This window comes from Phoenix dactylifera, chromosome 10 (assembly GCF_051530095.1).
Source record: "Phoenix dactylifera cultivar Ajwa chromosome 10, Ajwa_hap1_PhDact_Kaust_v1.1, whole genome shotgun sequence".
In the NCBI taxonomy this organism is placed as follows: domain Eukaryota; kingdom Viridiplantae; phylum Streptophyta; class Magnoliopsida; order Arecales; family Arecaceae; genus Phoenix; species Phoenix dactylifera.
The window spans coordinates 28,731,666-28,838,217 of record NC_143199.1 but is presented as its reverse complement, the minus strand read 5'-3'; the positions used below and the strand labels follow the sequence as shown (position 1 = coordinate 28,838,217).

At 37.2% G+C, this 106,552-nt stretch overlaps 7 protein-coding genes, 1 long non-coding RNA gene and 1 pseudogene across 21 annotated transcripts in view; 5 read left to right on the top strand and 4 right to left on the bottom strand.

The window, feature by feature from the left end:
• Nucleotides 1–941: 941 nt before the first annotated feature.
• Nucleotides 942–10,018, top strand: LOC103723465 (outer envelope pore 21B-like protein). 6 transcript variants are annotated; one of them, XR_015969453.2, is made up of 6 exons: nucleotides 942–1,176; nucleotides 2,141–2,215; nucleotides 2,321–2,473; nucleotides 4,204–4,302; nucleotides 8,961–9,579; nucleotides 9,726–10,018. XR_015969453.2 is itself a non-coding variant. In XM_088705844.2 (5 exons), exons 1-5 carry the CDS (start codon nucleotides 1,084–1,086, stop codon nucleotides 9,009–9,011), a joined length of 471 nt encoding a protein of 156 aa, XP_088561970.1. In that variant the 5' UTR covers nucleotides 942–1,083; the 3' UTR covers nucleotides 9,012–10,018. The 6 variants fall into 6 exon arrangements, 3 of the variants coding, with proteins under 3 accessions (XP_088561970.1, XP_038971318.1, XP_038971320.1); XR_015969452.2 differs by lacking the exon at nucleotides 9,726–10,018 and adding an exon at nucleotides 3,507–3,744 and having other exon boundaries at nucleotides 952–1,176; nucleotides 8,961–9,249; XR_015969451.2 differs by lacking the exons at nucleotides 8,961–9,579; nucleotides 9,726–10,018 and adding exons at nucleotides 3,507–3,744; nucleotides 7,924–8,191 and having other exon boundaries at nucleotides 952–1,176.
• Nucleotides 10,019–13,534: 3,516 nt separating this feature from the next.
• LOC103723457 (RING-H2 finger protein ATL80 pseudogene) lies at nucleotides 13,535–16,910 on the top strand (annotated as a pseudogene).
• A 1,547-nt stretch (nucleotides 16,911–18,457) lies between these two features.
• LOC103723428 (monosaccharide-sensing protein 2-like) lies at nucleotides 18,458–26,875 on the bottom strand. 6 transcript variants are annotated; one of them, XM_017846808.5, is made up of 8 exons: nucleotides 26,505–26,815; nucleotides 25,601–25,743; nucleotides 25,399–25,508; nucleotides 25,023–25,144; nucleotides 24,215–24,781; nucleotides 21,956–22,923; nucleotides 19,555–19,742; nucleotides 18,458–19,371 (listed from the first exon to the last, which is right to left on the bottom strand). In XM_017846808.5, the coding sequence occupies exons 4-8, from the start codon at nucleotides 25,099–25,101 to the stop codon at nucleotides 18,936–18,938; spliced, it is 2,238 nt and encodes a 745-aa protein (XP_017702297.3). In that variant the 5' UTR covers nucleotides 25,102–25,144; nucleotides 25,399–25,508; nucleotides 25,601–25,743; nucleotides 26,505–26,815; the 3' UTR covers nucleotides 18,458–18,935. The 6 variants fall into 6 exon arrangements, with proteins under 6 accessions (XP_017702297.3, XP_088561969.2, XP_026656134.3 ...); XM_088705843.2 differs by having other exon boundaries at nucleotides 25,301–25,508; nucleotides 26,500–26,806; XM_026800333.4 differs by having other exon boundaries at nucleotides 25,301–25,508; nucleotides 26,505–26,806.
• A 3,728-nt stretch (nucleotides 26,876–30,603) lies between these two features.
• Nucleotides 30,604–40,349, bottom strand: LOC103723419 (calcium-dependent protein kinase 26-like). Its single transcript, XM_008814331.6, has 7 exons — nucleotides 39,220–40,349; nucleotides 38,072–38,215; nucleotides 37,840–37,992; nucleotides 36,883–36,998; nucleotides 36,032–36,199; nucleotides 32,106–32,330; nucleotides 30,604–31,002 (listed from the first exon to the last, which is right to left on the bottom strand). Exons 1-7 carry the CDS (start codon nucleotides 39,950–39,952, stop codon nucleotides 30,865–30,867), a joined length of 1,677 nt encoding a protein of 558 aa, XP_008812553.3. The 5' UTR covers nucleotides 39,953–40,349; the 3' UTR covers nucleotides 30,604–30,864.
• A 2,225-nt stretch (nucleotides 40,350–42,574) lies between these two features.
• Nucleotides 42,575–49,676, bottom strand: LOC103723410 (ecotropic viral integration site protein). The gene is made up of 3 exons (XM_008814319.6): nucleotides 49,472–49,676; nucleotides 43,042–43,149; nucleotides 42,575–42,945 (listed from the first exon to the last, which is right to left on the bottom strand). Exons 1-3 carry the CDS (start codon nucleotides 49,532–49,534, stop codon nucleotides 42,724–42,726), a joined length of 393 nt encoding a protein of 130 aa, XP_008812541.1. The 5' UTR covers nucleotides 49,535–49,676; the 3' UTR covers nucleotides 42,575–42,723.
• A 3,614-nt stretch (nucleotides 49,677–53,290) lies between these two features.
• LOC103723400 (callose synthase 3-like) lies at nucleotides 53,291–83,501 on the top strand. Of its 2 annotated transcripts, XM_008814309.6 has the most exons (43): nucleotides 53,291–53,532; nucleotides 53,647–53,858; nucleotides 54,658–54,758; nucleotides 58,894–59,018; nucleotides 59,117–59,210; nucleotides 59,350–59,460; nucleotides 59,542–59,658; nucleotides 59,813–59,905; nucleotides 60,009–60,100; nucleotides 60,263–60,389; nucleotides 62,013–62,150; nucleotides 62,224–62,300; nucleotides 62,390–62,483; nucleotides 65,507–65,629; nucleotides 65,755–65,869; nucleotides 66,000–66,334; nucleotides 66,437–66,489; nucleotides 66,592–66,652; nucleotides 67,336–67,417; nucleotides 67,490–67,539; nucleotides 67,631–67,717; nucleotides 72,576–72,713; nucleotides 72,843–72,940; nucleotides 73,026–73,110; nucleotides 73,189–73,349; nucleotides 73,500–73,623; nucleotides 73,718–73,815; nucleotides 74,699–74,837; nucleotides 75,112–75,263; nucleotides 76,113–76,222; nucleotides 76,339–76,464; nucleotides 76,614–76,682; nucleotides 76,797–76,986; nucleotides 77,145–77,298; nucleotides 77,903–78,022; nucleotides 78,098–78,216; nucleotides 78,328–78,411; nucleotides 80,003–80,115; nucleotides 80,190–80,419; nucleotides 80,513–81,310; nucleotides 81,414–81,464; nucleotides 82,579–82,764; nucleotides 82,872–83,501. In XM_008814309.6, exons 2-43 carry the CDS (start codon nucleotides 53,672–53,674, stop codon nucleotides 83,118–83,120), a joined length of 5,856 nt encoding a protein of 1,951 aa, XP_008812531.1. In that variant the 5' UTR covers nucleotides 53,291–53,532; nucleotides 53,647–53,671; the 3' UTR covers nucleotides 83,121–83,501. The 2 variants fall into 2 exon arrangements, with proteins under 2 accessions (XP_008812531.1, XP_089782022.1); XM_089925896.1 differs by having other exon boundaries at nucleotides 53,295–53,532; nucleotides 66,000–66,489.
• A 6,323-nt stretch (nucleotides 83,502–89,824) lies between these two features.
• Nucleotides 89,825–91,829, top strand: LOC103723387 (uncharacterized). The gene has a single exon (XM_008814289.6). The coding sequence runs from the start codon at nucleotides 90,098–90,100 to the stop codon at nucleotides 91,130–91,132; it is 1,035 nt and encodes a 344-aa protein (XP_008812511.4). The 5' UTR covers nucleotides 89,825–90,097; the 3' UTR covers nucleotides 91,133–91,829.
• Nucleotides 91,830–95,204: 3,375 nt separating this feature from the next.
• On the top strand, nucleotides 95,205–103,353 carry LOC103723373 (nudix hydrolase 23, chloroplastic-like). Of its 3 annotated transcripts, none has more exons than XM_008814269.6 (7): nucleotides 95,205–95,467; nucleotides 96,058–96,189; nucleotides 98,143–98,219; nucleotides 101,658–101,793; nucleotides 101,898–102,038; nucleotides 102,279–102,337; nucleotides 102,889–103,353. In XM_008814269.6, exons 1-7 carry the CDS (start codon nucleotides 95,396–95,398, stop codon nucleotides 102,947–102,949), a joined length of 678 nt encoding a protein of 225 aa, XP_008812491.4. In that variant the 5' UTR covers nucleotides 95,205–95,395; the 3' UTR covers nucleotides 102,950–103,353. The 3 variants fall into 3 exon arrangements, with proteins under 3 accessions (XP_008812491.4, XP_008812498.4, XP_089782021.1); XM_008814276.6 differs by having other exon boundaries at nucleotides 102,894–103,035; XM_089925895.1 differs by lacking the exon at nucleotides 102,889–103,353 and adding an exon at nucleotides 102,423–102,654.
• Nucleotides 103,354–105,330: 1,977 nt separating this feature from the next.
• The window catches only part of LOC103723362 (uncharacterized), a 5,919-nt gene continuing 4,697 nt past the window's right edge, over nucleotides 105,331–106,552 (bottom strand). Inside the window, exon 5 of the long non-coding RNA XR_016396698.1 lies at nucleotides 105,331–105,411. This is a non-coding gene — a long non-coding RNA (uncharacterized LOC103723362). The remainder of the gene's footprint in view (nucleotides 105,412–106,552) is intronic.

Here is a 106,552-nt window from a genome sequence, read left to right as displayed (position 1 = left end):
GTCCATGATTTTGCTGTTCTGCTTTCTTTTCTGAAAAATTTACATACATTGAGGGGAATTACAAATTAGTATGTTCACAGCCCTTCCTAGAGATATTGATCTCCCCCTCCAATCTTTGACTCAGCCAGCAGACTGAAGAAAATTGGATCAATGCAGACAGGTTAGGGCTGAATAAATTCCAAAACATTCTTACCCTTTGAGTGGGCCGCCCCTATTGGATTTCTACTGAGATGTTTTCAGCCCTGGCCTTCTATCCTCCCTACTTTCTTGGCCCATTTCCATTTTGATCATCTCCTATGGTAAGGAATATTGCAAAATTATTGTTCAGCAATGAAAATATCTATAATTTAAAATGTAAGAAACTAAATATTGAATTTATAGAGATCAATATCCTGGGACATACCAATTTGCATCAAATAAGATAATAAGAGCTGAAATCTCTCTCTCTCTCTCTCTCTCTCTCTCTCTATCACAATACAAGTCTTATGCGTTCAATATTATCTTTTTTTCTATATAAAAATCTTATCTTATTGTTTGTCTCCACCCATTTTAATCTTTGCAGCTACTTTCAAAATTCTTGCTCTAAAGTAGAGAACTAGATAATAGGTGTAAAACTTAACCATGTCTACAATATCTTTTTGCTAATGAAAGATGATTTTAAAAAATTAGTGTCATACTACACTTAATTGATAATTTTCCTACGAATTAACTGGTGGTGCTATTAATGTAGATTTAATGAACTTTATATCTGCATGCAACGAAGGCTCCAATTTTTTTTTTAAAAAAAGAAATAGTTTACAATAATAAAATCTACTTTCATTTAACAAAGAAAATAAAAGATGAATTAATTTATATTCTATATTTTTATAGTCCCCTCACGTGCATCACGCGTGCCGAACGCTAGTCCACGACAAGCTGCGCTAGGAATTGGAGCCTGCGAGAAGCCACGCGAAGGAGGCAGAGGGCCTTATAATCCGGAAGGGCGGGAGGCGACGGACGGCCTCCGGAATCTTCTTGGGTTTTCTCGTAGGCTCCGTTAGGGTTTCTCGCTTCTCTTCTCTTCTCTTCTCTTCGAGAAGCGCGATGGAGACGTCCCTGAGATTGGGTGGCGATTCCAAGGCCCTAAGAATCCACGCCAAGGAGAAGTTTCCCATCGATTCCGGAGTCCACTTGCAGGTACACTCCCTCCTCTCGTCCTTCTCTTTGTTCTTTGATTCTTTCTGTGCCTCCTGGTTCGTTTGGATTCGCTCCTCCCTTTCTGGAGCATCAAAATCCGTGTTTTCTTGGAGGAATCACCTCTCTCCGGATGGCTAATTCTTAAATTCTAGAGTTTTTACTGATTGGGAATGCAAACATCTACTCAAATCTAGGAAAGCTTTGTGAATTTTATTCTGCGGGGAATGAATGAAATTTTAGTGGCTTGCTTGCATTATAATTTCCTAGAATTATTTTAGTTCCTTGGTCTTGTCTCATTTGATATGTGGGATGTTACAGGATTACTGTTGAGCAATTCACGATATTTTTGCACAATATTTTACTATTTTTAAAATGAATTTTTACTTGAAAGGAACAGTCTAATAGGTCGGGATCTCAAGTGAAAAAAACATTGGGTTCCCCCAAATTATATGTTTGTCTCCAGATCAGTCCACTAGTGCCTGAGCCCTGGAATCTTAAAACATTAAAAAGATTGTGGATTTTTCCCTCTCTCCTGATTGTGTTGATTATTATCAGATAGCATTAACCTGTGATTGCCAAAGATACTCTGGATTATGATTAAACTCCTAAGCTAACAAGATTATCTGATATGATGCTTCTGATTGTTTTCATATGTCTTTCAAATTTGCGTAACTTTTTTTTCCCACTTTTCTTCTGATGATGTGTCAGAGATACCTAGATTCATTTCAAATGTATAGTTGTTCTGTGCCACTCTTTGCATGTATGTTCTTTGTTGTATTCCACCTACAGGTGACTATAGTTTTGTTTTACATATTACCATGGACTATACCCAATCAGATGAATGCTTTTCCCAGCTAAGCTTGCTCTCCATGTTACAATGTGGTTATTTTTTGTTTGACAAATAAATTTTCACCAATACAAACGTGCGCCTTCTTAGTGAAATCAAACAAATATATTATGGCAGGCTCATGGAGAAATTGATACCAGTACTGGAGCTCCTAGCTATCTTGCCTTGATCGTCCGGAACTCCTATCCTGAGGTAAGTTTCATGATCTGTTTACCCTGTGATCTCATAGTAACAACCACTGGATGGTCACATTCCTTGGCACTTGGAGGTAAAATGTTCACTGTTCATATTATATAGTTATCAGCCAGCGTGGGTGTGGGGGTTCAGTTGAACAAACGCAGTAAGGTCGGTTACACCATTCGAGGGAAAAAGGCATTTCCAATCTCATATGATGGTCTTGTAGGCATCAATGTCAAAGGGATGTATGATGTTGACAAGGATCTTAAAAAGGTGAACATTATTTATGCAGCATATTGGTATATTTTGATAACATCTGTGAGTAAATTACAGTTTTTGCATGCACACTGTTTCCTTTTTTATTATTTTTCTTTTTATTGTCTATATATTAAATATCAAGTTGCATTCAATTCATCCTTGTTATTATTTGGATTTTGTTTTTAAGTTGTTATTATTGGGACTTAATTTTAAGCTCTTGTATTTAAAATCTTCTGATGCTTAAGTTTTAGGATTCCTTTCCTAACCCTCACTTAGAGGTGGAGCACTAGTACTTTAAGAGTTGCATTGTTGCTTTATGAAACTAGCACATGGTTACATGCAGAGGTAAAGAAAGAGTTGTAATCACGTCCTTATTAATGGTGAGGTTGTATTCATGCATGTTTGTGCGTTAGCTCCCTAATCCTGTTTGTGGCCAACTTTATATCCATCTCAACTTCTCTGGGATATATGTCAGGGCTGATTACTCTAGAAAACAGCCTCATAATTCTCATCATCAGTCATCCAGCACCTCAATTTATTTTCTTGTTGCCACTTAATGCCATTTTGTCCTTTTTGCCTCTCCTTTAAGTACTTCATCTGCCTATGCAACATGCTCCTTCTAGTATTGTGAAGTTTTTGCCACCATAATTAGTTTGCAAACATGTGCACGACTCTAACAACTGAACTATCAATACAAGTCAATCTTCAAGGGTGAATTGCATTTACATTGCATACAACATTACTCGTAGAAGCAGTCTATGTGGCAACATATGCATATGTGCCTCGTAACTGCACTGCATAGGGACTGGGTGACTTTTGCATGGAGACAAGTCTCATAGTGGGTGTCCAAGTGGGCCACATAAGCCCAAGCCCTATATTTCCAGCCATCCAGCTCCTTTACATTTGGTCTTATATTTTTTTCTGATTTTTTATTGAGTTATTTCTGAATTTTTCTGTTCTTTGTTAATTATTATGATTATTTTTCTTTTCATTTTTTAAAGGATAAATTGCATTGGGACATGTCTAAGTGGTTGCATAAAATTTGCAGGATGTCTCATTCGTAGAAATACATATAAATATTGGATTATCCAGAAAATCGATTGATTCCTTCTTATTGTACCAAGATTGGTGCTCATACTATTATCATACCAGTACTATACTGATACATTATTGCACCATATCAACACATGGTACACCTTTAGTGCTGATGCTGCAAACAATCCATGTGTTGGCATGGGTTGGTATTGAGGGGTGTACCGGTATTGGTACCTTGTCGATACAACATGGTATGTTCAGTATGGACTATAATGCTCCTCTAGTTGCTTAAATCATTGCCATTTAGGCACTATGTGGTACCTTGACCACCTGCTTATAATGGATGTGTTTTAAAACCTTCTTCATAGATATAAAACTATAATTTAGCTTCTGTGAAGCTTCTTCTTTTTGATGTTTTGTGAATGTTTTTACTTCTACACATTGATCACAAGCACTGCATGGTGCAAAGTATCTGGCATTTAAATAATTTAAGTTAATGTCTTCTCTATTTCTTGTTTCTTCTTTCTATATTCAATCAATTTTTATATGCAACTACCAAAGAAATGATATAATTAACAGTATTTTCACACCATTTGCTTCTTCATTCTGTTTCGAAGGTTTGAATATTGTTTGACTGTTCTTGTTGATTGCAATGATGCGCCAAAGGATGCTTGACATTGCTTTTAACAATTCATTTTAACTTCATGCAGATGAAGCAAAGAGGAGCAGTTGAATTTGCTTGGAGCATATTCAATTTTAAGAAGGACCAAGATGTGAGAATTAAATTGGGATATGAAGTATTTGACAAGGTATTTATTTTTCCATCTATAAGCATGCATTAATGGGAATGTTATATGTTTAGTTTATTTATTTTTTTGTGGAAACATAGTTTTGGGACATTTTTAATATATCGTTGAATTTAATATTGAAAAATATTTATCTCAATACCGTATATTTTATTGTTGCAGTCAAGAAATTCCTGGTTGCTTTCTGCTAGCATATCCCAAGGTTCATTTAGTAGCTTTTTTTTGCATTTTGATTTTTGCAATTTGTCCAAAAATGTAAACAATGTCTGGGTTAAGAAATATTCAAATGGATTACAAAATCTGTTATCAGAGCATCTTTGATCTATCTATTTAAGGTGGCAAAGTTTAAAAAAAAAAAGAGGATGAGCTTGATCCCATTCATTGGCTTCATGTGTCCTACTTTGCTGTTGATTCTCTGTTTGTAATAATGTCTTGTAATTGGTAAGTCTTTTCCAATCTTTTTACACTATGTCCATCAAATTCATTTTCTGTAATCCCTGCTCCCCTCTTTTTGAGCTTTTAACGTGAATCTCATATTCTTTATTCATAGAGGCTATCTTTGTGGGGCCAAACTATATTTTATTTCCCCTTTCTTTATCTTTATTATCTTTATTCCTTCTCTTTTTAAGACCAAAATGCCACGAGAAAATTCTAATCAGATGGTTGATATTCAAAGCTGATTTGCCTTTCGAGCAATAGATGGGGCTCTAATTTCATAGAAAATCCAAACATGATATATATATTTTAGATTTTACATAATCTTCCTGCTTAATGTTGGGTCACTTGGAAATGTTGATTTTAAGCCTCCTAAATGTTGAGTAAATAAGAGATTCCAAGAATTAATGAACCATGCAAAATGTTCCATGGATCCTGGTTATGTTTCCTTTGTTTTTTGTTCTCATGGGGCGTAAATTGAAGAGAGATGGTTACTTTTGTATTTATTAAATCTACAGCAGCATGTTAGGTTTTTACATTTTGCATCATCTTGTGATGTTCATCTTTACTGTCGTTTGCTTTAGACCTTGCTTTTCCTCATATACGATTACAAGTGGCAGTCATGGTTGGTGACATGGACAAGATAATTAGAATGAAGCCCATACTCAACAATGAGATTTTTGGATGATCATTGTTGTAGATCTAGGAAGGAAAGTTGAGATATTAACCAAATGCTGATCGATAATGAAAATTTTTACATGTCATAATCAAGCACCAAGGACTTGTTTCATGAGTGTGTTATGCTACCACAACTTTGTCTTCTGGAGGTCGATCTTGGTATTCAGTAATCAAAACCCTTCTCACTGCAGCTGAGCTACTGTTATAAGAGTTTATGGCACCATAAAGTGTACCTTTGATTGAAGAGATGCTAAAAGGTTGCATGGTATAGTTAATCAATCCCACTAAGGGTAGATGGAAGAGACCCATTTGGCATACCAATTGAGGAAGACAATGATAAACTGAGGCTGGAATAATTTAGGAGAAGTGTGAAGGAATATCTTTAACCTTAAACTACTCAAGGTTCTTTGTGAATCAAATTTTCTTTAAGTGGCTCAAACTTGAGGGGAAGTTGTATTAGGAATTGATAAGGTTTTTGTCAATCCTGGAACTGCTAACTCTTTGCCTGATAGGGTGGATCATGCCTAGGTTTTATCGCAAGACTAAAAGTGGCTAGGGGGCAGCCAGGGGTTGCCTAGTGTGTGTGGATAGGTGCCTGGAGGTCAAAGCAGCCCCAAAACAATAAATTACAATAAATAAATACAAGGAGAAACCTTAAGAAAAGGGGTTACAATCTAACAAGTGAAACATAATATATCAAATAAGATGTAGTGAATCAATAAGTACCAATTTGCCAACACCCAACAACCCATCACTTGCAAGCAATTTCGAGACAGGTCAACCCAAAACCCAGAACATGCTGAAACCCATTTAGACTGCTGACTCAAGTGGTTTAAGCATTCAAACCAGCTGACTTGGCCAGTCCACTAACCCGCTCGGGTCAGAACAAAAAAGAAAATAATTAGTGCAATATCCCAACCTCATCAGTTTGACCCTGAACACCAGCCTACCTTGCTTTCCCTTCTATCTCCATCCCTAGTCTTCACTGGCACTCTAGTCTTATTGATATGAGCTGTGTAGGTGGTGCCTTCTTTTTTCCCATCTTTCTGCAGGTATCATAATTCTTAGTGGTACATCTCTTCATCCCTCAGGTGGCTATCTTGTAAAGCGATGCCTGAAGCTTGCATTAGTAATCGGATAATAAATAATTGGAATTTTAGATTGATTTTTTTGTCTTGCTAGGTGTACTGGCAAAGTACAAGAGTTGGTTTCTTGCATTCCCCAATCAATAACACCGAAATGTCTGAGGCGTTGGTCCTTTACATTGAGCTACATACAAGTTGGCAATATAAGAATAAGAGATGTCTCAGTCGAGTTCGTTAGATTGGAGATAATTTAGTTCCACTTGAAACTAGATGATTACAGGGCAAAGGTAGAGCCAACATCAGCCGAAACTTGCAAAGGCCATGTCCGATGATACTAGAGCGATGGATTTCATGTGAGCCATTAGAGTGAGTCGAGCCAGTTAAATGAGAAGGTTACAGGTCATGGCAAACTATGACACCTAGTTGCTTGCATTGGTGCAATGAACGTTCGTGGAGGGGAGGCAGTTGAATGAGATGTCATGATGGGAGCAGCCCCCGGTGTCGAACTGGAGTACGCTGGGGAGTCACAGGAAAAGAAGCTTTGCTTTTGGTTTTACAAACATATCATGCGTGATGACACCATAGGATGGCCTCAGGAATAAATAATGATTCTATGCAGTTATATGAGGAATGACAGAGGACAACCCTGAAAGTGTAGAATCAGTGTCATGCAAAACCAATGCCAAAAGAGGCTGGATTGGAGCCAAAACCCATCAAATCATCAAATACACTAAAGTTTTGAAAGATGAAGAAAGAGACATGGATGATGGTTTGTGTCTGCTGATGCATTTGGAAGCGTTGCAATGATGTAGTAGGTCCACTATTATGGTCATCATGCAATTACAGTAGGTTATGGCCCTCTTGGATGTATTAAGTGATAAAATAATTTTCTGACCCTATTTGCCTATTTGCCTGCTTCTGCATGGACTGCAGTTATTTTGGATTAAATGAATGACTCTTACAATGGCTGTTATTTGCTTTTATTCTGGGAAGCAACAGTCGATAATAGTGCCATTGCCGAATTTTCTCCAGCTTTTACCAAGATTTGAGTGAAAAACATTATTAAATTTAGTTGAACGGTTGAAATGTTGAATAAAAGTTGTTATCATTAAAAATCACATATCAAAATTTCTCCAAAATTGTTATTTATAATAGCTGTTACTTTAAACCTTAGTTTATATTATTTTGCTGGTTCTGAAAGCTTGACCCCATAGATTGATGTTTATTAGAAATATGATTCACAAAATGGACTGCTAAATGGACTGTTAAGACAGCATTGGTGGCAGCATGGTTTTGTTATGCCCTCCTTGTTGGGAGATTTTCTTTGCCTTACCAATCTGAATGGGATTTGCTGCTATATGATTAAACAAAAACAGAAGGAGTGGGGTTGTCAAAGTTGCTTCACTGACAGTGGTTTTCATTGCAGATGCCATATTTCCAGGTCAGGGAAAATAATTGGACACTGAATGCTGATATCAGTGGTAAATGGAATGTAAGGTTTGATATGTAATCCTTCTAAATTTCAATGTTTAACAAGAGAGGAAACGTAATTATTTTGTTGAACGTAGGCCTTCCTATTGTAATCTCTTATCGAATAATCCTCTCCAAGATGTTATTTTGTCAGTTGACTGCGAGACCAATGGCTGTGTAATTCTTATTATTATTATTATTTTTTCCCATTACTCTCCATATCATTTAACATCCAATATTTATAGCTTTCAGATTGTGGGCCTTTCCATGTGTTTGTGGTTTGGCCGTCTAACCGTTGTATTTTTATGTTTTGTCCACATCATCTTCGGCGGTCCCAATAGTAACTAATAACCCGCAAGCCTAATTTGATTTCTGGGTTCACATATATCCATAGATAACACTTTTGTCTTCCTCCTAATCATTCCTATATATGTGAATGATAACAATTTGTGTTCTTGTATTTATGCGATTTGGTTCTAGGACTAGTAGTTCCGGGATCGACTCCTCAAGCCGTGCAACAAGAAAAAGCACCATTTGTTCCGGGTTCGAAAAAATGTGTCTAGTTCGGTATTGCGACGATCGAGCTATTCAAATTGGAACTGGATTTAGAACTTTTTTTTTCTTTTGCTAAAATGGACTTGAAGTTTCAAGAATTTTTTTTTTTTTTTTGCAAATATTGTATATTTGATTCCATGCATAAATTTATTTTCTTCTCTACAAGTTTCAGTATCTGGTTGGAACGCCAAACAGCTTTAGATTCGGGCTCTCTCTTTAGGGAAATTTTAAAAGATCAATTACACGTGTTGATTTATTTTTGATCAAATTTTAAAAAGTATTTCTCACTATTCAGAATTGTGAAGCTTTCCTTCAAGATGTTCTCATCTCCCCCATTTCATCTTTTGTTGAACGCTATGATGAACTCATGAACACAATGTTTTGTTTAAAAACATAGCTCTCGTTAGTGTTGCCTAATCCAACTTTACTCATATGCAGATCTTTTTGCTGTTAATATCTAATTATCTGTCTCCTGTGGATCAAAAATAATCTTGTCCTCCCTACTGAGAGCAAAGAAAAGAAAGATGTGTATGCAAGGGAGCTTTTAGTCTCCCGATGTGAGGTGGACGAGAGATGGAGACATCTCCTGCTTCGGAATATTTGGGCGATGGTGAGTGATGAAGTGGTCTTTCAAGCTAAACGTGTGTTTAGAAAGATCAATGGCACAGCAAACTGGATGGCTTCTTATGTGACTTGCCACTTCGGAGATATTTCATGGGCTGAAAAGGTAGAGTTGCCTAAAACACTCTGAGATTTGTTGTTTTATGATGTTATTGGGTATATCAGTACTTGCAAGGTATGAAATGCCCAGAGGAAGAGAAAAAAGAAGAAGAAGAAGAGATGAGAGATGGGAGAACACGTTATCGAAACCAAGAGCAATCCCAGAACCTAGAGAACCGAAGGGGACCTCCACCATATCGTAACGAGGGGGGCTTTACGGAAGATGAAAGGTCACCGCCACTCTCACTTCCCACTTGGGGTCTGTTTCTGGAAGTAGGCCCGAGTGGCTGCCTTTTCAGTACTTTTGAGTCCACTTTCTCGCATGCGATCGCTCAAGGTAGTGCCTTCTATCTCTTAGAGTGTGCTCGAGGGTAAGGGGAGATGTGGACTTTAGTCAACTCTCCACTCACCTTTGTCACTCCAATGTATCGAAAGAATTTTATATGCTTTTTGGTGGCTTAAGTCTAAAAATCATTGTTCTAGGAGATCGGTAATCTGGGAACCTACTTTGTTTTGGTTCTGGCATGGTATCTCCTACAAGGTTGGAATAGGGTGAGATGGAGGAGGAGGCAATAGAATGAGCCTTTTCTTCTTACTGTAATGCCATATTGCTGTGAGAAATTTGTTGTTACTATAGGGAGAGTATGAGATTTTGAGGATGTCAAAATCTGCTTAGAAAAGGTGATTTCTAATTTTCTTGAGATCATCTTGTGTTCAAACTCTTTCAAATTCTGTCTAGTTGATCAGCCATGGTTAAATTCAAGCGCGTTTCGCCATATGATTGTGGCACTTAAGAGGGAAAATGAACTCTGTTTTCCAAACTTCTCCTTTTCTTCACATCTTTGCTTCAGCCAGCATCCCCCTTGTAGGAGATATCATGCTGACATGACAGAGCGTCCAAAACAAGCCGTGCACATCCCCACCCAACTCACGGTGGGTTGAAAGGTTATCATCACTATGGTTAAATTCAGTTCAAAAACAGACAGAAGAACAGACGTAGCTTTTCCTCAAATAAGTGGGAAAGATTACTTTGCCAGAATGAGCGTCAACATGGGCTTCGCTCGTTCAAGTAGGTCATAAGCTATGCTTGAATTCGGTTCATAACTCCGATGAACTAGGACTCCCAGGTAATGTAAGGAAATCTATGTACAAATAGGCCACGCTCAGGTTGCCACCACCATTCCTTAGCGGAGAACATATTCTCATGTGTTTATCTCTGGCTACTTTACATGAGGGGCATAGTCTTTGCAGATACATAAATTATTCCTATGTCCCTTTGCTACTGTTGTACTCGTTCCATATCTTGATCTTTAAATTACATGATATCAACGCAAAGGATTGTTACGAAGAATTGTTGCCTCGGATCCAATCTTTGCTGATGTAATCTAACCGGCGAATCGATGCACAGCCAGCTATAGCTTGGCCCATGAATGCACGTCCCATGCAGTCGAGCCTAGCGAATTGTGCGTAACATGCGGACAGTTACCGATCAATTAAGGCATGCATCCATCTTTATTCTTTGTTGGTAACGAACACCAACCCTCGCCCTATATGAAAAATACCTGGGGCCCTCCAAGTATGCAAACTCTTTCTCAAATCTTCACTATTTGGACAAAATATGGCGATCTTTAGTATTTTTCTCTTCTGTTTTCAAGTCCGACCCACAATTCCGACCAGATTTGTTCGTCCGAGCAAACCAGTCCAAGCACTCTGAGCAGGACTAGCCAATCACCATTCACCCGTGCATTCAATTTGGTCGGATTGGATTTTGGCACGAACAACACCAAATCTAGAGCTATATTAAGCAAGCTTTCTTTACGCATTGGGATTGTGGATTGAGGCCCTAGGTGCAAAGCGTGTCGTTGGTGACTTCTTATTTCTAATCTTTGCTTGTTACTACTAGAATATATAAGGCTCATGCGCCTCCTACGAAACCAACTATAACAAAATCAGTGAGCCACCTGCCTGCCCATGCGTCTTAACCTTGTCCAATTGAGTCGAAAGAACTTTGCAAAGTGGTTACAACAAACCACTTTTGCAACGCTTATCTCTACTCTTCTGCACCTTCAATAGAGATACCTTCGCACCCTGAACATTTATGATTCGAACCACATGATGCTAATATGTTATATAAGATAATGTAATTCGTCAAATTGCACACTAGGGTATACTGGAGAATTATCATGTCAATTAGTAGCTAAGGTCATTAAGGACTTCCCACTCAACATATTACCTTTTTGTATGGTGACAGAAGATATTTCTAGTATGAAAGGTGGAGGAAGATGACCTTCATCATGATCAGATGACTTCATCCACATGGCACAAATTGATTATAATATCACTTAACTTGTTAAAGATGCCAAGGCAACAAATCGACCTGGTTCATCGATGAAATAATTAACACAATTAAATCAGAACAATTCAAGGTGCCCAATCCTGAGCTAATGCCGGTCCTTAGCGGGACCAACTTAAGTTGCCGCATGCAAATATCTGCCAAAATGGAGGTGGACTGAAACAAGTCATTAGTGCGAGCCCCCTAAAAGCTAGCCCTCCAAGAAAATTCCTCGACGTGTCAGTGAGGACGAATTCCATTTGATGCAAACCTTTTTGAGATGGGACATTTCACCAGTTATGTTCATGGAATGCAATGAACTAGAAAACAGAGAGTTATCTTTACCACCTATAGTCAAAAAGCCATCTTGGAGGGAATCACCAGGGTTTGATTACAAACCCACTGCAAGCCTCTTCCTACTCTTTCCCTAATCGTGTTACGTTGACCTTGTGAAGGTAGGCCATTGATCTGAGGCCTCCATGCCCAATAACTACTTAGGCACCATTTGGTGATACTTTTGTTGGGCAAAAAAGTAATTTCAAGCCTTCCAAAAGATATTTTGGCTTTGCTGAAGAACTGAAAAAGATCTATCTGGAATGGAGCTTCTCCCCAAAAGTGCTTTCTGTCCAATATAGAAAAGTTATTTTAGTTTTAATGAAATTTTTCTGATGACGAAAATATCCACAAAAAATTTCATACTACATCTTATATTATATCATATCATATAAATTATTATACTATAAATATAATATAATAATATTATATTATATTATACTATTATGTTATACTATTATAATATATTATATTATGGTAGTAATAGATACTTATAATATAATATATTCTTATAATACTATAAGCCTAATATAATATACTATGACAATTATAATATTATAGTATTATAATAATAATAGTTATATAATGATCATATAATATATTATTATTATTATATTACATTATATTATTATATTATATGATTATAATATAATAATAACATATGTTATTATAATATAAACATATAATATCATCTATTATAATATTATTATATTAATAATAATATAATATAGTATATTATATTATTATCAATTATTAGATTAGATTACAATACATTATATTATATTATATTTCTATATTATATTACAATATTATTATATTATTTTTATTTGATATATTAACTTATAATTATATTAATATTATATTATATTATAATAATATTGCACTATTAATAATACATCATCATATCATATTATATATTATCATGTTATATTATTATGCTATAGTAGTCAATATTATATTACACTATATTATACTCCATTATTCAGTGTCTTTTATTGTTATTTTATCATTCTAAAAATATTTTCCTATTTTGGTTACCAAATACATATTAAAGTTCTATGATAGAAATATAATTACCAAATAGCAAATAGCTCTTTATGAAAACTCTATTTCTAAAAGCCTTCAAAAGTTTTACTTTCGGAAAGCTCTACCAAAAATTCCAAAAACTCTACTACCAACAGCAATCTCAAACAAGACTTTAATCTTCATTGGAGAATGAACATTATATAAGATTTGTATCTTGAATTGGCGCTTGCATCAATGGCTACACATGCTTGCATAGCATCCAAATGTTATAGTTTCAAGTTTTCTATGGTGCATTTTCAAGTATTTTGACTTGGAACCTTTTTCTAAAGGAAAAGGTGAAAAAAAAAAAGAGAGGAGGGGGGGGGGGGGGGGGAGTTGCATTTACAAGCTACACACTATATATATATATATATATATATATATATATATATGAGCATCCACGTAGATACCTATACAGGTAGATTAGGTGTGTATATATATTTTAAATAATGATATATTTATATATTATGGGGGTTTCTCATACACTTGGCACTCCCAACTCCTTTTATAATAATTAGGACGAACCTTTTAGACTCTCCCTATATAAAGTAGCCCCATCCCAAGCTCGCAACATCGTCTCCTTCTATTCTCCGAACCAATGCCTTCTCCAACGAGGTTTCTCCAGTCCTCCGACCACTTACCAGCGGCGGAGCCGCCGGTTTCCCTGGCCGTTGACTCCGACGTGGTGGTGATCCTGGCGGCGCTGCTTTGCGCCCTGATCTGCGTCGTGGGCCTCGCCCTCGTCGCGCGCTGCGCCTGGCTCCGCCGCTCCTCCGCCTCCGCCCAGCCGCCGGCGGCGCGGCCAACCAAGGGGCTCAAGAAGAAGGCCCTCCGCTCTCTCCCGACGCTCTCCTTCGACGGTTCCACTGCTTCCGCCGCCGGCTGCGGGCAGCTGGCGGAGTGCCCGATCTGTCTCGCCGAGTTCGCCGCCGGCGACGAGATCCGGATCCTCCCGCACTGCGGCCACGGGTTCCACGTCGCGTGCGTGGACACGTGGCTCGTGTCCCACTCGTCTTGCCCCTCCTGCCGCCAGATTCTCGTCGTCCCCGCCCCTTCCCGGTGCCCGACGTGCGGTGCCACCTCCGCCTCCACCGCTGCCGCCGCCCCCACCGCTGCCGCGGAGGGCGGGGCCAAGTTCGGGGAGGACGGCGAGTTATTACCCTGAAGTAGCTCCCTCTCTGTATTCCCTTTTCTTCTCTTGTGGGAAAAAAAAAAACTAAAATATGCTTCTTTTACAAAAAACGATCCTCTCTTACTGTTGAATTCGGGCTTGATGTTGTATGTTCTGTCCGTAAGTTAAAGACGAAAACAACAAATGAAAATTTTTAAAAAATGTGGTATGAGTTAGATTCGGTATATGTATTACATGAATGCCAAATAATATTTAAAGAAGAATATAAGTAGTTTGAGACTTACCCGTGATAGAGGAAAAATGTCTCCCTTTTTCGGAATGGCAGTTTATAATTTCACTCTCGCTTTTTTATTTTCCATTTACTTACTTTAATTTACATCAGTATGTTTTTAGTGGTACCTGCTAAGTTCTCGCATATTTTGCGGAAGCCATAGCTACAGCAGTTGCTAAGATTTTTTTTTTACTAAAATAAATATTTCATACATTACGAATATGAATATATTTAATAAAATCAAAAAATAATAAATTTCAAAGTGCACTAGACAACTCTTCCTTTCAGGCCCATAAAATACTTCCAAAATGGCAGGCCACATAAGCCGTCAGTCTGTCGTCCTGTTGGTCTTTTGAATATATATTTAGCTTTTGCCTGAGGCTTTACTTGGTGAGTTAACATTTTATTAATGAGATAGCGATCGTTATTTTTTAGAACTATAGGCAAAGAGTGTGAGTGGATGAATAGCCCTTTTATTATTATTTTATTAAGCAGTAAGTGTTAACTCTGGAAAGGATCCATTAATGGGAGAATTGGATCCTCTTGAGTTTTAAGCCAAAGGTTGTAGTCGCTGGAGAGAATATTCATCATTACCAACCATCGGTTGGCAACGAAAGAGCGGAAAAGGTGGGTATGTTAATGTATGTGCGGCGGCCTTTTCAAGTATTCCTTTCCAGACCAGAAATGATTGAATTGGACACTATTTATTCGTTTCGAACATTTGCTGGGATATCATGTTGTGAAGAAAAAATATTCTAATTTTTTGGTCGTTTATTTCACTTCAAGAGTGGCAGATGATACTGTAAAATAACTTCTTTCTAGAAAAGTAGTAAACAGGGATTGAGTAGCTCAAAAAATGGACGCACGAGAACCCGCTAAACTTCAAAAAAAAAAAAAGGAAAAAAAAACTCTTAAGATGAGCAAATTCTATTGCTATAAGTTTAAATGGTGCATCAGGGGCAGCAGATGAAATTTAATTTTTGGACATAACAGTGGTAGAATTGTGTGCTGCTTGAAAAAGTTTGCTGTAAGCATTCCATTAACTTCTGAAACTTCTCATCCATTAAGGCATGATTGAAGAATAGTTTATATTTTTCTTGTTTATGAGGTGATGCATATTTTTCATAAAATTAATAGCGTTGTTGATTGAACGGCAGTATATATCACTAATCATACTGAAACTATATTATGGATTGATCATTTGGTTGTTGTATCAGATATTTCTATTGATTTTTTATATATTTTACTCTCTGGCTCATGCTGATATATATTTTTTTCTAGATAGGCATGAATAAAATCTGGTTTTCGTCTAAAAAAAATCCGGTCTCTTACGATGAGAGGTTAACGTACAAGGGACGAAGAATTTTCTGCGCTCAACCGTTGATTTAATCCCCGGGAGTTGGACGGTGATTGTTGGATTTTGGCTCACCGATGCTCTTTTTGTTTCTTGGAAGGGGCAACCGGACACGTGGCTAGTCACGACTTACTAAAAACAAAGGCTCTGGTGTTGCAACATTTGTCGTGTAGCTGTATGATTGAATCGCTTGTGCAAGGTCTTGTTATGGGCAACTTTGTGGTTAGTTTTTTAAGTGGCTCAATAGCTACGCGATCCGGAAACAAAATGAGCTTGAGCCACATTATAAGCCACGGCAATGAATAAGCCTAATCACCTCTCGAAAAACCTAATCATATTTTTCTCGTATAGGCATATATTTAGTCTCACATCTATTATTCGTTAGATAAATCTTAGATGCTTATATAGGATCAAAAAATCCAAATAATAGTTTTCGGCTAAATTTTTTGGGTGAAGTATTGGATTGTTATAAAGTAATTTTTCGATGATGGTTGGATCCACTTCAAGCTGGACCAAGTTACTATTAGATATTTCAAGGCCCTACAGGAACTGCATAACCTTTCATGTTGTACATATCTATCGAGAGATAAATCGAGCAGCAAACAGAATGGCATTTTATACAGCGGCTCATTCGGAGGATAGTACATTATGGCCAAATCTAAGCAGTATTTCTTTTTAATTTTGTGATATTTTATCTTCGGACTCTTTTGAATATATTCGTACTACTAGATGGGTGTGAACTATTTGGCTTAACATAAAAAAAATAAAAGGGAAGGGATATTTCAAATTTCAGTATCAGCTTGCCTTCCTGGAACGTTCCACAATGCACCTTTTAACAGGTGCTTGCTACTTAGTTATAATATTCATTTTATGAACACTAGTGGGTAAGTGCGGTTAATTATAAGCTAATAGGGCAGTTTTGAGGCCTTTTAGTCTCCACCATCCAACCTGATCAATGGAATCATATAGACAATGAGATATTTACTTGCTTTGTGCTTTCAAGTCATCGTGTCTTGCGATCTTTTGAAGGTTGTCGGCACCCGCACGTTGGACGACCCATTTTCTCCAAGCAGTCAAAGGCAAGGGATATGTTCGTTTCATGCTCTTTAAATGGGCGCCGATGCTTTTGCCAAGTGATTTTTTTGGGGAACGGTTTCCTTAAAAATTTTCTTTGGAATTGTTGACCCAGCATCTAATCTATCTATCTATCTATCTATATATATATATATATATATATATATATATATATACATAAAAAAGAAAAACATGTGGAACATTTATAGCTAAATAGTCATGATCATGACCTAAGCCCCATTAAAGTGTTTGTAGATGATTTCCTATGATGTTGTTTCCATTGGATTCCATCAATAAGCCACAAGCTTGGCTAGTCATACTCTTTAAGAAATGATTAAACTAAATGTTGAACGCAAAAGCATGGAATAAGTTCTTGACCATAAAAATAATTTTCTTTGTTAGGGCATTTCATTCCACGGTGCACAACTAGGGTTAAAAATGAACCTAGATAATAAAGGTGTCCAAGTTTGGTTCAACTAGAAAAATACTACGTAGATGGCTTAGGAAGTTTGTGTCGTGAACAAGATGAGCCCGAATGCTTTGGCTCTTGCAAACACGGACATGAGGCTCAAGTTGGCTCGACAAGTTTCTCAAGCAAGCTCAATTCATATTACAAATAAGTCGAGCTTGAAACATGTTGTCGATTTTGGCTCGAACTAGAGTATATTCTTTTCATATAACAATTCAAGGCCAAGCAGCCTATTACCTGGCTTAATAATTTCTCCCCTTTAAGCACAAAATTGAGCACCTCTTCCTTAATTAACTTCCGCATATGGGAGATGAGTGAAGTTTGGTAAAAGCATATTATAAATTTGCATCCAACCTTCAAGCACGAGCCAGGCAAACGATGCCTGTAGCAATGAATCACAAAAATTGTGGATACATGTTAAGAAGCTCTTCTATTGCATTCAATAATTGATGATCGGATACAACTCATAAGGTAGGATGGTTTGAATTCCTATCAATATCTGTTCAAATTTTATTTTGATTTGCTCTTGTTCTTTCTCATTCATGTAAAAAATAAACCAATCAAGGGCATTGTATTTTTCAAGGAAAAAAAGAAAAGGCAGCAGAGATTTTTTAAGCTTACAATAGTAGATCAGTCGCATGTAAATGCATGTTAATAAACAACTAAGATTTTAGTTCATTTGGTGAATAAGATGCTTTTTTGAGCAATTAAGATTTAAATATGCACTTGTATTTGGTATACGCACTGGAGAAAATTTAATGGATAAGATGCAGCTCTTCTATTTCCTTTTGATCTCCCTCCACCCCCCCAACAGAGAGAGAGAGAGAGAGAGAGAGAGAGAGAGAGAGAGAGAACGCTACTAGTTTTAGCGGATAATATTACTTGATAGTTTAATATATAAAGATAAAACTAATCACTAATAAAGCGTTTCACAAGGGGAAAGGAATAGAAATTTCAATAATGACTGACAAAAGAAATATTATCAGAGGCAACACGTACATCCTTTGTGTAGATGCGTACTCTGACTCGCCGTACCTGTCCAAACGGATTTTAGGGAGAGACAAACTAAGTACACTTTATAAAATAGAAGTGCTTTGGAATTAACATCACAGAAATTTGAAACGTTTTACATACAGCCACAAGCAATGATCACTGACATGATTCTCTAAATCCACCATGACGATCTTTCTCAACAGGATTTGGATTTTTTCAAGCTGGATACTTATAGATCAATGGATAAGGCTCCAGTGGAAAAGCTCCATACCATTTTCTTTATAAAAAAAAACCCATCAACATCATGCTTATCATACAAATGTTTCTCATGCAATCTTTTGCTGAAGTTACAACTGATGAGCAAGACTTGCCTCGCTGAGACACCAAACCAGCACCAAAACAGATCTAATTCTAGCAGAGTTAACTCCTCCCATGGAAAGGGGGAAAAGAAAAGAGCATCGGAGCTTAAAAATAACAAACATCACAAAAAGAAAAAGATTGTAATGCCTCTGCAAAGATAGGGGAAAAAGTATCCCAAGTTCCTGCTCTCAATAAAGAAAAAAAATGCCAAACAAAGTGGCATCTTTCATCTGTTTCTGAACTCCTTTAGACTTCGTTCCTTTTCTGAGGATGATGGCTTTCCCATTGGCATTGAAATCGTTTAAATGAGTTAATTCCTTGCTGCCAGCTTAGTCCCGACACTAAAGAACTCAATAATGACCTCGAGGGGCATACCTTTCGTTTCAGGAACCTTGAGGAAAACAAACACCAACGCTATGACACAAACAACAGCATAGATCCCAAACGCACCAGCAAGTCCAGTAGTATTTAGCATCACAGGGAGGGTATAGGTGACAATGATATCTCCAAACCAGAATGCGAGTGAGCAGATGGCTATGCACACACCACGGACCCGAGTTGGGAAAAGCTCTGCACAGAGGATGTTGGGGATGGGGCCAAAGCCCATGACAAAACAGCAGAAGTAGATGATAACACTGAAGGTGGAAAGAACAGCATGGACCATGGTTCCCATATGCACCAAGTTCACCACAACCAATACAATGAGGGATACTATCAATACAGGTATTGTAGCCAGCAGAAGACTCCTGAAGAAAAAGAAAATAAGATACCAAGAATTATGCTTGAGGACAAAGTTTAATATAGATGGTTCATCTATTGCAAGCCAACATCCACCTTCATAGTTAAGCAGCAAGTAAAAGGGTACTGCAGAATTACAACATCATGCAACACTTGAATTTGCAATAAGTGGCAGGGAAGAAAGAACTAACCTTCTGCCAGAGACATCCATAAGCCTCATGGCAACAGCTATGCACGGGAGCATTAACAATGTAGTGAGAGCACTGATAAGGATCGATGCTGAATCAGAACCAATGCCAAAGTTTGCAAGGAGAACTTCAACACCTGCTTGCTCAAGAATTTGAGGGGTGTAATACATAACCCCATTAATGCCAGAAAACTGCAAAAACAACCAGCACTTGGAAGTGATGTATACAGAAGAAAACGATGCAAGATATCTCAATAATTGAAGTCAAAATGTGACAGGTTAATAGATGCATTCAAAAACAAATTCCATGATGCTCCATGTACATTGGAGCATTAATAAATTCACGGTGGTGTTTTGCATACAGAATACCTACAAAGTGATCCATATTGCAGCTTAGCAATGAAATTATGACCAATCATATTGACATAAAAGTTTATACAAGCATAAAACTTGCAGATTAGTCATATGGAATAGGAAAATAAATTTTAGTTCATCTATATCACATGAAGTTTAGAGCCTAACTGTATTACATGACTTATCCCACCTACTTAGTGTAGGTTAAGCATTTATTAAAAAAACCCAAACAGACCTTCCTTTCTTTCCCATTGTTTTCAATTTCTCAATAAACAACAGCTGATGCATGGAAAAATGACAAAGGGAGGAAAACCAATCCTGATTTTCTTTTGGGCAGCATGTAAACCAATTCACTGCCAAAGATTTAGATGTCTGAATGCATTCATTCCAAGAAAAGATTCTGATCGCCTCAATGAACCTGGTAAGTCACCAAAGTCCTCTGGTCTATACAACATTGTCTTGCAAAAAAAAAAAAAGCTAAGGTCCTATACTTTGAATGGACAGCAAAGCACTGATTTTTATCCTATCAAATGAGCACAATTACAATTGAAAATCAAACAAACCACTAATAATAAGGGTTTCCTTCACTATACCTTATGACAGCAAGAGCACTTACATAGTAACTTTATGTGATCTTCTGTCAGGATGCTGTACCAAGAAGCAGATGGTTTATCTAATAATGGACAAAAGAGAAAAACACTGTTTACATTCTACAATCAATTTTTATTAAATAATTTAGTCTCTCTAATTAAATTAGATACCAAAATATTATATGATTATGGAGTTTAAATAGGTGCAACTAAACAAAACTTCTGGTTCTTGCAAATTATCCTTACTTTTTAAATGCATATCTTGCATGACTTCCTCAGGTTAATCTTTCCACTAACAACTCATAGGAGCCTGCATCTCATCATAATTCCTGTGCATGGCATACCATTGACGCCTAACATTTCTTTGAAGAAATCACATATCACATATCTCATTCACTATTAATTTCTATAAATAATGCCCGTATATAGAAGCAACAAATTTGTTGTGCATAGGACAATCGTAATGATAATTATCCATGAATTCAACCTGTCCTTAATGAATCAAAAAAAAAGCCAGCAAGAACTTTCTCAAAAACTATTTAGCAAAACTAGAGAAGTAAACTGATGACTTGTCATCCAAAAGAAGATCAAAGATAATTAATCTTCCTATTCCCAGTTTTGGATAATTATAAAATTTCCCACTTTTGGTACAGTATGATACTTATAATTTTGCAAACCTGTGACATATTTCCAAAATATGGGTCATCAATATTCATTTCTCTATATTCATATCAGCAACCGAGGCAAACAAGCAAATACAACTACCTGCTGTGAAATAGCTTTAGAGCCCAGCGATGACTTATTATGTTTCACGTGTTCACAAGCCCAATATCCCTCCTCGAGTTTGCATGTTTTCTTCCACTAAACCAACTAATGCTCATCCTACAGTCCCCTCCTTGTCAAGAGAAATTTCCTAGTTATTGCACTTGTATCTGCAACCAACTTGAGTTCCGAACAAGTCAGAGGATGAGTGGTTCTATTGCCACATCCTGAGACCTACAAACACTCCCAAAAACAAGATCCTTGAGAGATACATATCTGGAAGATGCAACAAGTAGGAACTGGTGCTTTCTGATTCAACTGCATGAAACTAAGAAATCTAAGGTAACCAATTCATGCTTCAAGCCATATCATGAGAGTGCAAAAGCCATGCAGCAAACAGCTCAAAGAACAAAAAATTGTGTAGGATGATTTAAATAAACGTGGATACAACCCATGAGAAAATAAGAGCAAAAATGCAACATGAACTCACAGAAATCTAGGCGAGTTTCAGGGGAAGGGAAAATTATACAAACTCTGTCAACTCAGTGCTCAAGAGACATCAAGGAGAAAAAAAAATTACCTAGTTAGCTTTTGAAAACTACTTCCCACAAAAAAATGGAAAGAACAGAAATGAGATCAAGATCAACCAAATTGCATCTCAATCTTATTGCTTGTGTACTCGCAAATAATCTCTCTTACCTGCTGAAGAATTTGCATTCCAATCCCAACAATGAGTGCATGTTTCACTCCTGCTTCAAAAAGATCTCCCCACCTTGGCCCTTTAGTAGCTGTTTCTGATGGGTGAATCATTGCTGGGCCTACCGGATGCAGGCCCATGAGTTCCTTGGTATAAAGAGCTGGCTGGCTCACTAATGCAGCAGCTTGAATGTACTCGCCTTCTTCTGGGACTTCAACTCCGGGAAGTGAAACAAGGGAACCTCGCCACGACCCAGGGCTACCTTCTTGGCGCAGATAGATTCGCTTGAATCCTCCTTCCTTTGTCCCATCTACACCTTCTCTCTCTGTCCATTGCCAGGCCAGTTGCCATCCTCCGCCAATACCCATTCTACCAACAGCCTCCCCAGCATTTCCCTGCAGGAGAATACTACTGCGTCTCATATGTGAAGCACTCCCACTAAAAGTATGTGGCAGGTTCATGTCCTTCCCTTCCATACTTGTTGTTTGGCGAGAGAGTAGTGGAGTCTGTAAGTTGTCATCAGAATCACCTCCTGCAGCATCGGATGCATAACCCTCACTCACCCTTTGAGCACTCTCTTCATCCCACTGCTCAGTTCTGGGTTGATGCTCAAACATATTAAACATGCTGCCAAAATTTGGAAACAACATACTATTCATGCTACCCATTTCAGGTAATTTCTCATGGACACTTCCAAAAAGAGTGACCACAGGGTCCATAAGAGGAATGCCCTGGTTGATCATACTTCCATTGCGGGAGACAGGGCCAACAGCACTTCCAAGAAGATTCCCTCCAGTTACAGGCCGCGCAGCCCAGGTGAGACCCCCTTCAGGGCCATATAACATGATCTTATCTTTCTCAGTAGTTGGTCCTTGGTCATCAGGAAGCTTGTTAGCAGGGCCAATTATATACTCTTCAATAGATGTCTCCCCACTAACTCCCAAACCTTCAACTAGAAGAGCCATTTCTCCTGTAAGTCAAGAAAAACCGACAAAGCAATCATGTTAGATCAAAGAAGTGCTCAAAGCAATGTTAAAGAATGCATTTAAGCATATTTGAACAGTGCAAAACGTCATAAAGTAATTGGATATTAGGTTGATCATACCATCATTAATGTCAAGATCCATTTGTACCACATTAAGGTCAGTCATGACAAGTCCAAGACACATTGACAGACAACATGTAACACTTGTACCCAGAGAATCATACCTAGCTTCCCAATTACTGACCATGTTATCCTTAAACCCTCCGAAACAATCAAGTGCAACCAAGTAACCAGACCACTGAGCCTACCAAAACACGCATACATGGTTCCATTCACAAGATAATTGTCCTAAGAAACAAAACAGCTAAGTACCTTACATTCTCCTGATAGACTTGAAGCACAAGTCACCTCTTATGATCATTCAAAGGGATACCAGATCACTGTTGCCTGATTATCTACCTTGCCATTGTTTAGCCACTAACCAAATTGCCTTGTCAAATCGGCAAAGAACCATTTTAATGCTATCCAATTAAGGCATTTATACATCAAAAACTAGCCACGTATTAGATAGTAAAATTGGAAACTGTACAAGGGGATGATGTTTTGAATAGGTTTTGTGAAGAAACACGGGCATGTTTTGTATTTTACGACACAGCATCAAGTATTCAACATTCAATTGGAAAGCTAACTGCCAAGATGTATTCCAATTTGAAGACATCCTTTTTCTCTAAGTAATTGTTATATTTTAAGCAGTTATGATATTTAGCATCCCAATTATGTAAAGACATTCTTTCATTTCCTATAAAATTTTTAATTTACCAAAAGCATACATACATACACACATACATGCATATCCAGGAGATTCCCCATGATAATGATGTGGTTGGCAACAAATATAAATATTCTGATTTATAATCAAAACCGGTAATTTATCCCCAAGTACCATATTTCACCAATGTTGAGACTAGCAAATTTATGTCCAACAAATATAAATATTCCGATTTATAATCAAAATCGGTAATTTATCCCCATGTACTATATTTCATCAATGTTGAGACTAGCAAATTTATGTCCACTTTCCATCAATGAATGTCAGCATAAAAATGTTGATAGCATTGATGATAAACAGATCAATGTATATAGCATTCAATATGGAATTAAACATAATATTTGACTCAGTAAAAGAAAAATAGACAACATGAAGATATCTAAAGTTCATCCCTGAACAATAGTTCTCAACAAAAGACCCTTAAAAGCATGCTGTGGCATGACAAACCTGACACATCTTCTCTTCCACGCAACCTCTGCAGAACTTGTTTGGCCTCCATCATTCGCCCTTTGCTCACAAGCCACCTCGGTGACTCCGGCAAAAAGAATATTGTCAAGGCAAAATAAAAAAGAGAAGGAATAGAGAGAACTCCAAGCATCACTCTCCAGTCATGTTGAACCATTAACGACATTCCAAAAGCCATACAGTACGACAAAAACATTCCTGCAGAACCAGTGAACTGTGGAAGGGTATTCAACAATCCCCTTATCTCTGGTGGGGCCGTCTCTGATATATACACAGGAACAAGGGTGACTGCCAAGCCAACCCCAAATCCATCTATAAGCCTTGCCAAGAGTAGGATACATACATTGGGAGACCATAACATGACCAAACCACTAAAGAGGTAGAAGATGGATGAGACAATTAACATGGGACGCCTACCACCCCAATCTGATATTGCCCCGGAGAACATTGTAATGATCATGGCCCCAATGAGTGACATGGCTACAATTAACCCCTCCATAGTTGGTTCACTCTCCAAGTTAAATTCCCTTTTAATATAAAGAACAGCCACTGAAAAAAAAAAAGATCAGAAAAAATGTCAAGTGCTGGACTTTTCCCATTCACTATCTTTAAGAAGCTATACATAACATTCCCAAGGAAAATAATTAGTCATATTTACATAGGCCGTCTTGGTTAAAACAGCTTTTGTTATTTTTGACGTACTCAACAGCTTCAAATCTCTGAACTTTTTTGAGATCGAGTAGTATATCTAAGAAAACAGAATACATAGGCGATTCAAAAATCGAGTTACCAGCGATAGTAGCATTATCCCATCCCTGCAATAGATTACCGATCGAAGCAGCTATTGCAACCAATACAGCTCCCCTCATCTTCTCCACAAAGAATCTAGCACTTATTCACTAGCAGACAGACCTGCAATCAAAATCCAACTCAGATAGCCTTTCAAAGAAGCAACCATACATTCATTCATGTAGCTATACAAGGGAGGGGGGGGAAAGAACTAATCACAAGATTGTTATGAAATCTGAGCCAAATGATGAAAAAAAAAGAGAGAGAGAGAATCTAAACTCAGTAAAATAGGTCTTCTTGGTTCTAGGATCATGTTGAATAACAATAGATCGAAACATGAACATAAAACAACCAGCGGATTCAACAGGGGGGGATACCCAAGATCTTTGATCAATGAATTCGAAGAAACACTCAAACATGCCAAACAAATTGATCAAACCGAAGGCTGAAGAATCCACCGAGATCAACAGCAGATCCTCAACAAACCCTAGGATCAAGGTAAGCAAGAATCAGGGACAGGATAGCTTCTCCACAGGGTGTCCGCACCCGCACAAAACTAATAGAGGAAAGAAAACTAACCGCTTGGTAGCCGAATGGTAACAAAACAAATGGACCGAAACCACGGGCAGAGCTTTTTCCTGCACTGCCTCAGTATCCGCCACTTGTCCTCTCTCTCTCTCTCTTCCTTCCACTTCTTGCTCCCTGCGTTCGCTTATTCTCGCCTAGAAAAAGAAAACAACCGCCAAATATCATTCTTTTAATAGAAGCCAAATATCATTCAAAAGCATCACTGGAAACAAATTTCTTTTAGTTCTTTCTCAGAAACTCGAAAAAATCTCAATATTAAAAGAACTAAAAAATCTTTAGCAAAAAAGAACTAAAAATTCGCACCACCGACGTCCGAGTATTACCAAAAAAAACTTAAGAAAGGCTAAGCCGCTAAAGTCGACAAATTTCTTGAATCAGATCATCTCCAGGCCAATGACATCAGTGTTTCCGGAAGCATTTTTCTGGAACTATAAATTATTACAAAAATCATTCAAATTATTTCGTCCAAAACCTCACAAGAACCCCCTCAAAAAAAAAAATATATATATATATAAGAGCCTGTCTGCCGTCACTTTTATTTCTTATCTTTTTTAAAATATAAATATATTTAATATAATCAATTGTTTTTAAAAATAAATTATGGGGATGGTGGCAGTAGCTATGGGATCATAAAAATAGTGTTGTAGTAGTGGCAGGAGGAAAAAAAAATTATTTCAATTTTTTAGATAATAATATTAGATATTTAATTTCAATTTTAAAAGAAGAAAAAAAAGTGATGCGAGTCTAAAATAAAAGTGACTAGGTCTAAAATACCGAAATTTATTCCAATTAGATTTGGGTTTCTAGTATCATTAACATGATAAAAAGAACGAGAAAGCTACAAGACAAGGTCAAAAAGAAAAGAAAAACTACGGTTAATTCCTACTGACCGTACTTGATATCAGTATTATCAACTTCCTTTCTTGATGATGCGAAATCCGCGCGAGATCCAACTCCTTACAACTTTCCGACCGAGAAAAAAAAAGCGATTGCCGGCGACTTCGAAATCGCAGAGAGAGATCGGAAGATGGGGGGTGGATGCGGCGGCGGAGGGGGGTGGCGGTGGAGATCGGAAAGCTAACGTGGGTCGCCGATCTCTTTCACAAGACTGCCGCCTTTTGTACTTGGAAGGGGGAGAGAGAGAGCGCTCTGAGGATCCTGGAAGTGGGGTGTATTTAGATACTAAATTTGTTGGGTGAAAATAACAAACCGGAAGCGGCTTTCTTCTGGGCACTCTGTAAGCTAGTATTTCTGATGTTATTAAATGTGTTCGTACAATAATTAACCTCATTAAAGCCAGAAAAACAAAAAAAAAAGCGCCTATCATGGATGCTGATGGGCCCAGTGTTCGGTGTGAGTCACTGCGAACATTGACGTTCGATTGGGCCATGGCCCATATCATGTCACGAACACGAACAAACAATAACCATCTCTCTCTCTCTCTCTCTCTCTCTCTCTCTCTCTCTTTTAATATTTTGTTTTCTTAATAATATGGTGTTCATGACCTGTTGTGATCTGTGGAGAGCGATAGGCCTCTACTTAGCAGCATCTGGGATCATGTAGCTTTGAATGACTTGGCTTTTCTTCTTCTTCTTGTTGATATGGTGAGAACAAAATTATCAACGACCAACAAGCGTGTTTGATCAAAAAAAAAAAAAAAAAAAAAAAAAAAATTCCTCTCCAAGTATTACCTCCACCAACCTGTTCTATGGGTGCACAGAACCGGGCTGTTTGAAACTCAATTTCAATGGAGTTACTAGATGTAGAAGATCTTAGGGCAAGCATGGAGCTTCCATTAGCATATATAATTTTCTGATTTATCTGGTTGGATATAGACTATACTGGGATCATCATGCCTGAATTTAAGCAGTTTATAGTTGCACCTCATACACTGAAAAATAGAACCATGTCAAACTATATCAAGTCTTCCTCCACCTATATCCCATGTACAACTAAACATGCTCTTTTTGGCATGCTGATGTGGCAGCATATCATTGAAATTGATTTTTAAATCCAAAATGCTACATAGATTTTTTTTCTAAAAAAAATCTATCTAATTTTGTACTACCTAGCTCAACCATGCCTAAAAAAATAGATGCAACAAATAAATTGTGCATGTTAAGGCAATATTCCATGAATACTAAAATAGAAGTTCTGCTTATGTTGAGCTCTCCATTCGTCATGTGGGCATCCATATTGATAGAATTATTTATTTTGGATAATAAGTAAGATTTTTATTTAATACAATTTATGATAATTTAATATTATTGCTAAAAGTTTACAATCATATTACATCATATTAAATAAAAAACTTTTCATTAGTACATATATGTTTAATACAAAAATTAATGATATTATTAGTAACCATATTTATTTAATGTATGCTGACATCTTTAAAACTATTTTTTGCTAGCACTGTACTATGCCTATATCTCGCACGGATTATTAGATTATACTAATATTTTATTAATTTCTAATACATTTTTATGATCGTGATCTCACTTAAAAATGAAATTACAACCACTAATGGCTCCACTATATTGTGCTTAAATATTATGTATAAATATTATCATTTGCTCTATCCTTTCTTAATGTACAGGTTGTTTTTGATTGGTACAAGTGTTCATGGAAGGGGTGATTGGAGGAACATAGCCAAGAATTTTGTTACCACAAGAACTCCAACCCAAGTTACGAGTCATGCACAAAAGTTCTTCCAACGTCAGTTACAATTCAAGAAGAAGCATAGACCTAACATTTGTGATATCAGAAATATCGGCGGCACTTTGCCTAGAAACAAACATAAGCTAAGCATATATGACTTGATAGAGTGGGAGAAACCTCTTGGCTCATCCAGTGCCAATAATGCCTCTCAAGTTAAGTCACCGTCGTCACTTCCACCACCAGGAAATTATTCCATGGAGCACTCACAAATTTCGGTTTCAAATATGATGGCAGGGGTTGGCACATCCAATACTAGTGATATTTCTCGATTTGATATACTTTCCTTACCTCAACCACTAGTAAATTATACTACGAAGCACTTGAGGGCAGGTGTTGACACGTTCAATAACAATAATGTCTCTGAATTTGACACACCATCTTTATCTCAACCAGGAGCAAGTTACACTATGGAGCACTCACAATTTTCAGTTTCAGATACGATGGCAGGGTTTAGCATATCTAATGCCAATAATGTCTAAGGCTGCAAGGGGGTCGGATTGACCCGTAACCCGATCCAACCTGATTCGAATTTTTGGACCCACGGAGCCGGGTCGAGTCCTAAAATTGGACCTGTTTATTAACGTCTTTCAATCTGGCTCACTATCCTTACGTCAGTCGCCACCAAATTACACTACAGAGCACTCGCAACTTCCAGTTTCAAATACAATGGTAGGGGAAGGTGGTGCTTCAATGCTTGCTCCTACTCAGTTGTCCAACAATTTTCAGCAAGCTATTGGACGTGATGACTACTTGAACAAACAACAGGACCAATGCAAGAGAAAGTGAAGGTTAATTACTTGCTCCTACTTTTCAGCAATAAGTTGGATACAAAGATTAAGTAACATTCTGTCTCTACTGGTTCTTCGGCCATGTGGTCCTTTTGATGATAAAAAAAGATTAAATAGCATTTATGGTGGGTTTGCCTGGTCTTTGAATAAGAGGATTCAAATCAAAGAATCCTTTATATCTGTTTTTAATCTTTTTTGTATTTTGGACTCATGCTATAAAGTGTTGCATGTTAGAAAAATAAGATGAGTACTCTCTGAACTTTTTTTCTTTTGCAGAGCTAGTTATTGGAAATATAATGTACCCCATATATGGAATGCAACTGTTTGAAGTTTATTTGAAATTATAAAAATTGGAACTAGAAAGATAAAGCGCTGACTCACCAAGTCTATGACCTTACAAAGTTTTCATTATAGTCAATGCTTATTTTTAACTTGAGTACATGTTTACTTCATATATTGGAAAAAAAACCAGCATAATTTATTGCATAAGTTTGTTAGTATTTTTATACATGGGGTACAATGGAAAGGCTCGTATATTACAGTCAAACAACTTGCATACGTAATGCCATTTATTTTTTAACCTTGTTTTGATTTAAGTGCCCTAGTCTTCTTGCCTCCGCATACTATCTTACGTTTCCAGCTTCTCTTCGCATCTTTGCACTCGTTTTCTCAGCATGCAAGTTGGCCACCATGAATGATTTGACAAGCCCCTGGCATTGCAGTCAGCCTCTGCTTCTCCCCGGCGCGCCTCAAATGCTCCGCCACCCTCCTGGCTTCAGTCTCCAGTTGGCCGCCTCGAACCATCATTCACTCTCGCTGCTTGAATTATAGCAACTGCAGGGGCTCCGACCATCTCGTATCGTCGCAGCAATGGATCCCACAGCTGAATGACCGCGAGCAGCGTAACCGTAGTTGCGTCACTGCAAGCTTCTGCCTGGTCTTCTTGTGGCATGGCAGAGTCCAAGGGGGTTCTTGCTGTCTACTTTGCCGATCTGAGGTGAGACATCAGAGGAGGTACTTCATCGGCCATTCCTGCCTGGATCTCAAGCTTCTGCCGCGAGAACTGGCTCCTCTCTCGCGTTCCAAATCCCTGTCGAAATCCTGCCCTCTCTCTCATCGCTGTGGCCATCGTTGTCGGGACTGCAACTCATCTGGCTGCAGCGTGGCTTGCTCCTTCCTTGTTCTTCCCACTTCTGATGGCTGATGCTATTTGCGCGGCGGTCTTGCCCATCAGTTCATCCATATATAGATGCGAGCAAGTGTAGCTGGGAACCCAGTTCTTCTGAGCCCAGCGCAGCCAGTCTCTGAAACACCTCGAAACCACTAGCCAGCTTCTGATTCCCAAGAATGAAGGGTTTTCTGAGATTGTGCATTGCGAGTTTTGGAGTATAAACTGCATCCCATTAAAACAGTGGTCACTCCAGTAGCTCCCACAGCCCCAGGAGTGGTATATATTAACCATAGCTCCACAATACATTCAAAATTACAAAACAGAGATTCACCGTTATCATTTCATCATAGATGTCATTTAACAGACGAGTGTCCGAACAATCAACGACATCTTTAACATGTTAACTCCATACATTTTGTACATGAGAGCTTTCTCATTTTCCAAACTTCGATAAATCATCATAAATATCTTTAAAAGATTTGCTGTCATTTCTCTACATTCAATTCACAAGACTAGTACAAAAAATGGTAGAAAAAGGAAATAAGTGAAGAGTTTGTGACGGAATCGGTACATGGTTAAATATCAGGAGCTCCAGGTGCATCTCTCATGGTAAAATTAAAAGTATTCCGCATGGTTCTTCTTCCAATTGGGCCAATTCCCATATTACCCTTTTGCATCATAGCAACAAACTCATCATAGTCGATACAACCATCCTGATACACGAAAAAGAAAAGAGTTTAATGTTAACCAAGCATACAGTTCTTTTTTTTCAGATCATTCTTATGTTTTGTTATATTATATTATATATATATATATATATATATATATATATATATATAGAGAGAGAGAGAGAGAGAGAGAGAGAGAGAGAGCTCGGGTCCATTTGGTCTCTAATGATCCAATGAAAATCAACGATGGACCTCTCAAAATGAAAATCGGTCCCATTAATTATAATCTATGGTGCATCAAATGCTTAGAAACAAAAAATCACGTATTTTTCAGATCTTTTATCCATGCATCTGATAAATGAGAAATAAACAATTTTGCTGGTATGATGTCAAGTTTTCAATCGATCTATAGTCTACATGTGTTCAAATCAGCTGAAAATTTAATCTGAAATTCAACATATGAAGCAACAAAGAGCACGTACTGTGAACTCCTAAGATTATAAACATAATAAGCATATATATATATATATATATTCCATATCTTAGACAATCCATAAATCTAATAGAAACATCAACCTGAAATAATCAGTGGTAACTCCTCAGTTAGCTTATACAGATGAACTAAATAATGTGAAAAATATATTCCAGCTAGTGCTATCCGATTGAGCTATTTTAGAATGGTAAGCCGGTTAACTTCCTGAAGCAGCTATATAAATCGTAGTTAACATATTTCTTCATATTGACAGCATTCTCCAAAAAAATTGAGGGTGCTTACGTGTTACACATATGACAACAGTCAACCAAAATCTGAATATGAACAAAAGAAAGCCAATATGGCGCAAATAACAAAGTGAAAAAAATATAGAAAACTGCTGCAGCATCACGTGGCATTAAGGTTGATGGTGCAAATGCAAGTTTATGAAACTTGATGTTGTGTTGTATGCTATATACTAAGGACATGTATTAGATAAAAACTATTTTCCTTTTCTATAGGGTGATGCATGTTGACAGAAAGCATGCATTCTGCCAACATTAATCACTGATGTGCAAAATTAATTGGTTCTTGGCCATGATTATTATGAGGCTTTCAATATAATATGGAAGATTTGATTTCATGTAAGATAAACTTGCCGACAATGGTTACTTACATTGTCCTGATCAACTTCTCTGATAATGTCTTCAATGAGAACATCTGTTATGTTATGCTCTTTACAAGCTTGCTGAAGCTCATCAACTGTTATATAACCACTTCCATCCTTGTCAAAATAGCAAAATGCTGCCACCAAATGTTCTTCACGTTCCAGTTTGTTAAGATGTACCGTTGCAGCAATAAATTCCCCGTAGTCAATGGTACCACTGTTGTCCACATCAGCCTAATATGCATTTGAATTGGTCAGTCGAATTAAATGGATTAATCGCATTCTTTTTTTATGATTATTATCTCTCAATATGCCTAGAGAATATTTCAGAAGAATGAAATGAAGATACATTTATCTTTAAGAAAACAAAAAGTTTGAGTTCGTGAGATTAAGGCATTAGCAACAATCCGACAGTACCACATAGTTTAAAAAGAATCAAGTGGCTGTCTCATCTACTTGTCCAGTTTCTTTACCAAAGTCAACGCCCAAGAATGCAGAAGAAATATTCAGGCTATTACAAATAACAATAACGGCAATAATAATCTGAGGTGCAGTGCAAAAAAATAATTTGCTTCTAGAAACATACATTCTTATGCTTCTTCTGTTTCATAGTGTGAAAAACACAATGAACACTACTTCCCTTTCTTCCAACTGGGCATCCAATTTAAGCCCCTCTACTTTGATGTGCTATTCTTGCCGTTTTACTTTCAAGAACATGAGATAAAAATCACAATTAGCAGAATTTGGGAAAAGAAGAGAATACAAACATATGATAGTTGCCATAATCATATTGACCACCAAGCTCTCAATCACTTGCAAGAAACTCCAGGACTCAGTTAACATCAAATAGATAAGTGGGTCAACTTGTCTAGAGCAACAAAGAAGGGGTCACCATGAACAGAGGCATTTAAGAACATTAGATGTTGATGATGTCAGATCACCAATTTTTTTTGTTTTCCAGAAGTGCAATTTGCACATCAGAGCTATACTCCTAGGTAAACAACATTCTTGAAAAAGATACATCTAAAAGATGTACATCAGTACTGATAGATAAATTGACAACTATATATCTTTTTTTTGAATATAGGATAAAGATACAAAAAAAATATGCCTAGAATCAGGGTTTATGACCAGGAATCAACTGGCAGTTTCTCATCAAAACACAACCACTATATGCATTTAATGAGAAAAATTATTGAAGCAGTCATATGGCAGGTTTATGCCATTCTTCCATGCAGCAATGCATATTATTTGACATATACACTTGCACATCTTATTTATTTAGACACTAGCATGATGTTTGTTGATTAAATCCCAATTATCAATATAAAAGAAATGAAAATTTCATTACAGTATAGAGAAATATAGTCTCACCTTCTGATGAGTGTTCCATTGTTTAACAAAATATCATGTTTAAAAGTCAAATATTGGTATGGATGCCTGAGAAGATTTTGCATTTCATTTTTGCTTTTTTGCACATTTTCTTATTTGCTGCAGAAAGACCTCTAATTGCATGTAAAAAGATTTAAGTGTCTTGCTGAACACCTAAAATATTGAATGAATACCACTTTCAACAACATGGAAAACAGATGTGCATCATCAACAGAAACATATGGTAGCTGCAAGACTAAACAAGACTCTCCAAATTTTCCCCAGACTGATGATTGTCGGTCATCATCCAAGCAGATCATGTCGTAAATCATAAGAAGTGGCAGTCTGTTGCACAATCATATGGTTGATTTTTCATGAGCTTGCACAATTCACATTTCATTATCATTATCTTTCACTCCCTTTTTTAGGATAATGATTGTCTTTAATATTATTCGTCCACATTGAGGTGTGAAAGATTTTCGAAGGGTCATTAAAGAAAATATTTCCTTACATATCTGAAAAGAACCATCACGGGCTCCCACAAATAACTTCAGGAAAGAAGTTATTTGAATCTTGTTCAGAAGAATATATTGTGCCCTAGCACAAGGATATGATTTCAGCCATTTGCATACTGTGAGTTTCACAACGAAAAGAAATGAATGCATGACCATCAGTTAATGCTAATTAAGTTGAATTTATCATGACTAGAGTTATAATAATGCCATCAATGGAAAATGATTTACGGAATAATAAAAAGAAACGAATGCATGACCGTCAGTTAATGCTAATCAAGTTAAATTTATCTGGAGTTAGAATAATGCCATGAATGGAGAATGAGTTACAAAATAATAAAAAGAAATGAATGTATGACCGTCACTTAATGCAATGAAGGCATGACCAACAGTTAATGCTAGTTAAGTTGAATTTATTGTGACTAGAGTTAAAATAATGCCATGAATGGAGAATAATTTACAGAAAAGTACAAAGAAATGAATGCATGACCATCTGTTAATGCCGATTAAGTTGAATTTATTGTGACTAGGTTAAACTAATGCCATCAAAATTTATCGAGTTAAAATAATGCCACGAATGGAGAATGATTTACAGAATAATAAAAAGAATTGAATGCATGACCACTTAAGTTGAATTTATTGTGACTACAGTTAAATAATGCCATCAAAATTTATCGAGTTAAAATAATGCCATGAATGGAGACTGATTTACAGAATAATAAAAAGAAATTAATGCATGACCATCAGTTAATGCTAATTAAGATGAATTAATCATGACTAATAAAATAATGCCACCATGGAGAATGATTTACAGAACAATAAAAGAAGTGAATGAATGACATCAGTTAATACTCATTAAGTTGCATTTATCATGACTGGAGTTAAAATAATGCCACGAATGGAGAATAGTTTACAGAATAATAAAAAGAAATGAATGTATGACCACCAGTATATGCTGACTAAGTTGAATTTATCGTGACTAGAGTTGAAATAATGCCATCAATGGAGAATGATTTACAGAACAGTAAAAAGAAATGAATGCATGACCAGTTAATGCTAATTAAGTTGAATTTATCGTGACTAGAGTTAAAATAAGGCCATTAATGGAGAATGAGTTACAAAACAATAAAAAGTGCTGAATGCCTGACCATCAGTTAATGCTAATTAAGTTGAATTTATGGTGACTGGAGTTAAAATAATGCCATTAATGGAGAATGATATATAGAAAAATAATAATAAATGAATGCATGACCATCAGTTAATGCTAATTAAGTTGAATTTATTGTGACCAGAATTAAAATAATGCCATCATTGGAGAAGATTTATAGAAAAATAATAAAAAAAGATTTCCAACTGGATAGCTAAAAGCAATGCATTTTGCAGCCTCTTAGAAAGAAAATAATGCATCTTGCGGGAAGGCAGCAATAAAAACACAGGTGTCTTTTACCAGAAATCAATAGAACAAAAGTCAGTTAAATGCATGCATGTTTAGACATCCATGATTAAAAACCCACCTAGTTCGGATGATCTAATTTGCTTATTTTTGACAGGTTATACCAAATTTGTCTACCCCCAGTTGTTATGAATATTTTTGGATCTTACAGTTCTATATCCTATAATATTGCTGCCTGCTGTCCCATGCCATCAAAATGAGCTAAATCAGTTATATAAGGGTATGCCGATATATTAAATAACTGCAATTACCTGTATAGTACGGTGAACTGCAAAAATGATACTTTTTCACTATTCTAATAAATAAGATATCCGAACTTTAAAATGAAGACAAAAGTTAAGACATATCCTCTTTTTCCCTGTGGTTGGCAAGATCTAAAACCTTTCATTCCATTAGCAGCAATACATGTCTGCTAGCAAGAGGCACTACAGAAATTTTTATCAGCATAACATGCAACTGTCATGCTCTCCACTTGATATTACATTTTTAAAATTTTTAGTTATTCTCATCGTCCTTTTTCTTTTTTTTCCTTCATCTTTGTTTAAGTCTTGTCATTAACTTACACAAAAGAAATTTTGTAGTTTCTTAAATGCCCTTACCGCATCCATGAGAGCACGAATTTCTGATTCTTTCAAATTAGAACCGTATTTTTTCAGACCTTCTTTAAGCTCATCAAATGTGATCGCACCACTGTTGTCCGTGTCCATTGCCTTAAACATTTCCCTTAGTCCAGCAATCTCCTCCTCTGAAAGGCTTTCAGCTATAACCTGATAGGATGTAGTACAGTATCAGAAAACCATGACATTTTCACAGAAATGAAAAATAATATTAGAAAGAAAATTTATGACAGAAGCCTAAACCTAAAATAGTATTTGCTTCTGTGTGGCTACCTGAAGCAATACAAGCATGATTTTCTTAAGAATAGAACTGGTTCCCTGATCAGTTATGGTTATGGAATTGCATCCTATCAATGTCCATCAATAAAACACATTGAAAAGAAAAAAAGGAATATGCACTGTGACTAATAAGAGTACACCTATAGCTATATCAGCCAAAGAGTGTAGATCGATATATTAGGTAACTGCATCTCTGTCTAATTCTAACAGAGCGTTTTATCAGGGTTAGTAGGAGACAAGAAGTCACATTTACGATATATGATTATATGAAAACAATCATCATTTATCGCAAGGTCAGTTGTTTGTTCGCATATATAAAGATTAAAGAGCCCAGGACCAAGATCTTTCATGTTAGGCAAGGCAGCTTGAACATTATTTAAATGGTACTTCAAAAAAGAGTTGCAATGATTTCATGCTGGAGAAGGGATGCTTCTAGTGGGAGAAGATTTAACAAGTTACAATGAAAAGCTTCAACTGAACGAACTAGAATTGATAATTTTATAATAGCATTAAAAGTTTATCTATTTTTTTTGAAGATAAGCAAATCAACTTACTCTTAAAGCCATCTTCTTCAACTTATTCATTGCGGAGAATTGCTTAAGGCGAGAGAGAACTGCTGGATCCAGTGCTTGATCAGGAGCAACTCCATTCTCACATATCCAAGGATGACCTGACCATTAGAGCAAAACAGGATTGTACTGTCATGAAACCATATACTCTTATTTCAGAAGTGGGCCAGCTGATGATACTTCTAATTAAAGATATTGGATAATTTGGCATCTGGTCCTCTTGCCTGTAGTTACAACAGGGAAGTCGTTTATAAAAATTAAAAAGGTAGGCTATTCCTGACTTACAACAAGCCCAAAGAGAGCTAAACAGGGGTCAGACTCAAACTATAAAGCTTGGCTACAGAACAGTAGTACCTTTATGTAAATTTCACTGACTCTACCGACTTATACGAGCTTCACAGGAAAACAGTATATGGGACAGAAAAGGTGGATGGCTTGTCAGAATGTGATACCCTGCTCCTTGTAATTTGCATTCTCAGAAGTCCAAATGTGTAATTTCTGTCTTGGAGCTAATATTACCATCGTTTACTGAGCTTTTGATTCATATAAGCCTAAGATTAGTTACTTTCTTTTCAATATCTCATCAATGAATTTCAATCGTAGTGGAGATAGCACTCTATAGGAATGAAAGGGAAACAGATAAAAAAAATTTAAACTCAAATACTTGGGATAAGGGCTGCTGGTTATGGATATGGGCACATATTAAGTTCATATTAATATGAACAACAAGATACATAACAGCACATCATCAGAAAAGAATCATTACTGCAAAACAGTCAAGTTTGACCCCCATGGATTCATGTAAAGATGAAGATACCAGCAAATGACCACACTCCAACATGATTCTTCTACGAGTTCAAGATTTCTGGTGCAACTATCAACAATCCCATTTCATATTAACTAAGGGGAAGGCATGAATTTTGAGTGAAGAAACTGACATACATAGTACTTCATGGGCTGTCAAGCGTTCTGAAGGGCGGGAGCAAAGCATTTTTCTGATGAGGTCCTTAGAACTGTCAGAGATCATAGGCCATGGTTCTAAGTCAAAATCAATGTGTCCCTTCAAAACGGCATCAAAGATCCCTTGCTGTGTCTCTGGAAGAACAGGCAAAAATCAGCCTTAGGAATTTTTACAATTGCTACAGTGCATCAGCAGGGTAAATTGAAATCATACCAGCCCAGAAAGGTGGTACACCACTCAACAATATGTAAAGTATTACACCAGCTGTCCAAACATCAGCTTCTGGTCCATAGTGTTTGCACAGTACCTCAGGAGCAACATAATACGGGCTCCCTACCACATCTCTGAAAATCTGGCCTGAAGTTCCAAGAAAAGCAAATAAATCAACAAGCATGCATATAAATGTAATTCAAAATTTTTGAATTAACCAATGGTAGACAAAGTTCTGACACTTCATCTATATTGGAGTTGCAGACCTAACAGGCAGGAAGAAAAAAGATAAGACTTGCCCAATATGAAAGAATGTGCATGTACAGACCAGCAAGATACTCAGATGTATGCATAGAAAAGCTTACTTCATAATACCAATTGATCATTAGGATTTAGGAATTCTTTAGCAATAGTTTTCTACTTTTGATACAATTTGCATTTTGTGTAAACGTTTTTAAAAAGGGGAAAGATAGGCTAAGTGGAAAGATAGTTTTAGTATACATATAATTCCTGCCAGTTCCATTATAGCAAGAGATCTGCTTCATTATCCAGCCATTTATTTGCACTACACAATTACTTGGAAATTTAGATATCTACAGCGGTCAATCTAGTTGCTTGATGTGCTTCGAGAAGTTACTCATAAAAAATGATGCTATAGCATTGATCAAGTGCAGTAACATCAGCTACTGTTTAAGAGTTAAAACTGGGATATTCTTTTTTATGACAATAATGGTTGAAGCAACACCAATTGTTTCACAGAAATAGAAGAATTATTTATATCAAACACTCAGGAAAAGCATTTCCCAGGGTTTCAAAACAGAATATCTTCCCAACAGAAGGGCGCAACAACTGGGCTACAACCTTGTCAGCAATTTCTTCATCGATGCACATGAACGCCCTGTATGACAAATAATCCTCCAACTCTTCCAAATGTTCAATCTCTTTATACATATAATTAGCTTCAAGACAGCACTCGATTAATAACAAAAAACTACCAAAATTAGCTAGTTTAAATGATAGTATGAATGCAGAACAGATTGGCTGCAACCAGCTTCAATTAATATAGAAGACAATAATAGTGCATGATAACATTAAGACATGCTAAAACCATCAAATTTAACTGATAAAAGAGAGAACTTTTACAAGTTTACCAGGTTTGAAGAAGACGGAGAGCCCGAAATCAATCGCCTTCAGGGATGAGTCGTCGTCCTTATTCACCAGCAGGAAATTCTCCGGCTTAAGATCCCGATGCATGACACCAAGCGAGTGGCATGCCTCCACGACCCCAACGATGATCCTCGTCAGCTCGGCTGCCTTGCGCTCGCTGTAGTGCCCCCTCTGTATAATTCGATCAAAAAGCTCCCCTCCCTCGCACAATTCCATCACGATGTGGACGTAGAGAGAATCCTCATATGCCCCCTTGATCGTGACGACATTCTTGTGGCCCGAGAGGTGGTGCATGATCTGGATCTCCCGCCTCACGTCATCGACATCCTCCTTCGATATCAGCTTCCTCTTGGAGATGGACTTGCAGGCATAATCTATGCCGGTGGCGATCTCGGTGCAGAGATAGGTGGTTCCGAACTGGCCCTGCCCCAGCTTCCGGCCAAGAGTGTAGAGGTCCCGGAGGTTGGGGGTCTTGTGTCCGAGGACGGAGTTGGACTGGGAGTCGGCGACCCGCCGCATGGTGGTGGCCTGCTTGGGGGCGTCGTCAAGGATCAGGCGGGAGGAGGGGTCGTCTGCAGAGCCGGAGGGGTCGTCGGAGGAGCAACGGCGTTGGTGATGGTGGTTGTCGCGGTTCCGTTTAGTTATCGACTGGTTCACGGGCTCGTCGAAGCGGTGGAAATACTTGCTTGCCAAATATCCCCGGCATGTGTTGCCCATGAAACGACCACGAAATCCCTCAACACATCGATCGATCGGTCGATCGAGATCACCAATTCAGTAGCTTTTCCTGATGGAAAAATCGCGGCTTTGGCAGCTCCGGCGAGCTCGAAAGCATCAAATTTTGGAGAAAATACTGGATTTGGGCATCGAAATACCTGATATTTAGGTTTTTAGAGGGAAAGAAGCCATCGAGGAGCGAAAAAGAGAGGGGAGGTTGGATTTGGGGAAGAAAAGCTCGGGAAGAGGGAGCCCACTAGAAGTTCTGAAAAATTTAAGAAATGAAAAAAGTTTGTTTTTTTACGTATTTGTTCTTTCTTTTGGCCTTTTCGCGAAGATTAGAAGGTGGGGAGGAAAGGGAGGAGCACGGATGACTTTTTTGTTTCTGGATTTGGACAACTATATGACGTCAAATTCGGCTTTCTTTAACTTGGGCCAGGAATTGATAGGTGCACCCTTCAGATCACGCTTCACGCGTCTCTCCGTGTGTTGTTGACCATAATGGCTTATTCTTGTTTGGAAGGTCAGAGTACGTGAGAGTGAACATAACAGAAATAACTGTTGGAGTTAGATGTAGGGAACATTCTAAATAGAGACGCCGCGCGTGTATTTTTTCACCCTAAGTGGTGGATAAATTAGAACTAATAATGGTGAATAAAGTTAAGTTTACGAAGAATTCGTTATGATATCCATATTGAACCGGATTGGCTTGGTTTAGTTATGCTTTAACCACTGCCAAATTAACCTGCATGAAGCTAATAAATAAATAGTAACGATAAACTAGCATGAATGTAGCATAATGGAACAACTAATTTTGTAAAGCTTGTCATGATGGTAATCTAAGATAATTACATTGCAGACAAAATAAGATAGATAGAGAGAGAGAGAGAGATTATGCTCCTCTGAACATCTAACTTTTATATTCAAATCAATAATGGCCATCCAAATTAAAGATTCAATCATAATCTATACCACTAAAAATATTTAGAAACAAAAAATTACATATTTTCATTGTCTCTAACTTATGCATCAAAAAAATATAAAAATAAATAGTTAAAACGATATCGGATCATATTTTGCTACGATCAAAACATTAAATTTATTGATTTTCAATATATACATGTTAGCATATGTATATGATCAATAGTTGGATTCTCAATTTAAATAATTTATTATATATTATAGCATATTATTGCAATGAAAAACACCTATTTTTGTGTCCATGTGATGAATATGTTAAAGACAATGAAATTATAAAATTTTTGACTTTTAGATATGTTTGTGGTATAGACCTTAATCAAATGTATGGATCTTCAATTTGGATATCCATTATTGATTTTGGAATTAAGAGAAAAAAATATCCTCTCCCCTCAAAAAAATTATAGCCCATTTCTCTCTCTTTATACATACATACATACACATATATACATATAATATATATATATATATATATATATATATATATATATATATATAAAATACAATAGGTAGATACATACATACATACATACATATATATGTCAGCTAATAATAGATAGTAAATGGTGCCATAGTTTAACACACCAATGGATCGACAATGCTTTTTTTTGCCTGTTTGGATCAAGGTAGATGGACTAAACAGGAGCTCATTCCGAACCATTTCTTTCCTGTCCGGATCAAGGTAAATGGAGTAAACTGGAGCTCATTTCGAACCATTTCTTCCTAAATTTGGCTACGACAATTCACTTCAAGCCGGTATAATGCTTGAAGTAAGCTTCCTTGAGTTAAACCGCGTTTGGACGCTCAGGTATGGGCAATCAAACAAGCATTTAGCTAGGATGAGCTATCCAAAATGACACAAGTTACATTATCTCGTTTAACTTGTTGCATTATTTTTATCAGCAGGTAGCCAAATAAGCCACATCAGGTTACTTGTTACATGTGCCCCTGTTTTTCTAGCTCAAGTTCAATGAAGCAGCAATCTTTAAGGTGATCAATTAGTTTGATGCTTCTATCAGCCTTTTGGATCGATGACCATATAAGCTACAAATCAAGGAGCAATAAGAGAGCTCCATGGAAGATAACTGATTTTCTTGAGAGAAGTTTCAGTTACTAATCCATTTATATTTCTAAAGAACAGAAGATGGCAGCGATAACATGGTCATATTCAACAACTACACAAGCCTTTTGCATCACAGCCATCGGTTTGCAGACAACATAATGATTTCATCCATATAAAAGATGATATTAGCCTCGGCTGACATAAAATTCATTATCAGGTGGCGCTGGACTATTTTTTGTTGTGGTAGAAGTATTCAGAAAGAGTAGGTGGACTTCATCAACAAGGACTTTTGTTTTAATGAGAATCTCAAAAATAGAGGACTTACTTGTGAAGCATATGGTTGGGTGCCAGAACTTGTTCAATGGCACCCATTCCAACATACTAACCCCATCCCAAGAGAGAATCTTATTTAAAATTGATTTCTTATAGTAGTTGGTTTCAGAATGTACCAAGGGAAAGCAAAGACAGGCGGACTAGCTGAATTTTATATCTCATAGCACTGCTTGAAACTATGAAGCAGCTACCTAAATATAAACAACATGGAGAAAACATCAACCCTCAGCCAAATACAACTGACCACATGGCAAATGAACCTCAGAATTCTAATCAATAATTAACTCTGTTAAGACATTAGACATATAAAGATGCATTGCCCAGGCTGCCCAGGCTTCGGCGCAATAAAGTATCCAGATAAAAGAAAGGAACCACTTAGATGCTGCACATCACAAAGTCAATGGTCAGGCAAATCCTGTTGCTCTTGACTGCTTTCACCATTTGTTCCAGCAAAACTGCGCCTTTCATCAGCATTTGCAGTTATAACTGGCATCCAGACATCCGCTGTGCTGCTCAAGAGGGACTTTACCTGTGGGTCAGCAGCCATGGTTGAGGATATCATCTTGTCAACATCATCCAGCTTGGTGGAGAGCTTGTCTAACTCTGCAGCTATTTCCAGCTAGAAGAATTGAACAAGAAGCAGAAAGCACATGAGGGAATATAAAAGCTAGAAAGCTAAAAGTCAATACAGCTACTATCATGAAATCTCGCATACCTCATCAAGATGCTTGGATGGTTTTTGTGGAACCTTGGTGACCTCTAGACCCAGTGCTTCTATCTTGGCACGCAGTTCTACTTCTTCTTGGTTGCTCAATGATTCTACCTGCGGAAGTTATTAGAAGTGTGAATAGGAACTGAAATTTATTGACCACCAATCAGTGGTTTCAACTATCATGGATAATTTTATTGACATCCTAAGTATCTGACATAAATTTCCTCGAAGAATAGGTGTCTTGCTCAAGAAGACGCATCTAACAATGGAATTTAGCAGGATACCGCATAGGATATCCACAAGATAATGGATGACTCTAAAGGCATAAACCACAATGTGGGAAAAAAATCCATTTTGAAATATGAGAGTTTATGAAAAGTCATCAACCTTCTGCTACATAACTTCGAATAAAGACAGATTTTTTCAGCAATATATTGATTGTACATTTGACGGCAACTCCACAGGTTCAAAGGAAAAATAGGCATTCTGTCCTCAGATAAAAGCACTAAAATCTCTTTAAGATACGGTTTCAACTTTAACTGGTTTGTCAGCAGGACAGCAAGCCAACAATCTGATTGATGAATCCATGCCATGTGACCTGGAAAAGGAGGAAAAAGCGATACTGGCGATGCATCTATGTCTGAACAGCCTTGCATGTATGTTCTTCAGATTTACAGATAATTTTACAAAAAAAAACACACACAAAATTCATAATGTATTTGATTTTCCTCATACATGCCAACTACTTGACTTGGAGTTGATCAACCAATTGTTCAAGATTCAAATCCTATAGTTAAGCATCAAATAGATTGCTAATATTGGTCTGGTTCTTAGTAGCAGGAAGCTCTAATCAAGGGTGGCAGACCTGCTTCAGAATTCACTCTTTATCTGCTTCTTAAGTGCTTCCTATTCTAAAACAGTCTGACAAATTTGCTTCCCTGCACTGCACTCAAATTCGCTCCTGCTTTGGGTAACTAAAGTCTGTTGACGATCTAATAGATTGTCCTTTATCCCCAATTCTCATATTCACATGGGGAAAAAACATGATGAAACACATTATTGGGCTAAAAAAATATCTAGCTAAACATCTGGCTTACAGAGAGACATTAAAATGGACACACTAAAAAAGAAAAGAAATGAAAAGAATGAAGCAATATAAAGAACTATTAGATATTAAATCTCCATGTGTAACGCCACAGCGACAAGGGGGAAATTCGAATAAAGAATAACAACCACGTAGAAAAGAAATGGAAATTTAACCTTTCCTCTTTTTTTCCCAAATAAGAGATTTAAAAAAATATAGGCTATCATCTATGATCTATGTCATTAACAATACAGTCCTCAAGTTTTGAAGTTCATATTACCAGTTTGACATCCAGACCATATCATACCAGCATTCGGCATGTGCAATGCATGACAGAGGCAAGAAGAGCACTGAGTATATGATGTATAGTAATATCCCATCAACTAAGGAAATGATTTGACTTAGCAGTTGCATGCGCACGTTGCACATTGCACATAGTTTTAAGTAGTACAAGTCCTTCCAGCAAAAGAAAAAAATAAGAAAGAAAAAAAGAGAGGTAGGAGTGCTTGCTAGATTCAAAAGCTCCCTTTAAATGATCAAATGCTTGGGATTATTTTTTTATTATAAGAATGTTTTATTTATACAAGCTAACAAATATGCTCCCACCCTAGGTTGATGAGCTTCTCTTGTTCCTCTCTCGAAAACATAGCCAAGTCTCCAGAGATGAGTCCCACTAAAGAAGGAGTGCACTTAAAGATGTGTCACAGCCCCGTGCATAAGCACCCCACTGTTAAAGTCACATGGCCTTATGCACAAACATAGAGCCATGTTTGGAAATTTGTGTTAGACAACTCAAAACACCGGATAAATCTTTGATTGAACTATAGGCATTAGCTCTAACATGTCGCCTTCTTTATGTATCTACAAACATCCACGCAACTATTATGATGCTAGTAACTTGAGATGGTCTAACAATCTCTACTGGCAACATTTATAGGATGAACTTAGTACCCAGGGGCGGCCCAATACATTTGGGGGCCTAAGGCGAATCCAATAAATGAGGCCTTTTTTTTTAATAATAATTTTTTTAATAAATATAAAATACTTAAAAAATGATATGAAAATAGATAGCTATTAAGTACACTATTTCAACGAAGATGCATGAATCTAACAAAAATACACAAGAAATCTTTTTAATTTAATATAATTCTTCAATGGGAGCACAGAAAAATAATTACCCTAAAAGAAGGGCCATGAAACTGATTAAATAACTGAGATAATGCTTGACAATACTGTTTACCCCGTCAAGCAAGAGCAGAATAGGAAAAGGTCATCCCACGGCACTTCATGGCCAAGGTAAAAAAAAGAATTTGTCCAGAAAGGGGCCTCCCTATAAAAGAAAGTAGGGGCATTATGGAAAATTCACTCCATCTAATTAATAAAAGTCTCATCCCACCATCTCCCCTTCAAGTGAGTACCCAAGCAGCGACTGCAACATCACACAGCAGCCATTGAACCCCCTCCCTCCTTTTCTCTCTGTACCACCCAAGAGGGAAGAGGGAAGAAGAAACCGAGAGGAGAAAATTAAAAAAATCTCCACCCTCCAAGAAGTCCATTTCCAATCCCCCTTTCTTCCTGATGGCCCGGCTGGGTCAGGAGTAATGTGAGGGAAGGAAAACCAAGACCAAAACCAAAAGGGCTCGTTTGGTTCGCGGGAAGCATTTTCCTTCCTAGGAATATGATTCCTGGGAAACAAATTCCTAGGAAGAGGATGCCTAGGAAAATACTTTTGGCATGTTTGGTTGACCATGGGAAAGTGACAAATTTCCAAGGTGCTTATGTTTGGTTGGCCATCCACTTTCCTAGGAAAGTTATATATAATTCCTATTATGCCCTTAATAAAAATTAGGTTTTTAATGCCTCTTTAATGATTCTTTAATGCTGAAAGGACTTTTTGGGAAAAAGTAAAAATGGAGTGATTCCCGCCTCATGGGAAAGTTACTTTCCCATGTTTCTCATGGGAAAGACTTTCCCATGAAATGTGGGAATCACATTCCCATGGGAATATAACTTTCCCTTCTCTCTCCTTTGAAAACTCCAACCAAACAAGAGGCATCTCATTACTTTCCCGTTGACCACACTTTCCCCCCTTCTTTTCCCGCGAACCAAACGAGCCCAAAAAGAGAAGGGATGAAAGATGAGAGTGGCTTCAGGCGTGTATCAAGCCAACCAAATCCCTTTCTTCTTCCTGATGGCCCACTGCCCAGGCCAGCGCCCAGCTACGACTCTAGCTATTGGAGACGGATGGAAAAGGCAGAAGGCTACAGATTAAATAAAAAAAAAAAACTATGCAGTGGGGACCGTGGGATGGGGGCCTTCCGTGGGTCGGGGGCCTTAGGCGACCGCCTAAGTCGCCTAAGGCCCGAGCCGGCCCTGTTAGTACCATTTGGATATAGTTCACCACCTTCAATATGTGTCATTTAATGATATGTAAGGCTCCCCCCTTCATCAATATATTTCTCTTGAACAGTTGAAGTTGTGCAAATTGAGGACAAAATATTGGAGAGTCGATTAGGATGATATGGGCATATAGAATGAAGATTTAAGGTGGCTTCAATAAGGAATACTTTAATCTTTGCCTAAGGATGTGTCAAGAGGAGGGGAAGACATAAGGTAACACATACGGAAATTGTGAGAAAAGGATGTAGAATTGTTTACAAGAACATCAGAGGTAGCCTTGGGCAGGAATGCTTTGCAAATGAAGATTCATAAGGCCAAACCCCAAATAGTTGGGACATATTCAATGGTTATTGTTATGTCTACTAATATACAGCTCTTAATTACAGATTACCAGTTTGTTCCTAGTAGGTCTCTTAATGATCAAATGATAGAGGGTTGCATCCTTTGTACATATTAGAGGCCCAAAGGAATTGATGGCGTTAGTGTTTTCCATATTTGTGAGTTGGATAATGAAAATTTTCCTCACAATTTTGCTTTAATATGATAGTAACCGGACAATTTGGAATAGATTGGGACCTACCTATACTATTTTACCCAATGACTGCATTCATGGAGTAGCTTAATATGCGGCATAGTCTCCTTTCATCTTCTCTAAAATGAGGCATTGGCAATGTTCCGCTCATTATTTGTTGATTTATTGGAAAATGTAGAAAGAAAGGAAAAGCTTCTCAAAGAGAAAATATAAATACTTGGAGGCTCTACCAACATCTTATTAAGGGCAAAAAAAATTTTGTGTTACTAGTTACTACTGCCTCAATCATAGGGATCATTGATTGGTAGCTTCTTCTGATAAACCATGCTCTGATGCTTTATATTCTTTTTAATACTTATGCTCCATAGCATCATTTTGCACTATGCCTATATCTGACAATGTGTATTATGTTTTCCTCTTTCTAGCACTTCTAGTACAGAACCACAAAAGAGGATAATAAGTGTATATCAGGGGCATCCTACGTATATTGAGTGTCTCCTTGCTTTATTTCTTTTAAGTGTAGTATATCACGTTAGTATTTGGCACATAATGCCAATGGCAATTTTGCTTGTGCTGGATATGGCAACTTGTACTATCAACCTTCATTTGCACTTAGAAATAAATCGGATGATAGCATATATCCCATATCTTGATGTATGGTATTCACAGTTGATGTATTATTTGTTTGATGAGGCAAGGGGATGGGTAATTGATGCATATAAAAATGACCCAAATCAGAGTGTCTAACAAGAATCAGAACTAAGCATACAGAACACAAGGTCGCTGGAATGCCATACAAGCATGAGGCTTTAGATAATATCAATGAAAAGATATTTTTATTATCATGAAATACAGATTAATAAGGATATAATTCAGTATATCACATAGGATTCCAAAATTGCATGGATCAAGATTGTTGTGCAACAAAGAAGTTTTTTGCAACTTAAATATATTCTAAAGGAGATCAAAAGGTCATAAGGCATTTGTGCTTGTGCTTATTAAAACCAGGAATGACAGAGTTAAAAATGAGCCAGTAGAAGTAATTCAAATGGTCTAATCATGTGAAATACAAGAGGACATTTTTTTAAAGAATGGTACTTATTCAATGTCTAGACTTTTATACAAAATGTCTTCTTTTTTTTCTTTTCCTGAATCACCAGCCACAGGAGGTGTCTGCAGAACTTCTAGTAATTCATTCAGTTCAAACTACATATCTACGAATCAAATGAAGGCACTCCCCTTCAACCTTGTAGGAAAACAGGAAATGAGAAGCTGCAATCAGCAAGTGCAACTTTGAGGAAAGGTACGAGGAGTCTCCATATAACAAATTGCTAAATGGATCAGTAATGCCCAACACCAAATTTTCCTAGACCATAAGCAAACCAGACCTCCAGATCATACATTTACCAAGTCATAAACAACATTGCTCTTGCAAAACCTCTTTAAATTGAATATTCTCTAGGCCTAACTCTGATTATGTATTCAATCAGACTATATATTCAAGCAGAAGAATGAATGGCAATGAGATGGGTGGAGGTATGTTCCACCCATTTGGAGTGAAAGGAATCATAAGTTCTTCAATAATGTATAATCTAATAGCTGTCGCATTCCAATTCTCATGATCTCCTAGAGTGAGCAACTGAGAAGACCACTCTACCATGTTGTGCATCAAAAAACTTTAGAGTTGCACATAACTTCCAATGTTTATTTCATAATTTATGTCACCATGTATCTAGATGATAAGTACATAAAATAGTAACTACCTGGGGCTCTCTGCTAGCCCCTTTATAGGTCCTACTTTCTTGTTACATGCTTTAAGCATCCAAAGTACAGATAATTTCTTGATTTAACTTTGATACTGTAAGAACATTATTAACATCATTTTTTTTAGTGATGGAACTCCTTTATATCATCAGCAGTGCTAAAAACTGGAGAGGCAATTTCGATTAGCTGATCCTCCAAGTTCTACAATCCTGGTAAATTATACGTATCCAATATTTTATTTTCCAGATAACCTACCGATCCTAAACAGCATAACCTTGATTCCAGAAAGAAGCAAAAGCACTTCATCAAGCGATTCAGGTATCGTCCACCATCAACAATTGCAAAGGAAATAATCTTCAAATTGTGTAAAAACACGTTTTTGAATCGTACAAGAAATAACTGAACATTTTTAATCGCCCTCGACACAACTGCTGGAACAAACCTTTATTCCACGCCCAACAATGAGATACCTAGTACATGACAAGACCCTTGGGCGCGTAATAAAGCTTTTCAGGATTCAATAAAACTATATAAATCATTATTTTTTTATTAAAAAAATCCCTGGCCCTATATTTCCATTAGACATCAACAACAAAAAAAAAATCAAAGAAAAAAAAAAGCAGCTAATTCAAAGACGAATATATAGAAGAAACCTGTTGGAGGAGCGTGGATAGAAGCTGGAATAGCTGGGCATCTGGCTTTCCTTCTTCCTCCATTCTGGCTTCCCTTTCTTCTCCCGTGAATACTCCTGGAGAGATCTCTTTTTTTTTTTTTTGGTGAAAGGAGAGATCTCTTCGGAGAGGGGAAAAAGTAAATATCCGGGACGCCGTCGGATCTGGGTTTCTTTCCTGCCGGCTCCCTATGGCGTCCAACGCCCGGTTCTTGCGCCGATGAGAACAACGATTTTATGTAAATCCTAATCTGGACCGTCCGATTCACTGTGCCGTGAAGAAGAATCCATTGAGAGCGTCGGATTGATAGGCCAACTTACGGTATAACGCGCTAAACGTTTATGTTGTTACGGGCCGCCGGCAATCTGGTCGAACCTATAAACGAAGTTTTTGATGTGCTCCATCCAGACCCGGTTCATCTACAAGCATGGACCTGATGCACGGGTCCGGTTCTCAGAATTGAGGATGAGCCATCAGGGTGGACACGTGTGGGTGTTTGGTTGATCAAACACTGGGTCCATCCATGGCCAGTCCAATTCAAAATTGTGGAAGCCTTGTTGATTGAAGGCTCGGTAATACAACTCGCAGATTACATGATCTGGATTGTTGCAACTTTATTTTGAGTTGATGATCTAATGTTGATTGATCTTGGCAACTCGCCAAGTTGTTAGGTGGATCATAATCTAACTCAACTAAGTGTCTAAAATTATCTTTTCTAACCTGTTTTGCATCTATGCGCGCGCGCGCGCGTGTGTGATACACGTACGTAATCCATAAGTTTTTTTCAACTATCAATAATCATTTGCTAAATATTACATGTGGAATAATTTGTTTTTATTTGATATTACATTTTAACTTCCAAGTTTTCTATACTTTTTGTATTCATATATCATTTACTTATGTTTTGTATTGACCTCCAAGTTACCTTAATTGAGTCATCAATCTGCTTATCTCAGTAGAGTTTTAGATGAAGTAGGTTAAGTTTAATTGGCTCGAGTTTGGAACTAACTCAATCTAAGATAGACAAGATAGTGGTCGAAATGAGGCTCGGTTCTTATTTCTAGTCAAATGGGTTAGTGGTCAAAACTTTTTGATTGAAACTTGGTTGTAAGTTTGTCTAATATAAGATAAATCAGGCATGTATGACACAAAAAATCGAACTTTCAACTTTTCTTGGATGTGCCTTAGTTCCTAATAGATCCAACATTGTGTTTTTTTTTTTTTTTGACCGAAGAGTGAATTTGGTATAAGCTTCAAATCTTGATCTGTTGATATTTGTTTTGATCCATACTTGACCAGGTAAACTTTAAGCTATATTTTGTTTCAATAATCTAGTGGAAATACTAACGTTTTTGAAACACTAATATTCAAGGAACACCGCTAAATTGGTTGTTAAGTCATGGATTCATGTATGGGGCAAATTATATGACCATTTTTCATCTAAATTTGAGAGGCATTTTCTAGTAGTATCATGCTAGCCTGTGTTAATTAATTCATCAAAATTTTTGATTAGTATATCCGTCCACCATTCACCCCTTTATAATCGTATCATGTGAAAAACCCCACATGGCAAACATTTTTGGATCCAAACATGCCCAAATATCCTATTTTTTCTATCCATCATGCCTCTTATGAATGCTTTTTTTTTTCCTTTATTTTTTAATTCATACAAAGAGATCTACAAGCAATGGGTAGCAAAATACTCCATAGCAATATGCCAAATACCCTCAATTTCTTATATTGTAGTAAAGATACGAGCTGAACCTAAACTCTAGTATCTTCATCGAGAGATTTCACAAACAAAGTAAGCTAGCATATTTCCGGATGCTTTTATCTCCGTTAAGTACTCAATTTGGCTTAGCTCATATCATGGTGGTTGAGAACTATCTCTTGCGATGTGATGGAAGGAGCAAATGAGCAAAGAAAGTAAAACAACTCACAAATAAATAAAAAAAACAATTTCGATCTTGCAAGGACCCTTCGTGTATTGGATGCGTCAAATACAATCCAAATTGCATTCAAAAAATGGCACAAGTGCATGCCCGATCGACACTCCAATCTATCCACCATACAAATCATAAATTTTTAGCGACTTTATGGTGTTTTGGCAACTTCTTCACTTGTTTAGAAACCATTCAAGATAATCCCCCAAATCAGGGTTGGCTAGGGCCCAACCTTCTTCATCTCCGCTTAGGGATGGGACTGCACAGAGCTATGAATATTTTACAGTGCCATTTAATTTCTATGGAAATCCTGTTCATGGTCTTAATACGTCAAAGGAAGACCCTGCACTTTGCCATGGATAAGTTAAAATGAAATAATGCAAGGTTCAACCAAGGACATTTTTTAAAGACCTCTTTGGACAATGCCATCGACGAGCTGCACGGTCAAGTCGTGCCGACCACATGATAGTTTTGGACGCTTCTCCTCACAGACATCAACCCACCTAACATTGCAAGCTCTCGCACAAGCCACGGTGAACGGACGGTCGCGATCTGTTTGCGAAGAGCGGAGACAGCAGGCGCTGGTCCTCGCGTGGATAATCATGGCATCATCGTCATGGGTGGGGCCCGCACGAGATGCTAAAGCAGCTTTCCGGACGCCGCCTAAAAAGCCAAACCCCAAACGGCCCCTACATCCTCCAGATACCCGAACTGCCCCCTGATGGGCGACGGCCATTCTCCCGCCGGTACGGTCTCGGTAAAAGTAAATTAATATTTTCTTAAAAAAATTTTAAAATACTAAATTTGATATAAATATTTTTTCAAAATTAATATTTATATATACATTCTTGTAAAATACTTATTTTTTTATTTTTATATTTTTTACATATATACTCAAGTTTTAACCATTTTGATGTAAAAAAATATTTTGATAATTTTAAATTAAAATAACTAAAATATTTTTAATGGATAGATATAAAAAATATTTATAAGACGATCATGATAGAAATAAAAAAATATTTTTTTAATTTTTTTATTAGAAGAATTATTATATTAGAAATATTTATGCAAAAATAATATTTTATAAGGTATACAAATAAATATAAATTTTAAGATGGTATTCATACAAACTAATATTTTTAAAAAAGTATTTATAAAAAAAACATTAATAAATTACCCCCATCCCCATCAACCACGGAGGGCGAGACGTAATTTTAGCATCTTGGAAGGGTGAACGGTAGGAACGTTAAATTTCGTCCGTTGTAGAAACGGCCTCTTCGCATGCTAGAGGGGCACGGGAGCTGTAACGTAACGTTTCCCTTTCGAAATTCAAATCCCAGGGTTAAATATCATGACAAGAATGCCCTCGCATGCCACTGAAATTACAGGATAGTACTACAGTTCTTTTTAAGATTTTTTTTTCTTATCGCTCCTGATTTATTTTAAAGTATAATAAAGTAGAGCTCAAAAGTCAGGGGCTTTCGTTATCTGGTGAGTGCGAGAGGACATGAATCATCAAAATTTGGAATCTTATATTATTTAATGTGATTTGTTTTGTTACATCATTGTATTATATAATTCTGTAACAAATTAATTGAAAGAAATTTTTTCTTGGCCTTTCAGTTTATAATGAATATTTATTGTACGGAACTCGCAATCATCATTTATTGTATCCACCTTTGAACGTCCTTGTGTCCGTGGGTTATTTCTTTCTGTATAATATTTTTTTATTTCGTTTTTATTTTTTATTTTTTTAGAATTGTTATTACGTTGCCCATCCAGGTCCAGTCAGTAAGGGCAATTTTGTAATATACCGAAAAATCGCGTACGTTTAAAGCAACAGACCTCGGTCATCTGAGCCCGCTATTATTTACTGATGAGTCTGCTGCCTTTTTTTATGTTTCCTGCCCCATCGCCAGTTGTTCTCCCATCGCTCTCCTGCTCTTGCTTCCACTGGTAGCTCTCTCGCTACCTCTCCAAACCCAGCGCCAAACCTAGGGTTTCCTCTCCTTCGCTCTTCTCTTCTCCGAGCTCTGGTCTCCCGGTTCTTTCTAACTCCTTCCATGCCGAGCTTTACTTCGTAGGCCCCTCAAGAACCAGGTAACCTCCCCCCTTTTCGGGGCTTGTTCTCCACTTAGATGCCTTCGATCCGGGTTTCAGTAGTTGTTTTCTCGTCGATTTCTTCGTTTCTTGATACTTTTTGTTCGAAACCAGGTGTTCTCGAGAAGGTCGGCGAGAAATGTCTTCTTCCAGAAGGGGACCGGAGCAGCCGGTCCAGAAGCGGATTCTCCGGACACAGACTGCGGGGAATCTCGGGGAGTCGATCTTTGACAGTGAGGTCGTGCCATCGTCCCTCGTCGAGATCGCTCCCATCCTCCGTGTGGCCAACGAGGTCGAGTCCAGCAACCCTCGGGTCGCTTACCTCTGTAAGTTCCTCGTCGGCGGTTCCTTATGCCGTTTGATCTTGGTTCGTATGCTTGATTAAGCTACTCGTTGTCCCTTTGTACATGCCACGGTTGGATTTGTGCTGGTTTGATCAGTTCGGTTTGCATGTTAGATAACATTGTAGTTTTACTTGCATAGTCTATGAGATGTTCCATGGGTAACTGGGAACTATTGTAGCCTTAGTCTTGAATTGAGGGTCTCTGAACAATTGAGTGGGCAATCTTTGTCTGTCTTGAGTTTCAAGTTATGCATGGTGAATTTGATGCGAAGATTATAGTCTTTGAGGATTGAGTTTTTTTTTTACCATTGCAGCACTGACTATGGTTTGTGATTCAATGCTTTTTAGTATATTTGATGGATTCTTTCATTTATCTGCTATACTATAATTAGTATGCCTAGATAACTCCTAGTTTGATTGGTAACACAATTCACTTTGTTAAAGTGAGCCTCCGTACTCTTCTTAGACTTTTAAAATCTTAAATCTGCACCGTCTGGACAAGTAATTGCCAACTTATCAAAACATACACGCATGATGGAAAAAAAAGAAAAAAAAAAGGAACAAAAATCTCATCAACTTGGGATATTATGTTCTTGTTCCTTACCGGCCGCCGAACGTTGGTTATTGTAATTACTCTATGCATGCTTAGTTCTACAATATGTGCTATCTTTGAAGTTGATTGTCTCAACATTTTCTTCTGGCACTTTTTTATAACATTCTTGTTGGAGTCCTTGCTATGTTTATGCTGAATATGAGATGTGTTATTTCTGATGATGGGATAGGCCGTTTCTATGCATTTGAAAAAGCTCACCGCTTGGATCCAACTTCGAGCGGGCGTGGTGTTCGTCAATTTAAAACTGCACTTTTGCAGAGGCTGGAAAGGGTATGTCTTACATCCATTTGTTGTTATACTATGCTTGTTAGTATATGTTCCATGCGGTCAGCACTCTTTTCTTAGTTATGGATAAAAATATTGCATGCAAATAAATGTTTTTCTTTTTCCTCATCCTGACATTAAGTTATATTTCGTTAGCATGTTCTTTTAAAAAAAATCAATTTTTAAGTCTAGTAATCATCATAATCATTTTGGTATGAGAATAATTCGTTGTTGTTAACAGTATCGATGTGTGCCTGTTTTTATGGACATTGAAGGTTTTTAAAGAGATTTATTCTTGTTTAAAAAGTTTTATGTTCATTTGAATCTTTAATCTTTGTAATATTCAGGCTGAGGCATAATGAACCAAATTCCCACTAAAGTTGTATTTTACTTTATCTTAATTAAAGATGCATTGAATTGCTATATTGTGATGACCTTTACTAAATTGTCAAATATAGTGTCTCATGAGCAGGTTGCAATTTGATAAGGAGAAGAACATATTCGTTTGATTTAATGATTGTGATATTATTCCTTCTTGTTAAATAGAAGTTCTATGGATTTGTCTTTACTCGCTGCAGCAGATGCTAGAGCATCTCCACTATGTTGAAGACTCATCATAGATGTTTTCAATTATCATATTGGCAATTCAGCATTGGGTTTGGAAATATAGGTGATCTTTATAACCTATCCAGTGCTATGCCTAGCAGCTTAACTGCATAACTGAAGCTCAGGTGCTGATTCCAAATAATTATTTTTCAGCACTATTGAGATGGCTTAGTTAAGTGTGGAGATCTCCCATAGGGACCAAATAGAATATTTGAAGTTTTTTTTTAATTTATTCGTGCTTCTGATAACTAGTGGTTGTCATTTCCATAAACAGGTGTTTGTACTTTTCGATGCATCGGATGTAAAGACATGAGTTACTATAGAAGGATATGTAACTAGCAAGCTAAGATACATTTCTAAATTTTCTCGATTTTGCAGGAACTTCTACTTCTGTTTTTTTAATAATAAGAAAATTTGAATTGTGACTGGATAAGTAATGCTGTGAGATATGGATCCAAATGTTGATTGGATGTTAAATGGCATGCTTAAATATGTAGACATATTTTTTTAGATACTTTATAATTGTTATCGTTATCTTTAAAAAAATTATATAAACGTTCTGTATAGTCCTGACAAAAACATAGATTCATAGACAGCAGTGAAGCCATATTCATCATTATCCACTTAATCCTCGATCTTGCATAGATCTCACATCGATGATAGGGTAGTGGTCCTTGATGTGTGATGGTGCCAAAAAAACTCATGCTGGATTTTTGTGGGCTCTATCAGCGATCACATATCTTATCCAAAATTTCGAGGATAGATAGCTAGAATTTTTTTCTTTTGTCCTTTCATCGGGGCTTCATTTGTTCAGCTACTCTACTTTCTCATCCATGAGACATAGCAATAACAATATCTGCTTTCTTGTTTTTTCCTATCAGTGCTTTCTCACTCCTCTCCAATGCTATGCTTTACTCTCCAATCATTTGCATGGTCCCATTGTTGGCTTGTCATTTGAAGCTGTGTGCAGCTCAGATGGCCGTTATGATATCCCATTGCTGTCAAAAAGATCCTAACTCTCTCTTGTGACTGATGTATGATGGTATCTCAAACTTTGGAGGTAAACTATGACATCTAGTGATGCCCTTCTTCCCTGCAGGTTGCAAGTGAACTAATGCATTCATAAACAACTAGAGCTTAGATTGATAAAGGGATTGTTCAAGTTGTTCGATTCTTTAGGCTAGGCTTTCACATGAATAGCCCCTGATTTGCAAAAGTCGAAGCTTGGATTCTTGAATTGCTTGTTCATGGCGGGGACAAGCTTGCGCATCCATTGTTGAGCTTTGCTAAACCTACTTACTTTTAAATGTATGAGACTATAGGTGATAAATTTGTTAAGAATTCCTTGCTTACATTAAATATATGTAATCTTAGTTGATTTCATGTGTAATTTGTGATTTAGTTCTTTTACCAAAAAATCATTGTACTAAAGGAAGAAATGTTTTTGGTGGTAGGAACAACCTGAAACAAACAAGAATCATCTTGTATCATGAAGTCTAGGTTTACTTACTGGGTTGACATCATATCTATCGCTTATTGGTAGGTTATGTAAATTGACATAATGTGAGATGCTCACCTAGGTTTCAACATAAACATACTAGTGAAATTTATGTGTCAAACCTTACTGAAGCATATTGTATTGATACTCTGCAACAAGGATGGCTGAATCGGCTTGAATTGGGTGGTTCGGCAACGCAGGTCAGTTTGGCCTATAATCTCCCCTCGATGTGTTCTTTCGAACATGTCTTATGTCACTTGAAGTGCTCTCTCTCATTTGATTTGAGCAAGCTATTCAGGGATCCCAGTTGTCGCTGCTGATGAGGTAAGCCCCACCTCTCTCTCTCTTTCTCCTTCTCCTTCTCCCCCCTCTCCGGCAGTGATCTTCGCCTTCAACCCCTTTCTACCTCTTCTCTCCATCCCTCCTTCTCTCTCTTCCTCCCTCTCCTCCCTCTCCCCTTCTTTGTGGGCCCCTCTCTCTCACCTCTTCTCCGTCTCCTTCCTCTCCCCTGCCCTCTGTCTTTCTCTTTCTCTCTCCCTCTCTCTAGTTTGGTACGCATCGGATCGCTATGGTAATAGCTTGTACTATACCAAACCGGTCGTCGGCCAGTACGACCACTGATGCCTGCCCGGTGAACCTTGCTTTGCAATATTGATAGAAGAAGCCTATGCATGTATAGCCCAAAGAAGACAAAGGGCAAAATAAAGTAGGCATAAATTATGATTGTGGTCCATAGAAAATCTAATAGTAAAATGGCTAAGGCAAGATAACAAGCTATATTTAACAAATGGGCCTAACTTCTAAAAGGTCAACCGTCAATCCATGTATTGCTTGTTAAAGCCCTGGACTTGAAGATGGACCAATAGAGTTTGCAAGGCCACTGAAAACCCAATCGACAGGTCTATACAAAAGGTTATTTATATTAAGGAGGCCAAGAACCAATGGCACGGTGGCAAACAATGAGAAATGAGATCTCAGATTGTGAATTGGTTTCTACAACAAGAATGTCAACTTAATCCAGTTAACCTTAAGAAGATTCAATCGGCTTTTAGAAGGGTGGAGGAGTGTAGATCCATACAGGAAGGAAGATGAACTATTGTCCTAAAACTAGTACAATAGGAGCAATTAAAAGGACTAATATTACCCAAAAAAGCAAGAAGATTCACCCGAGTGGTTAATTTATGTGTGCTTGAGGAGACTTTCTTAATGCATGGAGAACAACCTATATATAGAATATAAACTCCATCTGCAGACTAATCATAATATTGACCTAATATGTGTAAGTATTCCTTTACTGAGCAAATCTATAATTCTGATGAAATAGATTAAAGAGTAGAAATTACAAAAAAGTCAATGCGATAAGCATGCATCTGCTAATATCATGTTCATCATTGGAGGATGCTATTCTTTATTGCCAATTATTCCAATAAAGGGAATGACATTCTTCTCCAAGAAACTAGTCCGTGTACCAAGGTTTGCTACACTAGTACCAAGTGCCATACCGGTTCCTTACCGATACGCTACGGTGCAGCTCCCATACTGACATAGCGTTGTGAGACCTTTTCCCTCACCGAACCATGGTACTGCCCGAAAACAGATGGTACAAGTCAATACAACACAAAACCAGCTGATTCTGCCCGGTATAGGTTGGTTCGGCCCCTATGTCACACCGAACCTCGGCATTGTACATGTACCTTACATGTATTGTATGGTACGTTCGGTCTCAGTCTGTAGGCGAATCCTGATTATGCAATATGTTGTTTAATTTGATTGGTGCTTGATGCTATTACTTTGTGTGATTTATGTTGTATTGCTTTCTGCATTTTCTAATTTTACTGTATTGTACGTGTCATATGTTAGATTGGATGGCTATTTTCTAATTTTTCTTATTGTGGATACTGTTCTCTAAATTATGTCCTTTTTTCTTTACATGTGGTGTTTTTATTATGACTCATTGAAAATATTGAAACTAAATGCAATCACTAATATGTGGTTGTATGTGTTGTCTTTTGATACATCATAATTTCATTTTTACAGGAAAATGATCCAACTTTAAAGGGAAGAGTCAAACAGAGTGATGCTCGAGAAATGCAGAGCTTTTATCAGCATTATTACAAGAAGTATATCCAAGCACTTCAAAATGCTGCTGATAAAGCTGATCGGTGAGTAACTTCTTGAAGATGTTTATTGGGCTAATGTGAGGAGTTGGGTTACTACACAATGATGCCACTGCTCTGACATATTGACCTCTTTTATTCAGTGCTCAACTTACCAAAGCATATCAAACTGCTGCTGTCTTATTTGAGGTTTTAAAAGCTGTCAATCTGACACAATCTCTTGATGTTGATCAGGAGGTAAATAGAACTTATTTTAATTGTTTGTTCTTGGCTATTCCTCTTAGTTCATCTTCCTTACTAGAACTGGTTTCATTGTTTTTATTTTTTAAAAATCAGTTTTTCTGCACTTGTTATGTAATTATTGTTTTTTACACAGATCTTGGAGACTCACAATAAAGTTGAGGAAAAGACAAAGATTTATGTCCCTTACAATATTCTCCCTCTTGATCCTGATAGTGCAAACCAGGCCATCATGCGGTATCCTGAGGTTTCCATCCTTACCCTTTTCGTTTGTGAGATATGTATCTCTTGGCTAAACCGTTCTAAAGAAGCTGATTTCATTCTGCAGATTCAAGCTGCTGTTTATGCTCTACGCAATACCCGGGGCCTCCCATGGCCCAAGGACCATGAGAAAAAGCCTGATGAAGACCTACTTGACTGGCTTCAGGCTATGTTTGGTTTTCAGGTGAAAAATTCTAGCAAAGAGGTTTTTTTTTCCAGATATAATGCTGTTCTTTCTGAAGTAGCTTTATGGAATTTGTTGGTCATTGAAACTTGTTGAATTTCTCGCTTTTCCCTTTACATATGTTATCTTGTGTTGCATTCGCTAATTTGTGCAGAAGGATAATGTTTCAAATCAAAGGGAACACTTGATTTTGTTACTTGCAAATGTCCACATCCGTCAATTTCCAAGGCCCGACCAACAACCAAAGGTAGGTTTGCTTCTGCTATGCCTGTTACTATAAATTGAATTCTGGAGCTCTACCATTTTGCTTTTGCTGGTTCATATAAATAATTGCAATGTTTCTTGTTCAGTTGGATGAACGTGCACTAAACGACGTGATGAAGAAACTTTTTAAGAACTATAAGAAATGGTGCAAATACTTGAATCGCAAGAGTAGTCTATGGTAAGTGTTGCTGTACAGGTGTTTACAAGGATGCATTATCTTCATTTCATTCTGATTTTTCAGCCAAAATTTTAACTCTAGTCTCTTTCGTGTTGAAATTACGTTTGCTATCATTTGAATTTCTCCTTTTGACAGACATTTGTAAATCTATTGAAATTTTAGGTTGCCAACCATCCAACAGGAAGTGCAACAGCGCAAGCTACTATATATGGGTCTCTACCTTCTTATATGGGGTGAAGCTGCCAACTTGAGATTCATGCCAGAATGCCTTTGCTACATCTATCATCATGTATGTTGTCCAGCTATGACTCCATGCTCTTTATGTGTTTCCAAAGGAAAACACTTTCCATATATGGGTAAAGACTAAAGAGTATATGTTTTTGTGGTAACAAAGAATTTTTGAAATATATATAATAACCATTTTTACAATTCTATGCTTTCAATCTTGGATAGTTTTTTGTTGCATTCTAGAGTTTGGAATCCCTCATAACCTATAACACAAGTTGGATAATTCAAGTATTTCTTAGAAACCTATCTTATTACCATAAATTATTGTGAAGGGTCTCCAAGCTGTAAATGATATGTCAAGCTAAAATGATGACAAAGAAATGAAAATTAGATTTGATTTGCTTTATCAAGGTAGTTCCTTGCTCTGTGATGCCATAGAACCGAGATTTGTAGATGCTCTGTTTTGATGGCATATCTTGTTGGGGGGATGGTGTTGTATGTTCAGTGACTAGCAGCCTTGCTCAAAAAAATCAAGACATAAGGGCTTATGTTTTTTTAATGCAACATATCTTAAGGGTCTTTGTTTTTTTCATGCCCTGAACCTTCTGGCAAGCTTTGATCTTCCTAGGCTCATTACGGATGGGTTAATGTTGATAAAACCAAACTAAGCCACACTTAAAAACAATGCTAGGCATGTGCTCGCTGTTGAGAAATTAGAATATAACCTAGAAGACACGCCACTTTGCCTTTTGTGGCACTGGCACTTGGGGGTGGGCAAACTAAATGAGAGGCTGATTGGCTTGCAAGAGTATACGTTTACTAGATGAAGACATTGATTGATATTTTGTGCTAGGTGGAATGTGCCATAGGTCTTGCTACGGACTTTCAAGATTTTCTATCTGTAAAGATTGCCAATAGGAAGCTCAGTCATCAAGCATGCGCTAGGCTTCATGAAATATTGCGAACATCTAGATCAATTTCTATCCTCTATGTTTCAATAATATAGGATGATTATTTCATTTTCAATTTCCTTCAAGGCAAATAAATGTTGGATCCTTGCTGAGTTATCTTGGCATCTGTTTGCTGAAGAATATATAAGGAAGGTTCCAGCTATTGTAGTTCATTTGGAACATGCAGATGCAGGCCTCAAAAGACAATCAAGTGGCATAGGCAGTGAGGAGGGGTTAGAGGCTCTGATAGCCAGAAAGAGCTTGAGCTATATTTATAGTGATCTTAGCACAACATTAAAATAAGATGTTTGGACTCCCTTTCCGGCTGCTGCTAGTTTGGCAGTCCAAGTCATGAGAAATGCGTGCATTATGCATGGAATAGTCTTCAAGCACCACCAGGGATCAATGTTATCAGGTTATTCCTGACGACAGTGGCAAGTTTTTTTTTCTTTCCCTGTACTTGGCAAAAGAGGCATGTGCTAATGTGTCATAGCTTTGTTGATGGGAATGTGAAACTAAGGGACCTGATCTGGTCTTCAAAAGCCCCTATGCATGTGATTTCCCCCAGTGATCAACTTGTTGAGTGCAGTTTAGCATGGCTTTAGCAAGTAGTAGTCAACCAAAGTTGTGCTTAACAGTGAGGTTCTTTTGGGTGGCTTTACCATGATTACATTCTGCTTTTGCTCTTATGTGGGGGTATCCTTTCCTCTTAATATTTGTTTCTTTATTTTTAGATGGCATTTGAACTGTATGGTATGCTAGCTGGAAATGTGAGCCCAATGACCGGCGAGAACATAAAGCCCGCATATGGGGGTGATGAAGAAGCCTTTCTAAGAAAAGTTGTGACTCCAATTTACCTAGTTATAAAAAAGGTATTATTGCAGTTGATTCTTGTCATGTTGGTTAATTTTGGATACTTAATCAAGATGTAATTGTTGCATGCAGGAAGCTGAAAGGAGCAAAGAAGAAAAATCAAAGCATTCACACTGGAGAAATTATGATGATTTGAATGAATATTTTTGGTAGCATCAGAACAAAACTTTATTAATTGTCAAATATTCTTAGTTCTATCTATAAATATCTTCTATAATTTCCCTTTCACAATTTGTAGGTCAGTCGACTGTTTCCGCCTAGGCTGGCCTATGAGAAATGATGCCGATTTCTTTTGCCAACCGCCAAAGTTGCGAAATAACGAGAAAAATGGAGTAGGCTCCAAACTTACTTCCTGTAGCTGCTGTATATCGTACATTTCATTTGATTTATAGCCATACATATATACATATTTCTTTTTTGTATTTTATTTGCTTTCTTTTCTGCTGCTTTATGGTTTATCTTTGTCATATGCAAATAATGTCATAGCCTCGTAGGTCATTACCTCCTTTTTTCTAGGGCTTCTGTGTGTATTCACATGCTTGCTTTTCTGTGGAATGGACTTTCTTATGTGATGCTTTCTTTATATGTTTGCATACATTTTCCTAGTTAATGAGACAATAGCTGTAAAATTTTCATTTCATTTTAGAATGCTGGTCGACTACTCTGAGGTATTAGAATAGATGATCAAAAAACACCACACTTCAGCCTTTTGTTTTCTTTCCTATCTATGTTGTGATTTTAGATCATAATGTATGTTCTGCCTTTCTGACATTTTAAAATATAGATCTGAAGAATTGAAGAAGCATGCATGGACTTCTCCCTGCCATGTCATTTTATATGTCCCTTCTGTTTACATCAGAATTTTTCAGAAGTTCTAATTTTTTATCACTTGAAGGGACAAGGTGATAGTTTATTCAGTTAACTTTTCTATTCAGTGCTTAAAGTGCTGAGCCTAAACTTAAGTACCTCATCACCAAGTTGTTAATTGCTATAATGGATATGCAGATAATCTGAGCAAAAATTGGAAGCAGCACAAGGTGAGCTGTGAAGTAGCAGGCTGATGAGAGAGAATGTTGTTTGCAAATTGCAAATTATTAATTTTTTTAATCACTGGCAAAAGATGCAGGCCTTCTTATAACTACTATCATTAACTAAATTAATTGATTTAAGCACATCTGCCTGCAAGCCATGCATGATGCTAGGGGCTAGTGTTGGAGTAATTCTTAGACTAAGGAATTCTTGGATCATCATCATCATCATCATCGTCATTTGTGATTTCAAACGGAGATTGTGTCCACTAGAGCCATGGAAACTCAAACATTGCTGGGATCATAAAGAAAACTTCAGAATACAAGGGTAAGGGTAAGGTTTAGTTGAGCGCTCATTAACCTTACTGTTTCTACACAGGTAGCTTGCTTGGGCAAAAGATAGCCAAGAGACAAGTCTTGGAGAGCCCATTACCAGTAAATAAGCTACTAATATGAGCTCTTTGCCATTTAAAAGCCTCCATCATTATAGAGGTTGTAAATAGTGAGGGCCTTGTTGGATTGATATATTTGGCCATGGTGTCATTGCTAAGCAACTTGCCCAACGTGGTTGTTTTTGATTTTTTGCAAAATACACAGGAAAGACAAGGCAAGCAAAATTAAAATAATCAACACAACATGCACCAGATTGTGGTTCAGCCAAATTGGGCTGTCCATGAAGATGCAGGAGTACAAGCATGAAACTAAGAATTTTTAACCCCTTAGAGTAAACAAGCCACTCCATTGGAAGAAATTCTCTTCCTTTTGTAAAGATTAGAATGTATAAATAAGTGATTACATGTACAGAGATGAGGAAAACCCACAAGAAAACACTTCACTTTTTGTAGCCAAAGCTGTTCTCTTCCCAATACCCTTGCTAACCTCTAGAAGCCTTCTTGCTTTCTCTTGTGTGCTAGATCCTAACACTAGGGCTTCTTTTAGTTAAGGTGGAGTTGTTGATGCAGGACCAAATGCAGATGGCCTGCAATGTGTGGGACCCAAGGAAGAGATTAAACATGTGTTGGGTCAAGAAATCAGATCGATGTCCTGTTACAGAAACAGGATATAGTTTGCGTTTTCCACAATTGTAAGATATATGGTCAAAGCTGTTCTGTTTTAGTTTTCATTGGAGTATTTAGGCATATGCAAAGGGATCATGGATTGATTAGATCATTGGAGAAATGAGTTCAAGACAACTGAAATGCACTTACACTATAATGTATTTTTATACTGGATGAGCATATGTGGGAAGAATGGCAAGTATTAGGGAAAGAGCACTATTTTGTTGAATTAATAAGATATGATGTCTATAATTAAATCAGAAAAGTAGTAGTAATGTAGTTTGTCGTAGCAGTAAGATTATAATCAGCCATGAAAGAAAGGAATTGAAGAAGTGATGAGTCGGAGAGGAGAAAGAGATTTGATAGAGGGCGGAGAAGGGGCCAAAACCAGTCAAGATTTTTCTTTCAATCAAAAAATCTCCAGTAATCTTCAAAATTTGCCGCTTTACATGGGTTGATTGGCTTTTATTGGCAGACCAAAGAACTTTGTAAATAATGCTTCTCACTTGAATAAGGACTCGTAATTCCTCATCTGCTCTTAATTGCAAACTTTTGGCAACTTAAAGAAGAAAGGAAAAATTAAATTCCTAGAGTTCACAGTGGGTACTGTAAAAGCTCTACCTTATTATGAAAGCTCTACCTTATTATCATGAAGGTCCATGCATGAGAGACCAAATCAACAATCTAATCTCAGCTACTCTCCTGCACCTTGAGCCATCAGCTAGTCATGCACTGCCTGAATGCAACTTGCTATCTTATATTTTATTTTCTTTAGAATTGTTTTAATCAAGAGAGCACATTTTAGAAACTTAGGTGTTAGGTCATTGTCTTTGAAAAATATTTCCTTATGTAACAGGTTTATGCAGTTAGGCTATCGGCTTAAATTGAAATTTGCTTCTTCTATGTGAGTATCATATATGATATCTTGAGGATGTGCTCTAAATTGTAACTTTCCTGTTCTAAAGTACTAAAATAAATTTCATCATGATGAAAAAAAATGAACCAGAAAACCGGGATTCATGTATTCTTCACCCTTTTTTTTTGTAAAGATATGCAGTAAACATCATAATTTGTTTCAATTTTCAAATGTGCCATATTTTCTGCTATATGATTTTCTCATGAATTATGATTGCTAATTCCACTAAAACTCACAAAATCTGGGTTCTTCAGGTTGTGCTTTTACTTTTAAAATTTCTTTTCTTTTCCTTAATTTTGATGAAAGATGGGGGGTGGGTTGTTTAATTTTGAATATTTATCATTGCGATTCAGGAGGACCAACCAACCAGTAGTGATCGATGGACTGGAAAAATAAATTTTGTTGAGATACGCTCATTTTGGCATATCTTTCGAAGTTTTGATAGAATGTGGAGCTTCTTTATTCTATGCCTACAGGTGATTCTCTGTTATTGACTTATTGTTTTAGTTCCCATTAGCTCACTGAAATCATGCTCTTCCTGCTGCTTTTCCTCCTCCTATGTGTGCTGCTTCGTTGCTGATAAGTGCCTTCTGTTTCTCAGGCCATGATTATTGTTGCTTGGAATGGCGGGTCACCAAGTGATATTTTTTATGCCGGTGTATTTAAGGAAGTGTTGAGCATATTTATAACTGCTGCAGTAATGAAGCTGGGACAAGGTTAGCTGATACGGAATTTCTAAATGTGCTTATGAAATTTGTATTTCTTCTTCTCCAATTCATTTCTAGTTAATTCTAAGAAGTTCCTTGTTTGCTATATTTACATGTTATTAAAATATTAACCCTGCAGCCATCCTTGACGTTATTTTGAGCTGGAAAGCAAGGAGGAGTATGTCTTTTCCAGTTAAGATGAGATATATTTTAAAGGTCATCTCAGCTGCTGCCTGGGTGATAATTTTACCGGTAACATATGCCTATACTTGGGAAAACCCTACGGGCCTAGCAAGGACAATTAAGAACTGGCTTGGGGATGGTCGAAATCAACCTTCGCTATATATTTTAGCAGTGGTCATATATTTATCCCCAAATATGCTTGGTGCTTTGTTGTTTCTATTCCCATTCCTGAGACGGTTTCTTGAGAGGTCAAACTATAAGATTATAATGCTCATGATGTGGTGGTCTCAGGTAAATCTACATCTTCTTATCATCTTTCCCAATTGCATTCGCATTACTCAGTCTAGGACTTTTATCTGCTTTAGCAATCTTAATCATTCATTCATTTGGCAGCCTCGTCTCTATGTTGGAAGAGGGATGCATGAGAGTTCATTCTCCCTTTTCAAGTAAGAAGACAATCCTTTCTCGTAGTTATTGTAATCACTGTAGTCCATGACTCAGTAGAGGCTTGTTCATTCTTATTTCCAACCATTCCAACTTAATTTCAGGTATACAATGTTCTGGATCCTTCTTATAGCTGTAAAATTGGCATTTAGCTACTACATTGAGGTAACTATTCATTCATTGGTTGCTGAAATCTGCTACTGTGTCATTGTTCTGGATTCTATCTGTAGAAAGTTCTTGTAATATATAACAATAAGAACGTAAAGATTTTTTTAAAGATACTGTATCATTCTTGTTTCAAGGTTAATCTCATTTATTTTGCAATATGATGGACATATTAACTTTTTTTACTTGTAACACCCATATAAGTTTGTATATTGTACTATTGCAATACTAAGATTGTGATAATTTTGTCAAAAAATGCATTAGAAGTTTTTTTTTCATAAACTAACTTGTTAGCCGAGCAGAAAATATGAAGATTTAAATGCATAGGAAATATGAAATTTTATCTTGTGAGGTAATTATGGGTACAAGTTCCTATTTTACAGAATTCTGGCTCTGCCTTTTAGTCTATGAGAAGAAGAATTATGGCTTGCTAGAAATGATCGATGGGTTATGACAAATTAGGCCTATTTAAGATAGTAAGTACATAAATTGAATATGCCATGTTCACATATTCTACCCATCTGAGTTGTGCAGGGAAAAACTGTAATTTTTCATGTTGGAAATCTAGTCATCCTTGTTGGATTTTTTTCCCTGCATTTTTCCGATTGTATGTTTAGAACTTGAATAGTTTGGCATCTTCTATCCACTTCCATTAATCACTGTGAGCCAAATTGCCACTGCAGATCAAGCCTCTTATTCAGCCAACAAAAGATATCATGGCAGAGCCGATAAAAAATTTTCAATGGCATGAGTTTTTTCCGAGAGGTATTGTCGCAAGGGATAACTTATGTTCTACAGGTTCATAAATATTTATTATGTCTTATTTTCTGCCTGCAGCCAATAACAACCTCGGTATTGTGATTGCATTATGGGCTCCAATTATTCTTGTATGTTTGTTTTTCTATCCTGACTCATAATACCATAAAATCCATTTTGTTATGCATTTTTTGTTTTAATTTGCGGCCATGATGTGTCTAGGTTTATTTCATGGATACACAAATCTGGTATGCAATTTTCTCCACATTAATTGGTGGTATATATGGCGCTTGCCGTCGTCTTGGAGAGGTTGGTGACACATCTTTTCACTCCTCTTTTTTTTTCTCAAAAAATTGTTAGTTCCTCTTTTAATTTGAAAAATTAAATGGCTGCAATAACTTGTAACTTGTAAGCTATATAGAGCTTATCCTTATTCATTTCCAGAGGATATAAGACATAGATACATCAATAACTGTGTTCGGTTTAAACTTGTTTCACGTCTTCTACTTGGTTTAGCATTCTTGAATCATGCTACATAGTTATTACTTACTAGGAGCCTTACGCCGAGATGCATGGGTTCAATTAGCAATAAAGTTTCAAAATTGCTTAGAAAACTGCATTTTTGCTCACCACAATATGGATTCTGATACACGGACTCACATGTATAGAGTTTGGAAGCTTTAAAAATCAGATATGAGAAGCACACACTTTTAATCCTTGTCCATGATGCAAGGTTTTTATGATGCTTCAAGGTCATGCTTTTTCAACATTGACTGATGTGTGCTTTATCATGTTGTCTATCTATATAGATGAGAGGTTCATACAAGTGGACGCATAGGACTCTGCATGCATCACTGATTTTTATTCAGGAAGAATCATGTACTTGAATTTGGATCATGATATTTATTTTGAATTTGGTGTTCCGCTTCTATTCTGTTCTTCACTTCTTGTATCTGGAAAACAGTGCACAAAGTTCCGTATTCACTCTACTTCACTAGACTGCAAAAGGCACTTATTTTTAAGGAAAGCACTTAAAATGCATTCAAGTAAATATCTTTGGCATGAATGGGATAGTATGATGGTTATGACTTTCTGAACCAAATCATTCAAAAGCAAAACAGCCAGGTAACATAATATGGTTTTCTATTTGAAAATCAAATCTTACAAGGTCTATTTTAATAGGTAAGGTTGTCAATGGGCTAGATTGCGCCGATTGGCTGGGGTTTGAACCTTAGGCCCCTGCAAGCCTGGCCTAGCTTAAATTTGGCCCCAAGGTGTCAGGCTTGTGCATGACCTGAGACACACTATATGCTTTTAGGCTGGGACTCAATTTTCAGGTCCGAACCCTGCCTGGGGGCCCTAAAAGCTGAGCCTGAGCACAATTTTTTCTAGGTGTTTGGGCCGACCCAGGCCATTTGCCCATTATATGGGAATCCCAAGTTTGTGGATTTAAAGGACTTTATTTGGCTGTTTAAGCTTGCTTACCTTGATCACAGTGTAAGTGTTTTAATTAGTGTCTGCTGTGCCGGTACCAGGCATCGTATTGGTTGCCTGACGACACGAGTTGGTACAGACCTATGTTGGGCTTGTATCGACATAGGAGACTGTGGGAGAGAGAAAATGAGAGAGCGAGCAGGGGAGGGAGGGAAAGGAAAAGAGAGGGAGACCGGCGGAGGGTCGGTGGAGGCCGACACAGGTGCAGGTGGCGGAGGCCACGACCGGACCCCTATTTTGTTCTTGCCGACTTCACTTAAAAATCGCAAAATTTTTTAGCGGATGGATTCTTGTTTCACACGAAACAGGGGTCCGACCCCGGCCTCCGCTCGCCCTCCGTCGGCCTCCCTCTCTCTCTCTTCCTCCCCCGCTCGCTCTTTTCTTCTCTTCTCTTCTCCTTCTCCGACGACGGCGTCTTGGTTTCTTTGCCGGAACCGTCCTGGTCCGGTGCGGGTGCGGCTCGGGACGCCCGAACTGGGCGGTTCGGGACGGTTCCACCAACCGTGGTTTTAATAATGTATCGTTTAAATTTTGAGCAATATTAGTATATCTAAGGGCTTCTAATAGTTGTAGCTATCAAACACTTAAATAATTCAAGGTGGTGCTTAGACATGTTCCTTAATACCTACTACAAAAAATTATGAAAATGTTATGATAAATACATGTTCATGTTAATCATATAAATTTGGGTAGCATTCTAGTCCCGTTGATTCTTGTCTGGTGGGACACTCTTTATGTTTCATATGCAGAGCATCGGTTTGCTCAGTTAAGGGGCAGTTTTGACTTGTACTTGCATGATTGTTTGCTGCAAATTGATGGTGTTTGTTGACTTCCATGAACTTCTCACAGTTGCAAGGGTTTTATCTGGGCAAACAATACTTATTTTCTTTTTAAATTTCTTTTGTGGACCGAAACTGCTTCAAGCCTGTTTTAAACATTTAAGATTGGCTTGAAGCACATTTAACTACCTTAATGGTTGGAATTTTGACCTTGTGTAAGAGGCTTTGGAGTTTGGACGTATTTGGCCTGCATGATGCTGCACTGTATTCCAACCATATCAAGTTTTTCATGTAAATTTGAATTCCTTGGTTTTGTGTTTCGGTCAAGAGGAAATATGTATCCAGGTAAATAGGCAACCAACTGAAATGTCTTCAGACTTGAATTCTGGATACTTGAAAGTCTCAGTGCCCTCCTTCTCTTTGTTCTCTTTTGTTATTAGCTATGTTATATAAGAATGTCAATTGGCCTTCATGCCTTGAATCCTTAATGATATATACTCCTTCAAAGACACGATTAATATTTTTTTGTGGTGCAGTGACTTGGAAATGAATGTTCTTGTTTTTCTTATGCTGACATGTATACTCTATCTGATCTGTCTGATATTGGTTAAACCCATTTTGGAAGAATTTTCCTTGTAGCACTATTAGGGGCCCAAAACTTAGTTATTATTAGTACATATATTAATGCAGGTGGTGTAGCTTTCTAGAGTCCTAAACTCCTAATAATTTATATAGTGCATATAAGCAAACATTTTTCCGCGTTGATTTAATGTAGCCATAGTTGATAGTCTATATTTATAGTTTAAGTTAGTTGCTTGACTGCAAATTAAAACCATATATATGAAAAACCATTCAGGATAAATTACCTTGCCAAGAAACATAAATAGAGCATAAAATAGAACAACTTGTTCCACGAGCTGAAACACACGATCATGTCAAATTCTTGTAAGCAAATAATGTTATCTAAATAGATGACTTAATTATTTAGTTATTAAGTAATGTCAGTAAAGAACATGCAGAGTTGCTTATATTAGGAATATTGATTAGAAAATAATATTGTAGCTATTTTTTAAGATTCAGAACGTTACTTTAAGAATGCTACAATTATTCTTTTTGAACAATATGGAGATCTCTGTAATGACTTTTTGTCATGCCAAATCAAACTTTCCATGGGTTCATTCTGTTTTCATATTGTGCCTGTTATACATTATAAATGATCAAATTTAGCATGTGTGGCATTGTATTCATGAAGTTGCATGCATTTCTATTCCCGGCCCTGAGGTTAAGTGTAAATTTTCTTTTCACTTTGAAGTTCTACCAAATGTGTGGAATTATATAAAATTTGCACTCCTAAGTCTAGGATTATGATATAGACTTAATAAACTCATATATTAAATTCAAAGAGACTTAAAAATGGTTCTTAATCATTCTATTTTGACACGGATTTCTCTGTTTCCTTCCCCTGACTCTACCATCTATAGCTACCCCCTTGCTTCTCATATCCTCCAAAACTTCTAGGCATATATCCAATTTATATAGTCTAATTTGTGGTTTAAAACCAAACAAATGTAAACAGCCATTCAGTTTCCTTTTACCACATGTTGTAACACTTTGTGCATCTCTATCTCATCTTCTTAGGTTAACTTCTGTCATATCTTGGTCTTCGAAGCTCCATTTCAAAAATGAGTTGAAAAATTTATGTTAATCACAAATATGATGCCAGCAATCTTATCATCATACGAGATATCAAACTTCACATTTGACGATTTTTACTTTCTTTTGTGTTGCACATGGGAAGCTCCATTTCAGTTGAGTGGATTGATAATTTAACATTATTAATTTTAGTTATTTTCCTTGTGGATGTTCATATATATTCCCTGAAAACATCATTTGATATATTTTTATCTGAATAATGAACAAATTATTCATAACTTTTTTATTAAGTTTTTCATCTTGCAACATTTATGAAAGTATTCCTTAATTTTGATATAAGAGTTGATGTTAGTTGAAGCAGTCTCTGACATGCATGTTGGTACATGTCATCTAATATACCTAATTCAAGTTGAAGGATTTTGGTAAGGTTACAGTGTTTTAGGGCATAGTCTAAATATTTGACAGTTCCGGTCATGCTACATATCATAGAACTGATTTGAAATCATTTATAGGGCAAGCTTTATGTCTCAAAAGATCGTGATTCTGCGAGATGTTAGACAGTAAACAAGTAGCTTCATTTTGAGTATTGACATGCTCTTATAAAACATCTTCTTTTCTTAGCTTTATTAATAACAGATGAATCTTCCTCTTGATGCATAGTGACATGCTGTTGGGTTAAAAGATTAACATTGAGATGACCTATCAAAATAGCATGCAGATTGTAGAAGTTCATAAGTACATTCATAAATCATGAGATGACAGTAGGTGATTGGAACAGACATTAGCATTAATCTTGACATGAGTTATACTCTGGAACACATCCAATCCTATAAGAAAAAAGTGTAAATATATAAATAAGGCAAACAGAAAGGGAATTACTCTTAAGCTTGAAAAATTTTAATATATGTGCAGATCATCTTAAAGTCTTCAAAAGTATCATTAGAATCCGCCGGAAGTAACATGAACATATCGGATAAAAGTTCAGATGAACAGATGACATAGCTTTAGTGTCATATGTTTAAAATTTGTGTGCACTTTTCCTGTCTTCTAACTGAATTTTGCATATCATATGGTGCCATGTTAATTATCCGCTTTAGATGATTTGGCCAGTAATTTTTTATTGGACCGATATAACCTTCAACTCTATGTGCACTAGTTCTGTCTGCAGAGAAACAATTTTTTTTGTAGCTATAAGTGTTTCAATGTGTTTTTACTCGTTATTACTCTGTTAATGAATCCAGATTCGCACTTTAGGAATGTTAAGATCCCGTTTTCAATCACTGCCTGGTGCATTTAATGGCCGCTTGATTCCAGTGGAAAAGTCTGAAACAGGCAAAAAAAAGGGTTTTCGGGCTACTTTTTCCACTAAACATCCTGAGGTTTGACTGTTTCCTCACCTGGCTATTGTGTAACCATGTCAACTCTAACATCTATTATTGTTATCCATTTCAATTATTCCATAAATTCATAGTTTCTGTTGAGTTAGCTTTTGCTGCTGGATGTTTCAGGCACCAGCTAGCAATAAAGAGAAGGAGGCAGCAAGATTTGCTCAAATGTGGAATAAAATAATCACCAGTTTCCGAGATGAAGATCTTATAAGCAACAAGTATAGTCGATTTTGCTGGTCAATTTATTTGTGTATTTTATATATTCCAGCATATGTGTCAGTTGCTATGATCACTGAAATACAGGGAAATGGACTTGTTGCTTGTTCCATACTGGGCAGATCGTGATTTGGGCCTTATGCAGTGGCCTCCGTTCTTACTTGCTAGCAAGGTTTTCATTTCCCCCCACCCCCTCACCCTTCTTTCTCTTAGCCTTTTGATTAAGTGCTGAAACTTACTTGAAATTTAGATCCCAATAGCACTGGACATGGCCAAAGATAGCGATGGAAAGGATCGTGATCTGAAGAAGAGAATCAATGCAGATAGTTATATGTTCTGTGCTGTTCGAGAGTGCTATGCATCATTTAAAAACATCATAAAATATTTAGTTGATGGTCAGCGTGAAAAAGGGTAAGCTATTGGTTGTGCATATGATTTAATCTGTAATTCTAATTGCAAGTAGTAAGCATGCCTGGTTACCGTTATTTTGCGTTCCTTGGGATAAGTTATTTCTTTTCAAAATCACATGCCTTTGTCTCATTACTGCTTTATGCATATCAGGGTCATAAATGAGCTTTTTCAAAAAGTTGATGACCATATAGCCAATGACACTTTGATAACACAACTAACTTTGAGCTCTCTCCCGAGTCTGTACCACAAATTTGTTGAATTGATTAAGCTACTGGTATGCATTTTTATTCTAAAATCTTGATGTTTCAGCTGCTGTTTATGTAATATTCATCAGTGGGTTCATTTTTTCCCATGATCTATTGTCACAGATGGAAAATAAGGGAGAAGACAGAAGTCAGGTTATCATTCTTTTCCAAGACATGCTTGAGGTGGTAACAAGGGATATAATGGATGAACTACCTCCTGGGTAAGAAATCTCAATGATTTTTTTTTGCTGTAAGATCATGATATCTGTGTCTGATATTATCACTTGGATATATAAAAGAACAAGACTAAATTAATTTTCTTCTCCTTGATATTTGTCTGGCTTCCCAATATGTTGTGCCATGGGGACCATTTTGCTTAATAAATTTGATGCTCTGTTTTCCACTTTTATATGTAAAAGCTTTAGCTATTTCTTCTATCGTTTGTGATCCATTCTGTTGTCTTCTTTTGTTAGTGGTTCCCTGTGATATCCTTAGTTTAGTGTCTATTCTCATCCATCAAACTGTCTATCCTCTTAAACCATCCTTCTCTAATAGTGTCTCTGAAAATTACTTTCCTCAGAATCCAAAGTGATCTCTGAATCAAATCAGTCCATTGTCTATTTTGGTGCACGTTTTTTCAGCTCTTTTCTCCACCCCCTGCATGATAAATGTTGTGGCTGCAAGCGAGTGAAGCCAGAATTAGTCTTATACTGTTCTAGAGGTTCTCCTTGTATACCGGGTTGATGCATCATTTTGCACACACAGTTGGCTCTATCCGTGCAGTTCCAGATCCTCTCTCTTGCACACATACGGACACATGCATAAAGGACTTCAAGGACTCGTGGAAAGGCCTCAGAAGCCAGCACATGCTTGCTGGACTCCAGGCTTTCCCATTTTATGTATTAGAGATATTTCATACTTTTGATATGTGTACATTCTCTTGCTGTCAAACTTGCAGACAAATCAGTTATTTGCTGTACTTAATAATATATATCTGTTGGAAATCTAGATTGTTACATTTCAATCATTTTCTGCATATCAGATCTAATTTTGCTATTAAAATTAAACCACCGGTCCCATTGTAATCATCACTTTTTTTGACAGCCTTCTAGATTCTGCCCATGGAGGGCCATATAGAATGCATGAAGGAATAACACCATTGGACCAACTGGTGGCTCAGTTATTTGCAGAAACTGGAGCTATTAAATTTCCTTTACCAGAATCAGCAGCTTGGACTGAAAAGGTATATTTTCTGTTTTATATGGTGAAGTGAATGCATGGATACATCTATTGGTGTAGATGTGCATCTGTTTTTTTTTTGTGCGCGGGTGTGTGCATGCATATAAAAGTGTAATTGTGTTTCCGTGCACATGCATGTGTGTTTGTGGGTGTGTGTGTGTGTATGCCTGTGTGCGTGCCAGGGAATGCAGGCTGAAGGGTGCTGGGTGTAGGTGGGTCTTTTTTTTTCTTCCCGATTCCTCCAAAATAAATGTTTGTTCGTGTTTCAATGGTTCCAGATCAAAAGACTTCATCTGTTGCTCACAGTAAAGGAATCTGCAATGGATGTGCCAACCAACCTGGATGCTAGAAGGCGGATATCTTTCTTTGCTAATTCTCTGTTTATGAATATGCCCAATGCACCCAAAGTCCGAAACATGTTATCATTCTCGTAAGTCTTTCAGACAGTTCTCTAAGATTATGTGTCCATTCATCTTTGTTTTGGTTGGCTATTTGGCACTATATGGTGTTCGGTTTGTAACGTTTCCCTTTTTTTTTTTGTGGCTAAATTTGAACTCTCAGCTACAACCATTATGTGTGCCTATACTGTTCATTCTCGTCAGCCTTCATCCAATCTAATTTTGGTGGCTTAATGCTAGTTGGCTAGATTAACTTAAAGATATGTATATTTGATTCTTCTTTGCAATTATGCTTCTAGTTTTTGCTCCAGTCTGGAGCATACATCCACAGAACTTGGATATTTGTAATTTCGATGACTCTAGAGCATAATAATATACTTTGAAGTTTAACTGCTAATAACTATTTGATGTTAAGTAGCACTGTGAATATTGTGTCTATATGTCACAGTCTCATTTCCTGTTATTTGTTTAAATCTTCTTTGATTGCATTGCCATGAGAGTCTCTGGTTGAACATTATAATCTTTTGATCTGTGTATGGAGTTTTTACGAGCTGCAGGTATTGAGTCCTGTTGCTTTTTTCATTGAAATTTTACTTAAGTTATTTCTAATTTTTTCAATATTTCATCGTTGATTGCTACATTTTTCTGCTAAGATCCTTGATTACCACACTTTGTTGTTTGAAATGAAAGTTGCATCTGCTTTAGTTGAAGCTTATTTACTGGTTTCATACTCTTTGTAACTGCTGATTTTATATATAAATAACTTGAAGCTCATTTTTAACACCTTTTCTGGCTTAATTATTGTCGTTTTATGTCTTCAAGTTCATTTTACATGGATATCTTGCTTGTGGCAAATAACTGGCACAACGCTTATGTTGCAGTGTCTTGACTCCCTACTACACAGAGGATGTTCTTTTCTCTGTTCAAAATCTCGAGCAGCAAAATGAAGATGGGGTTTCCATTCTATTCTACTTGCAGAAAATCTATCCAGGTTTTGTTGTGCTTTTTGCTGTTTGAGATGTGTTCATTATATAATTTTATAGGTAGTCTATTTTTCTGTGGCTTTGCCATATCAGTTTGAAATTTATCTTGCAATGCATTTCTTAGATGAATGGACCAATTTCCTTGAGCGGGTAGGATGCCAGACAGAAGAACAACTTCATCAGAATGAGGAATTGGAAGAGCAACTCCGTCTTTGGGCATCATATAGAGGCCAGACTTTGACGAGAACTGGTATGGTATTTGGTGCTTAGGATTGGATTTCATGGTTCTTTCTCCCCTAAATTAAATGCAAGAGATTGTTCATAGAACAGTTTTATTAATCACATAATTTTGTAGTTACTTCTTTCTATCACTTATTGTTGGATCGTGTCAATTTCCAGTCAGAGGTATGATGTATTATCGAAAAGCTTTGGAACTTCAGGCTTTCCTTGACATGGCCAAAGATGAAGGTACCTTAGTAATTTGGACATCATTGTTGACACGAATTACTTAATAATAATAATATAATTCCCACCTCCTTTTAGTAACTTGTTCTAGAAATCTTGCTTGGTACTCCCTTTCAGATCTAATGGAAGGTTACAAAGCAGTTGAATTATCATCTGAGGAACACTCAAAAGTTGGAAGATCTTTGTGGGCACAATGCCAAGCTGTAGCTGACATGAAATTTACATATGTGGTTTCCTGCCAGCAATATGGTATTCAGAAACGAGCTGGTGATCCTCATGCACAGGATATACTAAGACTCATGACAACGTATGCCTGATTAACTCTTCAACCCTGCTTGTTAAAACTGACTTATAGAGTACCATATTGGAAGAACGAAGATCAATTTCTGCTCCTTTCTTTCTGTGGTACATGAAGTCTGGTGTGTAGGGGTCAATTTGAGCATGTTGGTGTAATTTATTTTGCAGGTATCCATCTCTCCGTGTCGCTTATATTGATGAGGTTGAAGAGCCTAGAAAAGATAGATCTAAGAAGATAGAAAAGGTTTATTATTCTGCATTAGTGAAGGCTACTTTAGCTAAGGCTGATGATTCTGCTGAACCAGTACAAAGTCTTGACCAGGTGAAGTGTTTTAGAACTTGCAATAGCCAATTTGTTTTTCTCTTTGTTTAGCAGCATCATCACAGGAAAGGAAATAAGCTATGATTTTGGCATAGGAGCCTTCTTAGGATCAGCAGCATCAGAGTTTATAGTTCTGCAGAAGGTTTCTTAATGTCATAAAACAGAAATTCAAATTTTATCAGGGGAGAAAGATTGGTTACGATTGGTACTGCTATAGAAAAATTTTATAGTTCTGCTAAACCTGCTACTGTGCATTGGTTTGGATGTTTAATGCATAGTAGATGCTAAATGCTCAAGAGTATACGATGAACTGCTATAGAACATTATCTTCCATATATACCATAACGAGTATACTGTGACTTACATTTTATGTAAAAAGAATTCGATGTACACCTTAAGCAACTCTTTAAAGTTCTTAGAGGATCCATGGGTAACTAAAATTTTGAATGACAGTATTACATCCCTTTCTGTACTTGATTGAACTAGTTGCTATGATATGTAATTTCAGCACTTGAGTTTTGCATTATAACTTTGTCTGTGTTCCAGATTGTGGCATGGAAAAAATACTTGTTTTTTGTTGATCTTTTGTATATTCTTGGCACAGGTAATCTATCGGATAAAGCTCCCTGGTCCTGCCATTTTGGGCGAAGGAAAGCCAGAAAATCAAAATCATGCTATTATTTTTACCCGTGGTGAAGGTTTACAGACTATAGACATGAACCAGGTAAAGGGTTCTTGCATTTTTCTGTCACTTAGTCGATTATTGTAGGCCCTTTGCTTTAATCATTGGTAACTCTAGGAACATTACATGGAGGAGGCCTTAAAAATGAGAAATTTGCTGCAAGAATTTTTGAAAAAGCACGATGGTGTAAGATATCCATCAATACTTGGGGTTAGGGAGCATATATTTACTGGAAGGTGGGTTTCCTAACTTATAGTTCATTCTTTTTTCCAGGTTCTTGCTGAGGAAGTCGATTTAGAGACTCTTTAAAAAGATATTAACTTAGTGTCATCTGATAACTTGTGCAGTGTTTCCTCTCTTGCATGGTTTATGTCAAATCAGGAGACCAGTTTTGTGACTATTGGACAGCGTATACTTGCCAACCCTTTAAGGTGAGTCTCCAATAAGTGTAACTTAGAGTTGCAGGTAGGATGCTATATGCAAGAAAAATGTCTGTTATCATCTCTACCACGATATAATATAATGTCAATTATAATCATTAGTAGTGGGGGTAACATCAAGCAGCACTAGCAAATGTAGTAGTATATGGATTGTGCCAAAAGGTCTAAAAAATAACTAAAATCATCATGGCGAAAGATATGGCTAAGCGAGTTTACTGATCACTTTTAGATATCTTCTTCCCCCATAAGAAAATGTAAGATACGATTCTTTTATATGAACTGAACAAATAGTTGTTTTTCTGAACCTTTTACTTTTTCTGGTTCTGTGAAGTAAAATGATCAATAAATGTGATCTATCCTCACATTGATGGCATGCAAATTCTGGTTTTCTTGTCCTAAAAAGTCTAATAGTGATATGCTGATAATCTATTGTAAAATATAACTTTTCACTTACCATTTTTTCCCCTTCCACTGAGTCATTTCTTCTGCATAACATCTCTCTCTCTCTCTCTCTCTCTCTCTCTCTCTCACGCACACACACACTCTGAACAGCAGTTTGTAGGCATCTGCTCTAAGCATTTCTACCATCTTGCTTGCGCCATCAGCTTGCTCATCAAATATTTTTGTTGCATCTTTATACCATCCCATTTAGTTTCACCACCTTATCTTCAAATGATGCAATTCTATGTCTTGCAATTACTATTTTCAAAAAAATTTGTACCTTCTTATTTGACTTGACCACCTTAACATGCCATGCTGGTGACATTCATCTTACATGCTCTTTATATTATCACAATTGCTCAGTTAATTGCAATATCTGTAGACTTTTTGATTCGCGTGGCATGGCTTCAACATGCCGCCCTTAGGGCTTAAACGGGTTAGTGGCATCTTCAGACTTAAAAAAATATCGTACCATAATATAACTGACCAAGAAATTTGCAATTTGCTGCCTATTTTTGTAGTTCATGCCATCTCATCTCAATACTTGGGCATTTGAATATTGCTTCTCCTTCTCCTTGTTATGTGCTAAAAAGGTGCTGGAAATTTATAAGAGGAGGGCGGGTCTCAACCTTGCTATGGTAGTATGAGTTTTCAGCCACATTATAATGAATGTTTCCTATATAAGGAAGTTGACAATTGCCCTGCCAATGTCACTTCGTATACAAGTTACCTTTAACTGTAGCATGTATCTTTATTCTCTTCCTTTCCTAATTATGTAGCAAGGGTGAGTGTGACCAATAACTTTAGATTCTTCTCTGCACAAGGTGGTATTTTGACACTAGCGGATCCATGGTTAGGTTTTTGGTAACTGAGCCTCTATGCTTTGAGATTTTTAGAACACGATGGATGCGTGAATGCTATATACTTCCAGCTTGGATAGTCCATGAGATTTTTGGATGGAAGGCATTATGTTATTTTCATTTTACGAACACCAACCAATTCCCTGGAAGACAAACATACATATGTTTCATTTACCACAAGTTCTCACAGTCAACTTATTTTTTCTTATTAATATCCAATTTTCTATATCTTTTGTTTTAATGTAGACCCAGGAAAATTTTCTGAATCTCTATCTTCCCAGGGTTCGATTTCATTATGGTCATCCAGATGTCTTTGATAGACTTTTCCACTTAACCAGGGGTGGTGTAAGCAAAGCGTCCAAGATCATCAATCTGAGTGAGGATATATTTGCAGGCATGTAACTTCTGATAAGTTGTTCTTTGCTAGTTCTTGGAATTTTTTGTCACGTTATACTGGTTGTCTGCCAGGTTTCAATTCAACACTTCGTGAAGGCAACGTCACACATCATGAATATATGCAAGTTGGTAAGGGGAGAGATGTGGGTCTTAACCAGATCTCACTTTTCGAGGCAAAGATAGCAAATGGGAATGGGGAGCAGACGTTGAGTCGTGATATCTACAGGCTTGGGCATCGTTTTGATTTCTTTAGAATGTTGTCATGTTACTTTACTACTGTGGGCTTCTATGTCAGTAATTTGGTATGACAAGCAAGCTTCTCCCCTGAATCCTTTATGGATCTTATTAACCCATGCCAATAATTTATGCGTTGTGTACTGTTTTCTGTTCGGCAGGTCACAGTCCTAACAGTATATGTATTTCTCTATGGTCGCTTATATCTTGTTCTTAGTGGGCTTGATGAAGCGCTGGCCACTGGGAAGAAGTTCATACATAACGAACCTCTCCAAGTTGCTCTTGCTTCCCAGTCTTTTGTGCAACTTGGTATCCTGATGGCTCTTCCTATGATGATGGAAATTGGTCTAGAAAGAGGTTTCCGCAAGGCACTAAGTGATTTTGTGCTGATGCAGTTACAATTGGCTTCTGTCTTCTTTACATTTTCTCTTGGGACTAAGACACACTATTATGGAAGAACATTGCTCCATGGAGGTGCAGAATATAGAGCCACTGGTCGTGGATTTGTGGTCTTCCATGCCAAATTTGCTGACAACTATAGGTTTTATTCTCGCAGTCATTTTGTCAAGGGCATCGAATTGATGATTTTGCTTATTGTTTATGAAATCTTTGGCCAGTCGTACAGAGGTGCAGTTGCATATATCTTTATAACCGTTTCTATGTGGTTTATGGTCGGCACATGGCTTTTTGCCCCTTTCCTTTTCAATCCTTCAGGCTTTGAGTGGCAAAAGATTGTTGATGACTGGACTGATTGGAATAAGTGGATTAACAACCGCGGGGGGATCGGTGTGCCACCAGAGAAAAGCTGGGAATCTTGGTGGGAAAAAGAACAAGAACATCTTAAGTATACAGGGAAGCGTGGGACCATTCTCGAGATAGCACTTGCATTGCGCTTTTTTATATACCAATATGGGCTCGTCTATCACTTGCATATAACAAAACATACCAAAAGCGTGCTGGTATTTATTTAAATGACTGGAAAATATGCTGATGCAGTTATTGTTAGACTTGCATTGACCATTCATTACCTTTTGACATTGAACTATCTTCCTTGGCTTCCAGGTTTATGGTGTTTCCTGGCTTGTGATCTTGGTCATATTGCTGGTCATGAAGGTATGTAAACATTCCTTGAGTTCCCAACACAATCCATTTACAACTATAAATGTTCTTATAAATCTGCTTATCCCATGGAAATAAGTATTTATTGTGTTTGATTCAGCTCTAGTTTGATTTTCCAATAGCCAGGGGCTTGGGTCTTTTTGAGTGTCAAAGACTGACTTTTAACTCTATCAATATTACATGGGTGTTATAGTTTATGAAGCTCCCACCACTGCAGGATGCAGGATCTGGGAAGGGTCAGATGTACACAGCCTACTCCCACAGGTGGAGAGGTTGTTTCCGTGTTTTAAACCTATGACATTGAGGTCATAATGGAGCAATCTTGCTGCTTGCACCAAAGCCCTTCCTCTCTAGTATTACTTACAAATGGTTAATGAAATTTAAGATAATTATTTGACTCAACTTGTTAAACAGGTAGTCAACTAAAATGGCCTGGCTTGCAATCTATCTAAATTGGTGAACTGAAAAATGCTTGGGTGAAAGAATTTTTGGTGACTGGTTCTGTCTAGATTATTGAATTGAACAATGCCTGACTGGAGAGGGATGTTTCCGTGTTTTAAACTTATGACATCTAGGTCATAATGGAGCAATCTTGCTGCTTGCACCAAAGCCCTTCCTCTCTAGCAATATTATTTACAAATGGTTAATGAAATTTAAGATAACTATTTGAGTCAACTTCTTAAAAAGGTAGTCAACAAAAATGGCCTGGCTTGCATTCTATCTAAATTGGTGAACTGAAAAATGCTTGGGTGAACTAATTTTTGGTGAGAGCTATCTTCCCAACCAAAAAAGTTGTGCTTTGATTGGTCTCGATAGCAAGTTTGCTGCATTAATTCTGAAGTGACTGATGAGTTTGGGGATTTTGCACTTTTGTTTTCTTAAGTCCCACACCCAACGAGTATATTGGAGGATCGCCTATGCTCCAGTGGCTAGAGATGATTCTGAAAGTTGGACAAAGTCAAACCAATTTTTATGTTTTGTTGTTAAGATACAGTCACTGAAGTTTAATGTTAGCATAAACAACCATAATTTTTATTCTTATTAGCACTTGATAATTTTGCTTACCGACTCTTGTGCCCCTTTTTTTGGTTCTTTTATTGTTTTCCAGACGGTATCCATGGGAAGGCGGAAATTCAGTGCAGACTTTCAGCTTGTTTTCCGGCTGATAAAGGGACTTATCTTTGTAACTTTTGTTTCTATACTGATCATATTAATAGTCATCCCGCGCATGACACTGCAAGACATTTTTGTTTGCATCATTGCATTCATGCCAACTGGATGGGGGCTGCTTCTGGTTAGTAAATTTAATGAGCTTACACCCATTTCAATATTCTGTACGTTTTAGTTGCTGTTTGCTTCAGGCTTAAGCGTTGATACATGCTTGTCCATGGCTGTCTACAGATTGCACAAGCTTGTAGGCCTCTTGTTCGAAGAGCTGGGTTTTGGGGATCCGTCAGGGCACTTGCGCGAGGATACGAAATTATCATGGGCCTTCTTTTGTTTACCCCAATTGCAGTCTTGGCTTGGTTCCCTTTTGTATCTGAGTTCCAAACAAGAATGTTATTCAATCAAGCCTTCAGCAGAGGTTTGCAGATTTCTCGTATTCTAGGCGGCCAGAGGAAAGATCGCTCATCTCGCAACAAGGACTAGATCAGCTTCGCATTGGAACTCACTGCTGTGGATACTTTCATCCCTACTTCCACCCTTTCTATTCCTTGTTATAATCATCAAGATATTGTCCGTCTCGGCATGGTTTATTGTGATAATTTATTAATCAAAATGTCACTGTAGATTGTCGATGTAAGATGGGTATTGTGTGTTGTTAATGAGATGATCCCAGTCTCAGGATAAAATGGCCTCTGTCTATTTCAATTCTGGTATCTTCACCAGATTTTTGGATTTTTTGTTTTTGGCCAACGGTATGTAATATAAATATTTGTTCTGTCTGCTGCCCTTTTTTCTGTAGTTCAGCCACCAAACTGGCACCCATGCAGCAATGGCCTACCTTCAATGTTATGATGCTTTGATTTACTGCCGCTTCGTGACCCCATGTGCTAGTTCATTCAATTGGCCACTTTGTAGGTAGTTATGATTTATTTTTCAAATTCTATTATTAAGTCGGTGATGGATGCAATCAGGACGCCTGTTAAATATTTAAAGTCTATTTTTTAGTTCTTTATCAGTCCTGTATATCTTCCTGAGTATGAACAGTGGGTTCATCCATAATTAATATAAAAAAATACGAGTTTAATACTAATTGTGATGCAGTTTTTTTGTTACTGGAAATTAGAGCAATTTCAATAACTTGTCAATGTGCCATATACGTGTTTTCCATTGTTTCAATTATTATTTATGCCTTTAGTTAAAATTTATCAAATTATTATATTTTGTACTCTACTTTTTAAATTAATGAAAGGCCTAAGTAGATTTTTTTCCTTTTTTTATTTGTACATTAATTATTTAAATAAAAAGTAGTGCTTATAATAAATTGATTATCTGAAATGGCTATTATTTCTTTAGTTTTGCTTTATTATTCGTTTCTATAATTTTTTAGAGTGGTATATAAGTATAACTTTTCAACAGTTAGAATGATTTTGCACATCATTGATCCTATAAATATGTATTATTAGTACTTCCAATTTTGTTAAATAAATCGATAATCTAATTTAATCCAATACTTATTGATTTTTAAAATATCTTTTGTTATTTTAATTGGTTTTTAACTCCTTAGTTTTTGCATTTTTAACAACTCTCCACTAGAATCTTAACTTCTTTCTTATTTTACTTCTTAATGAAGATTTCTTTAGTAAAATTACGACTTAACAATTTTTTTATAATAATATCTTTATCTTTAATTTTGTTTTCATTTACTAATACCCTATTACTTTTTTAGTTTATCTAATTTTATGTTTATCTTTAGATTGTCTCTCTCTTGCGTTTACTTTTTATGAATTTTATTCGTTCTTTGAACTTAATTTATCATATAATTTATTATAAACATGTATTTAACCTTATTTACTAATTTCTATCTTTTCATATTTAATAAAATTCTTTGTTTTTTTGTCTTCTTGTATCTTACCATTCTATCGTCTTCTTGTCCTGCGTTCTGCCAATATTGTTGACATGTGATATTTTTATTATTATATTAGATTTCCGATGAAAAATAAGTTATATGTTTGAGTTGCAAACAATCGGACAACTTACTAAAACACGTCAGAAAATTGATTTCCATTTAAAAAGTTCATATTTGATGGGTTGGCTCATCAAATAGTTCGAAGTGATATGCAAAATAGTTTCGTCAGATATTTGACAGATCATCTTTGAAAGCTCGTTCGCTTGAGATCGAAATGCAACTTTGTATAGGTGGTGCAGAAAGAATTGTCTCATAATGTACAGAAAAGAGTTTACAATCAATATCTTTAGAATGTAAGAAAATGTAGATCTTGTAATTGTTGCTCAGGCAAGATGACTTATTAAATCTTGCAAGCTGATTCCTCTAATGAGAGGGTAAGCTTTTGCCTTTTTGTTCCGTCGACTGATCAACCAAAATTAAGATCGAGGAGAAGTCACCATTGTTGTCAACGGGAAAGAATGGCAAGGAGTATTTGTACCATGAAGTTCAGATGCATAAGTGGGATGAGTGGTTCACTGGGATTTAAAAGCACAAAAGAGCAAGGCCAAATACCATCTCGAGTAAAGCTAAGTGGTTCAGCCATGAGGTATGGAAGCGGGTGTGGTGTTTTCCATTTTTAGTTCTAATTTAGCAAAAGCTAAATCTCCTAAATAAAATCATAATGCAGAAGAATCACTTGACTTGATGTGGATTACTTTGGCTACTATGGATAAGGTTGGGTAGGGTCTAAAAGCGAGATTTGCCACATTGGGAGGCTAAATTGTGCGCCGAATTTTTGAAGGCCGTGGCTAGATCATACGATACCCGATTGAAATGATTGTTTCTAATTAGGTAGCTTCTTGAGATCTACGACGTAGTGCTAACCACTAAAGAGATTAAAATGTGTAGAAGTTCTATTGTATGAGCCTGCAATGAGCTCGTTAAAGCAAAATTTTTTTTTTAGGAAAAGATTTTTGACTGGGCATATATCTCAATCCGAAAAAAATTAAGTAGAGCGATAGAAGGTAAAGTTGTTATAAGAGTCGAAGTCTACTTCATTCTGGATCTTAGTTTCTTTTAATGTTTATTTTTACTAGTCAATGTTTATTTTTAGAAAGCTGGTCCTATTTGAACTAAAAGAGAAATCCGACTCGAATTGTGCAAGAACGGACCTTACTATTATATATAGAGGCTATATACCTTATTTTTTGAATGAGCAATGTATCATTGATAGCAAAGAGGACTTAAATCCGGCCCGCGCGGCCGCAACATATTTTTGAAGTGGGAACATAACTTTGAAGGCAGTCATGTTGCTTTATGACGCATTGAAACTAAGTTTTAAAGGCATTCTTGTTGCTTTATGATGTATATATCGAGACAAATGCATGCGCCCTTGATAGTTTTTGGCCCATAAATAGATTTTGGCTTCTGAGTTCTGCATGGTTGAATTTAGGGACGTCAAATGGACCCGGTGGAAAGAGAGCATACATAAAAAATTTTGAATAAGCCTAACTAGTTCATCTGGATGGGAACTGTGAGTATGCATGTAGGTGTGTATTTTATGCTACATTAACTGAGTAAATTTTGGATACTCATACAATTTCAAAAAATCTAAATGGTACCTTTCGGCTAGCTTTTTTGTATGAAGTCTAGAATTGTTACAAATGGTATCAGATCAAACTTAATTTATAGCTCATATGAACTAGGAAACACTATAGTACATGCCTATTTGGACCAATCATAGGCCGATCATAGTATTTGTAATTGAATTTGTGGTATTTGTAAATAAATTTAAATGGATTTGAATCCTTAGTTTGGTTAGGATATCAGGGCTAAAATGGAAGGAACATGTAAAGACCCATGCAGGTGTGTGTTATGGTTATTCACTGGTTACATCTTGGGACTATCTTGTTTGAATAAGGTCATGAGTTGTAGCAGAAATAATGTGCGATTATGCTTGGGGCTTATTACTCAAATCCTTTGCTGTTTTCAGTCATAAAAGCCAAGGCTATATTTGGTCCGGAAATAAGGATGCTAACCTTATGTCCTCCAAATAACTTCTAAAAAAAATAAACAACATGCATCACCAAGGAACAATTGATGCGCGGCATGGCCATTCAAAGGCATGGATGTTACCACCTATTTCTTGCACAGAGTTATAGTTTTTGGCTCTCTCTCTCTCTCTCTCTCTCTTCAAGTGGACAATACCGTCAGACAAAGGTTATTCTGGAAATTGCCGTTAAATCGATAGGAATAATTTGTAGCATAGTTAATCCAATAGTTACATTCATATTCATGAACAAGATGCAGCTTAAAGTAATGAGATTTTTTCCTCAAAAGATTAAAGGTAATGCAGTTTTGAACCGAAGATATAGAAGTTTCACATTAAAGTAATAATAAACTTGCGCAAATACTTGATCTCTAAGATATCACGAGTAAATAGATAAGAATACATCTCTATTTATCTTTTTTTTTTTCTTCCAAATCGTCTAGCTTCCATGTAATTCTTCCGCTGCCTAGAAGCAAGGAATAGCCAGGAAGGAAGGTGGCAAGATATGCGCACGACGACGGGATTCCAGCACCGAGATGTTGGGATGCCAGAGTTCTCGTGCAACGAAAGAATGCCAGATGTTTATCTAAGAGTTTTTTTTCATGAATACCTTTCTAAAAATTCAAATATGCATGAATACATTTTTAAAATTTATATTTATTCCTATATCTTCATAAAACACTATTTTTGCACAAATGCCCCAAATAATAAAAACCATATATTATTTTAATTAAAAAAATAAAATTTTGAAATTATTTTTTTATCCTCCATCACGATCGCGTTATAAATATTTTTTTTGCGCGTGGGTTTGCAGCACTTCATCCCTAGTTAGCTACTACAGAAACTGAGCCTGAGCAAAAATACAAGCCAACGTTTGATGGATCTCAATAGTCAGATGGAACTTGGCTGAAATGACTCAATAATTATGACTGAAATTTCTAAATTTTAAGACTAATTATGATTTAGACATGCATTTGCATAGTCTCTGGTGCTAAAAACCAGGTTGTTCATGTAAACAATTAGGCCAAGCGTTAAGGAGCAAAAGAAGGGGAAAAAAGAGAGGATGTTTGGGAATATAAACTGTAGCATATCATATCGCTATTTGTTTCTAGGATCATTCAAAAGTATCATTAACAAATTCTTGTCATCATATCAATGAATGAGAAATGAGAATGAACTATGTACAAACTAGTTGGCACCATAATGATGTTGCTCCTCAGCGTCCATGTTGCAGACCTTTCGTACAATACAGCATGATATTTGAACTAGAACCGGTTGTTACATTTCCTTGCTTTGCAATTAAAGATTGCAGGTTCAAAGCTTGAGATAATGGATATTTAAAAATTCACACTTGATTATAGACTTATAGTACCGGTGAATCTTCTTTATGTTCACCGAGAAAGATATTTCAATATATATATATATATATAATATTTTTTGCATGAATACTTTTCTAAGCATTCAAATTTTCATGAATATTTTTTTAATTTAATATTTACATATATATATCCTCATAAAACACTATTGTTGCATGAATATTTTTGATATAACGGTTCATACTGCTAGTCATAATCATATTTATTTAAATTAAAAATTAATTAAAATTATGAATTTATTATTATAGTAGTTAATGAGTTAATAGATCTTGTTGGAAAATCCAATCTGTCCATCTTCTGCCCATGATTACTTTGTTTACCTGATCCTTGAAACATAGCTATTTTTCTAATCTCTCTCGATCAAGATCCAGCCATCATGAAATGGAATTTATAATTATAGTTAAAAGATCTACTAAGTAGAGATTTTAATAAAATGGCTTCACTTGCGAGAAGTGTCTATGAAATTTTTTTCGTTTTTCTAATATCATTAATATTAAGATCTACTAACTAGTTGCTAACTCGTGATGAAGTTAAACATGCACCAAAAGATCCGCTACATGGTAGATACGGCAACCGAGGCAACCATACTTGTTCCAAGGGCATTTTGGTAATATATCGCACTTTTCATACCCAGGGACCTAGGGGTGGTTCTATATACACCCCCCCTATTGCTCAGGACACCCCCCAAAAATTAAAAAAAAATTAAATACTCTCTACACCCCCCCATTTGCTAAGGACACCCCTAAAAATTAAAAATTCCTAAATTACCCCCCACCCTCCCCACCCCCTCACCTAAATTGCTCTCTACACCCCCCAAACCCCCCCCACCCCGCTCTTTCCCTCCAAAACACCTCGCCAACGCCCAAAACCCCCCCGTTCCCCCTTCTCCCTCTCGTCGCCGGCATTCTCCCGATCTCCGACCACCTCGCCGGCTTCTCCCGGAACCACCTCGCCGGCTTCTCCCGAAATTTTTTTTTTTCACGGTTCGTGCTCCGTTCGGCACTGGATCGCCGAACAAAAGGCTTCTGTTCGGCTGAACAGTGCCGGACAGAAGCCTTCTGTTCGGCACTGTGCAGCCGAACAGATCTGTTCGGTTGAGGGTTACCGAACAGAAGGCTTCTGTTCGGCACTGTTCAGCCGAACAGAAGCCTTTTGTTCGGCGATCCAGTGCCGAACGGAGCACGAACCGTGAAAAAAAAAAAATTTCGAAACAAGGTGGAACACGTACCTTTGCGGCCGATTCTTCGTCCCAAATCACTAGTTGCTTGTCCATGCTTCGAATGGGGCTTAAATCTCCTTCAAAGATCGCCTAAACGATGTAAATGGATCGAGGGGTTTAAGGGGGGTTTGAGGGGTGTTTTTTTTTTTCTTTTCAAAACGAAACGGAGGAGGAGGAAGGGGGGTGTATGAGAAAATTTCAAGGGCAATATGGTAATTACACTAAAGGTTAGTTTGGGTATTTTTTTTTTTGGTTTTTGGGGGGTGTCCTTAGCAATAGGGGGGGTGTATATAGAACCACCCGGGACCTAGAATACTCTTTGGTCCCAACATTCCCCAAAATACCCCGATAGTTATATTGGCAATATTCGTAATATTCTCAAAATCTAAGAGCAGTTAGTCATCTCCCGTTCAAACCGATCGAACATCAGAGCTCCAAATGTTCCAATCCGAGTCAAAAAAAATAAATAAAAAATCGAAGAAATGCCCAAACGAATCGAGACCGCACGCTCGCCCCCAAATCCCAGCCATCCATCCCCCTCGACCAAATCCATCCGTCCATTCTCTCCACCACCTCTATAAATATCCAACCCCAGGCCTTTCTCTAGGCCTTGGAAAGCGTTTGCCCTCCCTCGTTCCTCCTCTCTCTCCGCAGGGTATCTGGGGAGAAAAAGTAAACGAGGCCCAACGGAATCCGCGTTCCTCGTTTCGAGATCCCGCTCGCCCTCGATTGCGATCTAGGGTTGGGGTTAGGGTTTGCGATCGCGGTCTAGGGTTAGGGTTTGCGCAACGGCTAATCCCTAGAGCTAACTGGAAGTAAGGTTAGGCTTTCTTTGATACTGATCTTGATTCGGTTTTGGAGTGGGAATCGATGAACGATCCGTCGCAGATGATGAACCGGAGTTTCGGGATCTGGCAGCCGCCGCCGCCCCTTGCTGCGGTGGTCGATCAGATGGGGTTCCAGAAACCCCGCCATGTCTTCGCCGCCGGCGGCGCCGTGGGAGCCAGGCCCGGATGGATGAATTGGAAGGGTAAAAAGGCCGCCGTTAAGCGGAAGAAGGCCGCTGCCGCCGCCGCCGCCGCCGCCCCTAGCGGCGGCGGTGGCGCCGGCGGATCCGGGTACAAACCCCCAACGCTGAAGGAGCTCCAGTTCCAGAACCGCGTCAAGGCCCGGAGGTTCTACCCCAAGAAGAAATTCACCCGATTCGCCCCATTTGCTCCCCGGAACACGACGTCCTTCATCATCCGGGCGAAAAAGTCCGGCGGGATCGCGTCGCTGGTGTCGCCGTGCCCGGTGACGCCGGCGATACTTCCGACGCCCAAGTTCTCGCCCACCCGGGAGGGCCTGGTGGATATGGCCGAGGAGTGGGGCGTCGACGGGTACGGTTCCATGAAGGGCCTCATCCGCCTCCGCTCGCCGAGCGGCTACGAGATCCGGCCTGCCGGACCCGGTGAGGAGGAGGAGGACATCGACGACGGGTCGAGCGAGAGTGACGTGGAGGAGCACATAGAGGTGGAACGGCGGCTGGACCACGACCTCAGCCGGTTCGAGATGGTATACCCCGGCGAGGAGCAAGGCGGGCCCGCGTCGTATTTGCTTGAGAACCGGGTCGACGACCACGACACCCACATTGCGCAGCTGGAGGAGGAGAATTTGACGCTGAAGGAGAGGCTTTTCTTGATGGAGAGGGACATGGCGGACATGTGTAGGAGGCTTCGGGTGCTCGAGTCCCAGCGCCGCGATAGGGAGGAGAATAATGACCACAACGAGGAAGCGGCGTCCGCATCGGAGAAGATTCCTAACGAGGAGGAGGAGGTGTCGGAGAATGAGGGGGGAGGAGATGTTTGCTCGGAGAAGAGTGTCGGGGGTTGCGAAGAGAGCGCCCTCACTCCGATTAGGGAGTGAGGGAGAGTGGATTTGGAAGGGAAAGGCAGGACTGGTTCTTCGTTATGTAAATATTAGCTTTCATCTTATGTGGAGGACTAGTCTTTCTTTCTAAAATTTGTTTTTTTTTTTTTTTTTTACATGGGTAGAAACTAGAAACTAAAAGGTTGGAGTTCCTTCCTTTGGATCATATCGTTTTGAATGTTTTTGTTTTTTTTGGGGGGGTTTGGTTTTTTTGTGATAATCTCAGCGGATGCCAAGTATAATGGATGGTGATGAAACCCTGTGATAATGGGGATTGATATTGGGATAGGAAGTATCAAATCCTTCCATAAATTGATGAAACTCTTCTTGTTCGTATATATGGCCATGGCTGGGGGAGAGGGGTTGAGGCATCCAGACCAGGAGCCCCTCAATGCATTTAGGGGCTAAGGCGAATTTGAAGGCTCCAACATAAATGCATTTGGGAGCCTCAATGCATACAAAAAAAAAGAGATAATAAATTTCTTTAGGTAAGAAATATGTCCTAACATAAATATATTTAGGGGCATCAATATATTTATAGCTATAAAGACCCCTAATGCATTTGGAAGCCTCAATGCATTTGGATCCTTATTTTGGAACTCACTATAATAAATGTATTTAAGGGCCGGGGCCTTAGGTGACTGTCTAAGAGTTGAGCTGGCTCTGATCCAGACGGTTTTGGAAAGAGTTAGCTGGTGCATTTTGTTGTTGTTGGAGAAAGTTCTGCCCTTCCATTTGTTTTCTTTGTTAATTAGCTTTAGGATTCAAGTGGATTTGATGATCTATTGATGGCTGGGATTTAACGCGTGGGATTTTCTTTCTTTGAAGATGAATGATTACACAAGCAAATTCTTCTGATAATATATTTGAGATCCAGTCGATTTTATTTTTTTCAGAAAAATCGCTGCTCAATTGCTCAAATAAACTGGAGAGAAGGTGGCGGCTATATGTATCTCGCCTGTAAGCTTAATTATTTTTATCCCCCGGGATGTAGTGGGACGTGAAAAAGATGATCTTGTAAGGTATATAAATGGTATGAACTGAATAAATAAGCGAGAAGAGAAGGCTGTAAAGATCCTTTTTTTTAGTTTTTTCTTGGTAGATTAAATGCCTGGATGCGACATAAATGTTTGTTATGGTTTGCATTAGGCTTGTCATTGCTCAAACAATAAAAATGGTAAGATATATGACCAATTCAGGTCAAGATTATTCAAAAGTTGTCAAGTGGATCTTTATTACTTGGGAGGTATTACTGGGTATTGCTATCTGTATGATGGTGTAGATTTTGTTGGTGATAGAGATCAAAAGTATTCTGCCACAGGTTATGTTCTATATATCATGAGGCGCAGTGAGTTTGGATGTCTGATCTATAATTTGTTGGTGGTAGAGATCGAAGGTATTCTGTCAACAGGCGGCTATGTTCTGTATAGCATGAGGTGCAGTGAGTTGGATGTCTGGTCTATGATTTGTTGTTGCTCTTTTTGCTATAGAAGCTAAATACATGGTGGTTATACATGCAAGGATGCTATATGGCTCAAGAGGCTGCTAAAGAGAGTTGCATGGAAGGAAAAAAGAAGGTATATGTGAGGATCCGTATGGGTGTGTGTTTAGTCCCATATCGGTTATTCGCCGAGAAGATTTTGAATATTTATACAGGATGAAAGAACCCAAAAAATACCTTTCGGCTTAACTTTTTGGGTATGGTCCCCATATGGGGTAGGACTAAGTAACTCAAAAATTACTTTCTAGGTAGCTTTTTTGGATGAGGTTCTGGATCGTGACAAATATCTATTACAATGGTTAAAGCGTACTACATTTCACTTTGTTAGTATAGATGTCTAGTATCACTTTGTTCAAGACGTTGGGGGGAACAAAAAAGAATTCTATGCAAACTAATAAGAATGCAGCTAATGTAATTACGAAGCACATCACTAAACAGAAGTTCATGTGGGGCAGAGCTTCCCTTGGACACGGGCTTACCTAAGGTAAGACTGAGCTTCCCTTGGTGTTCCATGTGTTTTGGAAGATGCTGAAACAAGTCTTTAAGTGGGAGATTTTGTATTTTTCCATTCAAATTCATGGGTTTGCATAGAAGCAAAAAAAATATCTTGCGACCCACTTCCTCACTTGTTCATTTTTCACTCATATAAACTTTGATGTTGATACGCCTTGGAACTGACCATAGCTTATCTAACAGATTGACCAATAGGAGCTCGCTGCGACACCATAAGCCGACCAATAAAAACCTGCAATATAGTCGACCTCAAGGGCGCATAGAGAGTTCTTCAAAATTCAAATTGTTTTCCCAATTGCTGATAGCTCAATCACGTTCATGAATGGTTCTCATAATTGCATGATGAATGAGTGATCTGTGCATATGAGATGCATGTGTGAAATGCATAGGCGAGATGCGCAGCCCGGGCATAATCTTCAGGACACAAGACCTATTATCAAACATGGCTAATGCATGTGCATGATGTCTTGGCGATGGGCACTGGCCCTTGTCTATATAAACTACTCCTAGGAGACCCTCCAGATAAGTGTTGCTTCTATTTCTTTTCATTCCCTTATGCCGTTATTCTATCATTCTTACAATACTTTTGCCGTCCACTAAGAGTTTTGTCTGATTTGGCATCGGAGGGTTGAGCAAGAAGATTTTTTTGCAGGTCGAAGCACGACTCAAAGCCACCATCCGAGCATCCTCTTTGCCTCTAAGACATACAGCAACCTTCAGGCTAACCTTTCCAATCGGTACCGCCGACCCACCAATCTCGTCAGCGACCTCATTAGCTCGGTTCCTGGAACGATTCCGGTCCCAACGACAACAAATATACTGTACTATTTCCATTTTGTAATATTTTATTATTATTCATAACAGTCTACCATGGCCATTGCTTGGATTAATGACCATCCAGTCGCTACCCATGAAATCTCTCCCCTGCTGTATGATATCTGGCATGTTAAGGAGTCTATTCTTGCCTTCAAGCTTCTCATATTTTTAGGAGAAGGAACTAACCGGCTGACTGGTTGGCAGCCGTGATAGATATATAGGGCTCGTTTGGTTCGCGGAAAAAGAAAGAAAGAAAATGTAGTCAATGGAAAAGTAATGAGATGCATTCCCGTGGAAATATGATTTCCATATTTCATTGAAAAGTCTTTCCCATAAGAAACATGGGAAAGTATTAAAGAAACATTAAAGAGGCATTAAAGAGGCATTAAAGACCTAATTTTTATTAAGGGTATAATAGAAATTATACATAATTTTTTTAGAAAATTGAATGGTCAACCAAACATAAGTACTTTGTAAATTTGTCACTTTTCCATGGTCAACCAAACATACCAAAAGCATTTTCCTAGGCATCTTCTTCGTATGAATATGTTTCCTAGAAATTATATTCGTAGGAAGAAAAATATTTTCCGCGAACCAAACGAGCCCATAGAGGTTCAAGTATCCTTGCGGCTCTCTGATCTTGTGTTTGCCGATGCTCCTGGTCGATCATTTCCAAGAGAGTAATACATCCGGGCTCGCATGGCTTTTATTAAATTTAAAATAATTTAAACCTCGATGAGTAATTTAAATTTCTCCTTTGGTTTGCTTACGTAATGATGACAAGCATTGAGAAATACCTAAAATATAGTTTGTGAGGACATCTGGTTCCCGGCTGCGTAAACTCGGACTCAACCCACTTCATCTCCGGATGGATTTGGCGAAGCGATTCCCCCAAATGAACGGCTAGGATTGCTCGATCCCTTCGTGAGCCCATCTCCATCCCTCGCCAAGCCCTCGGGGCTCCCCCAAGCCACCAATCGTGATGGCGATGTGTCTGAAGCGAGTGGTTTTTGGTTGGACCAGGTCCACCAGCTCAGCGGTGGACCATTCAGACCACGGAGCAAGTCGCGTGGAAAAAAAATTGGAGAACGGGCATGGCTGTGCGTGTTGCTTTGTGGTTGGACTGGTCTACCGCTGAGCTGGCGGACCTGGTCCAACCAATATTATTTCCGTCCGAAGCGCGACCTGAACCCAACCTCCTCCTACTACAAAGCCTCCGAATCAATCCATCCCCAAATCGTCCTTATATGCCTCCACTTCCTTCTTGGATTCGAGGTCGTCTCTCCGTTCCTCCTCCAACGCAAGCCTCGTAGCCTCCTCGCCCTCCCCTCGATCAACGCCCTCTCCATACGCCGAGGTTCTCTCCCCACGCCGCGCTGCTCCCCGTCTCTCGTTCGCGATCCGGCGGCGGCTATTTCAGGGCCTTTCGGATGTCTTCCGGTGCTTCGGAGGCGGACGCCCACGCTGATGTGGCCTCCGGACTGGCGGTGGCGCTGCCCGTGGTGAGTTATGCGGGCTTTGCTCTTGTTATGGATGGAAAGGGTTTGATCTTTCATTATTTTGTTACGAATTCTTGTTTTATTTTCCCCCTTTTACGAATCGAGGGTGGGTTTCAAGAAACTGGGGAGACGGGTCTTGGGTTTTTCTTTTGTGATTTGCAGAGGGATTGGTGGGATTTTGCTTTCTATTTTCTTAAGAATTTGGATTAATGGATTATTGATCTTTACTATGGAAATGAGCGAAAATGGTTAGTCGAGAGTTGATGAATAAAATAATTTGATGAATGGCATTTGGTAGTCGCCTGCAAATTTACCTGCTAATCACTCGGATTATTTGGTATTTTGGACGTTGCTGATTTCTTCTCTGGTTTTGCGATTGTTAATTAACCTTCTGTGATGGAGCTTTGCTTAAGTTTGGATATATTCCTATATGAAGGAAGGAGTAAAGGAATTAGGTTTTTAGTCGAATTTAGTGGAGAATTTTGTTTCTACTGCTGCATCGCTGAATTTTGAATTTTAAAAGCTTTGAGATGTGTTGTCTGAAGTTTAGTTCTTGTCCAGATTCGTGATCTTGTATTATCAAGTAATTGTAGGTACATAAACCCAAAGTAAGCTTCTGTCAAGCTTGTGGGAACCCAACTAAGGAAGTTGTACCGGATGGTGAAGAAAAGGTCAGAGCAGTTTGCACTGTCTGTGGGAGCATCCACTACGAAAACCCAAAAATGGTATGACTTGTGAGCTTCAGGCTTTTGGTATATGCTGATGCTGTTTCTTATTTCATCCTCATAAAGGAAAGGTTTTCTTATACCATGCAATTTTGTGGTATTTTAACTGCTAGTGATACTGTAAGTACTAGCCACATTTGAGTGGCGTGGATTATGACCTGGATCCAATCAATTCTTTTTTGAATTCCTAGACATGTGATTCCTTCAAAACCTGCTCCTATCGTTTTGTACATAGTTCTTGATACATTCCGGATTTTTCATCTTCCTCTACCCACGGAATAATTTTTTGCTTGTGCGAACAAAAAGGAATGATGACTTTGGGTTGTACCAAGTCTGAAAGTGGATTTATTTTTTTTGTCCCATATTTTTCTATTTTCTCTTTCCATTCATATTTTTAATATTAATCTAAATCTTATATTGATTTAAAAATGATTTAAATATTTTCTTTAATACAATTGTTATATGGCAAGTGGGTTTTTATATTAGATAACTACGCCCTTGAGCCTGAGGTCTTAACTTTTTCACAATAGCACTTCTATTGATTTTGGCTTTACTAATGAATGAATCAGCTTCATTCAAACTCATGTTCTGATTAACATTTGTTTCAGCAGAATAAATGAATTGTAAAATTGGATAAGATGCTTCATAAGGCATGAGTTGCGGTATTATAAGTGTTTGCTCATAAGAATGTGTGTGGATCTAATCAATTCCTCTTTGCACTTTTAAAACAAATATACATATGTTAAGCTAAAACTTTTGTTTCCTTATTTTCTTCTCTATTTGAACTTCAGTTCTTTATCATAAGGTCATCCCTCACCAATGAATGATAAGTACTTTTTTTTAAACTTTTTTCGTTCTTTTATTTTACATTTTATTTTATTTTTTAATTTCTATTAATATTTCTATTAATATTTAATATTCAAAAATATTATTAAATTTTAAATAATTTAATGACGAGACTTATTGTCATTTCTTGTATCTCTTGCGAATGTCGGAGTAGGTGCATGGAGTATTAGCATACAGAGATCCATTAGATAATGAATTATTAGTTTTAAGTCATCTCAGGTAATGAATCAACAATTCGAAGTGCTTTTCTTGGCTATTCTTGATGAACCAGCATTTATATATAGATGTAGATGATTTGTTTGGAAAGTAATAAGTCTCTTTGAATTTCTTCATCTGCAAAGAATTCTCGACATGAAAATATAGAGACAAAGCTCTGATATTTGAATAGGAAAAAGAATGGATCCACAAGGTCCCAAATGTATTAGCTTATTCGAAAAAACTTTGTTCTTTGGAAGCTCTATCTTGTGTCTTACTGCATGGTTCTACTTTGCAAGAGCTCCAAATTGGCAAGTGTAGATGGAAGAACCTCATTGGCTAAGCACTAAAAGAAAAGATTTTTTTTATAGTATACATATAATCTTATGTCAGACTTGTAGATATTAGATGCATGTAAATTCTATATGCCCTCATTCTGAACGTAAGCTAATATGCCGCCATTAATGCATACATCCAGAACAACATAATGCTCAAATGGCCGGATCTTACCTAACAATCATCGATATACATCTCTATTTACATGAACCTGTTATAGCAATACAACTTGCTTCTCACACATGATAGTAAAACCCATATTTTGCCTATGATACTTCTTCATAATCTGAATTATTGGGAAAGAGATTTAGGGCTCCATATCTGAGCTGGTTCAAGGCACAGGGATCAACATTGTCACCAATTCAGTAAGCTTAGAAACTAGGATCAAGTCCATGCAGTCATCCAACCTAGATACTATGTTATGAGAAGGTAGGATTTTTAGTAACCATTGTGACCATCAAGCCTTCTCTCATCAATTTGGGTTACAATTTGAATTAATATTAATCATAATCAAAAGTCATCATTTTTCAAGTTACTTTTATGTTCACTCTGGGCCTTTGGGGATCAATGTTGCAGGTTGTTGGTTGCTTAGTGGAGCATAATGAGAAGATTTTGCTATGCAAACGCAAAATTGAGCCATCTTATGGACTCTGGTGCTTATCCTATTCTCTTCACCTCTAGTTGTTTGAATACTTGGTTTATTTTTTCTCTTGTTTTGTTTTTGATCATGATGATCAAATCTAATGAACCAAGTGGTTGATTTTGCATGACCTTGGTTCTGTTTATGTGGTTATAGTTTGCGATTGTTGGTTTCAACTAAACTTATTTCCCCTACTTGAATTTATGTGCATCTATTCTTTAAACTAGTAGAGATATAAAACCGTAGATTATTAAAATTTTAAAATTGGGAGGATGCATATATACATGTATATAAATGTACTGATTTTTATTCTTGTTATAAATGAATTAGCAAGTCTGGTATATTATGATAAGAAGTTCAGTAATGTTGTAATAGTACATGGACTAGATGCGGTGCAGAAATATTCTTGGAACATGATGATTTACTGGTAAAAGTTTATGGTATTATATTAATAGAAGATAATAGGTTTAATGATGTGGTCAGTCCCGGTCTGTGCTGCCAGTACTGTATCGATCCGGAGAGAGAGAGGGTCATGGGAAGAATCCAAAACTAAGTCTCCACAGACTGGATTGCCCTAGTCTATCCCGGCTAGGGCAGAGTGGGATGGTTGCTTCATGAAATTTGAGACAGGCTAGCTTCTTGAACACTAATTTTTATTTTTTATTTTTAGTATTTTTTCTCTTTATTCTTGTTGTTAATGGTCATTCCAATCTGTACGTACCATCCCGTTACTGTACTGGCCCAGCACTAGACAGGGACATGCCCCAATTTTGGGATTTAAACTCTATCATGATATTGAACAACATAGTCTCCATTTACCAGAGTTATTGTGTTTGAAGATGCATAATCAAGGCTGCAACTTTATATACCATTTATGATATGTGATTCATTTGCTTAGGAGACAACTTTTCCTAGGGTAAAGAAATCCTGCCCCTATGATTCTTTGTAGTATTCTGACCTGTTCTACTACAAATTAAACCTTGACACAGTGCAAGAAATCTTTCTTATCTAGTTCATACAGTGTCTTTGTATTTCTTCTTAGGGTACTGCTCCCTGCTGCTTAAGGTATAACAGAATGAAACCTGATTAAGTGATTATGTACAAGCCAAACTGACACCCATTAACCATTGATACTTTGGAATATACTGATTAGGGAGACTCTCTTATACATAGGAAGTCTATCAATTGAAAATTAGTCCCATTGGTGGATGTAAATGTAAAAGCAAGAATTTGTGGTTGCTAGAATAAATGCTAATACGGGGTAGATCTATGGCCAAAATTTTTATAATTGTACATATAACTTAGAGTTTACTTGAACCTCTACTATGGTAAGTGGGCTGAGACACAGAGCGCTCTCCTTCATGGACCAACCAAACATGTTGAATACCTTGCTGCTCTCTGCATAACAAGGTGATCATGAGAGTTGTCAACTTTATGATTTCATCAATAGAATGAGCTAGTCAATGTCTTCAGTACAAAGCTTCAATGTTATCAACTTGATGCTATATTTTTGAGCCAGTTATCCATGATATTCATCCACAAGCTAGGGAATTAGCTTGGTTGGAATGGTTATTAAACCATTGTGTAATTCAAGAATTTGAGTTTTTTGATTGCTCTGTTTATGTACTTAAGTGACCTAAGGGGTTCTTTTTTGTTTCATGACCAAAATGAACAAATTCTTAAAACAAAGTATATAGATACTCGTATAATGTAGTTTTATGTTTTTTTGGTAGGATATCATGTAGTTTTATTCAGTGATATCTCTTGCTCTTATCTTTCCTTCCCTTTTCTTGTTCTCTTTGAATTTAATAAATACAAAAAGGCGAGGGCAGCTTTTTGAGCTGGACTTGAGGCATAACAAAATGCCTTTTGGGCGGTTCGTCCTCTTATAATAAGTTAGCTCACGTTCTTATCAGAGAGGCAATCAAGTGTGCAACAGTTGAGACTATTGTGGAATGGTGAGTAAATGAGATAGAGCCTGTATGCATAAAGGTATTTTATGAATGAGGTATTGATCTTCAAACGATCAGGTGCCCATGTTTATGAAGTTATATCTAGAATGATAAGATTGGACTGGTGTCTCCTTTTTATGATGAATGATGACTTTAAAATTGATGACCTGAAGTGTGGAGTTGACTGGAGGTAGAAAGGTGATCCTTCTATGAAGCCCTTTTCTCTTTCTTTCTTTTCTGTTTTTTGAAAAAAAATACTTTTGTGGGTTTACGATCCTTGATGAAATGCATATCCAGTCATTGAGACCTTTTTTCTTTTGCAAAGGTGGCTTCCAGGGTGATAAGGGGTAGCAGTCGCAATTGAGGAGGGTGATTTTGGTTTTGGGGCTCACTTACAGCTCAATCGGTGCGCTATCTTGCTTGAAATGGCTTGTAATTTAATGAAGCAAGATTGAGTTACATGTTGAAGTTAGCTTTAGAGGGAATGCTATCTGTTCCATGGAGGATGTTGTATGTGATTTTGATTCTTAAGTCAACATGTATGAATCTTTACCACATGCTGGCAATTGGGTTGCCTGTTAACTAGAATATTATGAAAGAAGGTTGAGAAAGGTGGAGAAAGTTGCATATAACTGCAACCTGTTTATTTCAGTCTAGATAACTTTTATGCTCGTTGCATCTCTCACATTATTGCCTCCACTTGAGTGGGCTGGTCCTTTCCGGGCACCTACACATACTTTCAGAAATAACTTGGATGTTCAATAGACTCGGATCCATGGTGGAAGCTTTTGGAGCACACATTTCAAAATCAGATGTGCAGGTGCATGCACTTTTTGCCTGAATTGTACTTGTAAGGAGTTTGTAGAGTTATACATAAATGATCTGTCTACTTTGTTTGAACACTTTCTTGTATCCACAGCCAAAAGTACCAAGCGTAGCTACTGTTCAGATAAAGTGATAAACAATGCAATTCTGAGTGCAGATTTGATAAAAAAATGTAGTCCACATCTCTATCAATATTTTTTAACGGTAACTTTTACAAACCTGGGCAAACAGTTATCCTCAATAATATGTTATTCTATGCATAGGATACCATCAATTGAAGTTAATGTTTTTCAGTTTATTCAAAGTTCAAGCAGGTAATATGTTTTATCAGTCCTTGAAGTGTCACTGTTGTATGATTTGGAAGTTGTGTACATGGCTGAATGTGCTTATCTGTGCAATAAGGGCCTTTTAGAACGCTTGTTCAACATTCGTTTTATTTTTGAACAATTTAACTATTTGATAGGAACGGTGCCATAATTTTGTGCTTTATGTATATAATTAACTTATTCTGACGAGTCAACAAACTGTTTATGATAACCAAGTTTCTGTTGCTAGCACCTCATGTTCAATTTAGTTGCTGATATTTGTTTCTGCATCATGACAACACCTATCTATTTGATCACTTTAGAGTCTTTGATATTCATCTTTGACTGGTATACATCACATGTCTGCAGGACTCTTCCTGCCGGTTATTTGGAAATTGGGGAGTCAGCTGCAGAAGGGGCAGTCAGGGAAACCTTAGAAGAAGCATGTGCTGAAGTGGAAATAGTTTCGCCATTTGCTCAGTTAGATATTCCTCTCATTGGCCAAGTGAGATAACATAATTTTATTGGGAACTGATTTTGGATATTTATAGTCACCATGGGCTTTGACATGAAGCTTCTGATGTGTTTTCACTCTCATATGCAGTACAGAGTTACATCATATTCCAAGCAAGACTAAAGACACCACATTTTTCTCCAGGCCCTGAGTCACTGGAATGTGCACTTTTTGCCTTGGATGATATACCATTTGATTCCCTAGCATTTTCATCAGTCATTGTCGCCTTAAAGATGGTTATCCCCTTCTCTTTCTTGACTATGCATCCTTCTTTTTTTGTTGTTTTCTTTTATCAGTCTTTTTATGCTTATGGTGGAATTGTAGGGTTAGTTCGATTTCCATAATTTTTATCTTGTATTTAGTTGCAAGCCTTTAGTTGGGAGGATATTGTCAACAGTGGTTATTTTTATATTCTGCCAATGAGCACTATCAAATGATATTTTTGAGGACTTTATTCTTGTGTTCTGTGGTTGCAGTATATTGAAGACAAAAATGATGGAAACCTCAAGTTTCATTATTGCACCATAAATAAAAGGTAAACCATGATTCTTAAATCACTTGCTTTTTTTTGACCTTACTTTCATACTTCAAAAGTCTGATTGACTATAAACAACCACAAGGAAAGGAATGGCTAATCACAAACTCAAATCTGAACCTGTGCCCCCCGACGTACTGGCACACCAACACTCAAGGAAATTCTGCTGAATAGGTTAGGTAAAAAGATATTTATGAGGTGCTGAGTTGATAGAAACAAAGACTGAAAATTATTGTGACCTTGGCAAAAATAGCTTTGTGGCTTGCATCATGTGAGGAGGGATTTTGTCTTGCAACTCTTGCTTTTTCAGATCCTGTCATGTTATTATAGTCTCATTGTATCTTTCCCCGCATACGCATTTATTTTATTAATTTTTAATAAAATAAATGCTTATTTAGATATAGATGACACCTGGTTCTAGCTGCGATTCAAGATATGTATGAATTTCAAGTGTTTCATGCTTTGACAAGTGAGAAAACAAATTAGAGATGCAACCTCAATACTGTTTATGCTTTATATCCTTCTATTCAGTCAGTTGCTTTGCTTGACAGACCAGGCGCTAGCCCATCTGATCCCCGTGGTTTTGATTTGGATTACCATTTGCATTCATGAAGATGGTGCATTTGTTGCGTTCTGAAACATACAATCATCAGGATAATGTTGAAAGATTGGCGCTGGTAATTTGCTCAGCAGAACATATCATTGTTGCTTCATAATCAATTCGGACGTTTGGGCTGAGGCTACTATCATTCTGGGCATCTGGATTATGCCGGATACTTCCTATTAAAATGAAAGCATTTTTTTCTCATTAGATCAGGTCACATTCCGAAATCTTTTTCATGTGCATCCAAGGGTGGTACTTTCTCTTTTACTTGTTCAAAACATTTTAGATAAGATGACATCATTATTTTTTTTTGTGAATCTTTGGTATTAAATATGAAACAGGTGTCAAATTAATTCCTTGTGGGAGTAATTGTTAAGGACGTTGCTGGAATTATTTTTCAGCAGGTTGTCTCTACAGCCTTTTAGTGCTAACCTCAGATGTTTTTGTTACAATTCCCAGCACATAATCTATTGCTAAATTGCATGGTTCATCATATTTGGAATATTGCCCATCTAGTGTTGCTTGGATGGAGTGGAAAGAGCAGGAAGGATGTAGCGTTTCACCATTACAGTGGTGAAAAGCAGTGACGATTATCTCTCGAAGTGGTACAGCTGGAGAGATACTTGGGGACATGCTATTCTGATTTCAAGGAATAAGCAATCTTCTTGTTGAATGATTGTGATATTCCCCTAAAGCCTGTTGATTTATTAGGTCTCACACTGTGGGGGTTTGCTTTGATGATGCTCATCAGTCATGACACGTATTTTGTCTCCATCTCCTTGGAGATCCGTGCTAAGGCTTGCTCGGATGCAGTGAAGATTTACCAAACTGTTGCCTTGACAAGCATGGGACAATAAGAGCGACTGAAAATCCATGCAGTGAATGTTGTGGGCATGAGTCGTTGGCATGTTCAAGGCCACTTTGGTTCCCAGGAATGGGAGGTGCCAATGTATAAACTCTTCATTCCTGTCAATTTCCATATTGGTGCATCATAGAATGTTGGTTTAATGGATACATGATTCCCACCAAAAAAAGGGGTGAAACCATACCCATTATCTACTTTGATTATGTGCCAAAAGAATAGCAAAAAAGATTTTTTACATGCACATTTCCATATTGGCAGATCATAGAGTGCTGATTTACATACATACATATATATATATATATATATATATATATATATATATATATATATATATATATATATATATATATATATAGATATATACATACATACATACATATATATATACATACATACATACATACATACATACATAAGTACACACACACACACATATACACACCCATACATACGTATATACAAACATATATACATATACACACATACATAAACATATATATGTATATATATACATACATACATTCATATACACACACATACATATACATACATTCATATACACACACATACATATACATACATACATATATACATACATATACATATATATATATATATATATATATATATATATATATATATTACTATATATATATATATATTACTATATTTAGTAGTATTACTAATTTTAGCACTATTACTATTTTTAGTACTTTTATTATTTTTACTATTATTACTATTTTCCACACTTTTACTATTTTTAGTACTATTATTATTTTTAGTAGTATTACTATATTTAGTAGTATTACTATTATTACCATTTTTGATGCTATTACTATTTTTAGTATTAGTACTATTACTATTATTGGTTCTAGTACTATTATTAGTACTATTACTATTTTTAGTAGTATTACGATTATTACCATTTTTAGTGCTATTAATATTATTACTATGTTTAGTATTAGTGCTATTCTATTATTGGTACCATTACTATTTTTAGTAATATTACTATTTTTGGTAGTATTACTATTTTTAGTCGCCTTACAATATTTAGTAGTATTACTATTTTTAGTACTATTACTATTTTTAGTAGTTTTATTATTTTTACTATTATTACTATTTTCAACACTGTTACTATTTTTAGTACTTTTATTATTTTTACTATTATTACTATTTTCAATACTGTTACTATTTTTAGTACTTTTATTATTTTTACTATTATTACTATTTTCAACACTGTTACTATTTTTAGTACTTTTATTATTTTTACTATTATTACTATTTTCAATACTGTTACTATTTTCAGTACTTTTATTATTTTTACTATTATTACTATTTTCAACATTGTTACTATGTTTAGTATTTTTATTATTTTTACTATTTTTAATACTGTTACTATTTTCAGTACTTTTATTATTTTTACTATTATTACTCTTTTCAATACTGTTACTATTTTCAATACTTTTATTATTCTATACATATATATATATATATATATATATATATATATATATATATATATATACACACACACATACATACTCAGACTAGGCTTGCCAGTTGCCACTCCTCGCCAAAGATGGGAAACACATCACCAGAGGATACCTTCACATTTATATAGAATACACGAGAAGTGAGATATGAATAAATCATATTATTAGCCTGTTAACCATCAATAAAAAGAAAAACAGACCATCAACCATTATTCAACAAAAAAATAAAATAAAAATATTAAAACCGAATATGTGATCTCCAGCCAACAGATTAGTGGATGTCTAACAAATAAATTGATATAACATTCCAGAATACAGCTAATAGATTAACCTTTTTATGTCCTAATTTGTATCACCACCTTTTGGACCAATCCAAACACAAACGAACAAACAATGCTTTCTTGTTGGGAGCAAGCCACTTAAAACATCTATGTAAATGCCAATTAAAAAAAAATGATAAGCAGCAAGACGAAGGCCAATGGCTAATGGAATGGTGACATCCTCTCCCAACAAATACCCTTCTCGCTTTCAAACAAGCAACTCTATTCAATTTGTAAACGAAACGGTAAATCAGAATTTTCTTTAACTTACTCTAATAAAATAAAATAGAAGCTGGGAAAATTGGCAGGATTAAAATGTTCGCTTACAGAACTGTCCAGCTATTTAAGTTCAGCATAAATAGGCAAATCCATATATCTCCTATTATTATATGTCTGCAACAGGCAAAGAGCACTAAATTAGATGGCATCCAACGCAATTCTATCCGGGTAATATTAATTGTACCAACCCTTTTATCGTATTTATCTTCATCAAAAAGATCCTTCCACAAACAACATATGGCTGTTATTCGAATTATGCCCGATACATGGTAATATCATCCTGTTGGGGAAAAAAATGCTAAACACAACATATCAGCCATCCTTTCCTGCATGGCAAAGGCATGAAATCTTCAACAACTAGACAAGGATATTGGCCCTTCATCGTGTGGATCAAATGTGAAACCAGTGGATTGGGCCCAGTCCATGACCGGCCTTGCCACATTTGAGCCAATTGCATGTGTGACACACATGAGGGCAAATGGGAGCACGGCTCGAGCCGGAGTCTTCTTCCTCAGTCGTAATGAGATTGAAAGTTTATCGCAATCCAGAGACCGGCCGAATAAGGCTGAGATCAGTTGTTTAAAGATGCTCTTCTTTCTCCTTTGACTTCACCCAAGTTTGAGCCACCAATCCCAAGCTCCACCTCCAATCTTT

Coding starts and splice junctions, on each gene's coding strand:
- LOC103723373 (XM_089925895.1), top strand. CDS start 95,396: ATGTCTTCCGGTGCTTCGGAGGCGGACGCCCACGCTGATGTGGCCTCC. Junction 95,468..96,057: donor TGGCGGTGGCGCTGCCCGTG/GTGAGTTATGCG, acceptor AAGTAATTGTAG/GTACATAAACCCAAAGTAAG. Junction 96,190..98,142: donor ACTACGAAAACCCAAAAATG/GTATGACTTGTG, acceptor TCAATGTTGCAG/GTTGTTGGTTGCTTAGTGGA.
- LOC103723428 (XM_008814337.6), bottom strand. CDS start 25,101: ATGAGGGGAGCTGTATTGGTTGCAATAGCTGCTTCGATCGGTAATCTA. Junction 19,743..21,955: donor GAATGCAAATTCTTCAGCAG/GTAAGAGAGATT, acceptor TTGTTTTTGCAG/TTTTCTGGCATTAATGGGGT. Junction 19,372..19,554: donor ATGGATGTCTCTGGCAGAAG/GTTAGTTCTTTC, acceptor CTTTTTCTTCAG/GAGTCTTCTGCTGGCTACAA.
- LOC103723465 (XM_039115390.3), top strand. CDS start 1,084: ATGGAGACGTCCCTGAGATTGGGTGGCGATTCCAAGGCCCTAAGAATC. Junction 1,177..2,140: donor ATTCCGGAGTCCACTTGCAG/GTACACTCCCTC, acceptor ATATTATGGCAG/GCTCATGGAGAAATTGATAC. Junction 2,474..4,203: donor TTGACAAGGATCTTAAAAAG/GTGAACATTATT, acceptor AACTTCATGCAG/ATGAAGCAAAGAGGAGCAGT.
- LOC103723410 (XM_008814319.6), bottom strand. CDS start 49,534: ATGGAGGAAGAAGGAAAGCCAGATGCCCAGCTATTCCAGCTTCTATCC. Junction 43,150..49,471: donor TATCCACGCTCCTCCAACAG/GTTTCTTCTATA, acceptor TAACTTCCGCAG/GTAGAATCATTGAGCAACCA. Junction 42,946..43,041: donor CATCCAAGCATCTTGATGAG/GTATGCGAGATT, acceptor CAATTCTTCTAG/CTGGAAATAGCTGCAGAGTT.
- LOC103723419 (XM_008814331.6), bottom strand. CDS start 39,952: ATGGGCAACACATGCCGGGGATATTTGGCAAGCAAGTATTTCCACCGC. Junction 38,216..39,219: donor CTCCGTCTTCTTCAAACCTG/GTAAACTTGTAA, acceptor TTGGAACTTCAG/GCCAGATTTTCAGAGATGTG. Junction 36,999..37,839: donor GACAGCCCATGAAGTACTAT/GTATGTCAGTTT, acceptor TCTAATGGTCAG/GTCATCCTTGGATATGTGAG.
- LOC103723387 (XM_008814289.6), top strand. CDS start 90,098: ATGAACGATCCGTCGCAGATGATGAACCGGAGTTTCGGGATCTGGCAG.
- LOC103723400 (XM_089925896.1), top strand. CDS start 53,672: ATGTCTTCTTCCAGAAGGGGACCGGAGCAGCCGGTCCAGAAGCGGATT. Junction 59,906..60,008: donor GGCCCGACCAACAACCAAAG/GTAGGTTTGCTT, acceptor TTTCTTGTTCAG/TTGGATGAACGTGCACTAAA. Junction 66,653..67,335: donor CATTTAGCTACTACATTGAG/GTAACTATTCAT, acceptor TTGCCACTGCAG/ATCAAGCCTCTTATTCAGCC.